The sequence below is a fragment of the Stenella coeruleoalba genome (assembly GCF_951394435.1).
Source record: "Stenella coeruleoalba genome assembly, chromosome: 19".
NCBI classification, from domain to species: Eukaryota; Metazoa; Chordata; class Mammalia; order Artiodactyla; family Delphinidae; genus Stenella; species Stenella coeruleoalba.
Window position 1 is genome coordinate 8,882,837 of NC_137165.1, and position 121,896 is coordinate 9,004,732.

The 121,896-nt window shown below is 52.7% G+C and overlaps 6 protein-coding genes and 1 pseudogene across 15 annotated transcripts in view; 5 read left to right on the forward strand and 2 right to left on the reverse strand.

The window, feature by feature from the left end:
• TMEM107 (transmembrane protein 107) overlaps window positions 1-1,543 on the forward strand; it is a 2,858-nt gene extending 1,315 nt beyond the window's left edge. The window contains exons 4-5 of the mRNA XM_079904617.1: window positions 85-181; window positions 408-1,543. Coding sequence (XP_079760743.1) covers window positions 85-181; window positions 408-477 — 167 coding nt within the window. The 3' untranslated portion in view covers window positions 478-1,543. The remainder of the gene's footprint in view (window positions 1-84; window positions 182-407) is intronic.
• A 10,199-nt stretch (window positions 1,544-11,742) lies between these two features.
• On the forward strand, window positions 11,743-16,877 carry VAMP2 (vesicle associated membrane protein 2). Its single transcript, XM_079904789.1, has 5 exons — window positions 11,743-11,828; window positions 12,336-12,456; window positions 12,919-13,077; window positions 13,174-13,225; window positions 13,836-16,877. Coding segments are annotated over exons 1-5 (351 nt in total). The 5' UTR covers window positions 11,743-11,826; the 3' UTR covers window positions 13,853-16,877.
• Window positions 16,878-16,895: 18 nt separating this feature from the next.
• PER1 (period circadian regulator 1) lies at window positions 16,896-32,318 on the forward strand. Of its 6 annotated transcripts, none has more exons than XM_079904794.1 (23): window positions 17,279-17,347; window positions 22,703-23,119; window positions 23,237-23,335; window positions 23,424-23,578; window positions 23,675-23,796; window positions 23,888-24,089; window positions 24,243-24,294; window positions 24,433-24,575; window positions 24,958-25,036; window positions 25,114-25,220; window positions 25,407-25,560; window positions 25,635-25,743; window positions 25,832-25,963; window positions 26,374-26,479; window positions 26,579-26,750; window positions 26,838-26,968; window positions 27,166-27,345; window positions 27,978-28,211; window positions 29,044-29,609; window positions 30,035-30,221; window positions 30,409-30,598; window positions 30,936-31,086; window positions 31,481-32,318. In XM_079904794.1, the coding sequence occupies exons 2-23, from the start codon at window positions 22,845-22,847 to the stop codon at window positions 31,748-31,750; spliced, it is 3,816 nt and encodes a 1,271-aa protein (XP_079760920.1). In that variant the 5' UTR covers window positions 17,279-17,347; window positions 22,703-22,844; the 3' UTR covers window positions 31,751-32,318. The 6 variants fall into 6 exon arrangements, with proteins under 6 accessions (XP_079760919.1, XP_079760920.1, XP_079760921.1 ...); XM_079904795.1 differs by having other exon boundaries at window positions 26,624-26,750; XM_079904793.1 differs by lacking the exon at window positions 17,279-17,347 and adding an exon at window positions 16,896-17,031 and having other exon boundaries at window positions 26,374-26,750.
• A 15,308-nt stretch (window positions 32,319-47,626) lies between these two features.
• Window positions 47,627-51,676, forward strand: HES7 (hes family bHLH transcription factor 7; the record flags this gene model as incomplete). 2 transcript variants are annotated; one of them, XM_079905518.1, is made up of 5 exons in its annotated part: window positions 47,627-47,707; window positions 48,065-48,130; window positions 50,134-50,229; window positions 50,799-50,886; window positions 51,216-51,676. In XM_079905518.1, the coding sequence occupies exons 3-5, from the start codon at window positions 50,134-50,136 to the stop codon at window positions 51,674-51,676; spliced, it is 645 nt and encodes a 214-aa protein (XP_079761644.1). In that variant the 5' UTR covers window positions 47,627-47,707; window positions 48,065-48,130. The 2 variants fall into 2 exon arrangements, with proteins under 2 accessions (XP_079761644.1, XP_079761643.1); XM_079905517.1 differs by lacking the exons at window positions 47,627-47,707; window positions 48,065-48,130 and adding an exon at window positions 49,069-49,201.
• Window positions 51,677-54,372: 2,696 nt separating this feature from the next.
• LOC307177385 (hydroperoxide isomerase ALOXE3-like) lies at window positions 54,373-74,730 on the forward strand (annotated as a pseudogene). Its single transcript has 16 exons — window positions 54,373-54,589; window positions 55,158-55,399; window positions 56,006-56,214; window positions 57,278-57,355; window positions 57,900-58,023; window positions 58,325-58,450; window positions 61,025-61,128; window positions 61,666-61,838; window positions 62,563-62,699; window positions 62,828-63,031; window positions 63,125-63,209; window positions 63,624-63,807; window positions 64,363-64,484; window positions 69,063-69,163; window positions 69,736-69,906; window positions 74,421-74,730. The product of its transcript is annotated as a hydroperoxide isomerase ALOXE3-like (transcript).
• Window positions 74,731-80,440: 5,710 nt separating this feature from the next.
• On the reverse strand, window positions 80,441-90,152 carry ALOX15B (arachidonate 15-lipoxygenase type B; the record flags this gene model as incomplete). 3 transcript variants are annotated; one of them, XM_079905304.1, is made up of 14 exons in its annotated part: window positions 89,957-90,152; window positions 89,654-89,876; window positions 89,313-89,394; window positions 86,003-86,125; window positions 85,603-85,706; window positions 84,139-84,311; window positions 83,755-83,901; window positions 83,451-83,654; window positions 82,330-82,416; window positions 81,787-81,956; window positions 81,477-81,598; window positions 81,279-81,379; window positions 81,031-81,201; window positions 80,441-80,620 (listed from the first exon to the last, which is right to left on the reverse strand). In XM_079905304.1, exons 1-14 carry the CDS (start codon window positions 90,101-90,103, stop codon window positions 80,441-80,443), a joined length of 2,034 nt encoding a protein of 677 aa, XP_079761430.1. In that variant the 5' UTR covers window positions 90,104-90,152. The 3 variants fall into 3 exon arrangements, with proteins under 3 accessions (XP_079761430.1, XP_079761431.1, XP_079761432.1); XM_079905305.1 differs by lacking the exon at window positions 82,330-82,416; XM_079905306.1 differs by lacking the exons at window positions 81,477-81,598; window positions 82,330-82,416 and having other exon boundaries at window positions 81,800-81,956.
• A 7,979-nt stretch (window positions 90,153-98,131) lies between these two features.
• On the reverse strand, window positions 98,132-110,596 carry GUCY2D (guanylate cyclase 2D, retinal; the record flags this gene model as incomplete). The annotated part of the gene is made up of 18 exons (XM_079904938.1): window positions 109,608-110,596; window positions 109,221-109,525; window positions 106,957-107,308; window positions 106,289-106,373; window positions 105,923-106,025; window positions 105,419-105,520; window positions 103,787-103,867; window positions 102,214-102,420; window positions 101,959-102,115; window positions 101,270-101,419; window positions 100,519-100,667; window positions 99,846-100,009; window positions 99,558-99,750; window positions 99,148-99,322; window positions 98,751-98,849; window positions 98,558-98,652; window positions 98,359-98,444; window positions 98,132-98,225 (listed from the first exon to the last, which is right to left on the reverse strand). Exons 1-18 carry the CDS (start codon window positions 110,395-110,397, stop codon window positions 98,132-98,134), a joined length of 3,387 nt encoding a protein of 1,128 aa, XP_079761064.1. The 5' UTR covers window positions 110,398-110,596.
• Between the last annotated feature and the right edge of the window lie 11,300 nt (window positions 110,597-121,896).

Consider the following 121,896-nt stretch of genomic DNA (forward strand, 5'->3'; position numbering starts at 1 on the left):
GATGCCAGTCCCACCACTGGCCTTTTCTGGCCCATCACTACCTATTGATCCAAAGGCTTTCCTTGACTCTGGTGCGTTCCCAAGCCATTGGGGCTCACTGTAGTGCATCTGTGGCCCTATCCTTCTTCATATTTGAGCGTTGGGAGTGCACCACGTACTGGTACATTTTTGTCTTCTGCAGGTATGGTAGCACCCAATGTTTGAGGACGGGGAAGGACGGTTTACTTTAAATCTGAAGGTTTCCCCTACCCAGCCCTTTACTCCATGTATAAGATATCAGATCCACTCAACATCCCGTGGTCTTTTTGAGGTCCCCCACTCCTACACTTTGGGGGTGGGATTGCTGGCTTGGGGATTTGGATGTTTTTATTGGAAGGGGCCCTGAACCTATCACCTACCTTCCATAGTGCCATCCCAGCCGTCACCGAAATAGCATTATTCATCAGCGTCTTTGGGCTGAAAAAGAAACCTTTCTGATACCTTCGTGACTGGAAGTAGGGATGAAGGCTGGAGAAGCGAGGGACCACTCACCGTTCCTGGAAGAAGGGAACCGTAGACTTCAGCCCTCCCCCTAAAACTGCATTTGGTGGAGGATGTCAGTGTTAGGGTAATTGTCTCTCGAGTCTGGAGTTATGAGTTTTGTTTACAGTTCTTTGTAAAAAAAATATATTTTAGGGTAAGATCAAGACTTACTGGAATTCGTGGCAGTACAGTGGTTAGGACTCCGCGCTTCCACTGCAGGGGGCGCGGGTTTGATCCCTGGTCGGGGAACTAAGATCCCGCATGCCGCGCAGCGTGGCCAAAAAAAAAAAAAAAAGATAGATCAAGACATAAAAATTTCAGGAGAAAATTGGGGTGGCCAATCTACTATAGAAACGGAACAGTCTTGCACTCTAAGATACTAGATGTCGCTTTTATTTTGGTTATTACGGTAGCTTTCTGGCGGAAGGGAGTGGGCGGGGATATGTAAATAAAGTGAGGCGGCCGGGTAGGACAGCAGGCTCTTAAGTGAGTGGAGCGTTCTGGGAGGAATTAGCCTATGCTTTTTTGACGCCAAATGCAAAAATATATTTTATAACATTTGCAAATAAATGTAGCAACAGAAATGGAAGAACCTAGATAGCTTTAGGTTGCTCAGGGTAACGTGTTGGGTTCTCACCCTCGCTCAAAGTGGAATCTTTTTCCCAGAGTACGGAATGCCCCACGGTTTTCTGCATCGTCAGGTAGGATAATCCTTACCTGTTTCTCCTTTTGGAGAGCAGAATGGAATATGATGATTGGAGCACGCATGATTTCGTGATTAACGGCTGTGCGTAATCAGGCTTTGCAACATCCTGATTGCTCCTCTCTGATTCTTTCTGACGATCTTTATCTTTAGTGTAATTCTTTCCATGGGTAATAGTTAAGTGTTTTTAGCGGTGTGGTATGCTTATTGAGAGAAAAAGCAGACGTGTTATTCGTGTCCGGAGCACAAGAGTTTCTTGGGATTTGTTAGTAATGAGATGTATTTTTTGGAAGGAGAAAGTTTAGGGTTTTTTTTTTGTTGTTGTTGTTTGGAGAGGTTGTCTAGCGGAAATTCTTAGATATATGTTAAATACTACGGTAGTAAGTGCTGGTTAATGTTATTTTTTAAGTTTCTAATAACGTGTTATGTGTCCTTGGGTTTTTGAGGAGTGGGTTTTCTGTATTTGTTATGGTTTTATTCTGGCAGTATTAGTTTCGAATCTTTAATTTCGCTCTGCAGGAGTTCCCTTGTAGTGGAATTTTTCTCTTAAGAACCTGTTGAAGCTTCTGTTTTCAGTCAATAGTGTAAGTAAGAGTACCCTGTTTTTGCTTGGTAGTTTATAGAAAGAATACGTTCAAAAGGAAGTTATTGAAACGCGCTGTTAGGTGTTGTGAAAACTACAGGAGTCGAAAGTTTGGTCTTGTCATGGGGTGAGTATATTTATTTGCAAGCTCACGTTTTCAAGAGAAGGGTTGTTGTGTGTTGGGAAAGTTTTGTTCGTACATTTCAGTTTTAAAAGGTGGAGTCCAGGCCTTTTTTTTTTTCTTAAGCTGTACGCGGGTCTCTCACTGTTGTACCGTTGTGGTCTGTCTCGTTGCGGAGTACAGGATCCAGACGCGCAGGCTCAGCGGCTATGGTTGAGAGGCCCAGCCGCTCCGCTGCATGCGGGATCTTCCCGGACCGGGGCACGAACCCGCCTTCGTCTGTATCGGCGGACGGACTCTCAACCACCGCGCCACCAGGGAAACCAAAAACACATGCAAGGAGATGTTTTCTGGTGATGCCCTGCAGGTGATTCCTGTACGTAGATAACTTTTTCCTAGCTCTCTGTTTTCTGGCAGCGCTTCTTTATGGATACTAGTACTGTATGCTGTAGTAGGCACTGAGGGAGTAGATGTTTGATCCTCGGCCATCACAGATATTGCAGCTCATGGAAAGAGACAGAAGTGTGTGGTACTCCCAGAGTAGTTTAGTTCTAAATTGTTATAAAAGCTGCAGAGGCGATTTACAGGTGCTACGAAGGAGTGATGAAATTGCCGAAGGTGGCAGGAGTGCTGCTTCTCAGGAGCTGTTTGAGTGAGGTCCTCGAGTGTGGCTGGAGCAGAGAAAAAAGGGAGCAGGTTGTCCGCGAGAAAAAAAAGGTGGACCTTTGCAACGTCACGGGTTCGAGCCCTGGCTCAGGAGGATTCCACATGCCGCGGAGCAACTACACCCATGCGCCATAACTACTGAGGCTGAGCGCTGGAGCCTACAAGCCACAACTCTTGAAGCCTACACGCATTAGAGCCTATGCTCCGCAACAAGGGAAGCCATGAAGCCACGACAATGAGAAGCCCACGCACTGCCACAAGGACCCAACACAGCCAAAAATAAGTTAATTAATTAATTAATTAAAAAAGAATCTTTGGGCTTCCCTGGTGGCGCAGTGGTTGAGAGTCCGCCTGCCGATGCAGGGGACACGGGTTCGTGCCCCGGTCCGGGAAGAACCACGCGGAGCGGCTGGGCCCGTGAGCCATGGCCGCTGAGCCTGCGCGTCCGGAGCCTGTTGCTCCGCAACGGGAGAGGCCACAACAGTGAGAGGCCCGCGTACCGCAAAAAAAAAAAAAAAAAAAAAAAAGAATCTTGAAATGTCATGTCTATAGGCTGTTACACTGTGAATAGCACAGAAAGTTGAGGATACATTCCAGGATTTGAAAACTGCTGTCAGTTTCAGCAAAGAAATCACTCAAGTCATTGAGGAATCTGTGAGGTTTCAGCATATCGTGTGTTTCATTTTTGTCTTACTCAAAAACGTAAATGAAAACATCAACGAACGTTCACGTTGGAACTGCACTTGTACTTAGGCTATAACTCCATTTATGAAATCATGGATACAGAATAGCATTTACAATAAAAAATATTGTACATTTTATTATTTGTGGATTCTGTTACATATCCTTTATATCAGTAAAATTTATAATAAACTTATGTACATACACAAATGCATACTTTTTTTGGAAAGTGGGTTGTTAAACATTTACCAGCACTTTCTTGCTCCTGCAATAATCCCAAGAAACCTCTCATCACCAATGATTTCCTTGTTCCTAAATCCAGAGGTTCCCTCTCAGACTAGAGTTTGATCTCTTTCCAATATGCTGACCACTCCCCTCATTTGAAATTTGTTCTCCCTTCGTTTCTGAAATTAGTTCCCCTGGCTTACCTCCCCCTGTTCTGGCTGCTCCTTTTTAGGCTCAGCTGATGAATATTGACTGAGAACCCAGAGCTGGCCAGTCACTGGGGACATATTACTGGGTTGTCGCCTCTTAAGTGCCGGTGGTCACTACTCCTTGGGTGACTTCATCCACCTCTTCAGACACCACCCAGATGCTGCTGGTTTCCATGCCTTGGCTCTCTTCTGTGATCCCCAGCCTAGGGCAGAGACCAGAAGCGAGCTGTGGAGCCAATCCTGGGGTTAACGTGCACCCTCTCTCCTTGGTTGTGTGATCACCAACAGGTCACTAAACCTCTCTGTGCCTCAATTCCTTCACGCTCCAGAAGTACTTACTACAAGCACCTCAACAATCTATCTCTTAGCCACCACCCGAGGCTTTGCCAATTAGCATCAAAAATAGGTTCTCATTTTATTGTGAAATTAGTGGCTTGTTAATCAGCGTCAGCCAGTCATGAAAAAACAAATACTGCTCGATTCTACTTATATGAGGGACCAAGAGTAGAGGCTCAAAGTCATAGAGACGGAATGTAGAACAGTGGTTGCCGAGAGCCGGGGGAGAGGAAAAGGGGGAGTTGTTTAATGGGTAGAGAGTTTAAGTTCTGCAAGATGAAAAGAGTTCTGGAGATTGGTTGTACAACAATATGAATGTACTTAGCACTACTGAATTGTACACTTAAAAATGGTTAAGATGGTAAGTTTTATGTATTTTTTATAATTTAAAAGTAAAAAAAATTAAAAATCAGTGGGGAAAGGGATTAGTCAATAAAGTTTATTAGAAAAACTGAGTAGCCATTGGGGGGAAAATATGGATCAATACCTTATAATTTTAGAGCACAGAAAAGTTTCAAAAACAGTACAAATGTCCTGTATACCCTTCACCCAGCTTCTCCAGATGTTCACATCTTGCATAGCCATGGTATAATTATGGAAATCAGGAAATTAGTGTTGATACAATACTGTTAGCTAATCTACAAGTCATATTTGAATTTTTCCGGTTTTCCCATTAATGCATTTTTTCTGACTCAGGATCTAATCCAGGATTTCACATTGCATTTAGTTGTCACGTCTCCTTAGGCTTTTCCAATCTGAGACAGTCCCTTTTTTTTTTTTCCTTTCATAATCTTGACACATCTGTAGAGCACTGGTGAGTTATTTTGCAGAATATCCCTCAATTTGGATTTGTCCAATGTTTCCTCGTGATTAGATTGAGGTTATGCATTTCTGGTAAGAATACCACAGAAGTAAATAGTTTGGAGTAAGGAAGACATAAGTATGAAAACAAGATGCAGAAGTCATGAAAGACTGATATATTTAAATCTGTATTTAAAATGTTAAAAGTATGCGTGGTAAAAAAAAAGCGAAAGTTAAAAGACAAATGAAAATCTAAACAAAAATATTCATAACTCGTATTAGAAAGAGCTAATTTTGATACATAAAAATGTCCTACAAATCTGTAAGAAAAATACTGACAACCCAATAAAAATGTACAAAAAACTGTACAGACATTTCGCAGAACAGGAAATATAAAAGGAAATATAAAGAACTCTCAAATATAGGAAGAGATGCCTGACTTCATTCAGCATAAGACAGATGCAAATCATGCCTAACTTACACTCAATGACCAAGAAGTTTCATAGCGAGTTGAAGAGGGTATTGGGTTTAAGTAAACAAGCCTCACCTGTTTGTTGGTGGAATTAAAAATTGGTAACACATCCACCTGAGAGCAATTTGGCAATATCCCATCAAAATCAAAATCAATCACAAAGAGCCATACCCTTTGACCTAGGACTTTCACATCTAGGAATTAGCCCTTCAGGTTTGCACACAGGTAGAATGGGGATGTGTAGATTATTTCTTGCAGCTTTGCTTGTAGTGGCAAAAGATTGGAAGCAAATGTCTGTCAACAGGGGGTTGGTTAAACTGCATCACCATGTAACACTGCAGCCAGGACGAAAGCAAACCTTATACATGGTTATGGAACAGTCTCCAAGATACTTAAGTGACAAAAGCAAGTTACAGAACAGTTCGTGTGGTGTTCTTCCATTTGTGTAAAGAAAGGTGGAAAGGTATGTGCACAGAGCATCTCTGGAAGGAGGGAAACTACTGGGAGGACTGGAGCTGAGAGGTGGAAGCTGGAGGGCTGGGAGAAAAGGGTGAGAGAGAGACTTTCTCCATATGCTCTTTTGAATTTTTGGAATTTTGAACCACATTCTTTTTTTTTTTTTTTAACTAACATTTTAAAAGAATGTGAGCCTGCAGCTGCTTCTGTTCCCTATCTGGAAATGAAGCTAAGGCAAAGGCCAGCAGGCCTGGAAACAGAGAACCAGATCCCTGACGACATCACATGAGCACCTGGACCCTGCTGTTTCCAGCTACACTCCAGTCATGTGAGCCCTCAGAGCCTCCTTTCTGGTTTAAATCTGTCTGAGCTGTGTTGGCAAGTGTCTTGATCATTACGTCCATCAAAGATCATCGTGGGTGCTTTTTTTCCCTCCAGCTTTATTGAGGTATAATTGACAAACATGATGTGTTGTGGGTTTTGTTTTTATTTTTTTGGCCGCACGGCTTGGCTTGCAGGATCTTAGTTCCCCGACCAGGGATTGAACCTGCGCCCTCAGCAGTGAATGAGCAGAGTCCTAACCACTGGACCACCAGGGAATTTCCTCATGCTCTGTTTAATGATCTCTTTTCTTGTATATTATTGTAGCTCCTGGTGCCAGCACAGTGCCCGGCATTGTAGAGTGAAAGAGCCCTCATTTAACAAATGAGGAAGATGAGGCCCAAGCAGAAAGCTATTCGCTTGAGGTCATCATGCAGATAGGGAGATCTGGGACCAGAACCTGAGACTCCTGGCTGTGAGGCCAGATCAGTTGACTCAATTCAGCAAGTGTTTCATAGAGGAGCTTGTTAACCCCAGTGAATTTCTAATGAATAATAAATGGAAGGTTGCAGAGTGAGGGTATGGGATCAGGAGGCCTCCCAGGCCTGCTGTGCTGGGCTCTCCTTTAAAACGTTCCTCACTGAGACCGCGGTTCACCATCATTCATTATTCATGTGCCTGCCTGGCTTCTGCGCTGTGCTTGGTACCTGAGAAGGGAGAACTACACAGATTAAAAAGATGCCAGTTTATGTACTATAATATGTTGCATACGAAAAAAAATTTAAGAGATATTTATTCTATATATGAAAGAAAACACGGACTAACCAATTTAATAAAAGATCCCATCAAGGCACTTCTCTGAGCCTAGGTTTCCCCAAATGTAAAATCAAGCCAATACCTACTTCACAGGATTGTCCTGAGGGCTGACTGATGGTGGGAGGTATTTACAACAGTGTTCCTAAGAGCACTGTTGTAACAGCGGAAAAATTGGAAACAATCTAAAAGCTGGTCCTTGGACTTCCCTGGTGGTCCAGTGGTTAAGACTCCAACACGCCCAAGGCAGGGGGCACGGGTTCCATCCCTGGTCAGGGAACTAAGATTCTGCAAGGAGCGGTCGGAAAAAAAACAGGAAAAAAAAATCCGAAGTTGGTCCTTGAGGGACTAGTTAAATAAACTGTGGTGAGACTTCTGGCTAAACATGGAAGACATGTGAACATGAGCATTTGTCTTCTCTCCCTTCCATAACTGAACTGCATAACAGGAGAGGCGTCAGAGAGGCATGTATGTACACGGACAAAGACCCGGAGAGAAGACAGCAGTGGAGAAAAAGATTCCAACAGGCTTTAGAGGCTGGACAGCGGCCTAAGGGTGGTGACAGAATGAACAAGAAATGATGCTCCACGATCCTGGAGGTCCCTAGACTCTGGGTCAGGGCCTGGCTGAACACAGAGGGTGGCCGAGAGCCTGTGTTCAGGGTGTCGAGACCCCTGGGTCTCCCTCACCTCTCACATCTGAGTCACACACACCAACCCTCCGCACACTCATTTTTGGGGAGGCTTTGGACTTGGGGACCCCAGGCGCAGCAGAGGTGAGGCTTGAAGCTAGAAATAGGAACTCCCACCCTGCCCTCCCAACCCACACCCATACAGGACAGGGATGAAGAATGGAGGACATTCTCTCAAAAAACTGAACGGCCCCAGAGAAAGCCTGCCACCTGTCAACATTTGGGAGTCTGCGTAAAATGCTTTCACTGTCCTACAGCAAAGCCGACAGTCAATGAGTGCCCTCCCCCTACACGCGCGCGTGTGCGCGCACACACACACACACACACACACACCTTCCACTCGGCTTCTTGCTGGCTCCCTATTAGATATTAACAGAGAGCCAACGACCAGCAGACATTTAAGGAAAGCCTCCAAAATGAAAAGAGAGAGACTCCTTCCATATATTCCTCCCAGATATTGAAAAGCCTATCAAAGAAATCTGGAAGAAATAGAGAAACTAGGAAGCACAAGAAAAAAAGAAAAAAAACTCTGTAATTGGAAAGTTAAAAAAAAAATGGAAGGGGAAACAATGCATATAGTCTGTTAGCATTTGTATTTTTTTTTTTTTAGCATTTGTATTTTTAAAGAGAAAAGAAGTATCTATGTCTGTGTCTCTGCACCAACCAATCTGGAGGATTTACAAGACTGAAACAGCAGCTGTGTGGAATAGGGGTCTTGGGTGGCTCAGGACAAATGTTCGCTGTACGTTCTTTCGTACCTTTTGAATTTTGATTGTTACCTATTTCTTGGGTTACAATATAATACTGCATTTAAAAAATATAGATGCAGAGAGATGCGAGAAGATATTGCACTTTGGAAATTAAAAAGGTAATCAACATCCATCTTTATTTAAGGATAAAGAGTAATGGAAAAAAATAAATATAACAAAAAACTTTTTCCCCCCAAAAGGAGGACACAGGAAAACTTCCAGAAAGTAAAACAAGAAGATGAAGTGGGGGGTGTCCAAGGGAACCTCAGTTTTATGTCTAGTGCTTTAATATTTTTTGAGGAGAATGCAGTCATATTATTTGCATAATTAGGACACTGAATGTGGGTGGCAATCCATGTAAAGCTCTTCACATGCAGTAGGTACCTGGTAGTTTCCCTTCCCTCCAGGAGCCCAGGGATTGGCAGGCAGCCCCGAGCCTTCCAGTTTGGAGGGTAGAGCCAGAGGTCACAGGGTTTGAGTAGCCGATTGTGAGGGGGGCTAGGCCCTTGGTCCCCATTCCATGCAGCCCTCCCAGGGGCATGATTCTCCTAATTAGAAGGCCTTTTCTGTACATGCTGTGTTGAGGGACACACAAGGTCTCTGAAATTAATTACTAGTTTGGTCAAGTTTGACTCATGTGGATGGAGCAAGTTCATGAGTCAGTGGGGCAATGACCCAGCTCCCTTCCACCCCAACTTTGAAGTCAGTTGTTAGAAGAGGAAAAAGCAATAAAAGAAAACCTTTATTAAGCCTTTATTAAAGGTCTCTGCCATGCCGCCTACGTCAGCATCATTGGAGGTGCTTGGCCCCCTCGCACGTCTTTCGAATGAGCTGGGAGTGGAGCCTGGAAATTTGGCTACCACCCCCCAGAAGCAGGTAAATGTAGAAGCTACGATCTCAGTTATGCAAATATATTACTTTATTTTTCTTTAGTTCAATTTACCTCTATTTTGGGTCTCCATTCTAGCTGCTTGCAGAAAACATTCTCTTCGTCATTCCCAGGTGAACTCACCTGGTCTCCCCCACCCCCACCTCTTCTCCTGCCTCCACCACTGATGTAAATGTGGGGAGTTCCCTAGCACCACAGCATAGGTGGGGTGGGTGGGGAGGGCTGCTCGGTGAGCTGCGCGTCCTCTCTTGGGGATAAACCCTCCTGGGTCCCCGCCTTCATGGGTCCATGTGCTCTCATTTCTGTTCTGCTGCTGCTGCCCCCAGGATCCAAGAGCAATGGCAATGTGCCAGCCTTCCAAGCCACACCGCGTGGCCTTGGCTCCCCCAGTGTATTCTGGGTTCCGTCCCTTCCATGTCCCCTGGACTTGGCCGTTGGGGAATGAGGATCACTCTTACACCCGTGTCTATCATCGTGTCTGGTCCTCCACTAGCTTCTCCCCTGCTAGCATAGGGTGTCGGGGCAGGGTGTGGGTGGGGAGCGCTGCCTGTTTGTACCTCCTTCCAACGTTACCTGTCTGAGACCCAGACCCTGAGGCTTTTGAACTCAAAAGCCTGGAATTTGGCGTCTTTGTTCTCTGGCTAGAAAGTAAAGTAATCTCAGGGCCAAAAAGCAAGAGCTAGTCTCCCACAGCATCATCTGAGACCAACAGGGAAGCTGCTCTTTTCTTCCTTTTCACATAGGCTGAGCCACCCAGACCTTCTGTGTCAGTGCCCAAGGACCAGGGAAGTGGCGGCTCCTGGGAGGGGAAGGGAGCTGAGCGCATCTTATCTTAGATCTGCTGGGTCCCCACACCCAACACACACTCCCAGTTCACTCACCTCCCCCGGACAGCTGGGAAATGACACCTCTGGTGACAGAGCCAGTCCCAGGCTTCCGCTGGGAGGGGGTGGGGTGCTGCATGGGGGAGGCTGTCACACCCGGAGGCCCTGGGAAGCCTGGGTGGGGGAGGGAAGAAGCTAGCTCCTGTTTGTCTCAGAGACCAAGGCCACCAGCCTCCCCTGCCCCCCTTCCAGGGACACAGTGAGCACCCCTGCCCCCGGGCCACTAGGTCTTCTTCTTCACTCTTGAGGCTGGTCCTGACCCATCCCACCGGACAGGCAGCTCACCTGTTCCCATCTTCCCCTGCCTCAGGGGGGCCAGTCCTTCTGGAAAGGAGCGGGGTGGGTGTGTCAGCTGCTGCGTCAGGGACGACAGGGGTAGTGGATTATCTCCTACCGGGTCCCAGTAGTATATTTTGGGTCCAGAGCCAGGACAGGAGCTGTTAGGCTGACACCCATGAGGTTAATCTGCACGTACAGTAGTACCAAGTACCTGGGTACCGCAGGTGCCGTCCCTGCCTACTTACTGTCCTTCCGCCTAAAGGAAAACCAAAACAACAAAACAACAAAAAAGCAAAAGTCCTGGGCTTCCCTGGTGGCGCAGTGGTTGAGAGTCCGCCTGCCGATGCAGGGGACGCGGGTTCGTGCCCCAGTCCGGGAAGATCCCACATGCCACGGAGCGGCTGGGCCTGCGCGTCCGGAGCCTGTGCTCCGCAACGGGAGAGGCCACAACACTGAGAGGCCCGCATACCGCGCGCGCGCACACACACACACACACACACACCCCCGCAAAAGTCCTGTCCTTTCGCCCAGGCCCTGTGCCTGGGATCAGAGGTTGAGCCCTCCTGCTGCTGCCAGGGTAGCTGCCGCCACTCTGGGACAGAGCTAGGTTTAGGCCAGTCTGCAGCCACCACCTGAAGCAGCCCCACGGGGCAGCCCCGTGCCCTCCTCCCGGCGCCCTAAGCTTGCCCCACCTCAGCCAGGCCTCTCCTGCCACGGACCCCTGGTCTGAACCTCAGCTGTGAGGATCGTGTTGCTATCCCCCCTACTCAGCTGTCAGGGGCCCCAGACCTCCCTTGAGATATCCATCTGCAGGGCAAGGGGTTGGGGACCAACTGCCACCACTTCACCTCACCAGCGGGGTCCCAGCTATCCGCATGGCCCGGGAACCTGCACTTGCCCCTTCTGATTTCCCTCCGCCCGCCCATTCCACATGCTGAAGGCGGGTCCGCAGGCGTTGGGACCTGGGGGCAGGCCGAGACCTGGGGCTGGGTGGGGTGCGGACCGGTTGATGGGTTTCACGGAGGAGGAGGACGACGTGTTTGGGGCTGAAGGGTGCCGTAAGGGCCAGGAGGCAGGGGCACGGGGACGACGGGGAGAGCTGTGGTCAGACCGGGTGGGCCAGCTGTTGGTGTGGGGAAGCCGCGGCCGCCAGGCTCCGGGCTCCCAGGCGATGAAGGAGTGGCTGGGGCTCCGCGGCGCCAGACCAGCTCCCAGCCAGCCGCGATCTCCGCCCTCCGCGCCCCGCCCCCGCGGCCCGGCTGCCGACTAGAGGCCCGCCGCGCCCCGCCCCCTCCTGCAGTGCCCGGATGTGAGTGACGTGCGGCCGCCATCTTCCTGTCCCGGGCAGCCAGCGCCAGTCGGAGCCAGCGCTAGCCGCCGCCGCCATCACTGCTGCTGCCAAGTTCTCCGCCCGCTGCCCCCGCCATGTGAGTTGGCGCCCGCGCCCGCGCCCGCACCGGGTGGCCTGCGCCGGCCGCCGGCCGCCGCCCTTAGGCCCAGGCCCAGGGAGGGCCCGGGGTTCGACTTGCGCCCCCCGGCGCGCGCCGCATCCCGAGACCAGGCCGGCGCCAGTGACTGCGCGCAGGCAGCCGGAGGGCCCCGCGTCCCCGGCTGGCCGCGCGGGCCCTGGCCGCGGGAGGGAGCGGACCCGGCGTGCGCCCGTCCCGCCCCTGTCATCGCTGCCGCCTGTCGTTTCGGGTCCACCCTCATTTGACAGGCGGGGAAACTGAGGCCCGGGGGGGGAGGGGGCCTCACTCAAGGTCACGCAACAACTCGCTCGCGGGGCCGGACGGAGTCCAGGGTTCCCATCGGGTGGCTTTCTTCCCGGGAAGCAGGAAGGGAGGGACGGATGGATGGACAGGCGGATGGGCGGGGCCCTGGCTGCGGAGCCAAGGGCTCCAGGCCTTGGGTCTTGATCCGTCCCTGCCCTTCAGGTCGGCCACGGCTGCCACCGCCCCCCCTGCCGCCCCGGCTGGGGAGGGAGGCCCCCCTGCGCCCCCTCCAAACCTCACCAGTAACAGGAGACTGCAGCAGACCCAGGCCCAGGTGGATGAGGTGAGTTGTGGGGGGCGGGTGTCAGGCCAGTGGGAAGGACCCTGAGGGTTGGGAAACAGGTGTGCGGGCCCATCTGGGGTTGGGGGTGACGGCACTTCATGTCAGTGAGTTTGGGGACAAAAATATGTCATGCCCGGTCCTTGTCAGCATGCAGTTGGGAGGGACGTGAGGTGTCAGTCAGCCTTGCTAGCCTGGGGTGTTTCACCCTGGGCGGGTGTGCTCTGGTGATCGGCAGGCTGCTTGAGGCTCGGTAAATAGAGGGTGCTGCTGTGATATCTGAGATGTCTGCCTACCAGCATGCCTTGGCGCATCTGCGGCTATGCTAGGCATGTTCTGTGTATGTTCTTGTCATGTTAGCCAGGCAGCATCAGGGTGCGTGTTCTATATGTGGGCTCATGGTGGAGGAGTGCCCTTTGCGATGGGCCTTGGCACACTCCCCCTGCTTTGCGGGCCTTCCCCCAGGTGGTGGACATCATGAGGGTGAACGTGGACAAGGTCCTGGAGCGGGACCAGAAGCTGTCGGAGCTGGACGACCGTGCAGACGCACTCCAAGCAGGGGCCTCCCAGTTTGAAACAAGTGCAGCCAAGCTCAAGCGCAAATACTGGTGGAAAAACCTCAAGGTAAGGGTGGAGGCAGGCGGGAGGGCAGGTAGGAGGAGTGGGGGGTGGATGGGAGTATCATGGTCTGTCTCACTGACCCTCCCCTCTCGCCCCCAGATGATGATTATCTTGGGAGTGATTTGCGCCATCATCCTCATCATCATCATCGGTGAGTAGGTGGGAGTGGCTAGGGCCCCTTCCTGAAGAGGTTTCCCCTGTCATTTCTGGGTTTTGAAGGTCATTAACCTAGTTTTTACTATTCAGCAGAAAGCACATATAGCTGCCAATAGAAGTTCTGATTCATACACAGCCCCAAACCTTGAAGCTGTTTAGCTTGCTCTTTGCCTGAATCTGGGCAATTTCTCTTAAGATTTTTGGAAACAGGAAAGCTGGTGGATCCCCACTGCTCCCTTGAGGACCCTTTGGGCCTAGGAGCCCAGTCTGGGAACCCTGGAATTGGGGAGTGGGAGAGCAGCAAAGACCCAGGGGCTTGAGAAACAGCTAGGAAGCCAACCACCCCACTGTCTGAGAGCTGTGGTCTCAGAGGCCCAGAGAATTAGGGGTCTGTGGCCCCAAGGCCATACCGTGGAGTTGAAGAGACCTTGGAACCGACCTGTCCAGCCTCTTTGTGTTACAGATGGAGAACCTGAGGCCAAGAGGGGAAGGGATGTCAACCGGCTGGGAGGTGGGGAAGATGGGAGCAGGGCCGGGCTGACACACTGCTTTCTCTCTCTCTTTCTCCCTTCTCCCTCTTCTTCCTTCTCTTTCCCTCTCCACAGTTTACTTCAGCTCTTAAACCCCTGAGGAGCCTGCCCTGCCCAGAGAAGGGCCTCTCCCCCCCACCCCCAGCTGCTCCTCCACCTCTCAGCCATATCTTCCAGCCCACCTCCCTGGATCCGTGTGTGTGTGTGTGTCGTGTGTGTGCCCCCTTGTAAATAGCCAGCTGTTATTTATACATATATAATATTATATATATTTGGTCTGTTTGTAGTTTTATTACTAGAAGATTTTTTCCGGTTGTCCTTAACACCCCTTCCTGAGGTTCTCATCACCTCCTTTTTCTCTTTCCCTCCTTCCCTTTCTTCCTGACCAGCCCCAAGTCCCTTTCATTTGCATCTGTTATGCAGTCCCCTCTTCCTCCTTCCCTTGGATTTAGCTGATCCTTCCTCCCGCCCTGGACTTCCCCATACCTCCACCCCCTGCAAAAATTATAAAAAACAACTGTCCAGGCCTCCCTAGGTGCATCTTCTTTGCATCTTTGGGAGGCTCCGAGACTGGTCCCTTATGGTCCTGAGAATCCCAAGGTCTTTTGGGAGCTTCCAGCATGTTAATTAGCATCCATTTGCCTACTGACATCCCTTTTGGTTTCCTTCTTCCCCCCATTTTCTCTTCTGTTCAGTCTTTCAACCTGTGTTTCTTTTTTACTGAGGAGTTAGTCCCTGTTGGTCCTTGTATCACACTTTCATTTGCATGACGTTACTTGCAGGTGGTGGGGAGCCTGGGCTTTTGGGGAGCCAGGCTCTTCTGGCCCCCAGGATTGCCTCCTCCTAGCCCCCCTAGTCCAGTTTGCCTCCCCTACCCCGATTTTCCAAACCTCTTGTCCCTCCTTTCCCTCCCCCCAGCTGGTGTGTAAGTGTCTTGGAGTTCAGTGTGTTATGATGGACCAATAATTCTGCCACTTGGAGTCTCTCCCCACATTCCTGCTCCCCAGTTTCCGTGTGGGGTGCTCAGTTGACATTCCCATGGGGTCTCCCTCCCATCTGCCTGATCTGCCTCCTCCTCCTCCCACCAGGAGAGTTGGGGGTTGGCCACAATCTGATCTCTCTTGGGAGAGGTGGCTGCCAGTGTGTCGGGGGGGTCATCACTGCCTTGGGGAGGATGGGGCAGGGCAAAGAATCCCTCCAGTTCCTTCCTGAAATCTCTGGCCCCACCCCTGCTGGGGGCTGAACTGAAATCCCTCCTCCCTCATTGGGGGGTGTTGCCCCGTCACTGCCCAGCTCCTCTGACTGCCCCCTTGAACTCAGGCTGGGAGTACTGGTCACTGCCAATGTGTGCATGGGACGCGCTGCAAGACGGGGATTCTTGCCCCTCTCCGGGTCTCCTCCTTAGGTGAAATGATGAAGGAAGGGTCTAATGTCTTTTTAAATGGCACAATTTTAGGGGTCTGAGGGTGCAGTCCCTTAACCTGCCACTGGAGGGCACCCCCTAAACTCTTTCTTCCCCCCACAGTCGAGGTTCCTGTGTGGAGGGGGAGCAGGGAGATCGAAGCTGTGGTGTGAAAGGGTAGGGAGAGATGCTGGGGGTGAGGGTGCTGTGTTCTAGACCCCCCATATTATCCCAGTATCCCCTGCCCCCCTTCCCTCACCCCATGCCCCCAATTCTGTGGCGCATCCAGATTGTGAAAATGTACAATAAATGTGTAATGAGTAACCAGGTGGTGTTTTAAGATCTTTTCTTAACCAGTGGGAAGCGTATTGGATCTGCAGGTGTAACAGGAAGGTTGAGAAGATACATCTGGAAGGGACAGCTTTGCCAGGGGGCCTGACCTTGGGCAGGGCAAAGGCAAAGTGTGATTCACCAAGTGGCCACGAGGGGGCACCAGGAGTTGATAATGGGAAATGTTCATGATCCCACTGTCTCTCGGTCCGGTCCCGTGAACCCTGAGGTCTGGGCTTCCCAGCTCCCCACCCACCCACTTCCCTGCGGGCATGCTCCTGCTGTTTATTGGATCCCTTTCTACTCCTTGATTTAAGTCTCAAATGCTCTGCAGTGTCTCCCGTGGTCATGTACTCCTAGGCGTGAAGTAGATGGACAACTGTGAAACGTCTCTCCCTCATTGTGCCTAGCACAGTGCTACATCCAGAAGGCGTTAGTAAATACTTATTGAACAAAACAGCTCAGGGAGATCCAGCTGAGTGCGGTGTGGAGCTGGCTGTAGATGGCCTGCTGCCCCTGCACTCTGTTGCCCGACTGGTGGCTCTAGACCCCATACTGAACTCCTTTAACCTCCAGCTCCATAACGCCCTTGACGTGGCACCCTAGCATCCCTGCCCACAGGCACTTCTAACAGTGGGTGGTGAGTGCTAGGTGAGTTCTGGAGGGCCCACTTTTCTGTGCTGCAGCATGAGGATTCAGCAGCCTAGGAAACCTAATAGTGTTTCCCAAACTTCTAGGCTCCTAAGAACTACCGGGAATGCTTTTAAAAATAGATTTTCAGGCCCCTTCCCCGGAGATTGATTCCGCAGTTGTAAGGGACCCCGGTGATTCTTATAATTATGTATACAGTCATTATAATGTTCATCACTTGTTGAGGGCTTACTATTTTCAAGACAGTGCTCAGGGCCTTTTTGTGCTTCATCTACTGAGTCCTTCACATGTTTAGGGTTCCCGCAGGCCTTAGGGCCCACCTTTATCGTATCAGGGACCTGAGTTCAAATCTTGACCCCACCAGAGACTAGCGTGTTAATCCGGATACATTATGTAACCTCTCTGGATCTCAGTCTCATTTGAGACAGTGGGAAGTAGATCAGCCGCCTCCTCCGGGTTTGTAAGCGCATGGCCTGGCCCACAGAAAATATAATCTGGGAGGTGGCTATCATCTTCATCGTTACCACGCGGCACTGAGACCTGAAGATCGCTTCACCGTAATGCCAGCAGCTTCCAGCTTCAGGGAGCTTCAGGAACCCAGGTCCACAGTCCCAGCGCGGGGGCGCTCTTGTCACGCGCCTAACGGCTCACAAAGCGCCCCCACCAAAGCCACCACTGCTCACATCTGCGCCTGCGCAGACTCGGCCGTCCTGGGTTAGCTTGTCGTCAAGGAAAATCCCCAGCTTCTAGGTAAACAAGTTGCCGCGTGAGATCGCCCGCACGTGTCCTCTACAGCTCCGGGACTTCTCAGCCTATGAGAAAATATGGAGGACTGGACTGGCGTCCGCGTCACCGATCTAGGCGGGTCGGGGGACACCGCCACAGCCAGTAAGAACTTCGGAGGTGGATGTGGGCGTGGCTTTCGGTCAGCTTCCAATCAACGTGCTAGGGTGGCCCCTCCCGCACGTGGATCTGTCACTGCTGGTTGGCAAACTGACCAATGAGAAGATGAGGGAGGCGGGCGGCGCCAATGGTGGCAGTGCGGGGGCTGCGCGGCCGCACGCGGCGCGGGGCATGGGTCGGCGCCCTTCGGCCAATAAGCTTGAGGGGCGTGGCATCCTGGTCGGCGGGCGGGCCTGGAGAAGCGAATCCAAGTCTCCTTGATCCTAGTTAGGAAGAAATTGGACGGCGTGCGCGCTGAGCGGTAAGTGCTCAGGCGTGGAGGGTGAGGAGCGGCGGTCGGTATGGGTTTTTCCACGGTGGTTCTGTAAGGAGGGGTGTTAATGCATTGCCGTGAGGGGGATCTTGCAAATGCGTGATCACCGCGGTGGGAGCTCTGATGGTTACGGGGGAATAGGGGCTGCGAACTCAGCTCTAGAGAGAGGGGAGCGGGAATCCTTGACATCAAATCCCTCAAGGCCCTAGGGTCCCTGTACCCCTGACTGCCGCGGGGAGGGGCTCAGAAGCCAGCGAACTGAGGGAGCTGAGAACCCTACTCCCAGGGAGGTACGGGACAGGACCCCTGAGAGCCGGTGGGAGACGTTCCAGTGCGTGACTGCTGTTTTGGTAGGTGCCTTAAGCACTTGAAATAGGCAGGGGTTCTGAGGCTGGAGAGAGGTCCTGCTAGGGCAGTTGAGAGGGTACCAAAGGGGATACGGTGATTTGAAAAAGGGTGGGGTGATGATTTGTGTGACCCTGAGCTAGTCACATCAGGGCTCTGGATGTCTTTCTCATGTGTAAAGGGGAGGGGTTGGGACTCGGAGCCATCTTTGGGAGTAAACGTGGGGTAGCAACTGTCGGATCCTGAGAGGGAGGATGGGCTTGTGCAGATTGGTTGTATACTTGTCTTCCTGAGCCCCTGGCGGTGAGGAGGCACCAACAGAGTGCCCTGGTATCTGTCTGTACAAGCAACGAGGCCTGTGGTAAAGTGACCTGCGGTAAGGTGGAAGAGTGAGGAAGTGGGGTTCCTAGGAAGTCACTGGGGCTGGTGGCTGCTAGGGTGATCTCAAGGACTTTGTGAGCATGTGAAAACTGGGACTGTGATGATTTGAAGTGTGTGGAGAGTGCAAACTGAATGTCCCAGGGTAGAGGAGAGGTTGGATGGAGTCTGTGTTTTAGGCACCAAACTTAGAATTGGCTGAGTGTTTGAGAGGCCCAGGTTCCCAGAGCTGGTAACACCTCAGAGGTTCCTGAAGGGTAAGAAATCAGAATGACAAGCCATTATCAGAGCTCAGATTTGAATCCTGAGTCCCATTTGTTAAGAGCCTGAGAACTGATTATGAGACATTTTAGGCAAGTTTGGTAACTTCTGAGCCTTAGTTGGTCCTTGTGGAATGGGGATAATTATACCCATCTCACAGGATTGTTCTGAAGATTAAATAAGATAATGTATGTAAAGTGCTCAGCGCAATGCCTGGGTCATGTTTTTAATTTTTTTTTTTTTAGGTAAAAGAAAATTGCTATAGGGTGACAAAAGAACAGTGACAGGGTGTAAGATTTATGTGAATGCTGTGGTTGGGAACTATTCTCATATTCTTTTTTTTTTGAAAATTTTGGTGACCCCCGCCCCATTTCCCTCTTCCTGGTTCTTGTCTTGAGGCACCAGCCCCAAACCTTCATTCCTCCCTTTTATCCCTCTCCCAAGATCCAAGGCCCCAGGCTGGGCCACTTGCTCTTTCCCAGTTCGAGTTCCTCATCCTAGACCCATTCTCCTCCCTATCCCTCCTCCCTGTCTCTGCTACCATAGTAACAAGAGATTCAGGCTCTGAAGGGGGCCTCAGGGAAGGAGCAAAGGTCTCTTGCAGAACCTGGCCTCCAACTTACCCGCCCTGGCTTTGGGATCGGGCCAGCAGATGTATACAGTCTGGAAGAGGGGGAAAGCCAATGCCAGGAGCTGTAGGAGCAAGCCAAGGGGAGGGCGGATGCGAGTCTGGAGAAGAGAGCCAGGCGTGGGGGCGGGGGAGGGGGGGACCCCTTCCTCCTAATCCTCTCTCCAGGAATCCCTGGCTTTGGGACAGGATGGCTATCGTTGGGTTGGGGGGAGGCGTCCAGGCTGGGTGCATGTCCTGGGCTACCAGCCAAAAGAACATGATGTTCCCAAGTTCTCTGGCCGCCGCCCTCTCGGGCTGGCCGCCTCCCAAACCGCTGCCTCTCCAGCCTCCCTGCCCCACATTCCCCGGCTGCCTCGCCCCGCCCCCTTCCTCCGCTTGACGTCACCGCCGCCTCCCGCCCCCTCTCCTCCATTGACGGCAGCAGGGTCTGGTTACTGTGGGGACCGTGAGGCAGGATCCTGATTAGGGCCTTGAGAGCTGCTGGAGCGCTGGACCCTTTTGTCTACGCAAAAGGAAAATATGGAGGTGGAGGTGGAGAGCAAGGATCGCCTGTGCCGGGGGAGATCACATCTAGAGCCCTAAGGAGTGCTGAGGAAGAAGAAAAAGGATGTTTCCAGAGAAGAGGTGTCTGAAAAGGAGACAAGGGACTGGGCCACAATATATGAGTTGGGGGGGCATTTTCAAGGAGAGAAGACTGAGAATCCAGGCTCCTCAATCCTTTATTTCCTGTGTTTTCTTGCTTTGGTTTTTCTGGGTTATTCTGTAAGCTTTTCCACAGAGCCCTGACCCTGCCCACCCCCCCCCACCCCCCCATGGGGAACACAATTGTTAAGGAAAGCTTAGGCCACGTAACAGGCGTGTGCACCCACGCTGATTACGTCAGCATCAGCCTCTTCACTTGCCACCCACGTTTCCAGGGAGCCCTGAGAGGAACTACACATCAGTCTTGGATGGAGGGGGTCTGTGTAACTGAAGCTCTTCGCGGCCCAAGCTGGCACTTTATTCCCCCAAATTTAGGACTCAGTGTTCTGCTTCTTGCCTCTTAAAAAAAAAAATTATAATTTCCAGCTCCTTCTCTATTACTGAGGCCCCTCCCCCTCCCCTAGCTCTAGTTACAAAGTCACCATGTTTATGATCACCTACTGCGTGTCAGGTTCTCTCCTGGGGGCTGCGGAATACAGTTAAGGAGACAGGTGATGAGGTCCTTGGCTTTCTCTTCTCCTTGCGGTGGGGACCTGAAGCCCTTGCCACCCCACCTTTGTCTAAGGTCTCTTCTCTCAGCCACCGCTTTGTTCCCCTGCAGCCCTGGCTGCCTGGCCCCTACTTTTGGTGCAGCCGTAACTGTGGGTGGCTGCATCCTCAGGAGAGAAGCACTAGTCACCACGTAGGTTGCCCGGTGACCTTTTCTCTGATTGGCCATGGAAACACCTGCCATTGTTTCCCTTCACAGCTCCTGTTGGCTCTGGCTGCCCCTTCTATTGTTTGCATCCTTCCCCCCACTCCACCCCCTCCTCAGATGTGGACCCTCGATTACCCTCCTCCTAGCTGTCCACAGGATTTGAAGTGTCAGAGGAAGGGATTGGGTAAAAGGGCTCTATTGTGATGACAAGGCTGGGGAGGGGAACCTAGGAAAGGCCAAGCTGGGTTTTCTGTCCATCTCCTCCCAGGGACCAGCTGTCTCATCCAGCTTGGCCCACCTCCTAAGGTTTGCATTCTTTCTGCCCACCCCTGGCAAGGCCAGGGTGTCCTGTTGTGCAAGGCTCGTCGGTTCAGGAAGTAGAGTTATCTTAAATACCTACTGTGGCCCTGGTATGTTCTCTGAAGAGGGACAGCTTACCTCCCCTCCCTTCCCCTCCCCTCCCTTCCATTATTTACTGTACAAGGCGTCCCGCGCCCATTGGCTGGGCTGTGGTGTCTGGGGCCCTTCAGCCCAGCGCCAGCACCCAGATCCACGTGCGCCCGTGTGTGTGACACAGCCCTGACCTCAGTGGGGGCCAGTAGCCAATCAGGCGCCGGGACGAGATCCCCAGCCAATTGGGGGCGGGGCCTGTGGCTCCGCCGGCAGGAGGCCAATGAGGGGCAGCGCCTGGCGTTATGCAACCCGCCTCCTGGCCCCGCGGAGCTTGCACTCAGCTGCGGGCTGCAACGGCGGCGGGCAGGCGACCGGAGGGCGCTCGCGCGGCCAGGTAAGCATCTCCGCGGCCACCCCAGGGGCCGGTCTTCGGCCCGGAGGCTGACTGCCGCCACTTCCAGTCTGATGGGCCGCTTTCGGCCTGGGCACTCAGACGGCACACCAATAATCCGCCTTCCTTGCCGTTGTCCACCCGCTCCCTGTCCCCGGGGACCTAGGTATTCCTCACAATCCTGCACTGGGCGTCCGCACTCCTGACCTGCCTACCTTACCTCCAGCTTTGCCCCCAGCTCCCAGCTGCCCCGGCCCCACACCTGACCCTCATCAGGCATGCCCCCTGCTGCCTTTGTCACTCGGGGGTCTCCGGTTTTGCCCCAGCACCAGGACCCCTTCGGGCTTTCCACGCTTCCCGCGCTCCCTCCTCCAGTCCCTGGCCTCGCGCCGGCTGTGATGTCAGCCCGGTTCAAACTGGAACATCTCGTTCCCGGTGCTAGTTCCTGCTGTTGGCCACAGCCTTCCCTTTTCTCCTGAAGCTCAGAAAATGCTCTGAGGTTGGGGGTGTGGTTGGAGGGAGAGAGTAAGGGAACAGCCGTCTCTGGCCTTTGTCCGTCCCTTGGTCAGAGCAGAGTGTGTCTGCTTCGGATGGCTGGGGGGGGGGGGGGGGTGGCGGTGGCGGCGAGTGTATAGAAAAGTAGGGGACCGAAGAGAGGATTCCTGGGTTCCTGACAGTGGCAGGCCTCGGTCCTGGGGGTCGGGAGAAGGTGCAGGGGCAAGAGGAGGAAAGGCTGTGTTGTCTTAACCAGAATGATTGGGATCCTGGAGAGCGCCAGTCTGGGGGCTTTTGCGCGGAGGGCGGTGGTGGTTGTGTTTTGCCCTGGGGAGCAAGGCCAGCCTCTGAAACCCCGATGGCTGCCCCTCTTCCTACGGCCACTCGGCCCTCCGGGGACTGGGGATCTATTAGAGGTGGGCGACCCCTGGTCGCGCTTGCGAGTGCGGGAGTGTGTCGTTGCCCCGTTTCCGCCGAGAAATGGGGGAGGGGTCGCCCCCTTCCCCGCCCTCTTGCGGGCCCTCCAGCAACCACTGAGCTCAGCCGCTGACGTCGGTTTCCCTGGCGACCGCAGTGGCGGCGGAAGCGCGTGGTGGGGCCGCGCAAGTCCGCGCGCATGTGCGGCGGAGGTGGCACCGCCCCCGGATAAAATTAGCCCGGAGGCCTAAATATAGAAGGCGGCAGGCTCGCACCCTGCTCCGAGGCCTTGGAGTTCCAGGCGGAGTGGGGGCCTGCTGGGAATTTGGGAATGGGAAGTATCCAGGCTGTGGCTCACAGCTGAAGTTCTTTCTAGTCGACCGCTTAGGTATTACCTCTTCAGGCCACGCTGGCAGGGGATGTGGGGGAAGGACCAAGAGAGGCCCCTTTCCACCTGCAGCCCCCCGACGCTCCCCCGCCCCGTACGCGGACAGGAAACAAATTGCTTAGGCTCCATATTGGAAGCCTGGGTCTCAGGAGCGTGGGGACCTGAAAGGGAGGAGGCTGAATGAAATTGGCAGGTGTTGTGAATTTACAGCCCAGGTTTTTCTCCTTCTTGGTCTCTCTTTTCAGGCGCTGGCTGTGATCAAACTTCTCAGCTCTCTGAGGCTTGTGTCTCCCACCTCGCTCCCCTGGCCAGGCCTCCCGGCCCCCTCGTGCCTCTCTGGTGGCCTCTCCGCCTTCCCTGTTCTCCTGCGCTCCCCATGGCCCAGACATGAGCGGCCCCCTCGAAGGGGCTGATGGGGGAGGGGACCCCAGGCCGGGGGAATCCTTTTGTCCTGGAGGGGCTCCATCCCCTGGGCCTCCACAGCATCGACCTTGTCCTGGCGCCAGCCTGGCTGACGACACGGATGCCAACAGCAATGGCTCCAGCGGCAATGAGTCCAATGGACCGGAGTCCAGGGGTGCATCTCAGCGGAGCTCACATAGCTCCTCCTCCGGCAATGGCAAGGACTCGGCCCTGCTGGACACCACTGAAAGCAGCAAGAGGTGTGTTTGGATGGGTTGCAGGTGCTAGGAGTGGTCTTTTGAGCAGACTGAGCTGGGAGACAGGCCCGTGCTGCTGCCCACTTTCTCCTCATCTTGGGTCTGTTGCTTCTCCCCTAGCACAAACTCTCAGAGCCCATCCCCACCCAGCAGTTCCATTGCCTACAGCCTCCTGAGTGCCAGCTCAGAGCAGGACAACCCGTCTACCAGTGGCTGCAGGTTCGTGGGGTGAGGGCTGGGGGAGAGGGCTGGGGGCCACGCTCTGGGGCTAATGTCTATACCCGCTCCCTCCTTGTGGGCCCTGCAGCAGTGAACAGTCAGCTCGGGCAAGGACCCAGAAAGAACTCATGACGGCGCTGCGGGAGCTCAAGCTTCGGCTGCCACCAGAGCGCAGGGGCAAGGGCCGCTCTGGGACCCTGGCCACGCTGCAGTACGCACTGGCCTGTGTCAAGCAGGTGCAAGGTGAGTGGTGCTTCCTGGGAGGGCAATGTTCAGGTCCTGGGCTAGTACCATGGGGGCAGTCTCCTCACTAAGTGTGCTGCTGCCCGCACCCTGCAGCCAACCAGGAATACTACCAGCAGTGGAGCCTGGAGGAGGGCGAGCCTTGTGCCATGGACATGTCCACCTACACTCTGGAGGAATTGGAGCACATCACATCTGAGTACACGCTTCGCAACCAGGTCAGCGCAGCCCAGCCTCTGTATCCCGACGCACCCCCAGCCCCACTCCCACAGCTCCTGAACCTGCTCTTGTCTTTGCTTTCTCGCCTAGGATACTTTCTCCGTGGCTGTCTCCTTCCTGACAGGCCGCATCGTCTACATTTCTGAGCAGGCAGGTATCCTGCTGCGCTGCAAGCAGGATGTGTTCCGCGGTGCCCGCTTCTCAGAGCTCCTGGCTCCCCAGGATGTGGGCGTCTTCTATGGTTCCACTGCCCCATCTCGCCTGCCCACCTGGGGCACGGGGGCCTCGGCAGGTGAGGTCCCGAAGTGCTTGGGGGGAGGGATGAGCAGTTCCAGGAAGCACCTGCCATGAGGGGCCAGGGGCCCCAGGCTTTTCCTTGCTGGGTTCTTCTCAGCCCAGGGAGGGGATGGGGAGCTGTGCTTACTGTCCTCCTGGTCTGTCTCAGGTTCAGGCCTCAAGGACTTCACCCAGGAGAAGTCTGTCTTCTGCCGTATCAGGTAGGCAGGGGACGTGGGAGCAGACCCCTTGCACCTCCCACACCCCGTTTTTCTTTGCTGTGTGGCCCATGACCTTGAGGTGGGTGGTGGGTGGCTCTTCACTGACAGTCCCTAATGCCTCTTTCTCTTCCTTGCTAGAGGGGGTCCTGACCGAGATCCCGGGCCTCGGTACCAGCCATTCCGCCTAACCCCATATGTGACCAAGATCCGGGTCTCTGATGGGGCCCCTGCACAGCCGTGCTGCCTGCTGATCGCAGAGCGCATTCACTCTGGTTATGAAGGTGGGCGGGCCAGGCGCCTGGCCTGGTTGGGGTAGGAGGAAGGGGGCCTTCTCTAGGCTGGGGGTGAGGCAGGACGGGAGTGTGGGAGACAGCTTTGGAACACAGAAGGTATTGTTAAAATGAGGGTTTGAACGCCTCTTTAGAGGTAGAGTTGGATGAGAGCCCTAAGCTAGGAGAAGGCAAAAGAGAGTACCTTGGTTTTCAGTTTCATTATCGGCATGGGGCACAAAGATTGTCCAGACCATCTTTGTAGGCTAGAGGGCCCAAGGCAGAGCTGTGGAGAGAACTGTCTGCCAGCCAGCCTGGGCCTGAGGCAGCATGGAGGGCTGAGGAGCTGGACCGTTCTGGAGGAAATCCAATGGCCACACTTTCTGTGCCTCAGCTCCCCGGATTCCCCCCGACAAGAGGATCTTCACTACGAGGCACACGCCCAGCTGCCTCTTCCAGGATGTGGATGAAAGGTGAGGTCAGGACCTGGAGAAAAAGGAGGTGTCCAGGGCCGAGGCTTTGGCCATTCTGATGCCTCCTGTCATTTCAGGGCCGCCCCGTTGCTGGGCTACCTCCCCCAGGACCTCCTGGGGGCCCCAGTGCTCCTTTTCCTGCATCCCGAGGACCGACCCCTCATGCTGGCCATCCACAAAAAGAGTGAGTTCCTTTCATCCTGCGCTCCCTTCCGGCTGTCTCCAGGGCTTCCTAACAGCTGTCCTTGTGATTGTGTCTTTCAGCGCCTTGGCCTCTTGGATTTCGGGTGGGGGGAGGCTCCAGGGGGCTCCACAACCTTACTTAGCTCTCCCTCCCACTGACCCGCACCTCATTTCCCACTCCCTTCAGTCCTGCAGCTGGCTGGCCAGCCCTTTGACCACTCCCCTATCCGCTTCTGCGCCCGGAATGGGGAGTACGTCACCATGGACACCAGCTGGGCTGGCTTCGTGCACCCCTGGAGCCGCAAGGTGGCCTTTGTGTTGGGCCGCCACAAAGTACGCACGTAAGTGGGTGGTGCCCTGGAGGGCGGGCCAGTGTGGAGGGGGCAGGGCTCAGCTCATCCTTCCCACCCCGCAGGGCGCCCCTGAATGAAGACGTGTTCACTCCCCCAGTCCCCAGTCCCGCTCTCTCCCTGGACCCTGATATCCAGGAGCTCTCTGAGCAGATCCACCGGCTGCTGTTACAGGTGAGAGTTGAGGGGACGGGGCTTGAGAATGAGGAAGGGGTGCGGAACAAGGCCTTGGACATCTGACCTGTCGCTCTTCCTGCCTCAGCCTGTGCACAGCCCCAGCCCTACCGGGTTCTGTGGAGTCGGCCAGGTGACTTCCCCAGGCCCTCTCCTCAGCCCTGGCTCCTCCAGTGCCAGCAATGGGGGTGACGCCGAGGGACCTGGGCCTCCTGCACCGGTGAGTGCCTCTCTGCCACTTTACCCCTTTAGTCTCCCATTCCCTTGTTCTCAGAGTCAGCACTGCCAAACCCAGAGGAGCCGCGTCCACCTCCTTTTCTTTCTCGTCCTGCTCTCATAGTGATCTCTGCTCCTCCCCACTGGGGCCTTTTTCTTTTTTTTTTTGCGGTACGTGGGTCTCTCACTGTTGTGGCCTCTCCGGACGCAGCGGCCATGGCTCACGGGCCCAGCCGCTCCGCAGCATGTGGGATCTTCCCGGACCGGGGCACGAACCCACGTCCCCTGCGTCGGCAGGCGGACTCTCAACCACGGCGCCACCAGGGAAGCCCTGGGGCCTTTTTCTTGCGCTAGGCTCTGGGCTCCCCAGGCTGGCCACGCCCCCCCAATGCTGCCCACTGCCCTGCCCCACAGGTGACCTTCCAGCAGATCTGTAAGGACGTGCACCTGGTGAAGCATCAGGGGCAGCAGCTTTTTATTGAGTCCCGGGCCCGGCCTCTGCCCCGGCCCCGTGTCCCTGGTGAGTTGGTGAGGGTGTGGGTAAGGAGTGAGGCCTGGGGCGGGGCGGGTCCCATGACCCTCAGCCCAACCCAGAGGAGCTTTTCTCTCCTCGGCCCAGCTGCAGGCACATTCAAGGCCAAGACCCTTCCCTGCCAATCTGCAGACCCAGAGCTGGAGGTGGCACCTGCTCTGACCCAGGCCCCACTAGCCTCGGCTCCTGAGGAGGCTGAGCGGAAAGAAGCCTCCAGTTGCTCCTACCAGCAGATCAACTGCCTGGACAGCATCCTCAGGTAAGGCCATCCTGGCCCATTCTCCCGCTTGGGCCCCGGCCCTGCCCCACTCAGGCGCTGCTCTCATGTCTTCTGGTGCTTCCTCAGGTACCTGGAGAGCTGCAACCTCCCCAGCACGACCAAGCGCAAGTGCACCTCCTCCTCGTCCTGCACCGCCTCTTCGGCCTCCGACGAGGACAGGCAGCGGGCAGGAGCGGTCTCTGTGGGGGCCGAGAAAGGTGAAGAGCCAGGCCATCCTGCCTCCACAACCCTGTCCTCTGTTCCTGCGTCTGCATTTCTGTCTTTGGGGCCCCACCTCACTCTGTCCCGTCCCCGCCCAGCCTCCAGATCTCCACTCTCCTCTCTCTCCCCACCCCCACTGGGGTTTCCTCTCCCAGCCTCCCAGCGGGGCGATAACCGGCATCTCTCCGTACAGATCCATCGGCAGTGCTGTCTGGGGAGGGGGCCGCCCCTCTGAAGGAGCCGGTGGTGGGAGGAGGCGCCCTGAGCCCGCTCGCCCTGGCCAGTAAGGCGGAGAGCGTGGTGTCCGTCACCAGTCAGTGTAGCTTCAGCTCCACCATCGTCCATGTGGGAGACAAGAAGCCCCCGGAATCGGGTACGGGCGTGGCTGAGGGGGGCGGTGCCCGGGCTCCCTCTGCTCCCCCAGCCAGCGTCCCCCCTCCTGCTGGCTGCCTTCTCCCGCCCTCTGGTTCCTGATGGAGAGAAGGAGGCCCCCGTCTTAGCTCAGGGCTGCCGCTTCTTGCTCTCCACCCGCCCGCCAGCCTCTGCCGCCTTGTCTGTCCCTCATCCTGCTTCCTGTGTTCTCACCGTCAGTTCACACACAAAGTCTGGGGTGTAGTTCAGCCTGAGGTGCTGCCCGCAGACGGTCGAGGCAGGGACTGTTGAAAAGCCCTGAAGGGTCTTCGGGCATTGACCTGGAAAACGAGTGAGGGAAGTGCGAGGTGTGGGCTTCCCTTCCAAGGAGTCACGGGGGGGTCATCCTAGGGTAGTGCCACTGACGAGGACTGAGTATCCCTTTCTTACCCTGGGACGGCTTTACACGGGGAAGAAGGCCCAGAGCCAGTTCTCGGTGGGGAGGTGGCCAAGAGATGCAGGGGAGGCCCAGGCTCGGCCGCAGGGCAGAGCCCAGGTCTTTGGCTAAGCTGCTGGACATGGAGGGTGCCGTGTGGTGTGGGTGTGCTAACACTTAAGGTGATTCTGACCTTTCCCCTGTCTCATCTTCCTCAGACATCATCATGATGGAGGACCTGCCTGGCTTGCCTCTTGGCCCAGCTCCCAGCCCAGCCCCCAGCCCCACGGTGGCCCCTGACCCAGCCGCAGGTGCCTACCGGCCAGTGGGCCTGACCAAGGCTGTGCTGTCCCTGCACACCCAGAAGGAGGAGCAGGCCTTCCTCAGCCGTTTCCGCGACCATGGCAGGCTGCGTGGACTTGACGGCTCCTCCACGGCCCCCTCGGGCCCCGGTGAGTTGGGTAGCCACCTGCCTGCACCCGGTCTAGGGCCAGACTGTCGGGGGAGGGGTTCTTGAGGGAGATCCTTGTGCTCCAGGGACCCAGGCTATTGCCACCTCCGCCACCAGGGCCCTGCCTAGGGATGGCCCCTTGCTAGCTCCTCCCCAGCGGGCGGGGGTCCAGGCTGCCGCCAGAGGAGGGCAGCACTGAGACAGGCAGGCAGGGGCGCTCTGCTCCAGGTAAGCCACTCCAGGCCCAGTCTGGGGGCTGGGGCAGGAAGCGAGCCCACTCAGGACTCAGTTGCTGCTGACTGGGAGATCTGTGTAGACCGGCAGGGAGGACTGGGACGACTTCGGGTGGGGGCAGGGCTTCAAGGGCAGGTGGCAGCCCTCCAGGTGCCTGAGGGAGGCCCCCTGCAGGCGAGCATAGGGCTAGGAACTGGGCTTTCCCGCCCACCTTGGCTCCATCATGAGCCATGCGGAGCACGGCCCCACTGGCAGGAGGGTCGCCCAGGCTGGTAGTTGCCTGCTGGACCGGAGCCACCTGCCCATTCGTCCACGACCTCGCCTGCCTGCTGTCCGCCAGCAGGCCTCGGTCTTCTGCACACCTGCAGCACCCCGCCTCGTGTAACCTCTCCTTCCCCGGCCGCTTTGTCAGTGATTCCCGCGTCTTCCCTGAAGGTTCCCCCACCTCCCCAGAGTCCCCTCTGTTACGTGTGGGCCAGGGAGGCAGACTCTCTGGGGCCTATCCTCTCCCTGGTCCGAGTGGCAGGGCAGCCGGCCGGGGTGGCAGGGCTGCTAACCCCCAGGTCGAGGGCCTTGCTTACCCTAGTCTCTCCCCTCAGGCTGCCGCCACGGCCCCGCAGCCCCCGGCCGCCGCCACCACTGCCGATCCAAAGCCAAGCGCTCCCGCCAGCACCCGACCCCTCAGGCCGAAGCCCCCTGCCCCGTCTCCCACCCGTCACCTGTGCCATCCTCTGCCCCCTGGCCCCCACCACCAGCCACGCCGCCCTTCCCGGCTGTGGTCCAGCCCTGCCCCCTCCCCGCGTTCTCCCCCAGAGGAGGCCCCCAGCCTCTCCCTCCTGCACCCACATCTGTGTCTCCTGCAGCTTTCCCTGCCCCACTGGTGACCCCAGTGGTGGCCTTGGTGCTCCCTAACTATCTCTTCCCTGCCCCACCCACCTACCCCTGTGGGGCACCCCAGGCCCCCGCTTCCCACTCCCCTTCTCCGTCCCTGCCCCTGCCGCCCCCCAGCCCTCCCCGCCGCCCCGACTCTCTGCTCTTCAACTCGAGATGCAGCTCCCCGCTCCAGCTAAACCTGCTGCAGCTTGAGGAGCCCCCCCGTGTCGAGGGGAGTAGTGCTGGGCACCCCCCTCCCAGCGAGGAGACTGCCGACCCAGCGGCCAGACCGGTGAGCACCGAGGCCCGCCCCCATCCTCTTAGGGCCCCCACGCGGCCCTCTCCCCTGCTCCTCCCGTCGCTCTTCCTCCTGCCCCCCGCCCACCTGGCGTCCCCAGAGGGTGGTGTCGTGGGGTGGGAGGCCCCAGCTGCGTTTCTGAATGAGGCAGAAATCAGCTGCCTCATCTGTGAAGTGGGGACAGGCCCGTCTGTCTGACAGGTGGCGAGGACATCCCAGTAACTTCTGAGCGTGCCTCTGCTGCTTGGAAAGGGCCCAGCGCCACGGCGCTGCTCTGCGCCAGCTCTCGTCACTCAGCCTGGGCCCACTGTCATGGAGTGGGAAGAGGCCGCTTGGCTTGGGTGCGCTCCCGGCCAGAGGCAGCAGTTGAAGGGAAGCCTAGGTGCTGATCCCTTAATCCCTCCCCTCCCCTCCCCCAGGTGGAGATAACTGAGTCCTCCAACCAGGACGCGCTCTCGGGCTCCAGCGACCTGCTGGAGTTGCTGCTGCAGGAGGACTCGCGCTCTGGCACGGGCTCTGCTGCCTCGGGCTCCTTGGGCTCTGGCTTGGGCTCTGGGTCTGGCTCAGGCTCCCATGAGGGGAGCAGCACCTCAGCCAGCATCACGCGTGAGTGCCCTGCCTCCCACAACACCTCCCGGGGTAGGACAGTGTCTGGGGGGTTGGGAGGCCAGGCCCCACTTTGGCCAAGCAGCCTGGGCCCCTGCCCTGCTTCCTAAGGCCAGTGGGCTTGAGCGAGGCCTGGTGGAGCGCCGGGCGGCCTGACTCTGTTGGTTGCCCGCCCCTCACTCTACAGGCAGCAGTCAGAGCAGCCACACGAGCAAGTACTTCGGCAGCGTCGATTCTTCCGAGGCTGAGGCTGGGGCTGCCCGTGCCAGGGCTGAGCCCGGGGACCAGGTCATTAAGTACGTGCTCCAGGATCCCATCTGGCTGCTCATGGCCAATGCTGACCAGCATGTCATGATGACCTATCAGGTGCCCTCCAGGTGAGGACTTTCAGGGACCTCCTCTGCCTCTTCTTCAGAGGAGTGGGGAGGCTGGCGGCCCACCCTCACTGCAGCTAACTTGGGGTTTTCTTTCTGGGCCTGGCTCTGCTCTGGGGCTTTCCTGTTCTGCCCTCCGCCCCTTGGAGCCCCACCATTAGTCAGGCTGAGGGCAGCTTTCCTGGTCCTGGAAGGCCTGAATTCCCAGAGCACCGGTTCAGGGGAGGAGCATGAGGCAGTGAGTGGGGAGCTGGGGAGTTGAGGTAAAGGAAAAATGCCAGCCTCGTGGGCCCTGGCCCCAGCTCCCATTCTCTGCCTCCTGAACCCCTTCCCGGAGCAGGGACATGGCCTCTGTGCTGAAGCAGGACCGGGAGCGGCTCCGGGCTATGCAGAAGCAGCAGCCTCGGTTCTCAGAGGACCAGCGGAGGGAACTGGGTGCTGTGCACTCCTGGGTCCGGAAGGGTCAACTGCCTCGGGCCCTTGATGTGATGGTGAGAAGTCAAGTCTGGGCCAGGAGGGAGAAGAAAGAATTGAGCTCAAGTTGAAAGGGTAGAGGCTAAGGGCTGATCCCCTCATTGTTCCTTGGATCATTAATTCTGAAGGACGTTAATTCCACTAAATTTGCTGCTGGGTTATTTAGTGTTAAACCACGTGTGTTTTGGTAGACCTTTCCTCGGCCAATCTTATGCTAGTGTATAGTGCGGTCTGGGTACAGGGTACGATGCATTTTCCAATCTTGTTGACCCCATGCGCATCTGTATGGATTCATGTTTCTTGGGCATACATTTTGGGAAGTACTCTCGAGTTGGGGAACAAGGGGAACTGGGGTGGCAGGTCAGCAGTGAGAACTCTGCCTGACTCGCTCATATCCTTTCTTTCTCCAAGGCCTGTGTGGATTGCGGTAGCAGCACCCAAGACCCTGGCCACCCTGATGACCCACTCTTCTCGGAAATGGATGGACTGGGGCTGGAGCCCATGGAGGAGGGTGGGGGCGAGGCGGGTGGCGGTGGTGGTGAGGGCGAGGGCGGTGATGAGGCCCAGGCCCAAGCTGGGGCCGCGGTCTCAAGCTCTCAGGACCTGGCCATGGAGGAGGAGGAACAAGGTGGGAGCTCATCCAGTCCAGCCTTACCTGCCGCAGGAAATGGCACCAGCTAGACTACATTTGGGGCCACCTCCGGGAATGCATGAGAAGCTTCCTTCTCCCATGTCCCAACTCGCAGAACTCAGACGTGGCTGGACCAACCAATAGAAAACTGTCCCGGCTTCTCCCGCTGTAGGGGGTGTGGGACCTCCCCCCCGTCAGCAGCCCAGGATCCAGGGGCTGCCTCTGGCCTCTTAGAGAACAGAAGGTGGCACTCTTTAGCCCAGCCCAGAGAAGCCGCACCTCCCATCCCTGCTGAGGAGTCGTTCCTTCCCCTGGACAAGGTTGCTGACAAGCTGCTGAAGTGGTTCTCCAAGCCCCAGCTGAGCCGGAGTCCCTGTCCCTGCGGCTTGGGGCTGCGTTTATTTATTTGGAGAGCCAGCCCTCTGAGGCCCAAGCAGGACCCAGTGGTCCAGACCCCTAGCTGCTCCGGGGTGGGGGAGGTTGGTGGACCGTGGAGTCCCTGGTGCTGCCCCTCAGGTGGGACCCAGGTGTTCTCAGCTGTACCCTCTACCGCTGACATTTGTGTTTTTGATATCGTGTCTGTTATTTTTTAATATAAAAAGAAAAAATACCAGGACTTTGTGGAATGAACTTTGGGGGTTGGGTTAGGGGAGCTCTTTGTGGGGAGGTGTGGCGCCCCCGTTTCCGGAAGGTTGTAGTGAGAGTGAGCCATTCCCTCCTCTGAGGACCCGCATCCCTCTTCTCCACAAACCCTTTCTCACTGAGAAAGCAGGTCAGTCTAGGTGGCTATGGGACGGGGGGCCACGCAGCCATTCATAGTCGAGTTGGTCCCCAACGGTGTGGGAGAGAGGCGGGTGGTGCAGAGTATTAACCCTCAGGCTCAGAGCTTGGGAAGGAAAGGGGGAACCTTGGAAAGGATGAGTCACTGAAGCCCCGTGGTAGCCGTTATTTCGGTCGTCTCGATTAGTGACCCTCAGGAACAGCTGATCTACATCTAGACTCAACAACCCACCCAACGGCGCCGTGGCTTAGCTGGTTAAAGCGCCTGTCTAGTAAACAGGAGATCCTGGGTTCGAATCCCAGCGGTGCCTGGGACGGTTGACTCTAGTATATTATTGCTGCGAAGGGGACACATTTCCAGACTTTGACAGGGCGCCTCTCTGTAGTACATATGGAAGGATTATTCTTCTTACCAGCCATCCCATTGCTACTTGAGTCTCCCTCCCTGTGCACTTTTAGTGCGAATTTGGAGGCTGACCCCAGCTGTCAAGAACCAGGGTGTAGCGGCATCCCTTTGTCTGCCTTCAACGGTGTGGGAACGGTTGGGCCCATTTTGTACTGTGGCTCGGGGCAGGGAGAGAGCACTGGAAAGTCGCCGCTTCTGTAGGGCCGTTGCCTCATAAGCGCACGCGCACTGACATCAAGACAGCGCTCGCAAGAGGCGGGCGTGTTGATAGGCAGCTATAGTTCTGCAGGCCCCAGTCCGCAGCCGGCTGTGATGGCCGAGTGGTTAAGGCGTTGGACTCGAAATCCAATGGGGTCTCCCCGCGCAGGTTCGAATCCTGCTCACAGCGTCAGTAGTTTTGGGAATGAATACTACTGCCGCCTCCGGTGAAGAAAGCAACTTGTTTTTCCAGTGCTGTCTTTCCCTGGAGCAGATCCCAATTTTATTCCAAGACTCTCAGGGACTCAGCCACCCAGGACCTGTCCACGAGCGCCCTCTTGCGGGCCTCAGATTCCTGCTTCTACTCCTCCTCCAAAGGTTATATCAAGCAAAAAGCCGTTTTAACTGCCAATTTGAATTCATAACTCCAAACTCAGGTGTTTTCTCAGTGCTATTAGCAATCATATCACATTTCCCCATCCATTTCCCCTCCATCTCTCCTATACGACTCTTTCATTCCTTTTCACATCAAACCACGAATCCCTTCATCCTCCTTCAGCTTTACTTCCTGTTTCACTGTGTTCAAAAGGCATTCGGTAATCAAAACACTATGGTACTGGCACAAAAACAGACATATAGATCAATGGAACAGGATAAAAGCCCAGAAATAAACCCACTCACCTATGGTCAATTAATCTACAACAAAGGAGGCAAGAATATACAATGGAAAAAAGTCTCTTCAATAAGTGCTGCTGGGAAAACTTAACAGCTACATGTAAAAGAATGAAATTAGAACATTCTCTAACACCATATACAAAAATAAACTCAAAATGGATTAAAGACCTAAATGTAAGGCCGGAGACTATAAGACTCTAGAGGAAAACAGGGAGAACACTCTTGGACATAAATTGCTGCAATATCTTTTTGGATCCGTCCCCTAGAGTAACGGAAATAAAAACAAAAATAAACAAATGGGACCTAATTAAACTTAAAAGCTTTTGCACAACAAAGGAAACCATAAACAGAATAAAAAGAACCTACAGAACGGGAGAAATATCTGCAAATGATGCGACCAACAAGGGATTAATTTCCAAAATATACAAACAGCTCATACAGTTCAGTTCAAACAACCCAAGCAAAAAATGGGCAGAAGATCTAAATGGACATTTCTCCAGAGAAGACATACATGTGCCAACAGGCACATGAAAAAATGCTCCATATCGCTAATTTAGGGAAATGCAAATGAAAACTACAATGAAGTATCACCTCACCCTGGTCAGAATGGCCATCATCAAAAAGTCGACAAATAATAAATGCTGGAGAGGGTGTGAAGAAAAAGGAACCCTCCTGCACTGTTGGTGGGAATGTAAATTGGTGCAGCCACTATGGAGATCAGTATGGAGGTTCCTCAAAATACTATAAGTAGAGCTACCATATGATCCAGCAATCCCACTCCTGGGCATTTATCCGGAGAAAACTTTAATTTGCAAAGATACACGCACCCCTATGTTCACAGCAGCACTATTTACAATAGCCAAGACATGGAAGCAACCTAAATGTCCATCGACAGATGAATGGATAAAGAAGATGTGGTATATATATATATATATATATATATATATATATATATATATATATATATACACAGTAGAAATATTAGCCATAAAAAAGAATGAAATCATGCCATTTGCAGCAACATGGATGGACCTAGAGATTACCATATTAAGTGAAGTAAGCCAGACAAAGACAAATATTATACGATATGGCTTATATGTGGAACCTAAAAACAAAACAAAACCAAAACAAAACAAATGAACTTATTTACAAAACAGAAATAGACCCATAGTCATAGAAAACAAGCTTATGGCTACCAAAGCAGAAGTAGGGGAATAAATTAGGAGTTTGGGATTAACATATACACACTACTATACATAAAATAGATACCCAACAAGGACCTACTGTATAGCACAGGGAACTATACTCAATATTTTGTAATAAGCTATAAGGGAAGAGAATCTGAAAAAAATGTATATGTATTCACTGAATCAGTGTGCTGTACACCTGAAGCTAACATAACACTATAAATCAACTATACTTCAATTTAAAAAAAGGCATTCCGAAGAAATTTTCCTACTGACATCGGCAATCGCACCTGCCTACCTACCTGAGTCTGTGACCACATGCTATTCCCCTTCCTCCTAACTGTAGATGAACCCTTCCACCTAACTAAGGCCAACCCCCACACCAACTAGATCTCCCGTTCCCTCTGGCCCACTCAAGGACATTGCTCTGTTTTCTTTCTTTACCATCAATTTCCCCCTTTTCTAACTGGATTATTCCCACCAGGCTACAAACATAATGAAGTTTATCTCAATTTAGAACATGCAAGACAACAAACGCCATCTTAACCCCACAACTCCCCTCCAGCTACCACTACGTTCCTCTGTTCCCCTCTACAGCAAAACAACTTCTCTTATGCCCACTGTTTCCAATACCATCTTTCCACTTTCCTTTGAACCCTCTCTAATCAGGTGCCCCCAACCCTGCACCTGCCCCCAACAAAACTGCTTTTGTTAACGTACAAAATGACCATCATGTTGCTAAATCCATTGATCACTACTGAGCAGCAGTTGACACAGATGCTTACTCTCCCTGCTTAGAAACGCTTTCTTCACTTGCCTTCTAGGACACCACACTCTTCTTATATTCCTTCCACTTCGTTAACAATTCATTCACAGATGCCTTTGCTAGTTCGTCATCTCCTGGATCTCTAAATGTTGAGGTGTTTCCAAGGCTCAATTTTCTAGCCTCTTCTCTTCTCTATCTGTATTCATTCCCTTGATGATCTCCAGGCTCATGGTTTAAAATATGAACCTACATTACATTAACGCATCCCCAATTTTCATTTCTAGCTCCAAAACTCTTCCCTGCATTACAGATGCATATATCCTATTGCCCACTTATTGTTTCTACTTGGATATCTAATAAGGAATCACAAACTTAAAATGTCCCAACCAAACTTCTGGTCATCTCCCCCAAAACTGCTTCACCTGTAGTCTTTCCATCTCAGTAAATGGAAATTCCATTTCTTCAGTTAGCCAGACCAGAAACCTTAGAATCATCTCTGATTCATCTCCCTTTCTCTCACACACACACAGTCCACATCAAATCAGTCAACAATTTCTTATTTAAAATAGGTAAAAAATTTGACTCTTTGTTACTACACTTCAATACTACACCTTGGTCCATGCCACCCTCATCTCTCACCCAGATTATTGCAATAGCCCCTAAATTATTTCCTTGCTTCCACTCTTGTTCCTTGTTCCCTTACAGTCTACTCTGAACACACTGGGCAAAGTGATCCTTTTAAAACATAAATCAGATTCTGTCGTTCCTCTCTTTAAAATCTCTCAGTAGGGTATAAATATGAATTCATGGTTTTAATGTGTATAGTTAAGGAAGGAAATGTAATATAAGGAAATGTATGCACATACACAATGTATACATTCACCTATATTTCCTAGCTCTGTCTGCTGAGGGAGCCTAAAAGGAATGACACACAAGTAGTGATAAACACACCAAGTGCTCAGATCTTGGTTACTAAATACCATTTTCTACTAAAATGAACCAGCACTCCTTGGAGAAAAGGGTGTCTCTAGGGCTGCAGCTGGGGAATTACAAAATGATCTTAGAACACTTTGTTTCACCAGAAAGTAAAGAAGTGCTCAGAAATATTGGGTGTATATCAAAAAGACACAGCAGCTAGGGGCTGTGGCTAAAGGGGCTTCCACTGGCTAAATCTTGGACAATCTGAGCATTAAAATAAATAATGCACTGAATCAAGTAAGAATCCAAAGTTCATATCAGTATAAATAAATAAATGGGGGCTTCCCTGGTGGCGCAGTGATTGAGAGTCCGCCTGCCGATGCAGGCTACACGGGTTCGTACCCCGGTCCGGGAGGATCCCACATGCGCGGAGCGGCGGGGCCCGTGAGCCATGGCCATGAGCCTGCGCGTCCGGAGCCTGTGCTCCGCAACGGGAGAGGCCACAACAGTGAGAGGCCCGCGTACCGCAAATAAATAAATAAATAAATAAATAAATAAATAAATAAATAAATAAATGGGACCTAGTCAAACCTACAAGCTTTTGCACAGCAAAGGAAGCCATAAACAAAAAGACAACCTGCGGACTGGGAGAAAATATTTGCAAATGATGTGACTGACAAGGGCTTAAGTTCCAAAATACACAAACAACTCATACAATTCAACAACAACAACAACAACAACAAAACCAATCGAAAAATGGGCAGAAGACCTAAATAGACATACAGATGGCCAACAGGCACATGAAAAAATGCTCATCATCGCTAATTACCAGAGAAATGCAAGTCAAAACTACAATGAGGTACCACCTCACACCGGTCAGAATGCCCATCATTAAAAAGTCTGCAGATAATAAATGCTGGAGAGGGTGTGGAGAAAAGGGAACCCTCTTACACTGTTGGTGGGAGTGTAAATTGGTGCAGCCACTATGGAAAACAGTATGGAGGTTCCTCAAGAAACTAAAAATAGAGTTGCCATATGATCTAGCAATCCCACTCCTGGCATATACCAGGAGTATATCCCACTCCATAGGCATGCACCCCTATGTTCACAGCAGCACTATTTACAATAGCCAAGACATGGAAACAATCTAAATGTCCATCGACAGATGAATGGATAAAGAAGATGTGTGTATACACAATGGAATATTACTCAGCCATCAAAAACAATGAAATAATGCCATTTGCAGCAACATAGATGGACCTAGAGACTATCATACTAAGTGAAGTAAGTCAAAAAGAGAAAGACAAATACCATATGACATTACTTATATGTGGACCCTAAAATACAACACAAATGAACATATCTATGAAACAGAAACAGACTCACAGACATAGAGAACAGATTTGTGGTTGCCAAGGGGGAGGAGAGGTGGGGAGGGAAGGATTGGGAGTTTGGGATTAGTAGATGCAAACTATTATATATAGGATGCTAAACAACAAGGTCCTACTGTATAGCACAGGGAACTATATTCAGTATCCTGTGATAAACCATAATGGAAAAGAATATGAAAAAGAATACACATAAGTGAGTCACTTTGCTGTACAGCAGAAGTTAACACAACATTGTAAATCAACTATACTTCCATAATTTTTTTTAAATTCCAGGATATATATAAAAAAACTGAAGATCAAGAATCTTCCAGATTAAATGAAACTGAACAGACAGAACAACTAAATGCAGTGTGGGATCCTGGATGGAATCCTGGATTGGGAAAAAAGGGCTATAAAGGACATAATTGAAACATTTGAGGAAATTTAAGTATGGACTGGCATTAAATAATACTAGCATATTAATTTTAATATTCTGATGTTGACAGTTGTACTACTATGTACTATTATTACTACAAATGTCCTCATTCTCAGAAAACACACTGAGTAACTTGGGCAAAAGGGCCTGACATTTTCAATTTACCCCCAAATGATTCAGAAAACAAATATTTTATATCTATATTATATTTGGAGAGAAATGATAAAGCAAACGCGAACAATTAACAGAGAAAAGAGTACACAGGAGTTCCTTGTACTTTCTTCCTTTTTTTTTTAATTGAAGAATAGTTGATGTACAATCCTTGTACTTTTTTGTAACTTTTCTGAAAATTTGAAATTATATAAAAATTAAAAGTTCCAAAAACAAACAAAACAAAAAAGCTAGGGGGAAAAAAGTCCCCCAATGGCTTCACATTACACTCAGAGGTGACAGAGTCCTTGCGATGGCCTAGAAGGTTCTACATAATCAGCCTACTGCTTTGTCGCTCTGATCTCACCTGCTACGTCCACTCCAGACAACCCCACTCCGCCCCCTGCTGCTCTGTTCCCTTGACAAGCCTGGCAGGTTGTCCTACTAGCCAGCCTGTCCCTCTGTCTGGAGTGCTTTTACCCCAGGTGGCCCTGTTTGTGCCCTCACCTCTGTAAATTTCACCTTCTCAGTGAGTCCTTCCCTAATCTTACTGTCTAAAGTCACAATTCCCACTCTCCACTCTTCCTTGCTTCACTTTTCTCCATAGCACTTATCACCAACTGACAAATGATAAATTCTGTACGATGTGCATTTGACTGTTTCCCCCACAAGGACGTATGTGCCGTAAGGCAGGGATTATTGTCTGTTTTGTTTGGGGCTCTATAGAGGTCTTCTATCCTGATTCTTCCCTTGGCCCAGGGGCCTGGGCCTCCTACTTCCCCACCCCCAACCCCCAGGTCCCAACTCTCCAGGAACTCCCCCCTACCAGGACCCAGGGGGTCCCAGGAAGCCAGCCTTCTCTTTGAAGAACAAAGAGGGAGGAGCTGAGCCTCGGAACCCAGGCCTGGGGAGACGTCACAGCGGGGGAGGCAAAGCAGCGACACTAGGCCAGCTGTGCTGTCTCAGTTCCTTCCCCGCCTCCCGCCTCCCTAGGGCCCCAGCGCGTGTGGGACACGAGCTCCCCTCCCCCAAGCCCTTACGTTGCCCCGTATTGAGAGGGCGGCCAGGAACAGGCCAGAGGCCCAGACACCCATACACACACCATGTACACAGACAACCACAAGGGACACGTACACAGGCCTGCGCTGACACGGAGGCGTGCCATCCACAGAGGCCCCCAACCCATAGCCTTAGAAACCCTGGGAATGGGTGTGGAGGATGCCCTCACAGCCACATCTACACAGGAGCGATGGCTGCAGAAAATCCCCCAACCAGGCCAACTGGTCTCAGGTTTGGGGAGCCTGAAGTGTATATAATTGTTTTGGGGGGTGAGAGCTTTTTAAGAAAATAATATAAAACTAGGTACAGGGGCTTCCCTGGTGGCGCAGTGGTTGAGAGTCCGCCTGCCAATGCAGGGGACACGGGTTCGTGTCCCAGTTTGGGAAGATCCCACATGCCGCGGAGCGGCTGGGCCCGTGAGCCATGGCCGCTGAGCCTGCGCGTCCGGAGCCTGTGCTCCGCAGCAGGAGAGGCCACAACAGTGAGAGGCCTGCGTACCGCAAAAAAAAAAACAAAAAAAAACACTAGGTACAAAAAGTAATATTTACAGTGTAAAGCAATTATGCTCCAATAAAGATAAAATATTTACAGTGAAACAAGAGATCATAACCTACAAACAGAAAAGGCTGGCAAATGACACAAAGGTTACAAAGTCCAGAAAAATACCTTATTGGTATCAGTTAATTGCCTGCATAGCCCTGTAATACTCTCCACAGACTGGCTACTGACTTTGTATATTTCAAATCTCATTTTTCCTCATTTTTCCTCTACCACCCATGTACTTATAGTGACAAGAGCACTGGATGCATTCACATCACATGGGCCCTTGGGCTTTGCACCTTCACTGCACGACGCCTAGTGAGTGGGCACAGGTGACAGGAGTTTCCCTGGAAGCCATTCCCACACCAGGATGACTGGGCTAGCTTAACTATGTGTGGGAGTGACTGGGAACCACATTAACTACATTACCATTAACATACCCTCGAATGCCCACAGCGACTCCAACACCGGGGGCGGTGGGCGGGGGGAAAGGGTGACAGAGGGGAAGCTGGAGTGAAAACAGACAGTGGGCTTTACCATTTGCAGTTAAAGTGTCTTATTTTGGCAAGTTTTACAGAAGCATATGGCCATGTGAGCACATTGCTGGGACCCTCCCAGGGGCCTGAGTGAGGGGTCCTGAATTGTACATTTCATCAGCTTCATGGTGCATTCACCTCTGAAATTGTCATTTTTGATTCCACATCTCAGATGGACTCTCAACCTGCCTAGAAATCCTATTCTATCATAGAAGGTTTGTTTTCCTACTCCCCAAAATGAACATTTCACACCTTCTTTCTCCTCAAAGGACCTGTAGCTCTCTCTCCTCCAGCAATAAGCTTGATTCATTCTTTCTTTAAAAATTCTCTTTTATTGAAGTATAGTTGACTTACAGTGTTGTGCTACTTTCTATGTCTATTTCTAAGTGATTCAGTCACACACACACACACACACACACACATACATACATACATATATATATATACACACACACATTCTTTTTCATATTCTTTTCCATTATGGTTTATCACAGGATTAATTCATTCTTTGGGAAAACAGGAACCACTGGAGGGAAACTGCCTCATCCTTCCCACACTCTAAGTGACCCACACCCCCTGTCTTCCCCATCTCCCTGGGGGTGAGGACTCTTCCCTACTACCTGAGACCCATTTCTCCACCTGGTAGCGAAGTCTACCCACCCACCCACCCACCCTTAGTTACTCCCACCAGCATCAAACACACTCTAGCAACCCTCATCACTTTCTTCTGCCCCGGCTGCCAACAATGTTCCTCCCCATTCACAGCAAAGCTTGACAGAGTTGTGTCTATAGCCACCGTCTGCATGCCTTCACATCCCATTCTCACCTCGACCCACTCAAGTGGGACCGCACAGAGTCACTCTCCCCCCAGGTCATCTGTGATCTCTAAGAGCTAAACCGGGTGGTTGCTTAGCTCCCTTCTTACTTGACCTCCCAGCAGCTTAGCTAGAACTGACGGCTCCCTCCTTCACACACTGTCTTTTCTTGGTCTCCAGGTCACTTGGCTTTTTTGCTACTTCTCTAACCCTACATCCCTTTGACAAGTCTTCCTCCTCAACCTGACCTCGAAGCGTTGGGGTGCTCCACGCTCCTTCTCTTCTCTCTCCACACTCTCTCCCTAGGCACTCCAGTCTCATGGCATTAAAAGTCATCTATCTTCCAATGGCTCCTCCATGTTTACCCTCCAGCTCTGACCCCCAAACTCATGAACAGAGATGAGAACAGTGCCCAGCGTTTTTACATAATTGGCAAATGCTAGGTCTTTTAGAGCATTTATAGATTCTCCTGCTGGGCAGACACCTGGAATGGCCTATCACACAATATTTCAAAGGGGCTTAATTTAAGCCTGCTTCTGTGAGCAGGGCAACTGGCAAGGCCTTATCCCAAGTTAAATTAGTCTCTCGACATATATTAATGATGTTCCTTTTTAGTGTATGATTTCTTTTCTTTTTTTTTTCCCTTCTGTTGATAGAAAGGGATACTGAAGTTCTTGGCCGTCCCCGAGTAGGCTTCAGGGCTAGTGCCAGGGTTTTTCCGGATTGATGTTCACACACAGATCCAGAGAGCTGACAGCATCATAGGGCTCTAGGTGGATGACGTACTCAGAGCAACTCTGTGCTTGATTTACTATCATGGTCTTCTGCAAACACCGTTGGTTATGTTCCTTAAATAAACCCACAGAGGTTTATTTATTGGTCTGCATCAATTGTGATGTTATATAAAGTGGCCACTGGATTGTTTTGCTTAGTAGGTGTAAACTTCGCACAGAAGTAGAGAATTTGAGGTTTATCTCAGCATTCTTGCTGAGCAAAGTGATTTTTTTCTGGTGTGAAGGAAGCATTAGCAATACTCTGTGACCAGAGGGGAACGACCTGTCCAAAGACACCAATGGACACATCGGTGATGGAATCCCCATTTAAATCTCCACGGCCATCCAGGGATCTCCCAAAGTACTGAAGATGGCTCCTAAAGGCTCCAACAGATCCCAAGATTTTCTGGGAATACCTCATGCAAACACTGCCCTCACGACCATGGTAGATGTACACAGCTCCTGAGTTCTGATTTTCCAAAAGTGAACCAATGATCACGTCATGAAAGCCATCCACGCTGACATCTGAAAGAGCTGCGACTGCTGAACCAAACCGAGCATTTTCAACACCCTTGGGGCCTTCCAGAAATTGGTGCCAATTCAAAACGCCCTTTGTGGTAGAGAACAGCTAGACTCTTCCCTCCTCTTTCTTTAGGTCATCTGTGTACGTTGGTGCAGTAATGTGTCTTCATCCACATCGACTGAACTCCGCACACTACCAACTTAGGAGCCAATCTGGTTACCCCCGTGAGACTGAATAACTGCGACACTGTCATTCTCATTAACACTGTACAGTACTATCCGGTCAGTACTATTTGTCCGAGGGGCACCAGCAACGAAGTGGACACTTTTTCCAATAGAAATTGAAGCCACAAAGTAACCTAACTATGAGCGCCATCTGTAGGCTTAAAGCCTGTTCTGATGGGACTGACGTCAAGCTGTCGTGGTGAAAAAACTTCAGGGTGAGGTCTATCAGAAGGTTAATCAGCTCATTTCCCACTGTCGATTTTACCCGGGACTCCTGTGGGGAAATTGGAATTGGGTACCTCAAGTCCAAGGGAGTCCCTGGGCCTCTTCATTCATCAGAGTGTTCCTCTCTTTCTGCCATGCGAGAGGCTGTCTTCTTTTATCGTTTCTTCTTCTGTTTTAACCTAGGGCAATCTGTTTTCCAACGTTCTTCCTCCTGACAGTAAGCACGTTGTTCCTTCCCCAGTGGGGGCTTACTTCTTCTCAGGTTACTCGCCTTCTGGGAATCCAACGCCACTATGCCAAAAGAAGTGGCATTTCCTTCTGCATCTTCTTTCTTCTGTTGTTGCTTTTAAAGTGTTCAACAGGGAACGACATCTACCAGCTGAGAAGGGTTCAATCAAGCACCATCTCACCTTTGCAGCTCTCTCCTGATATCTGAGGCACTTCGCCCCCCGAAACGTCAACTTTACCATTCTAATATTTTCAGGGGCCTCGGGGTCTCCACTAGTATGATGTTTGTAGGCCTGATAAATCCTTTCTAAAAATTCCGAGAGTTCTTCATTTGTTTTGCTGAATTTCTTGAATTTTGTTCAAACCCTTTTGCTTTGGTTCCCATTTTCAAAGCCCTGCCAAGGTGCACGAAGAAGCAGTGCTCTAATAAGGGCCTTCTTCCCTCGCTGGGGTCCCAACTGGGTTCAGCTGTGGGGGCTGCCAAGTGGGCTTCAGGTGTAAAGGATCCTCCTTGTGAAGTAGGGTTGAAATCTTTCCAATTAAACAAGCCTGAGAAGCCCCGCCAGCCGGCATTCAGGCCCCCTAAGAGATAACCGCATAAGGGAAATCGCCTCGCCCCGGGGGTACCCTCTGGCCCGAACTGGGCGCCCAGTTGGGTCTTATGTGACAATACCAGACCAAGTCCCTGTGCCCCAGAAACTAACAAACACAGGATTTCCTAATGGATCCCTATGAGGAGGGGAAGTCCTGAGCCCCAGTGTCAGGAAGTGGGGCTGGATAGGAGTGCAAGGCGGTGGAAGGAGTGGATATATTGGCATAACGATCAGAGCAGCTAAGACAGCTTGCTTGGCTGGAGGAGTTAAGGTTTGCAGCAACATATTCTCGCTCTCATTCCCTTCCTTTTTTCATTTTCCCTGATGTAATAGCACAAATGCTTACACACAAAGGATTTCATTATTCTTCCCTGCTTTCTCACAGAATAGCCACCATAAAATCATAAATGCAATTGATCCCTTCTAACCATCAAAAGGATGCCTTTTTGCTTTGGCATCAACCAACCAGGCTGAATTCTGGGATGGGGCTTTTGGTGATTTTAGGAACCAAGTGGAACCCTTCTCTTCTCTCTGGGAAAGTCCCACAGACTTCTTTTTTTTTTTTTTTTCCTGTTGTTCCTTTCCTCCATTTGACATCAGTAAAAGCTCTAACTATCGCAAAATTGATTTGGTTGTAAATGGAGAAACAGTACCAAACAAAATGAAATGAAAAACCCAAGGGACAACAGATAATCCTAAATAAATCCTCAAGTTTGGTCTTGGGATTTTACATATACCAACGACACAGGAGACCACAAATGACATAATTAACACAGCAAGGGTAGCAGTACATGGTGCACAGGGTCCCAAGATAACCGTGCCTAAACCCCTTTTGGAGATCCTAACAGGTACTGTGGCCACACATTGTTTCAATAAAATATATTCGTCCCACTCATGGGTTCTTGGCTGTAATCCGATCATTTATCAAAACATGCCTCAGAGAACTTTCTTTAGGGATAGTTGAAACATTTCCCCATTTTTAAATACAGAAATGCAAGACAAACAAAACACAAATGGCACACACAAAGGCTAGCATCCAAAGAAACAAACGAACCGGTTCACAAATTAGGTAAAAGTTCAACAACTCTTTCCTCTCTCCAACAAGGCACCCCCACTCAAATACAAAACAAATTGGCTTATTCCAGACAAAACCCCCCAAATATAGAGGAAATAAAGTTTCCCGCTGTACACACCGGAGTGACTTACCCTACAGTATAGAGCCCGTTAGCTCCCAAACGTGGATTCCTTGCTCTGCCTGCCAAGTGCTGGGGCAGTCGGTGCTGCTTTGGGGAATTTTGAAGGGCAGATCCTCAGGACGAGTGGTCCTGGCAGCTGCTAGGGCCTTACCCGAGAATTCCTCAACCAGGGTCAGCTGGCCGTGAGCAGCAGCGAGGCTTGCTCACCAAGTCGAAGCCCCTACTGCTCACTGCCACAAGCCGATAAATCAAGAGATGAGTTGTTGGGGGCAAGGAATAGCTACTTTACTTGGAAAGCCAGCTGACCAAGAAGATGGGGGACTTCTGTCCCAAAGAACCATCTTGCCTGAGTTAGAATTCAGCTTCTTTTATACCAAAAGGGGAGGGAGTAAAGTCAAACATTTCTTGGTTCTGGTCAGCCTCCAGAAGGGATGTGTCAATGTCTTCCTTCCTGCACAGGTGGGCCTGGTCAGGATGTTTCCTGTGAGCTAATAAAGGTATTTTATCTTAATGCTCATTACCTGGGAGGCAGGGTTCCCAGAGACAGGCCATTATGTGTAATTTAAGATTATAGGCAACATCCCTTTAGTGATTAAGTTGTAACAGAACACAAAGGTTCTTCCCTATTACGTGATCACCCAGAGTAAAGCAGCCCTTCACTCTCAAGTCATTGCCACGACCGGTTGTCCCTGGCCCCACCCTCATAACCATCTTAGATTATTTTCTGCTTTCTTACTTATTTTCTGTCTCCTCCCCGCCCCCACCATAATGTAAATGTAAGGAGAGCCCAGGTCCAAGGCACCCTCAATGCCTAACAACACTTGGTGCACAAGAGGCCCTCCATAAATAGCGGCTTCGTGACTGAGCACAGCGGCTGTGCACACCGACATACAGATGCCCAGACAGTTGTAGAGTTTCCTTCTGGGGGCCACTGTCACGCCTTAGAGTTGAGAAGAGAGCATGCCCAGTCACTGACACAATCCAGAGACGAAAAAGAAAGACCCCAAGCCTATCCCAGATGAAGCAGGAAGATGAGGCCCAGATGGAGCTGGAAGAGATAGGAGACAGGATCCAGAGGCAGAGACCCAGACCCGGGGCGAGCTCCGGAGAGAGGGACCGAGAGGGACCAGACTCGGCGAACTAGAGAGGCGGGCCCGTGGCAGCCCGGGCAGCAGCCAGAGACTGTGCCCGGAGGAGGGGCGCGAGCGCGGGGGAAGACGGCGGAAAACCAGCGCCCGAGCCCGGGAGCCTGGGAACCCGGGAGCCCGGGAGCCCGGGCCACCCCGCCCCCGCTCACAAGTGGCCGCGGCAGCTGTCTGGAGCCCGGCCGCCCGCCGGCCCGACGCGTGCGGGATCAAAGCGGCCGGGAAGGGGCGGGCGGGGAGTGGCAGGAACCTGGAGGTGTGAGCGAGCTTCCCAGGGGATGGCCGGAGCGTGGGAGCACAGAGGGCCGGCAGGGGACAGAGTCCTGGAGACACGATCCCAGAGATCGAGACGCAGACGCGGAAAGGGATGCAGAGGCCGGAGAGACCCGGAGCCAGAGATACAGAGACCACAGAAGACCCAGAGAGACCCAGCGTAGCCGTTGTGAAGATACCTGGAAAGAATGTGCAAGAGACAGAGACGCCGATAGAAGGCGGGACAAAAAGGCTGTGACCGTGGACTTAGAGAGAAAGAAGGCGGGCTCCAGAGAACAGAAACAGAGAGCGAGGAAGAGAAAAGGAAAGAAGAGCAACTGGGCCTTAGAGCTCAAGGGGCGGAGGACCTCGCCCCTCCCCCGCGGAGGGCTGAGAGGACCCCCGGGGCAGGGATCCCAGCGCCGGGTCCTTTCTCAGGGTCACGCCTGCGGAGGTGCGGGCAGGGGGCGGAGGGAGGGGTGTGGACAGCCGGAACCCCAGGCTGGGAGGATGGGAGTGTGAGGACGTTCGAAATCAGGGGCTGGATCCGGCGCCTCAAACTCTGCTACAGAGTAAAAAATCTAAGTATTAATATTAATATTTGGTAGAAATCTTAAAGATGCCTTTCAGATACATCAGAAAAGACATCTTTGGAGAAAGGACGAAAAGTCAGACGATGCATTGGCCGGGAATCGAACCCGGGCCTCCCGCGTGGCAGGCGAGAATTCTACCACTGAACCACCAATGCAAGTGAAAGTTGAGCTTCGGTAGATCCAACTCAGTTTGTAAGAAGTCGAGGCGACTACGGCCAGGGAGGCTTTATGGCCAGGAAGGCTTTATAACCAGGGTCTTCGCAGAGAAACGGTCCCAATAGTTGACATGGGTGGAGCGCCAGGCCATCCTTCCTCCCGCCTGGATCCGGTCACCCGGCCATAAAGTCGCCCCATATGGCCAGGGGCGGCCCCACACCCGGGTGCGAACTGCCGCCGGGGGCCCCGAGCCTCGCGTGCAGGTGAGAAAAACTCAGCCCAGCCCAGGTTCCCAAGGAGGGGGGCAGCGGGGGGTTCTGGGGCCACACATCTGCGCTCCCATTTGGCTCAGGTAGGGGGAGGTGGGATGTGCTGGGTTCCCTGATTCCAAATGGGAGCGCCCTCCCCAAGGTCTGTGTTCCCCTGGCTCGGACTTTGGCAAGGCAGGCTCCGTGAAAAAACCAAGCTGTGGACGGGCGCTGGGAGGGCTCGGAGGAGCCCCAACCGTCTCTGACTCCGCAGCTATCTTCTGACTCGGTCTGCAACGCCACCGTGTCATTCTGTGTCCTTGTCCCTGGCATTCTTGCTGTCCCGTTAAATCTCTGATTTTATCTTCTCAGGCACTTTGTCTTGAAGTCTGCAAGTCTCACGCATCATTCTGCAGAGTGGCATACTCTTGGTTTGAGGTGGGTGTTGATCCCTTTTTTGTTCCCTTTCTTATCTTTTTAAGAAAACTGCCTTCTCCTTGTCCCCCCCATAATCACGAGGGATCCCCAGGAGCAAGCAACACGAGCTCACTTGTATCAGGTGTCCTGGCAGCCGCACCCCTGAATCTCCTATAATTAGTTTTGAATCAAATACTTCTAAGTGGAAAGATCTCTCCACCCGTGCTTCAAAGCCTTGCTTCCTCTTCCATGAAGCTTCCCCCACCCCAGTCCAGCCGTCCCTCACGATGACCCTTTCCCAGAGCACCTAATTCACTGTGCTTCTAAAATAGCTACTTGACAACACATAAGCGTTTTCTACTGAAACTTGCAGGAATAAACTGGGCCTCCAGTCCATATCTCAGTACGATCGGTCCCAGCCTAGACCAGTGCCCAGTGGGCACAATGAATACGCAGATATTGGGGAACTGAATATGACTGACTTAGATTGAACAGAGCTTCTCTTCCACCTGCAAAGTCCCAGTTGAATAAACGGATCCAGCCAGCACACTCAGGTGGCTCATTATCTCAAGTAGGAGGTGAATTTTGGGGAAAGATGTATAGGATCCAGCCTAGGGGCTGAGGGATGCTAACTTTTCGATTTCAGGGTTAGTGGGGAGTACAGTGAGCTCCCAAGAAAGCTGAAATAGTGAACGGGGGGGAACTCTGAACTCCACTCCTGAGTTCTATCCCCAAACTACTCAAGCTCTCTCTTCTCCTAATTACCTCCTCCCTTCAGCTGGGTCCCGCCTCATTATACAGCCTTATGGTCCTTAAACAGCCGGTGCTGCACTGGCCTCTCATTTCCCACACTCCCAGGCCAGTTCCACTCGTACCCCTCCCCCTTGTGCTCCTCCCCTTTCCGGGAGCCTCGTGCCCAGGGTAGAGTCGGGCAGGAGCCAGGTGCCGAAGGGGCGGGTCCGGGTCTTTACCACCCCCTACTCGGGAGCCTGCGGGATATAAGGCTCAGGGAGAGCGGGGACTCGGTCCACACAAGGGTCCGGAGGAGCAATGGTCACCCGGGATCGAGCCGAGAATAGGGACAGCCCCAAGGTGAGAGGCGGGAGAGGGGGAAGCAGAGGTCCCTGGGCTGGTCAGGGGACAGGGTCCCTGAGACCGAAAGTCAGAGAAGAGGCTGGAGATGCAGGGCTGGAAGGGGGAGAGGTGCGCGGGGAACCCGAGGAGCCAGGAGCTGGGGAGGAAGCTGCGAAGTATGGAGAAGGGGTTAGCGTCAGAGCTGGCACTGGGTGGGCGGCAGAAGCAGAGGTCTGGGGCGTAGGTAATGGCAGTTGACACCTTGCGGCCTGGCGGGCTTGGGCGGGGGTCAGAGTCCGAGTAAAATAAGCAGGAGGAGCACAGAGCTAAGGGACGAGAGTGGAAACAAAAAGCGGAGAGGATAGGCCCTTGCTCCATGCGGGCTGTGAGCCGGAGCTGGGCCAATGCAGCCTTGTAAGAGAAGGTCTGGAGGGCATTGGTTCCAGAGGCCCGAGCCCAGGTGTAAGATCTTAGAACCAACGGAGAAGGGTGACCGCACAGGCGGGTTAGTGGGAGAAGAGGGGGCGCGGTCGCTCTGGGTATCTCCCTTTCTACACTCAGGGCCACCAACTCAGCCCGCCGCCTTGCGGCCCACGTGTCTGGGCGCAAAGAGGGCCCCCAAAGTTCTCCACTGAGACAGAGAAAGACTGCACGAGACGGAGACGTAGAGAGAAAAGAGGAGGAGGAGAGACACAGAGAGGGGAGGAGGGAGGACAAGAATGAGAGAGGAGAATGCAGAAGACCCGGGAGAGGAGGCGAGCTACAGAAATTGACCCTAGGGGCGTTGGGAGGGGGAGCGGAGAGGGATCGAATGGGTCCGGCCTTAGGTTCTCTGGCGTCTTGGGGAAGAGGTGGAGGCCGCACTATCCCAGCGGCGGGATTCCGACGCCTGCGCGGCCGCGCTGAGTCTCGGTCGGGTCGGCCCGCTCTCCCTTTCCTGCTGGTCGCAGATGCTGAAGCCGCTTGTGGAGAAGCGGCGCCGGGACCGCATCAACCGCAGCCTGGAAGAACTGAGGCTGCTGCTGCTGGAGCGGACCCGAGACCAGGTCAGTTCTTCCGCCATCATCGGCCTCCCAAGCATTCCGTCCTCCTGTCTCAGGGCTTCCCACTTGGGTGGGGACATATGCTGCTTTGGCGACCCTGGCCCCAAGGCATCCTGACCCTTCGAATCCCATCCCAGACCCCCTCTCGCTCTCAGAACGCGATCTTCATCGCCACCCCTCGGGTCTGTAAGTTTCACACCCGGCTCTGTAAATTTCATTCCCGGGGGTCAGTTTCAACCTTTGGGTCTGTAAATTCTCCCTCCTCCTCCCCCACACTCCCCGAGATAGCCAGCAGGGTGGTTAGTTTCATTCCCCGGGTTTTCTGTTCAAATCCGCTCCTCACACTGTGGGTTGGTTTCATCTCCTCGGGTTGGACAGTTTCGTCTCAGGGTGGGCCAGGACCATTCTTGGTCATCTCCACTCCACATTCGGTAGCGCGCTCTGTGGTCCGCGCACAAACGCGATCCAGGGGCACCCCCAGCTCCCGCATCCCCCCTCCCTTCTTCCCCCTGCCACTTTCCCCCTCTCTCCCCACCCCTTTCTGTCTCTGCGCCCTCCCCTCCCATCTGTAGAACCTCCGGAACCCGAAGCTGGAGAAAGCAGAGATACTGGAGTTCGCCGTGGGCTACTTGAGGGAGCGAAGCCGGGTGGAGCCCCCGGGTACAGCGCGGGGGTGGGGCAGCGGAGGGAGGGAGGGGAGAATTCACTGGGGCCCGGGCCGGGGTAGATGGGGCGGACCCTGTGGTGGACGGTGGGCTTGGGGTGTGGCATGCTCCGCTCCGAGGCGAGGTTAATAATAACACCCGCGCGTGTCTGTCTCTGTGTCTCCCTCATTTTCTCCCTCTGTCGGTCCATCTGGCTTCCTGACTCTGTCTGTGCACCTATCCGGCCTCGGTATCTCTGCGCCCCGCCCCTTCCCCACCCCCTTCTGGGACCCCTGCCCTGCCCTCCCGTCCTCCCGCCGGCCGTACCCGCTGCCGCGGCTTCAGGTGTTCCCCGGTCCCCAGCCCAGGACGCCGAGGCGCTCGCCAGCTGCTACTTGTCCGGCTTCCGCGAGTGCCTGCTTCGCCTGGCGGCCTTCGCGCACGACGCCAGCCCGGCCGCCCGAGCCCAGCTCTTCTCCGCGCTGCAAGGTTACCTGCGCCCCAAGCCGCCCCGGCCGGAACCGGTAGATCCGAGGCCCCAAGCGCCGCGCCCACCGCTGGACCCCGCCGCCCCAGCGCCCGGCCCCGCGCTGCACCAGCGCCCCCCAGTGCACAAGGGCCTCCCTAGCCCGCGCTGCGCATGGTCCCCGTCCCCCTGCTCCCCCCGAGCCAGGGATTCCGGCGCGCCGGCCCCCCTCACCGGACTGCTGCCGCCGCCGCCGCCGCCGCCGCCTCCTCACAGACAAGACGGGGCGCCCAAGGCCCCGCCGCCCCCGCCGCCCGCTTTCTGGAGACCTTGGCCCTGAGCTTTGGGGGGGTGGGGGTGGGGACGGGGGCTGGGGGGTTGGGGTAGAGACTCCAGCCCGAGCGCAGCAGAGGGACCCGGGCGTTGGGGTGAGGAGGTGTTGGGGAGGGCGGCGGGGCGCGCGTTCGCAGCGCGCGGGTGAGATGTGGTCTATATTAGAGTATCTATATAAATATATATTTCCCTGGTTCCTGTCCCTTCTCCCTGCCCCCTTTGCGTCTAGGATTGTACCCTCTCTGCCCCCGGCCCAGCCCCAGTCCTTTCCCCAGTCCCTAGTGCATGGAATAAAGTGGTTATTAAATCCCCGTGTGTCCCCGAGCCAGGGGCCTGCCTTTATCTCGGCGTCCACGCCCACTTTCCCTCCCCTTCTGTCTCCCGCCCCCCCCCCCAAGTCCTGCTCTCCTTGGCCCAAGACCCGGGGCAGACAGGTAAGTAAAGAAGAGCAGAGCGGAGGCTGAGGTTGGAACTGAAACCAGATGGAAAACAGTGAGATAGGATGGGGGAGAAGGGATGGGAACCTTTAAGAAAAAGCCGGATAAAGAGGAAAGGGAAAAAAATAAAATAAAATAAAATCGACTCTGGTGGGATTCGAACCCACAACCTTTGAATCGCTCTTTCGTCACTAGAAGTCCAATGCGCTATCCATTGCGCCACAGAGCCACCTGGCGGGCGGCGGCGTCTGACGGCTTACGGGTACTAGAATGGGAAAGGGGCGGGGGGAGAGGGAGGGTTGTGAGGGAATTGGGCGGGGCGTGTGACAGAAGCGCGTGGTTTGGACCTCAGAGGCTTGCCTGGAAGAGGTAGCGTGCGCAAAGCACGTGAGCCAGGTGGGAGTGCGGGAGCATAGGGGTGGAAGAAACTGGGAGACAGCGCAACTGAAAATGAGCGAGCGAGTACAGAGCTCCAGCTGCCCGCTTGGGGGATGCTTCCAGTCCAGGCGCATCCCACTCCCAGATGTGGCCCCACCCGTAAGAATAAACTTGTTTTGTTGGAAATTTTCTGTGTCTCTTTCTTCTGGTCTCTCTGCCTTCCCATCTGCTGCTCCGCTCTCCGAAGGAATCTCGATAGTTGCCAAAGAAGACCAGCCAATTTAGCAGAACTATTTGTAGCTCCACTCCTCCTTTCTAGTCTCTTAGGAAGACTGCGAGGAAAGGTTTCCCCCACGCAGGTAGCGTGGCCGAGCGGTCTAAGGCGCTGGATTTAGGCTCCAGTCTCTTCGGAGGCGTGGGTTCGAATCCCACCGCTGCCAGACCAGAGTTTTTCTCGAGGCTTAAGCACTCTTTAATTCATAAAGTAAATTACTTACTTTTATGAGAACTCCTGGTAGCGGTCTCACCAACGTGTATTCCAGACAGAACTTAGGTCTGCCTCCCAGCCCCAAACCAATACATAATGGAAACTGCCAAAGAAACCTCGGACCTTCATAATCGATCTCCACTTTAACATGTCGTCAAATAACATTCCTATCAAAATTAGTGCAACTTGCTATATATTTAAGTGACTTACTGTATGTTCTCCTGACGGTGTGCTACAGGCTCGAATTACCTAGCCTGAAAAGCTCAGAAGGTAAGACCCTAGTTTAATTTTCTTTCCAGATCCTTTCAGAACATAAGAGAATATCATACATGAAGCTAATGAATAATATAATAGAACATTGGTATTGAGTGAAAACGAAAAAGGAAAGGTTCCACCGAGATTTGAACTCGGATCGCTGGATTCAGAGTCCAGAGTGCTAACCATTACACCATGGAACCCATTCCCTAAGAAAAGCTTCTGACAGTATATATATTATTGTACTTCCTATTCTGTGCCTTTACATACTTTGCCATTCATAGAAGACAAAAAAGAGTTGTCGGATTAGGGTGGATACTGCTACCGAGCACCTGAAATATGAATTTAAATGTGCTGTAAGTATAAAATACTGTAATTAGTACAAAAAATGGTTAAAATTTCATTAATAATTTAAAAATATTGATTACATGATAAAATAAGATTTAGGATATAATGGGTTAAGTAAAATGTTATTAAAATTAATTTCAAAAAAATTTCACCTATTTCTTTGTACTCTTTTTAATGTGTGGCTCCTAGAAAATTTACATTCGCATGTATGGCTCGCATATGCACTGCTCTAAAACATCTCCGCTCTCCCTCCACTGTCATTCGTTCTGCCTTCTGAAAAATACCCTGACGCACTTAATACCGTTTCCTCTTAACACCAGGCAGCAATATTTGCGTTACTCTTTTCCTCTGTTATGTTTGAATGAATACAATTATTTACTCAAAAATATTCTAAAGATTTTCATGTACCGGTGGAGAAAAAGGGCAGACGCCCGAACAGGGACTTGAACCCTGGACCCTCAGATTAAAAGTCTGATGCTCTACCGACTGAGCTATCCGGGCTCTGCTACACAAGCACTTCTACTTCCTAGAAGAGTTTCGCATTTACGAAAATGCTGAGGATAAGCGGTATCCTATGCACGCGCGCAGGAGACTACAGAACGCACCTCGAGGAAGCCGGTGAAGCTAATGGCGGATGATTGCGCTTTATCGGACCCCCCTCCGTACAGCGGCCGCACCTGTTAGGACGCTGGGGGCTGGAGCGCCGCGGAGGCTAGGTGGGTGCGGTGTCGGTACCGGCAGCACGGGGGCGCTGCCGGCCGCGGGCTTCCCTCGAGGAGAGGTTTCCTCCCAATCCGGATGACCGAGACCCCAGGCACCCCACGCACCTGGGCTCTCCCGCCTACCGCCCCAAGGCCAAGGGCGGCCCGGAGCGGAAAGAAGGCCACATGGGGCCTTCAGATGCTGTGCGCCCGGAGACCACTTCGGTCCCCAGACCGGCCCTATTCCAAGCGAGAGACTGAGATCGGGCGTGCCAAGGACCGGGGACACAAGAGGGCCGGGCTTGGGGGTGGTGGTGCCGAGTTTAGGAGGTGACAGGAGGGCTGTTTCTGACCCCTGTGCAGTGTGCAGAGATGCGTGTCCGACTCGCGTGTGGTTGTAGTCACGTGTGATTTACGGCTCACGTGTGTATAGTGATTCACATGGATGATTCACAAGTAGGAATGCGGGTGCCCTGTGGCCAGTTCTGGCTGAGAGAGAGGATGAAAGAGTCTTGGGGGAAGTTGGGGAGTGGGTGGACAAGGGCCCCAGGGCATCAGTCGGCCCCTGACCAGGAGCAGATCAGTGTCCCAGTCATACAGGCGTCACCTAATCCCTGTCTCCCTCTCGGCATCTGGTCCTTCCCTTCCCAGTGGGACCCGGGCTCCTGACAATCATCTGGGTGAACCCGGTCCTGCCAGTCAGAGGGACCGGCTGTGCCAGATGCAAACAAACAACTATTAGGGCGAAAGGCTGTGGGCGGGAAGAGGGAGCCCTCAGCTAGCAACAACAGAGAGCTTCTGGAGCCAGCAAGCCAGCGAGTGAGCCCTAGAGCATCCCAGAGACAGCTGGACTTTTCCTCAAAGGCCTATCCTGACCCCCAGGCTCTGACACAGCGGCTCAGCAGCCCAGCCATGCCTGGCCTGCGGCTCACCTCCTCCAGGCCGGCTGCCAGGGGCATCCTTCCTTCCCTCCCATCAGGGCCGTGTACCGCGTGTGTGTGGGCACTGCTCCCTACCTGATGGCCGGCACACTGGACAACATTTTTGTCACACTGGTGGGCACATGTGGTGAGAGCCCCAAGCGGCGGCTGGATCGCATGGGCAGTGGCTTCGCCCCTGGAGAGAGGGAGGAGCCACCCCGAGGAGCAGAGCGGACAGGGGACCCTGAAGGAGGAGAGGGTCTTTCCTCCAGAGCTCATCAAATCCTGCAGAACTCAGGATGCCGGTCCTGACCTCATCACTACCCCTATTCTGGTCTTGTCTTTTCTGGGGATGATAAACCCTATCCAGGCAGGGCTGTGGAGAAGGAGCCCTGGGCAGTGGCTCCGGAGAATTCCACTGGCTTCCTAGCTCCTCCTCCAGTAACTGAAGGTGGGCTTTGGGGAAGGCGCTTGCCCTCTTTGAGCCTGGGTTTCCTCTTCTCTGGAAGGGGTCCACCTGCCTCTGCCAGGCCCCAGGATTGTTTGCTGCTGGCCTACATAAGGTGAGGGCTCCAGGGAGGCTAGGGAGATCCAGAATCCACTCTGCTCACACAGGACTCCTGCAGCGCCGTGGCTGCTACTGCCTGGATGAAGGATGCCTTTTTCTAATTCATGCAAAGGCACCACATGGGTTACGGTCAGCTCGGGTTTATATGTCAGACTAGGTGTCGGTGTAGTCGCACTTTTCAAGGTGCAAGGATGACGTTGGCAGTTCCTTGCCTCTCAACTGCTTGCTCTCTTGCCCCCCAGGTGCAGAAGTACAAGGTACGCTGCTCAGAGGAGCTGGGTGAGCTCTTGCTGCTGCGGCTCCACAAGGAGCGCTACGCTTTCTTCCCCAAGGACTCCTGGTACTGCAGCCGTATCTGCATCACTACCCCTGGTGGTACTCTTTGCCACTTTCCCTGCTATCAGTGGATTGAGGGCTACTGCACCATAGAGCTTCGACAAGGAACAGGCGGGCCAGAGGCAGGGGCTGGCCTGGGCTGCAGAAGACATCTGCTGGGATCAGGGGGAGCTCTCACAAGAGCCCAGGGTGTAGGGAATAGGGCTGGAATTAGGGTAACTGGAACTCAGGGCTCCCAAGTAGGTGCTTTCTGAAAATATAAGCCTCTAACGCCCTGAAATGCAGGGGCTTTCTGGGCAGTATTTACCCACCACCCCCCAGACACACAGAGACTAGGCACACACACACTTACATACACTCACACCACTCAGAAACACACACACACAGATATGTGTGCTCACCACTGACACCCTCTGCCCTTCCCCAGAGCCAATTCCTCTGAGAGGAATTAACCTGCAAGCTGAGTTACTGAATTTCAACAGGGGGAGAAGCCCTGAATGTTTAGAGAATTTAGCTGGAGAGGCCCTGGCCACTACCACTGGCTTTTCTGGTATGGATGAAGTCCCTGTGAGGGGCTGTTCAGATTCTTTCTTGAATTTGGGGGACGTTTCAAGGTTGCTGGGCTGAAGGTCCTTCAGCCCCTGGACCCCCATATCTCCTGAGCAGCTCTCTCATCTGCAGAGGCAAGACTAAGGCGAGTCCGAGCGTGGAGATGAGTTTTAGGCATGAGAGATGATGTTCTAGGTCAAGGTGAAGCGAGTGAACATCACCCTTGCTAGTACTGTGAGTTACTCACAGACTTCACTCTGAATCCCCATCTGTCATCACAGCACATCCACCCATCACTTCACAAAATATACTCGTTCATCAGTCCTTTGTCAAGTGCATATTATATGCACGGTGCCAGGCACCATGCTGGATGCTGGGAATACACAAAATGAATACGACGTGTCTTCTGCCCCCAAGGAGCCAAACATGCAAACAACTAGGAAGATTGTTCTAATCTGGGGGTGAGGTTGTCCTGAATCCCTTCTACTGATGAATGCACAAAGAATGTGGGACATCCGTGTCACTGAGGGATGGGGTTCAAGGGTTGGCGGGTTCAGGACAGGCATGCTGGAGGAGGTGTCATTTGACAAGAGACTTACCAATGAGTAATTTTCATTTCTCACGGCAAGAACTATTTGTCAGGACTCCCTTCCCCTCCTTCTGGATCACAGGAAATGGGAACTCCAGGCCCGACAGGAATGCTACCGGTGAGGGTGGCCTAATTTGACCTCTTTGCTATCTTAATCTGACCTCATCCTTAATCAGACTGGTACTAACTCTAAACTCAATTCCAACTTTGGCGGCCCAGCTCTGATCACGACCCTCATTTAAACCTAACCTTAATCTAATATTGACCCTGAGCCCAGACCCAAAATGCCAGTACTGACAACTGTCCCAACAACATCAATGAACCCACACTCAACCCCAGCTGTCCTGATGTGACCCAGATACCAGACATGACCCTAGGATTGACCAACTTCAGCCCATCCTCAGCCTCACCCCCAAACCAGCCATGATCTTGATCTCAACACAAACCCAACTCTAAACCAGTGTGGACATTCATGTCATCCTCAAATGCTACCCTGATCTGAAGCTTAGTGCCTTCAGGAAAAAAAAAAAACAACTTTAATTCTTTGTCATCTACCCAGAAAATGGGTGGTTTCTGGGAGTTTTAAAGTCATATCTTTGAAAGCTAAGGTTCCTGTTTACCCTAAGCTTCACTTGCCACCTCTGACCTCTTTCCCCTGGAAGCTGGAAAGTCTACGCCTGCCCCTGGCTTCCCGGGCATTGTAGACGTCAGCAGCTTTGAGGAGGTGGAGTCAGATAAGAAATTTGCTTTGATCAAGAGGGTGCCTTGTGCAGACCAGGGCGACAGGTGAGGGTGAACTGAGATTTGGGGAAGAAGCTGGAGGGGAGTGAAGGGTCTGTTGTGAGGACTGGGTGGGCGGCCTGGAAAGCAGCATCGGTGACAAACGCAGTTTAATTCAAGTGTCTGGAGAAGAATGGGTGGGGATGGTCCCTGGGGTCTGGCAGAGAGGAGGGGAGAGGGCAGGGGAGGAGCCTGGAGTGAGGGGAGGCCTGGGGATTCTGGGGGAGGAGAGAGGAGAGGAATTAAGGGGAGTGGGCTGCAGGTCCCTCTGACTGGTTTCTGTCTTTCTGCTCCCTCCACTCCCCAGCAGTGGGAATAGGTACCTGCCTGGCTTTCCCATGAAAACTGACATCCCGTCCTTGCTGTCCATGGAACCCAATATTCGCTACTCGGCCACCAAGACAAGCTCGCTGCTCTTCAACGCCATCCCTGCGTGAGGCCACTGCCCTCTCCGCACTCCTGCTCACTCTTCCTTCAGCCTCTGTCCCTTTGATGCACATCCATGTCTCTGCCCCCAGTGTCCCATCTCCCTGTCTCCAGTCTCCCCTCTCCTTGTCCCCAGTCTCCCCTCTCCCTGTCCCACCACCCCGTCTCCACTCTCTCTTTAAGCAACTCCATTCTCTAGCTCCCCATCACCACCTCTTTGCTCTTAATTATCCCTTCTCTTTCCATTCCTCAAATCAATAGAATTAATTGAGCACCTACTCAGAGCAGAGCATGGTCCCAGGCACTGTTGGTGGGACCATGTTGAGTAGGACCAGAGAGGCCCAGCCCTTAAGATTTAAGGAGGTGGTCAGGCCACCTCAGGTTCAATTTCCAGACCAAAACTTTCTAGCTTTATGACCTTGATTTTCACTTAGCCTCTAAACCGTTTTCTCATTTGTAAAATGAAAATAATATTCATATCTACCTCATAGGTGTGGGGGAGACTTTAATGTGCTAACATCCAGCACAAAATAATCTCTCAATAGAGGTTGCTGAGTAGTATTAGGATAGAGTTTTGGCCAGGAGGAACTCACAGTCTCCCTCGGGAGACGTGCAGCACAGTTAATCAGCAATCGGAGGGGTCACAAGCAGCTCAAGTCTGAGGCTGTGAGTGTGATGTGGCTGGAGGGGGTACAGCTGACATCTAGTGCACAGAGGAGGCGGGTCAGCGGGGCTCAGGAGGTGGTTGTTGGGGAGACACGTGGGATTGAAGCTTTGGGCGGGGGGGCGGGGGGGGAGGATCAGTGAGGGGAGAGCGGGTGAGCTCTGGGCAGACCCAGGTCAGTATGGCAGGAGGAGTGCAGGGCTCGGCCATCTGCGCAGGGGCTGCATTAGGAGGCCCAGAGGAGGCCAGGGCGAGGAGCCGGATCCTCGTGTTCTGGGCTTTGGTGCCAGAACGGTTCTTCTGGAGAAGCACTAGTGGGAGGGAATGCAGAGGTGAGGCGGAGTGTGGAGCTTGAGTGTGTCCACAGTGGATTGGGTGCACAGGCAGACACGGGGGCTCAGGCTTCAGGACAAGGACCCGCTGAGAGGCCCTGGCAGGGCTAAGGGACCAGGGGAGCATCCCGGAAGGTAGAGTCACCTGAGTTGGTCCCCGGATGGATATGCGGGTCTAGGCAAGGGAGGGCCCAGAAGACCACGTGGACAGCCTGTGTGAGGCTCAGAGAAGGGCCCATGGGAAGAGGAGCTGGCGTTTGGCAGCCATGTGGTCATTTACAGAGGGGAGGGAGTCACTGGGTTTTAGTGTGAGGTGACTGCAGGGTGTCCTGAAGGACATGTGTGGCAGGCCTTGGAAAAGGAAGGCCTGTTCTTTCTTCTCTCTTGCCTCCTCAGCCTCTGCTTTAATGACCAAGCTCCCATCCAGTTTTTCCCATCCCCAGGTCCTGAGTGGGCAGGCGCTCAGCAAAGACCCATGGAAGGAGGAGTGAGCGGCTTAATGAGCACGTAGGAAGCTGCCCTTGGGCTTGTCAGGTTACTAAGGCCCCTGCACCCTCTCCAGGTGCCCACACTCTTCATGGCACATCAGCATCCTTCCACAGCCTACCTTACTGACCAACTGCCATAACCTCCTAACCTATGTTCCATTCCCTTCCACTTGACTTGGCCTAGCTAGTGAGCAATTATTACGAACTGGGTATGTCAGGCATACACAGCCCAGTCCTGGCCCTAAGGAGCCCACAGTATACTAGGAGCTGATTTGAGTACACTGTAGGATAATAAAGGGAGTGATGTACTTAAGGGTTTACGATGGAACGAAGGAAGTCATAGGTACTTTGTGAAAGACACACACAAGGCGTGTGTTTGGGGGGCCATCAGGCCATGCTTCATGAAGGACTTTGCATCTAAGATGCACACAGAAGAACAGATAGGTTTGATACTAGGTGGAGATGTAGCAGAAGGTTTTCTAGAAGAGGCACAGCTTGAACAAAGCCCTGGACAGGGGAGAAAGCTGACTTCATTTCAAGCATTTTTTTCTGATTATAAAATAGTACATGCTCATTGTAAAATAATTAAAACAGTACCGACATCCACAAAGTGAAAAGTGCCGGCCCGTAGGTTGGCAAGCCCACTTTTACTGGTTCAGTGTACAAAGTACATCTCTGGCTATGTTTAGCAAGAAGGCTGTGACTGGACTGGTTAGTGCAAAGGGTGGGAGAAAAAGCTAGAAAGGTTGTAGAAATCAGCTGGTGGGGAGCTTCCTAGGCAGCCTGAGCAGTTGGGGCTTTGTCATGTGGGTGGAGGGGGACCAGGGAAGGTCTGTGACAAGCTGAGAGCTTGGAGAAAGCAGGACGAAACACCAACGAGGAGACTTGTCTGCACCCTGCACGCCACCTTTGCACACACATGTGGAGTCACCCCTACAAAGCCTCAAGTAGCCTCTAGACTTTTCTCCCATGTGGACTGTTAGGTACCTCTTCTCTGGGCGCTGACCTCGTCTGATCCCTCCAGGCCTCTAGGCTGGGGGCACAGTGCAGTTGGCAGCCCCTAGCCCCCCTGCCCACCCCCACTTCCCCTCCCACAGGTCCCTGGGCATGAAGGTTCTGGGTCTGCTGGACCGTAAGGGCTCCTGGAGGAAGCTGGATGACATCCGGAATATCATGTGTTGCCACAAGACCTTCACCTCAGGTGTGCAGAGCCAGGCAGAGATGTCCATCCTCCACCCTACCCCATACTCAGACCCCTCCGCCCCATCCTGGGAAAGGGCCTTCTTCTGGCCCTCTCAGGGGGACTGCTGGATCCCAGAGGGAGGGGCTCCTGGCTTCACTGGTGGCAATCTCCCAGATTCCCCTCAGGAACCAATCTCTCCTCCCTCTGGGAGGGGACAAGAATAAGTGAGTGGGGACAGAGAGAGGGTCACGGGTCACTTAGGAGTCCTGATCCTGATCAGATGCACTTGCCTCTCTTCCCCTACCCCTGCCACCAAGAGTTCTGGGCTTTGGGGCCAGACTTTGGTTCAAATTCCTGCTCTGCCACCCAACTGAGCAAGTCACTCTACCTCTTGGAATTTCGGTGTCCAGTGTTAAACTGAAGATATAATTATACCTACTCTCATAGGATTGTTGGAAGGAAAGGCTAAACCACGGTGATGAGCAAAGGGCTGGGTTGAGCATGATCTAGTGAAGCAGTTTCCAGCTCAACTGGCCCCCCTCTGTTGTCCCCTAGAGTACGTCACTGAGCACTGATGTGAAGACCACTTCTTCAGATACTAGTACCTGAACGGTGTCAATCCTGTCATGCTCCACTGCCTCTCCAGCTTGCCCAGCAAGCTGCCTGTCACCAGTGACATGGTGGCCCCCTCGCTGGGACCAGGCACCTGCCCGCAGACAGAGCTAGAGGTGGATGAGTTGTCAGTAGGGAGAAGGGATGGGTATGGAGGGTAAGGGTGGGATGGCTGCATCCAGCCTGCAGGCCTCGACCCCCAGCCCTGCGCCTTTAAGTAGAGCAGATATGGGTGAGAGCCAGATGGGGCTCAGGCTTGAGGCGTGAGATGGGGCCTGCTGAAGTGGTATGAGTGAGCATGACAGCCTGGAGGAGGAGGCCCTGTCCCTGTTCTGGGGCCTCCAAGATCCCAGGTGCTGAGGCCTGAAGAAGGCTGTTTTAGGACAGGCCAAAGGCAGCACCACTAGAGGAGCAAGAATGATCCTTGAGAACTAGAAACTCCGAGGGTGTGGGAGGAGATGACGGCCCAGTCAAGCCCTCAGGCATCCTCCAGGAGGCTGGAGATGGGGTTGGTGGATTCCCCTCCTGTGTTGATTTTGCTGATACTGGATACAATGAAGTCATCTCACTTGAGAGAATAGGAAGGACCAGGTATGGGGAAAGGGGGAGAGGATGCCGGCTTGTCCAAGCTGCTGGGAAGCCAGGTGAGAGGCTGCACAACGAAGGACTCAGCTGGACCTCATTCCGGACATTTTGGGAAGGGTGGGGTACCCAACACTAGCCTTTAGTGCAGGCACCAATAATTACTGAGACCCAGGCTGGAGTGGGAGCGGCCAGAGAACGCAGGGAAGCAGAACGCGGGTGGGGAGAGCACTCTAAGGCTCCGTGCAACTTCCCCAGAGGGGGCACATCTTCCTAGCGGACTACTGGATCCCGGCAGAGGTCCCCATCCCCTGCATAAACGGCCGCCCGCAGCCTCCCCACTCTGCCTGTTGTGGCTCAACCCCCAGGGGGCGCTGGTGCCCTTGGCCATCCAGGTGAGCCTGGGGCCGGGCTCTGGGGGGTTGCGGGGAGGGGGGGGGCGCGCGGCGAGGCTGCGGGGGCGGGGCCTCAAGGGGCACACTAGCAGTCTAGAGCCTCAGCCCCTTATTATTCCTGGACGCAGCTCAGCCAGACCTCCGGGCCAGGCAGCCCCATTTTTCTGCCCACTGACTCCGACTGGGACTGGCTGCTGGCCAAGACGTGGGTGCGCAACTCGGAGTTCCTGGTGCACGAGAACAACACGCACTTTTTGTGCACGCATTTGCTGTGCGAGGCCTTCGCCGTGGCCACGCTGCGTCAGCTACCGCGCTGCCACCCCATCTACAAGGTCTGGGTGACCCCCGGGCGGGGCCAGAGGGAGCGGGGCCGGGGCGGCCTTCTCCCCTCACCTTCGGCTCCTGTGATCTCAACCCGCTCGCAGCTCCTGCTTCCGCACACTCGCTACACGCTGCAGGTGAACACCGTCGCACGCCACGCTGCTCAAACCAGAGGGCCTTGTGGACAAGGTGCGGCCTCCCGGCTCCCCACCCGCCCCTTCCAAGGGGCTCCTTCCCGAGGGCACCTTGCCCCGCCCACAAACCCTGTCTCCCTTCCTTCGATCCCACCCACCGGCCCCACCTCCTCGGGCTCGGGTTCCAAAGGCTCCTAGAGTTGGACGAGGCACCCCGGCCTGAGCCCCGGCCTGCCCGGCCTTCAGTTATTCTTCTAGTTCCCACGTACCTAAGGATTACCGCCTACGCACGTAGTAAGGCCGCAACCTGCGCAGCCCATGTCGTGCTCTCATGGGTGTTTGATCCTTGGTCTTGGACTGCTCGATTAACTAAAAAATGCCCTCTGCTGAGTCACTAGACCAATCTCATCCCCAGGCACTGGGGTGGGGCATGGGCCGGTCCGGGAGCCCAGCTGTGTTCTGTCCTCAGGTCACGTCCATCGGGAGGCAAGTCCTCCTCTACCTCATGAGCACCGATCTGGCCCACTTTACCTACACCAATTTCTGCCTTCCAGACAGCCTGCGAGCCCGCGGCATCCTGGATACCCCCAACTACCATCACCGAGACGACGGCCTGAAGGTCTGGGCCTGAAGGTCTGGGCGGCCATTGAGAGGTGTGGGCCCGGGACCTGCAGCCAATCTGGCCCAGGGGCAGGGTGGACCCGTGTGCTCGTGCAGGCTGGGGCGCTTGATGCTGGGGGTTTCAGGTGTCCTCAGGCCCAGCGTGGGGCACCTCAAGGGTGAGAGTTGCGGTTGGGGTTCCTTATGAAATGGCAGGTAGCCATGGGCTGAGGAGGGGCTGGGCTGTGTGTGAATGAGCAAAGGACCGGAAGGACGGGCCGTCCAGAGGAGTCAGGGCAGCAGCAACAGCTAGGTGTGGGCTGGGGCCTTTAGGTGGGCAGGTCTTCCCTTCTCCTGGGTGCTGAGTGGCGAGGGGACACAGCATGTCAGGCTCTCCTCGGTGGCCTCTCTGGAGTGGGGGTGAGACTTGAGGCAAGCCTGGGCACTGGGGTTCCAACTGAATCTGGGGGTCCCCACTGAACCCCCATGGACTCTCAGTGGAATCTGGGCAGCTGGCTCTCCCTGGCCTGAGCAGCACTGGGCCTTGGTTTTCAGGCGAGGCCGGAGCCCAAGGTCACTGCCGTAGCAGGGACATCTCTTTCCTACAGTTTTGTCTCAGAAATCATGGCCTACTATTACCCCAGTGATGCATCTGTGCAGCAGGATTCGGAGCTGCAGGCCTGGGTTGGAGAGATCTCTGCTCAGGAGTTCCTGGGCCAGGAAAGCTCAGGTATCCCCTCCCCATCCTCCAAACCCACCGTCCCCCTTGGCCCTACCATGACCCAGTTCTTATTCATTGACAAGCCTTGGAAGTACATGCTGTTGTTAGCCCCACCAGGCAGATAAGGAACAGGCACAGAAGGCTGCACAGGTAGTAAGTGCCAGAGGCAGGATCCAGAGCCAGCGCCCAACATCTCCAAAGCCCTTGCTTTCAGCCACTACATGGTGCCTGTCTAGTCCCTGCTCGACCTTTACCACCCATTCACCTCCGCTTGCTGAGGTCTGAGGATGAGTCACATCATGTGGTAGGAGCCATCTCCAGCTGCAAGTACTAAGGACTCTGGACTCCTCTCTCATACCCTCTTACGCCCGTCCTGCCGGGTGGCCCCTCCAGCCCAATCTCTCTCGCTTTTGGCTTCATGGAGTAGCTTGGTACTGCTGTTGCCTGATTCCTCCTTATTTACACCTGTCACTGGCCCCTAACTCTCCCCTCTCTTCTGACACTGCCAGAGTGGCCTCTGAGACCCACCAACACCAGTGGCCCCCTCTCAGGCCTCCTTTGCTTAGTCCTCCCTTCCTTAAAGTCTTCCCTTTGCTCCATGGAGGACGTGTCCTTCAGAACCTCCCACTTCTTTCAGGCCTTCTGCCGCCTCCCCATCCCAGCCCTGGCCGGAGGGTGGAAGACTGTCACTGCCTGGGATGTCTTCTCTTGGCAGGGATGTGACTTTTAGCTGACTTAGCACTTTTGATGGCCACCCAGAGGAATTCCCGTTGGGGGAGACCCAGGAAGGAGGCGTGGTCTCAGGTCACCAGGAAACAGAATGAACGGCTGGTGTAGCCCTACCTGTAATGGGCTCCAAAGGTTTTTTGTGTTTTTTGTTTTGGCCACTCTGCAGCCTGTGGGGATCTTAGCTCCCCGACCAGGGATTAAACCTGCACTCCCTGCATTGGAAGAACGGAGTCTTAACCACTGGACCATCAGGGAAGTCCCGGCTGTTTTTTTTTTTTTTAAACAAAATTTTGAACATACAGAAAAGTATAGGATATGATGTAATGAACACCCATTTACCCACCACCTAGACACAGTTCCTAACATCTTGCCATATTTGATTAAGCTGTTGCTTTTGCTTATTGCTGAAGTCTTTTAAGGTAAATTACATACATTTCATATTTTACCCCTAATTGCTATGCATCTCAAAAAAACCCCCAAACAAACCCACGATGCCGCTTTTCTACACAACCGCAATGCTGCCATCATATTTAACAAAATTGACAATAATCTCCAACATCACCCTCTTACCAGTCCATATTCAAATTTCCTCACTTGTCCCATTCTCCCTCAGCTGATCCTGCTGATTCTGGAGCCAGTCAAGGACCACATGACACCTTTGTTTGTTTTGACTCTAAAGCCTCTCTCACTTTAGCACAGGCCCCTCCACCCTTTCTGAAATCACATGACATCTCACAAGGGCTACTGAAAAGCTAGGACTAGTTGTTCTGCAGAATGTCTCACCTTCCAAATTTATCTAATTGCTTCCTCATGATGTCATTCCTCTACCCTCTGTGTATTTTGTCAACCGGAAGCAATACCTAAAGGTTAAATGTTTTGGGCAAGAGTATTTCTCCAGTGATGCTGTGTTCTCTGCATCGCATCATATTGGGAGGCATGTGATGTCAGGCTGTCTCACTATGAGTGATGCCAAGTGTGACTTCTGGGTTAAGGTGGTGACAGCCAGGTCTCTTTTGGATCTTTTAAAGGGCAGCCCCTCCCTGTGCTTTGCACCCCTACTATTAATCAGGGGCGTCCTGATCCTGACTGCTTCTCCTCCAGGGACAGCTATTTTTCTCTTTGGGGTTATCTGTTTCCTATTCAAGACCCAGAGCGGGATCAACTCTCTGATCTTTCTTTATTCAACTTGTCTCTGATTTAATACATCAGGACATCCTTCAGATAGACAAACATCTCTTCCAAACAGCCCAAAGTAATTCTAGACTCATGTTTTAAGGTAAAACACATTCATTCATTAACCTCAGTCAGCATGCCTCTTGCTTCCATATTTCAAAGGGAAAAAACAAACAATATGCACTACAGAAAAATGCCCGTAGACGGTCTGTCTTTGCTTTTTTATTCTAGCCACCATGAACAGAACATTCAGAAAATTCCCACACACTCCCAGGACAGACACCTGGTCCTTCCTCCAAGCCTCTCTGCTCTGTTGCATCAGCCTCTTTCCTGTCATCCTGACTCCAAACCCTGGAGCCATCTTGACTCATGTTCCCCGATGTCTTCCTCTCTCCCTACATCCAGTAGGGTGGCTAATCCTATTGTCCCCATCATTTTCTACTGTCACCGTCCGAGTCCCAGTCCTCTCACTACTCGTGCGTTGTGGCAGCCGCCTCTCAACCCGTCCCACCCCTCCCAGCCTCTCGCTGCTCGCCTGCCAATTCAATTACTGGGGCCACTGCCCCAGTAATCCTCTGAAACACTGCCCAGAAACTACCCTGCCTGGCACACTGCTGCAGCCTCACCTCCAATTAAGTCTGCTCCTTTTCCCTCACGTTGTTTATGCCTCCGTGCCTTCCCACTCTGGCTTCCTACCCTCTCACGCTTTCACTTCATTCAACCAGTAAAATTTATTAAGTACTGTTAATATTTATTAAGTATTGTTCGAGGTGCTGGGGTTCAGCAGTGAACATGACAGACAAAAATCCTGGCCTTCATGAAGCTTAACATTCTTGTGGGGAGATACAGATAATAAACTAGCAAATATGTCAGGTGGTTATGAATACTAAGGAGAACAAAAGAGCATCAGGGGATATAGTGGGTCGAGGTAGGGGGGATTATTTCAGGTAGGTGGTCAGGGAAGGCCTCTCTGAGGAGGTGATTTTTTTAAAAAATAAATTTATATATTTATTTATTTTTGGCTGTGTTGGTTCTTTGTTGCTGCTCACAGGCTTTCTCTAGTTGCAGAGAGCACGGGGCTCTAGGTGTGTGGGCTTCAGTAGTTGTGGCACGTGGGCTCAGTAGCTGTGGCTCGCAGGCTCTAGAGCACAGGCTCAGTAGTTGTGGCATATGGGTTTACTTGCTCTGCAGCGTATGGGATCTTCCCCAACCAAGGCTCGAACCCATGTTCCCTGCATTGGCAGGGAACTGCGCCACCAGGGAAGTCTCTGAGGAGGTGATGTTTGACAGAGATGTGAAGGAAGGGAGAGAGCTAGTTCTGTGGATAACCGGGGCAAGAGTGTACAGGCAGAGATGGAGTCAGTGCAAAGGCCCTGAGGTGGGAGTGTGCTGGTGGGTTTGAGGAATCAGAAGACCCATGTGGCTGAGTAGAGTCAGAGGGAGAAAAGTGGGAAAGGAAATTAAGTTGGAGAAGGAATGAGAGCCAGATCAAGCAGGGCCATGGCGAGGCAAGTGAGGTGGGAAGCCCTTAGTGGGCTTTAGCTAGGGGTGACCTAATTGGATTTATGATTCTAAAGGATCACTCACTCCAGCTGTCACGTGAAGAACAGGCTATCAGGGGCAAAGGCGGAAGCAGTCAGATTCATCCAGGAGCGAGATGCTGGAGACTGGCGGTGATGGGACGAGATTGGTTTCTGCAAGAATTTGCTGACTTGTGCGGTATGAGATAAAGAGAGGAGCCAGCGCACGGATTTTGGCGGGAGCACCTGGACAGAGAGCACCGAAGTGGGACCACTGGTGGGGGAGGGGGAGATGGGTTTGGGGAGCGTGCGGGGTAGGGAGTTAAGCATTAGGCTTGGCAGGTGTCAAGTCTGGGATGCCTCATAGACACTCAGGCAGAGGTATCAGGTAGTAGCTGACACCCACTGCTGAGTCCAGAGTTCAGCGGCCAGGAGGAGGAGAGATGTGAATTTGGGAATCCTCAGCCAGTGGGAGGTGCTTCAAGCCACAGTCTTGAATGAGACCACTAAGGTACAGAGAAAAAAGGACCAGGGGCTGAGCTTGAAAATGCCTTCCTCTGTCTTCTTTTCTCCATTCAAAGCTCACCCATTCTTCTACCCAGGGAGGCCCTTCTCTTCCTCCAGGAAAGTCACCCCTAACCACGCCAGCCCCAGTGCCGAGCCTGCCCTGCCTGCCCTCTCCTCAAAGAGCCAAGCCCTGGCCTTAAAGCTTCCCTCTGCTTCTACCACTGCAAGCTTATAAGTAGCACCCTCTCTGGCCATCTGTCTCTGCCACTAAACCCAGCAGTGGAAGATCTGCTCCTGAGCGCTCAGACAAATCGTGGTGAGCTGGGCAGAATTAAGTCATTAAGCACTACTATGGGCGGCAGAAAGAAGTGCCTTGGTGTTCAAGGAGGGGCAGCTTGGCTGTCACGCTGAATCCACTGGGTTCTTCGGTTGTGAGCTCTGCCAACTGGGCATTTTCTGGTCCCGTCCCAGTACCCCCTTCAGAGACCACACCTTGGTGAAGACCATCCCTAACCTCAGCCCAACCCTAATCCTTGTCTAAAGACAGTGGTGGCCACATGTTCAGTACGCACGGCTCACTCTCTGCCTGCGGTGAACCCCAGCCCTGGGGAATCTGGTCCCCTCCATCTGCACCCTCTTCCCTTCCTCCCACACGCAGGCTTCCCATGCAGGCTGTGCACCCCGGGAGAGCTGGTGAAGCTCCTCACTGCAGTCATCTTCAACTGCTCCGCCCAGCACGCCGCCGTCAACAGTGGGCAGGTGAGGCTGCGGAGGGCGGGCCTGGGGGGCACTGGGTCACGCGACATTAGGCCCAGCAATGGACATGAGGCCAGAGTTCGGGTTGAGAGCATGGGAGGGTCGGAGCTGTGATGAGTTTATGAATAGGGCTGGGCACTGGGGCTGGATGATGACTGGAGTGGAGCTGGGTCCAAGCTTGTAATGGTGACTCGAGTTGGGTTGTGGAGGGAGTGGAACTTAGGGGCTGCTGTCTCGGATGGGCCGCGGCCAAGTGGAGTAGCAGCCTGCTCTGTGTGTGGGGCCAATGCAAGACCCGTTTCTCGGGTGACCTCTACTCTGGGTCTTCCTCCCTCCTAGGTGACTCACTCCACCCAGTCCTGGAACATTGGGTGGGGAATGACAAGGGGTGACCCAGGCTCCTGCCACCCTTCTGGAACTTTCAACCTTATACCCCTCCCTCTCTTCCCTCTCCATGACCCCCTTATTTCCCAACTGCAAAATCTGGGGTGGCACGTGCAGGAACAGGGATGTTAAGGAGGGAGAGGGTCCTCTTCCTCTGGCCAACCAACTCCACTGGGGTGGGGTCTCCACAGCATGACTTTGGGGCCTGGATGCCCAGTGCCCCATAATTCATGAGGCAGCCCCCACCGCAGACCAAGGGGACCACCACCCTGAAAAGTTACCTAGACACCCTCCCGGAAGTGAACACCACCTGTAGCAACATTCTCCTCTTCTGGTTGGCCAGCCAAGAGCCCAAGGATCAGGTGTGTTGGGGGGTGTCTAGGGGTGGGGGGAGTCTGCAGGGCCTGGGCAGTGGAGGTGGTGGCAGCTCTCCCAGGGAGTTTGGGAGCCGATAGCTGGCATTTATGCTCACTGCTGAGCTGCCTTGGGTTCTTCAGTTTCTTCAGGAAATGACAGTTGGTCCCCAAAGACATACACCGAAGCAAATACCAGTTTAGTGGCCGGGGCACAACTTCCATCTAATTCACCAGTTTACCAATCTATCCACCTATCCATCCATCTATCCAACCACTTACTCGTCAGTCAACCACTAATCCATTCACCCAGATATCCAGCGCACATCTGCTGGATCCCTCCCATGTGTCAACGCAGTGCTGGGCGCCAGGCTCATAAAGCTGGGTGAGAACGTCCTGCCTTCAAGAATCCTGTGGCCAGGTTGAGGAGACACACAGGAAAATGGAAAAGGGCACCACCGTCTTGTAGGAATTATTCATGAACTCCTCCATTCAATCAGGACTTCCTGAGAACCTGCAATGTGCCAGACACTGGTGGGCAGTTATGAACCTTGATGTCATAAGCTTACAGTCTAGTGACAGAGGTGAGAATGGGGCCCCAGACTTGGGAACCTGACCAAGTCTGGGCGAACCTGGGACAGCTTCTTGGAGGAAGTGACATCTCAGATGAAACCTCTGGGATAGGGAGGGGTTTGGCAGACAAAGGAGGGGCAGGATTAGTTTCTAGGCAGAGGGAAGGACTCTACCAAGTGAAGCCAAGTGAAGGTGAGAGTCTGTCGGTGGGTTTGCAGGACCATAAACGGCTCAGTGTGGGTGCGGTATTTGTTCACAGGACAGAGGGGAACCATTGAAGAGTTTAAGCCTGGGGGTGACGTGGCTAAATTTGTGTTTTAGCGAGGGTGCTTCTGTGGCTGTGCGGATGGATGGGAGCGGCAATTCTGGAGGCAGGAAGGACGGCAAGGAGGCTGTGAGTTAGGCTGGGCCAGGGGAGCAGCCCTTTAATCACCAATTACTATCACCTCCATTTACACACCACGTTACCAGTCATGTCTCTGCCCTCCAGGTCGTGTCCCCAAGCTTTCTGACATTACGTGATATCCTCATCTCTCCCGCTTGCCTCCATTTGGCACAGAGGGTTTCTCTCTCTAACAAGTTTTAACTTATCTCATGCCCGGGAATGCAGGAACTTGTCCCTGGAGGCTGCTTCTCTCTGGTCCCACCTCCCAAGGATCTGGAGACACCCATTTCTGTCCTTATAAAGGAAAAGCTCTCTCTGCTTTTTGTCTACTCACAGAACACTCTGTGGGTACTCTCGATACTCTCAACTCGATTCTTCCAGCCAGAAAATGTGTGTGAGTGCTTCCCACCACCCCAAGCAGTTCTCCGAAACCAGCTGGGTGTCCCATGACTTAACTCGGTTCTGACACTGTCCACCTGGAGATAGTGTCAGATCCCACAGGTCAAGGGCTCAGTCCCACAAGACTGCTCCTCCATTCCACCACCCTCACCCCCTTCAGGTGCCAATCGCAAGTCCAGCTTGTCATCTGAGCTTCTGACCAACCAGCTATAAGAGGTTTCTATGACCCCCTCCTCAGTTTTGATCATTTGCCAGAACAGCTCACAGAACTCAAGCCAAGTTTACTGACTAGATGACGGGCTTATGCTAAAAGGATACAACTCAGGAACAGCCCGATGGAGGAGCTTCACAGAGCGCGGTGCTGGGGAAGAGGCGCGGAGCTCCCCTGCCCTCTCTGGGTCCACCACCCTCCCAGCACATCCACGTGTGCAGCAACCTGAAAGCTCTCCAAACTTGTACGTGAGGGATTTTTATGGAGGCAGCCTTACCTAGGCATGATTGATTAAATTATTGGCCATTGGGGATTCATTCAACCTTCAGTCCCTCTCCTCTCCCCTGAGGCTGCAAGGGTGAAACAAAGTTCTCACCCTCTAATCACAAGGTTGATTCTCCCGGCAACCGGCCACCCCAGGGGCTTTCCAGAAGTCACCTCATTAACATAAGCTCCGGTGGGGTTGAAAAGGGCTTATTATGAATAACAAAAGACACCTTTAACATTCCATCACTTAATGAAATTATAAGGGTTTTAAGAGCTCTGTGCTAGGCACGGGAAGACCAAATATACATTTCTTATTATAAATCACAATGTCACAGTACAGAGAGAAGGGTATACAAGATGATGAGAGTGGAGAGTTCCCTTTCTCATAAGCCAGTGGGAAGTTCAACCCAGAAAGTTCTAACAACAACAACAACAATAATAATAGCACCTATCACTTTCTGAGGATCTACCATGCCTCCGTCATTAAATCAGGTATCTTGTGTACACTATTTCAAAACACAAAATAAATAAGTAGCTATATTTAAAATGCTTAAGACAGTGACCGGCATATAAGCGTTCCATAAATGGCAGCTCCATTTTACAGGGGAGAAAACTGAGATTCAAAGGCACCAAGCAGTCTGTCCAAGGTCACAGCTAGTAAGTAGGCTTTGAACCCAGTCTATCATATTTCTGTGTTCTGCTTTATCAGTAGTGACACTATAGTTTTGGAAATTAGATGTCAATCTGGTAAGTAAGACGTAAAGCTGATTCTTTGAAAAGACCGATAAAATAAAGAAACCAGAAACAATTCAAATCAAGAAAAAAAAAACCCCATAAATGTACAACATCAGGAATGTAAAAGGCATATAGCCACATATTCGAGAAGACTGAAAAAATTTAAAAAAAATTAAAAAGGAGAAGAAAATACTTAGTTTTATGCAAATAAATTTGGAAACCTAAATGAAATAAGTGATTTTTTTAAGAAAACCTAAAAAACAAAAAAACCAGAAGAGGTGAAAACCATACATAAATGAAAAAGGTTGTGAAAGATCTGATCCCTCTCCTTGTAAATGGACATTCTATTAAACCTTCAAAGAACAAATAATTCCTAAATCATTCAAACTGCTTGAAAGTGCAGAAAAAAGTAGAAGCTTCCCAAATCATTTTACTGGGAACCCTGATACCAGCACCTGGCAAAGGCAGTGCTCCTGAGAAGTGAGTCTCAGGTAGAGGGTTCTAGTCCCAGATCCACATTTCCCACCTATGTGACCTTGGATATGTAATCGGGCTCTCTAAGCCTCAGTTTCTTTATCTGTAAAGTGGGAATGATAAGAGTACCTGTCTTATAGAATTGTTGTGCCGTTGTGATGGTCCATGTAAAGCCCTTGCAACATCACCTGTAATTAAGAAAATAAAATTACAAACTCATTCCACTTAGCTACAACAATCTTAAAAATATATCAGTAGTCCGTGAAGGCCAACAGTAAATAGTAAAACAATAATACATCATGATGAAATCTAGTTTAATTTAGGAATGAAAGGTTGATTCAACCTTATGCAACCTAACAATACACTTCCTTACATCAATAAAGAAACACCATATAATCATCTCAGTATACGCTGAAAAAACGTTTGATAAATGAGAACAGCCATTACTAATAAAAACTCAGTATAAGATGAAACTTCCGGGACTTCTCTGGTGGTCCAGTGGTTAGGACTTTGCCTTCCACTGCAGGGGGTGCGGGTTCGATCCCTGGTAGGGGAGCTGGGATCCCACATGCCTCGCCGCCAAAAAAAAACCCAAAAGCGTAAAGTAGAAGCAATATTGTACCAAATTCAATGGAGACTTTGAAAATGGTCCATATCAAAAAAAAAAAAAATCTTAAAAAAGATGAAACTCCCTTATGGAGTTTTGATAAAATATATTTCGGAAAACATTGTCCTCATGGTGAAACCATAGAGGTCGTTAAAGTCGGGGACAAGAAAACAAAGCTGTGATTTAACAGTGTTTTGCGAGGCTTCACTGGCGCAATAAAACAAGACAAAGAATATTTTAAACAACAGGATTGTTGGCAACAGTTGTATTGTATGAGCAGTGTGTGCAGGTTCGGAGACTGGCCCCAGGAACCGTGATGGCGAACTGGTTGTGCACTGCGGTCAAGCCCAGATGGGCAGTTCTGCTCGCCACAGGATGGCACTGACTTAAGTTCACTGCGCTGTTTCTTGACTGTGATTGGCTACGCTGTAAAGCACGAGTGTATGGTGATGCTGCTCATGCTGGCAACATTGGTTGACTGGGAGATGCCTCAGACCTGGTTGTCTTCAGGGGTTTCCATCTGTGAAACTGTGAGGTAACAGGTGTATCCTTGGGCATAATTGCTCGGGCGTGTTTACGTTTGATTTCAGGTGTGTTCTGAATGTGGTTGTATTTAGTTCATAGAGCGGTGGCCCAGGGACAGGAAGGGACCTTTTTAGGGCCCCGTGGGCTGCGGGTGTCCAGGCTGCTCTGCGCAGGTCGCTGGAGTGGTGGTTTGGAGGTTTGAAGGGTTTGCGTTTACAGTAGCCGTGGCTGCGTCACGCCCGCCTTTACAAGCCACTTTGACTGTATTTGCTGGCAAATGTGGTCCTTCATTATTCTCCATCCCGTCCTGAACATCATCCTGACCCCGCACCTGATTTTTCTCCCAGCGGCCCCTGGACACCTACCCGGACGAGCACTTCACCGAGGAAAGGCCTCTCCGGAGCACCGCCATCTTCCGGAGCACCGCCATCTTCCAGAGCCGCCTGGCTCAGATCTCGCGAGACATCCGGGAGCGGAGCGGGGGGGCCTGGAGCTGCCCTATACTACCTGGACCCTCCCCTCATCGAGAACAGCGTCTCCATTTAACCCCTTCCTCCTACCACGCGGAAAGCCCAAGCGTGAGGAGGCCCAGCTTCTCAGGGTCCTCAGGGCTCTCCCGTCTTCCCTGTTCTCGGTCAGCGTGAACTTTCTCTGCACGTGGGGACCTTTTCCACCCACGGTGGCTCTAGCATCCCATGAACTGGGCCCTGAGCTGCCAGTACAGCGGTGTCCAGGGTGAGAAACCGCTGGCTAAAGTCAAATGCACAACAGGCCCTTCAAAACGAAGGAACCCCAACACCCCTTGCCCTACTTTGGGCAGGCTCCTGTGAAAGCCTAGCCTACTCCCGCCTTCTGTGAAAACTCTTCCTCCTCCCATTGGGCCCAGGTTGGGACTCTGAGGGCGCCTTCCCAGTCCTCCCCATTCCAAAACTCCTTCTCCTACTTTGCCTCTTTGTTTCCACTTTCCTCCCATCCTAGGACCAACCCAATGCAACTTCCTTCTTTGGAAGAGCCTGGAAACTGGACAAGGAAGGATGTGTGCCCTGGATCTGTCATGTGGTCCACTTTGACCCCAGCATCTTTAGGGAGAGGGTTACAATTAGAGCCCAGCTTACCTGTACCTCTAGCTGTAGTTCTCAGGGCCAGGCTCCCTGGCTTGTGTGTGTGTGTGCGTGTGTGTGTGTGTGTGTGTGTGTGTGGAGTCTCTCCCCAGCTCTTTCCTATCCCCACTATCATTCCCCACCATTTTTGTCCTTGAGCCCAGTAAGTTCAATAAAAATCAATATACTTGGCTCCCATTTCATTTTTGTTTTTGTTCCTGTGTGCACGTAGGTGGGTGGGGAACCAAGGGGTTAGAGAAAGAAAGAGCAGCAATGAATCCCTGGATCACCTGCTCTGGAGACAGGAAGCCTCCCAGCTCAACCCACCACCTAGCCAGATCCTACATTCCTTCACCTCCCAGAGTGTGTTATCCATCAGAAGGTGAAGGGATATCCAGACTCAAGGGGCCGATACAAAAAAGTGGGTATTTTGCAAAGCCTGAGAATCCAGCTTCTGGGTGTGGGAGTTGTTAGCATTGCCACTGAGATCTGGTTCCTCTTCTGGACACATGGAGGATTCAACCTCTGGCTCTCTTGTGCATGGGTGGAGTCATGGATGAGTTTTGGCCAACAAGCTATGAGCAGAAGTGATGTGGTCATCTCCAGGCTGGAGCATTTAACTGCTGGCATGAGCCCACCAGAGTTCTCTGCTCTCTACCTCTCTGTTCTAGAAGCATGTGATGAGATGTTGCTTCCATCAGCTTCTGTCTCTGAGGGACTAGAGCAGAGCCCCGTGATGACCTGAGCTGGGCATGGAGCTGAGTGAGAAATGAACTTTTGCTGGGTTAAGCCATTGAGATTTTGAGATTATTTGTTGTTGCAGCATAATCTAACCCACCCTGACTGAAACAGATGGTAATCTGGGGGGTCTAATGTTCTCCCTTCCAGCCCTGTAGCCCTTAAAAATTGAGATTTGTGCAGCCCTCAAGCCAGTCATCCACATCTTTCTCCACAGCCACCCAACCTTCCCATTTTCCTGCTTCCCTAGACTTCAGATCTAGCCCCCCTTACCTATTCTGCCTCCGGAGTCAAATTTTGTACCCGACCAAACCCTGGTCACAGTGTCTTTGGGGAGTGGACGTGGGGCAGACTTTGGCTCTGCCAAAGATCGGATTTTCACTTCCTGAACATGTGATACTGGGAGAATAGGATCCCCATGGCATTGTGCATGAAGAGGCGTGTTTGGGGATGTCTCACCTGCAGATTCCAACCTAAGAATTTAGCCAAAATCACCAGTTTCTGCTCGCCTTTGAACAAAATCAAGGAATAAGACATACCCAACGGCGCCCCCTTGTGGCTAGAATAACTATAGCAGAGGCTGGATGTGCCATCCCCGTAAACCTGGGCCTTGACTTAGAACAGCAGGACCGGGATACGCTGGAAGGATGTCAGGGCACAGTCAGGCAGCTTGTCTTTCCAAGAGGACGGACACTCCTTGGCCTGCACCAAAGTTAGCATTAGAAGACATGCCTCGTCTGCAAATGTCCCAGAGCCAGAGAGGGTGGAACCAGGGGGGATCACCGGAATCTGTTTCCCCAGAAAGCCAGCTTGGAGGGAGATTTACTGGGGAGACACACCTGGCCACACGTAGGATCCTCCGTGGGCTCTGGAAGCCTCTGGGGACAGGATGTGGGGAGGGGGCCCATGTAAAGCTCCAGCCTTGTCAGACAGGTGGCGTCCCTCAGCTTGCACCCTGGACCCCCTCTGTGCTTTTCCGTAAGTCTGGAGGGCAGCTGGTATGGTGTAAAGAGAAGATACCAGCCCTCTTTCCGAGTCCCTCAGCCTCAGTGGCCCAGATTTTTCAGATAAATGGGAGGAACGTGAAGACCGGGAAAGTCCCTTCCAGCACTGACGTTCTGGGGTCTGCTTGCCTCATGGCTCCTGTCTCCCTAGACAGTATGTGGAGGACGCGGCTGTCAATTCCCCTGGCATGACCCCTACTTCAACTGGCTTATGGGGGCAGACAAAAAAACACATAAACAAACACATAAACAAATACATCCTTTCAGATGGTTGCAAGTGCAGTCAGGAGATGAAACCAGGTGGTGTGTTAGCATGACCTGGGTGGGGGGGAGCATTAGATGTGGTGATCAGGGAAGGTCACTCTGAGGAGGTGACAGCTGAGTTGAGACTGGGGGGAAATGTGTTACAAACAAGGACAGGGCAAGTGCAAGGGCCCTGAAGGGTGTGCGTTCAAGGCCCGAGTGGCTGCAATAGGTGACCCAGGGGTGGATGGAAGCTGAGTCATGCACGATCCTATAGTCCACAGTTGAGTCCTTGGATTTGACTCTAAGGGAAACACGGTTTTAAGCTCTGGCTTACAGTAGGGGAGTGACCCAATCTGATTGTTTTCCCTCTGTCTTGGGGGGCGGGGGGCTCCAGGGGTTGCTCCCCTGCCTTGCAGAGCTCTGGGTGGGGCAAGGTGGGGGTGGGGTGGGTGCCCCAGCAGTGAGGGCTCAGCTTCCTGTGTGGGTGGCTCATTGTGAGCCAACCCAGCGAGCTCACATCCTTCCCTGGGGCCTCTCCTGCTCTCCGGGTCCACCCCTGGTCAAGGAGAACCAGTTCTTCAGCCCAATGAGCACCTACCCAGAGTCACACATCCACATTTTGGTTGTAACTGGGGAGCGCTCCATCTACATCCTCGTGCCTAATCCCATCCATGTCCCCGGCCACATCCACGTCCCCACCATCCCCATCTCCATCTGTTTCCCTTGGGAACCTAATTTCCACTCCAGACTTGAGCCCTGATCAAACCTGGAGCCACCACTCCTACTTTTTTTGGGACAGAGGGGTTGGCTGGGGGACACCTATTGAGAATGGATTGTGATTTGGAAAATGGCGCCCAAACTCTTCTACACCATCAGCTCCCTCCCCTGTTTCTTCCAAATCCCCTCCCACAATCCCCTCCAGGCTGACTGTGTGCCCCTGCCTCCTTCCCACCCCCACAGAGTGATGCTACTGCTGGATTAGAAGGTTAAGGCTGGGCCTCTCACCCCTGCTCCTCCAGGACCCAGCATCCCAGAGGGGCCTGGAGGTGCAGTTTCCCAAACCTCTGAGCCTCAATTCCCCCCTCCACTGGCCCTGCTCCTTACAGAGCCTTAGCAGCCCCCTGGGGGCACAGTCTCAAGAGAAGGGCAGTGGCTAGAAGGCAGGAGGCTGGGTAAATTTTCATCTTAAGATGCAAATTTGAATCATCAAGTTCCTCGCATCACACAAGGGTCATCAGGGTGGCTGAGCAGAGCCCAGGAGGGCAGGCCTGACCGGCCTGACAGCCCGTGAGAGTACTGTGACCAGGCAAATGAGACAGCTCTGCCAGTCACAGAGCAGGTGCATGACCTTCATCCCCAGCCTCTTCTCTGTCCTGCCTCCATCCCCTTAAGGCATTCCCCGCCCTCACGTCACTTCCTACCCCTCATCTCATCCTTACTGAATATTCATCCTCATTCCAATCCCATCATTGATTCAGTTCCCAACCCTGATCTTGTCCTCATCACTAACCCGTGTTTCTAGAATCTCCCAGTTACCAGGTACTGTGCCTGGAGGTGGGGAGAAAACCAAACCAAATTACAGACAGTCTAATCTAGTGGAAAAGAAAGATATCCATCCATCTACAGTGCTCTGGGAGCCATTAAGAGTTAAACCTGGTCTTTCTTGATGAAGCAATTATCAAGCTAAGATCTGAAGGAAGAGGAAACATTAACCAGGTCTAAGAGGTGGAGAGGGAACAGTATGTGCAAAGGCCCTGTGGTTGGAAGGAGTCGACCACACTTTATACCTTTACTCAAAAGTCCCCTTCTAAAGAGCTCTTGCCTGGCTACTCTATATCTAAATTTGCTCCCCTATACTTTATACAGTAAGTCCCTTACATACGAATGAGTTGTGTTCTGAGAGCACGTTCATAAGTCCAATTTGTTCCTAATTCCAGCAAATTTAGCCTAGGTACCCAACTAACACAACTGGCTGTACAGTACTGTACTGTAATAGGTTTATAATATTTTTCACACAAATAATACATAAACAAACACAAAACATAAAGAAAACATTTTTAATCTTACAGGACGGTACCTTGAGAAGTACAGCAGTGCAGTACAACAGCTGGCGCTTCTCAGCAGTACCAGCTACATCACCACTGCTTCTATTCTTGCTTCCAGACATCCTGGGCTTGAAATAAAGATGCTGTACTGCTGTACTCTATACAGCGCTGTACAGTAAAGTACACAAAAGCACCACCACTTGCAGAGGATGCAGGGACATGACAATATATACCAGACACGGGAGCTAACTTAGGTGATTGGATATGCGAAAGCATGTTCGCATCTTTAAAAGTTGGCTACTTGAAGGCTCGTGTGTAGGGGACTTACTGTATTATCCTTCCCTGCTTTATAGCTTCTCTTCAGCACTTATCACTTTTTAATGTAGTATTTATTTATTTTTTAAATTAAAAATTTATTTATTTATTTACTTTTGGCTGTGCTCAGTCTTCTTTGCTGCGCGCAGGCTTTCTCTAGTTGCGGCAAGCGGGGGCTACTCTTCGTTGCAGTGCACGGGCTTCTCATTGCGGTGACTTCTTTTGTTGCGAAGCACGGGCTCTAGGCATGTGGGCTCCCGTAGTTGTGACACACAGGCTTAGTTGCTCCACCACATATGGGATCTTCCCGGACCAGGGCTCGAACCCATGTCCCCTGCATTGGCAGGTGGTTTCTTAACCACAGAGCCACCGGGGAAGTCCCAGGGTATGTTTTTTTTAGAAAGCATATGTGGGCACTGCCTGCAAGTCCCCGGCAGTAGGTCTTCCTTCTGCCCTGCTTCCCATGGCCCTTTCTCAGTGGGTTGTTCATTTTAAAGTTGGGACCATAGGTCACCATCAACCTCTCGAGCAGTTTTCAGGCGGGCCACGCCTTATGCTGCTGGATGGTCTGGAAGAGGGCTGCCCTTGAGCCGCATGACCATTAGGTCCAGTCAGCTGTGGTCAGTGGGATTGGGGGCAGGACTGTGTTCCCCCTATGGTACCCTTCCAGGGGGCTGTGGTTGTGCAGGACTTTGAGGCTTGGAGTCTTCAAAAGGCATAGTGGTGCCGTCCAATGAGCTTTTATTCTCTGGGGTTTTTTTTTGTTTCTGTTTTGCGGTGTATTGGGGATGAGTTACACCAGACCCAGCAGGGGCATATGGGGGCCTGGTTTTCTGGGGAGTCCTTTTCTCTGGGTGGCAGGTAGCCTAGAGCTATGGGGTCAAAGGGATGTCATGTGGGGCCCTTTTCCCCAGGGGATTTAGATGGAGACGCTGTTCTCGATGATGGGAGGGTCCAGGTAGGTGTAGGGGAGCTCCAGGTCCTGGTTTCTCTCCTGGATGTCTCGCGAGATCTGAGCCAGGCGGCTCTGGAAAGCCGCGATGCTCCAGCACGGGGCCGCCTCCGTGAAGTGTTCGTCCGGGTAGGTGCCCAGGGACCGCTGGGAACCAAACACAAGGCTGGGTGGAGGGGCTGCTTTGCAGCCGGGACCCGCCTTAGCCATCCACCCTGGGGGACCTGAAGCAGCCTACGACTGAACCTCACCCGTGCCCCCTCCCCCTGAACAGTGATGATTACTGCAGGCAGCTCTCGGGGATGAAAGCTCACGTGAGAGTTTTAAAGGGGGCGGCCTCACTGGAACATATCACACGTTGCCCTTGCAGCTAAGGGTGACTCTGCATCATCTCATTTGGCCATTTGACCCCTTGTGAGATGTCCAATGCCCTCGTGTCCTCCTGGGAAGACTCACCGGGGTCTCATGGCACAGTGGGGTGTGTGTCAGGGAGAGTAAACAGTGTCGCCTCCCTTACCCCAGGGCTGGCCTGGTCTGGCTCCCAGCCCCACACTCACTCTGTCTCCAGGCTCCTTGCTCAGTGCCCAGAGGGCAACGATGACATCACATGTGGCATTGACTGGTGGGAGGGTGGCTATGAACCTCTCCGGGCTTGCCTGGCCTTTAGAGGTGGGCGGTGGCAGCTGCATGGTAGGTGGCAGGTTGGGCATCCAGGCACTGAAGTCAAACTGAAGGCCGAGAGGGCAGAGTGAGGCTAGGAGCCCGGCCCCCTCCGTCCCGCCACCCTGGCATTGACCCTTCTCACCTGCCCTGTACCGACAGCGGAATGCTTGGCCGAGCAGGTGAATATCACCATAGTGACATACTGTATCAGGGCTTCCCGTGTCCCCAGGGAGGAGGGTACGCCTGCAGGGAGAGCTGGGCTGGGAACGGGGCTACCAGGGTCCTGAGGACAATGCCGCAGTGGCCTGAGGGTAGAACCTAAGAACCGAGGTCCCCCTACCTGAGCTCTCCCGGCCTAGGAAGCCCTCGGAGAAGATCTCCCACACCCAGGCCTGGAGTTCACTGTCATCGCGGACAGACTCATCGCTCAGGTAGTAGATGCCGATCATTTCGGAGACAAAGCTGCAAGGTGCACGGGGTTCCATCCCAGCTGTGAACCCCGACCCTCTCTGAGGAGTGCCCCCGCCTGGTCCCAGTGCTATGAACATCCGGCCCTCCTCCTGGTGGACGCCTCCCTGGGCCTTCCTTCTCCTTCCCAGTCTTCCTTCCTGTCCCCCAAGGCCCCAGCTCTCTGGGGCTGGCCCCCTCACCATTCCACTGCACCCCAGATCTGCATCCCATCATCCCGGTAGTAGTAGCCTGGGATGTCTTCAACTCCTCGGGCCCGGATATCCTCAGGCAGACACAGGACGGAATAGTTCAGCTGTTCCATGTACCTCTGTATCAGCTCAGAGAAACCTTCAATGCCAAGGCCTGTGGACTGGGAAACGGGACTCCTGGGTACCACAGCCCTTGCTCCAGAAGCAGGAGGTAATAGTGGTTGGGGAGACAGGGCCACTCCCACCCCAAGACACCAGATTCTTTTTTTTTTTTTTTTTTGCGGTACGCGGGCCTCTCACTGTTGTGGCCTCTCCCGTTGCGGAGCACAGGCTCCGGACGCAGGCTCAGCGGCCATGGCTCATGGGCCCAGCCGCTCTGCGGCATGTGGGATCTTCCCAGACCGGGACACGAACCCGCGTTCCCTGCATCGGCAGGCGGACTCTCAACCACTGCGCCACCAGGGAAGCCCAAGACCCCAGATTCTTTACACTGCAGGAATATCCCATCCCCACCCTCCCTAAAGCAGTCCTTACCCTGTCCACCACCTTCCCGGGGGCAATGAGTAGCTCACGGGCCAGCGTGTTGATGTGCAGGGTGTACCGTGTGTGTGGGATCAGCAGCTGTAAGGGCCAGAGAAGGCAGAGCTAGGCGAAGCCTGGGTCTCTGTGGCCCCAGACCCGCCCCCCCATAGAGGAACCCAGGCTTGTCAATCACACATGGAGAGACATGACAGGGACAAGGGGGCAGCCTGGGATAGGGATCAGGGCTCCAGGCCCAGTGATGGGGGCTAAGGTCCACCAGCATCCTGTTCTGTGACCTTGAGCATGTGTTTTCCTCTCTCTGGGCATCAGATCACTGGGCAAATGAGAGGGCTGATCTGGACAGCACTATGAATCCCTCCAGCTCTGGCCTCCTGTGATTTCCTAACCCCAGGCAGGCAAAGCACCGTGATAACCAGGGCCTGCGGGCCTGGCAATGTGAAATGGTCCCCTAGAGACCACGTCTGAGTGCCAGGCCCTGGGAGCTGTAGATTGTCAGAAAGAATCAGCCTGGATTGAAGAGGACAGAGTAGGGCCTGCATCCAGGACCCAGGAGACTGTCTAAGGAAGAATCAGAAAATGTGAGTAGCTGTGGACCCCTCATCTTCACAGAGGAGATGCTCCAGGTCCCTGGAGGAAATGAATCTGGGCCATCTGAAGGCTTAGCAGAGCCCACCTTAGAGACACGGGTCTCCCTCCCAGGGCTCCCCACCCTGCAGCTATCTGCAGAAAACCTGTTGGTCAAAGCCATGTTCACACTTTGGCATCTCTCAGCCCCAGGTCTCTCCTTTCCTAGGAGCTGGGCTTCTGTGATCGCTGTTGGCTTGAGCTCCCCTAAGAAGAGAATCTCTCTGGGGCATAGCCTGCTCTCACATGCGGTCCTCTCCCTCGCGCCTGTCCTCATCACCTCACCCTAGCTCAGGGCCTGCTGGAAAGCAGCCTCTCAGGGGAATTGTGCAGGGAGATGCTGCTGAGGCAGAATGGGGGCTCAGCATCTCAGCCTGAAAGGACAGGGCCACGTGGGGACAGGCGGCATAGGACCCCGAAGGGCAGGCCCAGGTGCAGCGACCTGCAGGCTTGGGGCACAGTCTGGGTCGTCTTGCTGGGCCACTGACCTTGAAGAGTGGGTGGCAGTGAGGCAGCTGGCGCAGCGTAGCCAGGGTGAAGACCTCGGTCACCAGGTGTACCTGTAACAGGTGTGTGAGGGCCTCGTGGATGGAGAACTCGGCATTGCGCACCCACGTCTTGGCCAGCAGCCAGTCCCACTTGTCGTCGCTGGGCAGAAAGATGGGGCTGTCGGGCCCAGGGGTCTGGCTGAGCTATAGGAGAGGCCAGTGGGGAGAGGCAGCCTTGAGTGTCTGCCAACCATTTAGTCAGACCTCTCCCTGCCCCTGCCCTGTCGCCTGCCCGGCTGCTGACCTGGATGGCGAGGGGCAGCAGGGGCCCACACCCTGGGCGCTGGTATAGCAGGGTCATTGGGGCCGCGGAGAACTGAGGCCTCCTATTAATGACATTGGTGCGGATGCCAGAGAGGATGCCGTAATCCACCAGGAACAAGGACCCTTTCTGCGGGAGAGAGAAGGGGAGCCAGGGCTGCCATCTGGCTTTCTAAAGGCAGAAGGTGGGGAGTAGGGGGGTGGGGAGAGGATTCAGGGCCAGGATACTGTGCACGGGAGAGGGTGTTCCTGGCACGTAGCACACAGTAGGTCCTTAACAAATGTGAGTGTTATTCCTCTCCAGTAGGGGATGGGCCCAAAGCACTGAGATGGGGGTGTGCAGAGCCAGGACTCCTGTGCCCCTCACCTCCAGCTCAGCCTGCAGACTCGTCCCGGGGCCCAACACTGGGGCCACCATGGCATCAGTGACAGGGAAGTTCTTTGGGAGGTGGCGACAGCGGCGGATCAGGACCGGGTTGAGGCCATTCAGGAACTGGTAGGCGAAGAAGGCATCCTCCTGCCAGTGCTCAAACACATACTCTGCAGGGGGGCAGGGGAGATGGGACCAGTCACCCCAGCGCCCAGGGGTCTCCCCCTGAGCGCCATTGTGGCGTTTCTCCTGCGTCCATCCTGTGCTCCCCTCTCTTCTCATGCAGTACTTCCCAGGGTGACCTCCTCTGACCCCTTGGCTTCAGTTCACCAAACAGCAAACCTTAGTCCCCAGCCCACCAGTCCCACCATCTACCTGCCATCTCCAACCCCATGACTCAAACACAGTATATCGGAGGCTGAACATGGGCTCCTGCTCTAGCCCAGTCCCCAGCCCATTGCCTGGCATCCCGGGAATGGCACCTTCATCCACTGGATTGCAGGTGGCAGAGCCCGGAGTCCTCTCGGCAGCTCCCCCCATCCTCCGCCCATCGAGTCCCACCGATTCTCCATCCTCAGTAGCTCTTGCTCCACACGTCCACTCCATCTCTGCTGTCACTGCCTCGCTGAGGATTCCATCCTCTGCTGACCACAGCCAGAGCCTCATAACTGGTCCTCCTGCTTGCACTCCTGTCCCCTAACAGCCCCCTCCCCACGGCACATCTGGCCACAGTACTCCCCAGCTGGCAGCTGGTTGAAGGTCCCACTGCCCTTAGGAAAGGCCCGAGCTCCTGCCACGGCCTCCACAGTCCTGCACGGCCCAGGGCCCATGCACGTCTCCTGCTTCGCCTCCTGTCTTCCTTCCCTGGCTCAATCCCCTTTGGCCACAGCAGCATCTTTCCCCTCAAAGGTCTCCACTCCTTCCATCTTCAGGGCCTTCACATGCACCGGACCGCCCCCCCCCCGAACCTGAAGCACCCTCTGCGCTCACACACCATGCCTGGCGCTGTTGACACCTCCCCACTTTGAGGTCTCAGCATAAAAGTCACCTCCGTAGAGAGTTCCCTAGCTGGACTAGGCCAGGTCCCCCTTTTACACACTCTCACTGGAGCTGATGCACAGGTTTCATAAGCGAAACTCATTATTTGCCTTTGAGCCTAATGTCTACTTGTCTGCTCAACTGGGAGCCCTGTGGGGGCAAGGACTGTGTCCACAGTCCCTAAGCGAGTGTCTCATGTGTAGTAGCCCAACAAGTGTCTGATGGATACAAGGCATTAGAAGGTCAGAGGTGCCCCCACGACACGTCCTTTTCTGTGTCTGAGGAGAAAGTAAGGTCTCGTGGGAGTCAGGGGCCTGCCCAAGGTCACACAGTGAACTGGCGCTTGGTTTTCTGAGATTCCTGACAGCCAGGAGAGCTGATACCCCAGGGAAGAGGTCTGGAGCCCCGGCTGGAGCCCCTCACCCACGGCTGGGGTCTTCCAGAAGTTGAACACACTTCTCATCTCCTCCAGGCTCTTCCAGAGCCCCTTGCGGTCCAGCAGCCCTTTGAGTTTCAGATGTGCCAACCTGCCAGAAGATGTGAAAAGTGGGGAGAGGGAGGCAAGAGGCCCTGGGAGACCCGCCCGCGTTGGCTACGCTTATCCATCTTGGGGTCCTGAACCAGCCTCCGGGGGGGACCGTGGTAGTCACTGCCCCTGAGGTCATCCTCACCTTGTTGGAACAGGTGGTGAGCAGAGGCCGTGCCCTGGGCTGGGCTGTGTGACCCACATCCCTGATGGTGGGGGAGCTGAGTGGGGGAGGGCAGAAGGCAGGGGTACCCGTACCCCTGAGGCCCAGGGGCAGGAGAGGGTGGGCATCCTCACATCGAGCTGCCTCGCAGGTAGAAGGTGATGTTCTTTGCCAGAGAGTATTTGATGTTGAGGTCCAGGTTTTTTATGGTCTCCTCGTTGAGGCAGCGAGGCCAGCCTGGGATGTAGGTCTTCCAGCTGGAGGGAGGACCAGGGAGGCAGTTAGCAAGAAGCTTCAGGGAAACCACTGACTAGGGAGAGGGAGTGGCAGACCCCTTGGAGGCCCTGGTCAGGGCCAGCCCCCTTCCACAAGCAGGGGTCTTCCTGGGCTCTGCCCTTCCCCTCCACCCTCAAGGCCGCAGGGAGAGCTGCCATGTTCCCACAGCCATGTTCTCCCCTGGTCAGTTGATTGGTCCAGGGTTGGGCACCTGGCCAGAGCAAGGCCAATCAGAATCCTTCCCAGGGAATTGGAGATTGGGGCTGGACCAGAGGTCATCTCTCTCTGGATATCTGGGTTATAGCACATAAACACCAGGACTGGGAGACTTCCCTGGTGGTGAAGTGGTGAAGAGTCCGTGCTTCCAATGCACGGGGCCCAGGTACGGTCCCTGGTCAGGGAACTAGACCCCATGTGCGTGCCGCAGCTAAGAGTTTGCCTGCCGCAACTAAGACCGGGCACAACCAAATAAATAAATAAATTTTTAAAAATAATTAAAAATAAAGGAGTTGCTATTAAAAAAAAAAAAGGCCATTTTCCACTGTGTGGACTGGGAACCAAAGAAAGCTGTTCTGCAGGGAGAGAGGAAAGTGAAGCCAGAGAGAGAAGCATCTAGGGGGCTCCAGAGACAGGAGGAGAGTCACCCTGGCTTCTGGCCCGTAAGATCTGGCTACGCTTCCAGCCCTCACTTCTGTGACCTGTTGACGCATTCCCATTTTTTCTGTCTGCTAGCTGGAGTCTGTTATCGTTCTTGCAACCACAAAACTCCTGACTAACACAGATGCATCACAGAGCGGAGGCTGTCCTGAAGGTGGGAACACAGGAAGGCGTCAGTTGCCTTTGGCAGGCATCCCGTGGAGAGACACTTCAGCCTCCAAAGCTTGGGGGAGCCCAGAAATGTACTCTGGCCCGGCCTAAAGAGATCTAGCCTCTTTAAATCCCTTTATCCAGCAAGCAACACAGCCTGAAGACCTTTAGGTGAAATGGTAAAATCATGTCCCTGCAAAGCTGAGGACCCCCAGCCAGTCATCCTCTCATTCCCTCCCTCATTCATTCTTTGGTTCAATCCGTCATTGCCTTTGGGTTTGAACAGGCAACTTCAGAGCACAATTTGCAGTTAAAGTACACTGCCACCAGGTGGTGGCCAAACCCTGCTTCTCCAACTTTAATGCACAAAAACTTAGTTCCCCCAGGGATCTTGGTAAAATGCAGATTCTCATCAAGTAGGTTTGGGGTGGCCCAAGACCCTGTATTTCTAACAAGCTCCCAGGTGATGCCGACCCTGTGGACGTGAGACCTCACTCTGAGTACTGAGGGCGTAGCCACTTGGATCAGAGGTAACTGAGGGGCATTACGAACCTCGGTACACACGTGTGCAGGGCTTTGCGGCTGACAAGCTACATTCTCAACCATCTTCTCATTTGTTTTTCCTAATAACACAAATCAGCCTGGTATTCTTAGCTCCTTTTGCAGAAGAAATTAAGGATCAAAAAGGTTAACTAATTTGCTTAAGATTTCACAGCTCCTTTTGGCAGGGCCTAGGCTGGCCTTGCGTCTCCTGACTCCTGTGTCCTTGTTTTGCCAAGAAAGGAAGAAAGGCCACTCCACAGACACAGCTCCCTCCATCTGTTCCCTCACCTGGGGCTGATGCTGGCGGATTAGGCGCCATGGTTTTCTCTGGGATGTAATTCACAACGCACGTGGAATCACCAGGAGCCAAGTAAGCCTGCAGCTGCTGTGCCCCCAGAGACCTAAAGCGCAAGCCTGCAGCCCGCTCTTCAGACAGCAGCCCAGTTGGCCAGACCATGACCTTTTGAACATTTGCTCGCGCGTGTGGTCCCTGGCTTTCTGCCTTAGAAGTCCTCGCCAGCGACCCGGAAAGACTCCAGCAAGAGTGAGGCATTTAAAAGCAGTGGGTTTCAGGGCTTCCCTGGTGGCGCGGTGGTTGAGAGTCCGTCCCCTGCCGATGCAGGGGACGCAGGTTCGTGCCCCGGTCCGGGAAGATCCCACATGCCGTGGAGCGGCTGGGCCCGTGAGCCATGGCTGCTGAGCCTGCGCGTCCGGAACCTGTGCTCCGCAACGGGAGAGGCCACAACAGTGAGAGGCCCGCGTACCGCAAAAAAAAAAAAAAGAAAAAGCAGTGGGTTTCAAACTTCAGTGGGCATGAGTCATCTGGAAGGCTTGTTAAAACAATATTGCTAGCGGAACTTCCCTGGTGGGGCAGTGGTTAAGACTCCCTGCTCCTAATGCAGGCGGCTTGGGTTTGATCTCCGGTCAGGCGCAGCCCCCCCAAAAAAAACAACCAAAAAACAAAAAAAAACCCAATATTGTTAGCAACAAGGATTTACTGTTATCGCTACAGGGAATTATATATCCAGCGTCAACTACAATTTGGCCCTTGCCATCCTCCTCTACAAGGACAAGGACTAAATCATGTGTTGCTGCAGTTGCTGACTTTCAACTCCCAAAGGAGTTCAGGGTGGGGAGCAGAAATGAGGCATTCTGTGCTCTGAGCAAAACGGGCAGAACAGGTTTTCAGATAGATATGATTTTATGAACCCAATTCTCGTATCACCTCATATCCAGAAAAGCACTAAAATCCTTCGTGGTGACGACTGCTCTTCGTGACTATTAGAAACCTTCTGCAAAACAAAATATGTGCTCGACTGCAAGAGCTCCCCCTTCACCAAGATCACACAGGTACTGACTTTCCCCACTACCTCTGTGGAGCAGTTCCTCAGAGCTCTCTGAAATGCCGTCTCCTGGGCTGTAGTCCTCATTTTGCCCCAAATAAAACTTAACCCACAACTGTCATGCTGCACATTTTTATTAAGCTGACGCCAGTATCTTGTAATAACGTATAGTGGAATATAATCTGCAAATAAACAACCCAGGGCACGCTGCTGTACACCTGAAATGGACACAACGTTGTAAATCAACTAGACTTCAGTCAAAAACACCAACACTGCTGCCCCTCACCCTCAATATCTGATTCAGTAGCTATGAGGTGGGTCTGAGAAACTGTATTTCTAACGAGTTCCTGGAGATGCTGTGATTGGAAAGGACAGAGGACCAGGCAGGGACTTCAGGCCGCGTCAACACCAGCGGAACGAGGCTGACCCTCATCCCCTCGGCAACTCGCCTCCCCCCCAGTAACCCCCTCCTCACCTGTACGTCTCCCGCCTGGCCTGCAGCTCCTCCTGGCGCTGCTGCTGGAGGGTGGGGTGGCGGTCCTCCCAGGAAATCTTCGCTGTGGGAGCAGAGGAGCCGGTGGGGAGGACGGAGAAAGCCCCCTGACCTCCGGCCCCAGCTGCTCTCCCCTCCACTCCAGCCACCCCTTACCAGATCCCCTGCCCCCATAAGTAGTTTCTCCCACACCAGACTGCCACCCCACCCTCTTCCCCCAAACTCCCTGTCCCTCCCCCTCGGCCACACCGGCTCACCTCTCCACTCCCCTTGCCTTTCCCCCCAATACACCAGCCCCTTCCTCCCTCCTGTGTCCCCCTCACCTGTCCCCTCCCGCAGTACCAGGCTCCCCTGGTCCTCCAGCCACTGGTAGCAGGGGAAGCGGAGGGGGGCGCCCCGGGGCGGCGTGAGCTGGACCCAGCGGCAGAACCAGGCGTCCGAGGCCAGGGGCCAGAAAGGACGGAGCAGCGTGGGGGGAGCCTTGTGCACGCGCAGCAGCAGCACCCGGCCCACGTCCTGGGGGCACGTCACCTTGAAGTCCTCCTCCTGGGGGGCAAGTTTAGTATCCTAGAGCACCGCCTCTCCTGCTCCCTCCTCCGCCGCCCCCACCCCCACCCCACACTCACAGCGCCGGCGCTGAACTCTTTGCCGAAATGGTCCAGGGGCAGTGGCAGGGTCTCTCCTTCGGTCCCCACGATGATGACAGACATTTTGTCCCACGTGCCAGCCCCGAAGGCCTCCCCAGTGGATACCCTCACCCTGAACTCAGCCATGGTGACAGCTGGAGTCTGGCTCTCTGCTGCTCATCCGACGTAACTGCACAGCCCAGAGGCTCACCCCCAGGGACAGGCACGGCCCCACCCTGGCCAGGCCTTGTGGAGGTAACTCAGTTCCCACGGGGCCCATTACCACCCCCAAAAGCAAGAGCTGGCTCCGGGCAGAGAGGGCGTGGCTGAGAGGCAGGAAGGGAGGGATGCAGATGGGGGTTGGGGTGCTCTGAGACGTGAGGGACTGGGCGTCCTGAGGTTTGGGAAACAGAACATTTCAGTGATGGGTGGGGCCGGAAGGAGTTGGGATCCAGTGGAGTTCATGGGTTCGTTTGTCCCCCTCTTAGTTTCTTTGCCTCCTTAGCCTTTAAAAGCCTAGGCAGGACCAACTCCCCACTTTCTACAAGTCTTCTTGGCCTGCCTTCATTATTTTATTTGATTCATGAATAATTTTGAGAACCTGCTCTGTGCCAGGTATTATGTTGGGTGCTGTGAGTATGGCCCCAGGCAAGGCCCAGTCTTTGCCCTTTTGCAGGTTAAGACTCAAGTGTGGAGGGCTTCCCTGGTGGCGCAGTTGTTGAGAGTCCGCCTGCCGATGCAGGGGACACGGGTTCGTGCCCCGGACTGGGGAGATCCCACATGCCGCAGAGCAGCTGGGCCCGTGAGCCATGGCCGCTGAGCCTGCGCGTCTGGAGCCTGTGCTCCGCAACGGGAGAGGCCACAGCAGTGAGAGGCCCGCGTACCGCAAAAAAAAAAAAAAAAAAAAGATATCAGGGTGGCTGTGTCCATCGTAGCCACGTTGGTGATGATGATGAGCTGTGAGGGCTGTGGGGATTTTTCGGAAGTATGTGGGGAGGTCTTTTCTGGGCAATAGAAAAGCCCAAACAATAAACATCCCCTAAATAATTCAAGGAAAGCTTCTCATAGGAGGTGAGTTTTAAACTAGTGATGAAAAACTGATACAATTTTAATAGGCAGAGATGAACAAACAGGATAATCTAAACTCAAACCAGCCCGATAAAATATGGGAACATATTGGTTTATGTAACTGGAAAATTCAGGAGTAATGGCTTCAGGCCTGGATGGATCCAGGTGCCCAGAACATGTGTCAGGAATTGTGCTTCCTCAATGTTTCATTTCTGCTTTCTTCTGTGTTGAACTGTGTTAGCTCATTCTCAGGCAGACTTTTCCCAAGTGGTGGCAGAAATGATAACCAGCAGCTCTGGGCTTCTATCCTTCCAGCTTAGCAACCCTAGCACAAAGACGATGTCACCCGCTTACTGCAGATGTTCTGGGGCTGACCCTCACTGAACTGGCCTTGGTCACAGACTCTGAAGCTGGGGCTGGAATTAGTCCCATACAAACTATATGGATGGAGGGTGGAGATGGGTGGATCCCCAAAGGAATTTTAGATGTGGGAAGAAATAGGCAAAAAAAAAAAAAAATGTGTTTATTCTACCTTTTCTGGGAGAAGTCCCTCTCAGAAACCATCTGTCAGCGGATTGCTGACCTGAGTTTTTCAAAACTCTCAACCAAGGTTTAGAGGTCTTCTGAAATGGAGAGCTTGTTCTGGTTATCCATTGCTGCATGATAAACTACACTAAAACTCTCTCTCTCTTTTTAAAAAATGTATTTGTTTATTTAGTTTTGGCTGCGTTGTGTCTTCGTCGCTGCGCGCGGGCTTCCTCTAGTTGCGGTGAGTGGGGGTTACTCTTCGTTGAGGTGCGCCGGCTTCCCATTGCGGTGGCTTCTCTTGTTGCAGAGCATGGGCTCTAGGCGCATGGGCTTCAGTGGTTGTGGCTTGCAGGCTCAGTAGTTGTGGCGCACGGGCTTAGTTGCTCCACGGCCTGTGGGATCTTCCCGGACCAGGGCTCAAACCCGTGTCCCCTGCACTGGCAGGCAGATTCTTAACCACTGCGCCACCAGGGTAGCCTCGTCTTTATTGAATTTGTTACAGCATTGCTTCTGTTTTATGTTTCGGTTTTTTGGCCAAGGCATGTGGGATCTTAGCTCCCCGACCAGGGATCGAACCCGCATCCCCTGCATTAGAAGGCGAAGTCTTAACCACTGGACCGCCAGGGAAGTCCCAGCTGCTGCTTTCTGCCTTCGGTGATGAAGAAGGCTGGGGAAGCTACTCCCCAACCCCCAGGGGACTACACCCAGGATGGATCCAAATGTTGTGGGGACCCTCAGCTCATCCAACCTTTTTTTGTTTGTTTGTTTGTTTTTGGCCGGGCTGCGTGGCTCGCGGGATCTTAGTTCCCCGACCAGGGATCGAACCTGGGCCCCCGGCAGTGAAAGCACAGAGTCCTAACCACTGGACCACCAGGGAATTCCCAAGCTTATCCAACTTTGAAGGCCCTCTTTAAGAAAAAGAATAGACAATTGGGTAGCGAGGCTTGGAAGGGACTTGTGCGGGTGAGAGATTGTGAAGTTTCACCTTCATCAGCTTTGCAGTGAAATCGCCTCTGCACAGGTAGAGAGGACGGCATCTCCAGCCAGCACCAGCAGCTGCTGAGCCAAAGTGAGACCAGGGGAATTTTCCTGATCCGGCAACCAGTTAAGCTGCTGCTGTATTCCTCCTTTGAAGAATGAGGGGGTGGGGGTCCCAGGATCAAATGATGCCCCTATGTCCCTCCTCTCCTGATGGAGAAGCCAGAGTTGGCGGAGGAGGGAAGGAGCAGGCCTGCTCCTTCCCTCCTCCCCCACTACACCACCCCCCCTCCCCATCAGGGCCCTGACCGGCGTGGTGAGGAACAGACTTTCAGAGCAGATTAGGAAATGGGAGTTTTCAACTGGACTGGACTTTGGAAGGTACTGGTTGGAGAAATGTAAAATGGGTTCATGTTCATATCCCACCAAGTCAAAAGTCTTTAAGAATCTGATTACACAGACATTGGCTTGGAGTTTAAGTCGTGCTCTTGCAGAAAAGAATCAAGGGGTCACAAAGCAGGGCTGCCTGTGAGAGAAACATCTCCAGAGCATCGCTGAGAGGCACCCCAAGGCCCAGAGCCTGAACTCCTGGGTGTGCTTCCTGATCCCAAGATTTGCTGCAACTGCGGTGATCGACAAGGCTTTTCACCACTGGGAGCCTCAGTTTCCATGTGTGTCAAATGGGTTGTGTGAGGATTAGGGGTCGTATATGGGGACGTGCTTTTTAGGTGATGGGATCGATGTTCCCTGTGACAGAATGGGTAAGTACCAGTGTGGCATGCCCTTCTCTGGGTCCAGGACCAGAGACCCAGACGCAGGGGTGGGTGGTAAAGTGCAATGTCCCTGGTGGAGGTGACAAAATGGCTTTAGTTTGGAGGCACGAGTCTCTAGACTGTGACAAACAAGCTCCTCTCTGTGGGAACCTGGGTTTTCCAGACATCGCAGTTGTCCTTCTCCCCAATTTCTCTGCTCCCTTCCCCCTCTGGGAGCAGGGCAAGCCGCCTGTCCCACCCTAATCTCCTTGTCAAAGTCTAGTCACTAATTCACGAGGATGTTGACAAGCGAGATGCGCTGATCTTAGAGACCTCACTTCACTCTCCTTTGCATCGTCTCCTCTGGGGCAGGACCTGAAAGATTCCTCCACCTTCTAAATGCTGAGTCAGCACGAGAGTCCCGACAAGGCTACCAGGCTGTGCGCCTTTTCTCTCACAAGGTCCTAACCTCTGCGTGGGTTAGGTTCCCCCGTAAATGGAATTTCAGGAACAGTCATACTGCAGGGAAGGGCCCGGCCTGACTCTCGGTGGAGTTGAGGCTTAGAGAGAGACATCATCTCTTGTCATTCATCCTTCACTCCCTCCTCCCTCCAAATTCAGTGTTTATCTCCTTTTCTTTCCTCTTAAACCGGTCCAACCCCCACTGCTTCCCACAATCCTTTTGAGACACTTTTGACTGCAAAGAACAGAATACCTGATTCAATCTGGCTTAAGCAAAGAAAACAACTTGCTATCCCATCGTACTGGACTAGCAGGAACTGGTTAAGCCTAGTGAAGGGTAGAGGCTCAAACAAGTGGCAGCAGGACTTAGTCACTGCCCATCTGTCGGTTCTGCTCCTTCTTTGTGGTGGCAAAACCACTCAAGAGTCACATCCTCTCAGCAACCCCAGAGAAGAGATGCAACTTCTGCCCTTGGCTTCTAGCAATGTCTCAGCACGTAGCCTTGTTTGCTTCGACTGGGTCACCTGCCTGTCCTTGAAGCAATCCCTGTGGCCAGAGGGATGGAGCGATTGGGCAGGACTGGAGGGAGGTCTGGGGTCAGTTCCACAGGGACTGAGAGTGGGGCAGGGATGGTTGCCCATCATGGAGCAGACGGTTGCTAGGAAGGCAGAACACCCGACGTCCATCACGAGTCATCATGTCAGAAACATTGAGCCTGGGGCCGGGATAGCTGGGCTCAAAGAAAATAGATGACCAATGGGCTGGTCACCCATGGGTGGCTTTGGGATGTTCTCTCCTGTTCTAATGTGCCAGTGGTAGGCTCTGGAAGGGTCGGAGGTAGAGTGTGGGTTTTGGTGAGGTCTTGTCCAGAGATCAGTGGACCTCAACTTCCCCATTTGGGGGCCCCCTTCCCTCAGAATCGGACTCTGGCCTCCACGGTTCCTGGGTCCTGGCCGTAGACAAGCTCTGCTCTTCTTTTCCTTCCTCTCTCCTGCCTATGACCAAGGGATGAGGCCACACCACCCATTTCCAGAGCCTCAGAGACCCTGGTCTTTTCTAGAAGCCTGAAAGGCCTGTAGCTTCCCTGCTTGGTTCCCTCAGAGCAGATCCCCTGAGCAGAGGGGTTTCTGGGCGGGGGGTTGCTGACCCCAGTTCATCTCCCCCTGCCTGGGTCATCTCTAAGGTTCACCCCTTATCTGAAGCCCTCCGTGGCGATGCCAGGTTCGAGCCCTCCGGGGATGGGGGTGTTCGGGCCACCCAGGCCAAAAGGACCACATACCGTGGACTGGAAGAAAGCACACCTTTATTCCAGCCCCCACCCTGCCAGGACCCAGCACCACGGCACATGGCCTGGTGTCCACAGCGCACAGTCCAGATCTCGGTGAACGCGGTCCCACAACGCAGTGTCACAGGTCCCCCAAAGGGGGGTGTCGGGGGTCCACTGCAGGTGGGGATGGGGAGCAGGGCCCCGACCCTGAGGAGCAGCACAGACAAAGGGGCCAGGTGAGCCCTGGGTCAGGGTGCGGCGTCCCGGCTATGGGATGGAAGCAGCAGCAGAGCTGCGGGAGGTCCCTGCTTCGGCCAGCGCTGCTCCTGGCGACAGAGCCATCCCGAAGGCAAGGCCACCCCGAGCGTGGGCTCCTGGCACAGGCCAGCTGGCCGAGGTAGTGTAAACACGTCTGAGGGTGAGGGGTGCCTAGTGGCCAAGCCGGGTGCTCTCTGGGCTGGGAATTGCCCGGGTCCCCAGAACAAGAGGGTTGACCAGGTGGAGAGGACTTGGGTCTGAGGGCAGCTGGGCTCTAGGAGACTGACTGGGCCCAGGAGAAAAGGTTCCACGGAAATGGAGGAGAAAGGCAAGGAGAAGCGGCCCGGCAAAGAGAGGAGACTAAGGGCAGAAAGGAGACTGGGGCTTAGCTGTTTCCCTCCTCTTCTCCCACCAGCTCTCTGGGGCGGGTGGTCCTGCGTTCTCCTGGCTGGGGAGGAGGACAGGCCTCTCCTTTACCAGCTCCTCCCCCCGTCACTTGCCTTTGAGACTGAGTCCCAGGAACAAGGCTGAGTTGAGGGTGGGAAGGGATCCGCTCAGCCCTGCCCGCCCCGCCTCTGCCCCAAACTGGGTTTGGGCCCCAGGTCATACTCCTCCCCCTCTGGGGGTGCCTTGCCCCAGCCTGTCCACACTAATCCTCCTGCACCTAATCCCAGGCCAATTCTTTCCCGAAGCTCCGAGCCTGCCCTTGATTCCTGGGGCCTAAGTACAGAGAAAATCTGAAGAGAGATGTTTAAGAATGTACATAATTTTAAAAATATCTTGTGTGTGTGTGCATCAGGGTTTTTAAAAAAATCTTTAATTCATCATCTCTGAACTCGGTTAAAAATGTTCTTTAAATTATACTATATTACTCACTATAGCAGCACCACCTTAGTAACCAGAACCTACAAGTGCTGGATTCTAGGTATCTTGTCTGTTCTTCCTCTACCTTTAGGAAGGAGGGGCAACCATTGAACTTGTGGACTTTACGAGCCAGGCAAAGCGATCTCCAGCAGTGCCTGTAATCCTAACATCAGCTGCTCCAGAGTCCTGAGGTCTAACGTCTACAGGCTCTGGACAGGTACATAAGAGATGTTCAGAAAATCTTGGTGTCTCGGAGTCCACGGGGAGGGGTGGGCACTCCACTCCCCGTGGTGAGAACAGAAAAGCGAAACCCTGGAGAGACGGGACGCGGGGACGGTTGCTCTTTCGCTCCAGCAGGAAGTCAGCAATCGCCCCTGCGGGGCTTTGATTTCAGAGAAGAGGGAAATTTGGCAGCCATGTTTACAATGTGGTAGCTCTTGATTTCTAAATGTTAGCTCAAAACAAAAACAAAACCACTTCATTGATCAAACGAAACAAGTCTCAGGGCTAGTTTCTAGGCTGGTTTTTATGAAATCTTAGCAGTTCTGAGATTTTAGGGATCCTAGGATCCTTTCGTTCTCTGACTCAGAAACTTTAATGTGCATAGAAATACTCTGAAGGAACTCTGTTAGGGTGTAGATTCTGTTGCAATACGCCTGGGCCTGAGATTCTGCGTTGCTAACAAGCTCCCAGGCGATGTCGCTGCTGCTGGCCTACCTACCACACTGTGTGGTGAGGATTTAGTTCATCCTTCCGCCTAGGAAGTCCCTCTGACCGTTCTCTCCCTGCTCAAAGGGGTCTCCAGTTCTGCTTGCACATCTCCAGGGACTGGAGGCTCACCACCTAGTGACAGCCTGCGTTGGCTACAGCTGCTGGTAACTTCTGCCAGGTTCTGCAGCAATGGCGAAGGCCACCCAGAGTCCAATATGCCAAGGCTCAGGCTCTGGGACATCAGAGTTCCACAAAAGAAGCTTTACCTGGGGACTTACTGGGATGGGAGGGGTTGATACCTGTCGCAAAGATCTAAGCTGGGAGGATTTTCTGTTCAACTGCCTGCTCAGCGGCGCCCGGTTAAACAGAGAATACTACTATTCCTGGGTGTTCTGGTTAGGAGAGATTTTGTGGAGTTTGTTTACCTTCGTTTCCCCAAAGCTTTGCAACAAGCTTTTCTCTGCACTTGGGCAAAGTATGTGGTTATGCCACAGAAGAAGGAGGGGGATGGAGAAGCCCTCAAATCCTCAGGCCACACGACACCCCTGCTCTGGTGGAATAGGTGGTCTCCACCTCCTCTGGGGTTGGGACATCCAATCCCAGATCCTCCTTCCTGGGGCCTTTCTGATGGGCTCAGGGTCACTGGGGCTGGAGGCCACGTGCCCAGTGCCCTGTACCCCAAGGCCAACCATTCTGAAGGCCAGCTGTCAGGGCCGGAGGGTATGGAAACCACCTAGGTAGGCCACTCTTCATTTTACCACGGAGGGGAAACCAAGCCCAGAGAGTGCATGAGACTTTCCCAGGGTCACACAGCTGGTTTGCAACCAGCTCTTGCAAAGGCTCAGAATCCTTTGAGGCAGAGCTGGACGGAAGCCACTGGTATTAGCCAGACTTTTGGTCACCTACAGCAGCAACTTTCAGGAAAAGGACCTTCTGGAATAATCCTGAGGGAGAGAGGAGTGTTTCAGAGGGAAACCATGGAAAGGGGTCACGGGGGTTCACCTCAGTAGGGGAGAGTCATTCTCGAGTCTGGACTCCTGGCCCACTCCAGACCTACCGAACCAGGGTCCCTGTGGCTGGGAAATCCCTGGGTTTAGGAACCAGCCTGGGCTCACCAAGTCAGAGAAGGACGGGGACACCTGGCTTGAGTGGGACGTTCTGCAGGCAGGCAGGGCTAGGTCCTCAGGCTGGGGAAGAGGTGCCCGTCCTCCAGGAAGCATGTGTGTAGCCCCCGGGGTCTGTGGGGCGTGGGAGCCAAGGGGGCAGTACCTTGTCCCAGGCCCAGCCTCACTTTCCGGAAAACTGGCCCGGCCTCGCCTTCTCCAGCTTCTGGCGCCGCTCAGGCGGGATACTCTGCAAGCTGATGCCGTGGTTGCTGGCCCTGTGGCGAAGGGAGGGGCGGCCTCATGGAGGGAGGATAGGCAGTAGGAGCGTGGGGTCCAGTGCAGGGCAGGAGGGGAGGGAGGGCATGGAGGGACCAACTCGGTCATGGCGCGTGAAGGCCGGATCCTCACCCCGGTTGCAGGTCAGGCGGTTTGGGGATGGGCTTGTCGAAGCCGCGTCTGCCCACCAGCCAGTACGTTTCCTCGCAGCCCTTGCCCTGGGGAGACATGGGGGAGGGGAGGACTCAGGCGGACTGAGGTGAGGGCCGGTGGATCTCGAGGTCTCAGTGGAACCGGGCGTGGCGAGTTGCGTCTTCCAGCCCGGCCTCACCTTCAGCTCCGTGTGACCCCGCACCTCGGTCTGGAAGCCCTCATTTAGGGCGCAGAGAATCTCCACGGTGCTCCGGTTCACGTGGATGCGGTAAGCTGGGATGGCAGGGGACACCGTGAGCTCAGAGGACACCGTGAGCTCAGGACACCCCTCCCGCGCCCCCTCCCCGCCTCTCCCGCCCCGTCACACTCACGCAGCCCGGTGGACTCCATGCGCGAGGCGGTGTTGACCGTGTCCCCAAACAGGCAGTACCGCGGCATGGTGAGGCCCACCACGCCCGCCACGCACGGGCCTGTGGAGACACGCGCTGTCGGTGGGCTGGCTGGCCCGCGCTGAAGCTGGCCTGCTGGCGGCTGGGTGGCACCTAGGGCTCGGGGGGCCTTTAGCACCGCATAATCTCCACTGGCTTCCCAAAGAAACCCTCTCAAGCGTACCCTCCCAATTACAGTGCGGTGCCTGCTGTTAAAAGGTGGCTTCAAGACAAGTCCCCGCCCCCACCCACTCCATGAGTTTGCCTCCCATCTAGGAAACCTGGAGCCCGGCCCTAACGAGGGAGATGGGCTGGAGAGCCCGGGAAGGCGCAGAGTTACCCGAGTGCAGGCCGATGCGGATGCGCACGGGCACCTCGGGCATGTGCCGCATGCGGAAGGTGCCCACGGCACTGAGGATGTCCAGAGCCATGTTGGCGATCTCTGCTGCGTGCCGCTGCCCGTTCCGTTGGGGCAGCCCTGAGGCCACCATATAGGCGTCCCCGATTGTCTCCACCTGAGGAGAGGATTCAGTACTGAGCACCCCGCCAATGCCAATGTCCCTTGTCGGGAGGCCTAAACTGGGGTGAGTGCAGAGATCCTGGGGAGCCTTCCAGCTGGGGGACTGAGCTGGGGACCGGCAGAGGAGAAAAGGGACAGGAGGGCTGGGAAAGAGGATCGTGCTGGTGACCTCGGGCAGGGGGGCGGGGGCCGGAGAAGCTGAAGGAGGGCTTGCCCCCTACACACCCCACCTTGTAGACATCATGGGAGCCGATGATGGCGTCAAAGAGCGTGTAGAGGTCATTGAGCAGGTCCACCACTTCGATGGGCTCACTCATGGCTGAGATGGTGGTGAAACCCACAATGTCACTGAAGTACAGTGTCACCTCCTCGAAATACTCGGGCTCCACAGGTGTCCCCATCTTCAGCGCCTCAGCCACAGACCTGGGGATGGCAGGTGGTGAGCTCACCTGGAGGCCACCCCAGTCTGGCTGGATTCCAGCTGTCCTCCCCACCCACCTCTCCCCATAGGCACCCACGGAGGCAGCATCTGTGTGAGCAGCCGGTCTGTCTTCTGCTTTTCCAGCTCCAGCTCCTCGGTGCGCTCCCGGATCAGGTCCTCCAGGTTGCTGGAGTACTGCTCCAGCATCCGCAGCATCGAGTCAATGATGTTCATCTTCCGGCCCTTGTTGATGCTCTTGAACTAGTAGGAAGAGGAAGCTGGTGGGGCTGCTGAGGACCTGGCCTGCCATGCCCCCTCATGGGGCTGTATTATTCCTGATCCTCTGCCCCCACCCCCTTTCATCTATACCCATCGAGCCCGTGCTGCCCTGTGCTGGGCACTGTGTTTTCACACGTTATTAGGAGGTCACCTGTTCTGTTAGCAACTGACAAGGCGCTGGAACCAGCCCAGTCTTTGGACTCCCAGGCCAAGGGTCCTTCTCCCTCACTAGGCCAAACACATACTCAATAAATGTCATTTGAATTGAATTAAATATTTCTCCCACCCAGAGATCCATCTTCCACTCCAAAGGCCTCCACAGCCCCCGTTCTAATTCTGTCCCCACCAAACCCTTAATCCTCAGAAGACCCCTTAGGAAGTAGCCTGGAAGGTCAGAGATCCTGCCGGCTTGCCTTCCTGCAGCCTCCCCTCCCCCACCCCAAGTTGTTGGCAAACGGCCAGCCCAGTCCTTGCCCAGCCCAGCCCCTGACCAGCTCGAAGGTGCGGTCCATGGAGGGCCGAAGTTCCGGCTGCTCCGCCCAGCACTGTTTCATCAGCTGGATGCACTCCATGGGCGCCTGGTCCATGGACACCGAGGGCCGACACAGCGGAGGGGGGCTCTGTACCCTCTTCACCACTTCTGGAGGCATGAAGGGAACAAGAGGGGGGGTGTGCCGGAACAGAAGCCACCTCTGACTCTGGCCTGATTGTTGAAGCTCAAGAGGAGGGGGCTGGAAGGGGAAGCTTCAGTAGGTGGGGAAGTGTAGTGTGGGAGGTGTTGCTGGGAGCAACAGGACCCTGAACCCTGGGGGCCAGGGGGCAGTAGGAGGGGCCAGGCAAAGAGACTGACATTTATTGCACATGAGACAAGTGAGCGTTAGAGTGATCAAGCAGCATGCTGTATCCTATGCGTGATAATATAGATTTGAACCAGATCCGTCTGCTCTGTTTCCCCCTTCCCCCTATGGTGCTGCCTCCCTGGGGCCCCTAAGAACCAGAGAGGAGCTTGCTACCACCGTTGGGGCAGCAGGCTGGGTCCAGGGTCGGGACAGAGGAAACCACTGACGTCTGGGTGCTGGCCGCCCCTCCCATCCTGATGCTTGGCTCTCCACAGCCCTGACCCTTCAGAACTCAGTTCTAGGGAGTCCCACATAAGTTAAGTCTCAGCACCGAGCGAGGCTGGGTCTCTGCCTAACAGCAGGGTGTCTTTCTAGTCCAAAGGCCAGGCGAGGGCGGCCGTACCCTCGGGAGTCAGCTCCAGCATGGCGTAAGGGGCGCTGCGGCACACGACCTCTTGCATGATGATGCCCAGACTGAAGACGTCGCCGGCCAGCGTTCCCCGGCGCTCCAGGGCCGGGTCCCGAAGCAGCTCCGGGGCTGTCCATAGCTGGTCTGGGGTCGGGGAAGGGGGCGTGGGCACGCGGAGGGCCATAGAGGCGCTAGGGACAGACCCCCCCACACCCTCACCAGAAAGCCCAGGCTCGCACCCGCTCAACTCCCCAGCCTCAGTCTGGCCCTGCTGCCCGCAGTCATCCCCAGGAGAAACTAACAGAATCCCAGAGCAGGTCTCAGAAAGCCGGGCCCTCACAAATAGGACCCGCCCTTTAGACAAAGCGGTGCCGAGAGCAGACTAGGTCCCTTGGGCACAAGCCCCGCCCTTAGGCAAAGCCCCACTAGAAGCAGACCCCCCCCAAAGGGCAGGAGCTCCGCCCCTCAGGCACAAGTCCCGCCCCCTAACGACTCCCCGCCTCCCCAGTCATGGAGCCAGACCCCCTTCATCTCAGAGGTCACAAGATCTCCTCCGCGGCAGGAGTCCCGTCCGGTGGGTGTGGGATGGAGAGAGTGCGAGGGAAGGAGGAAAGGAGAGGGCCTTGAAACAACGGGGATGCGGGGGCTGCTCGGCCGCCCGGGAGGCAGCCGGGGAATCCTACCCTCCGCGCTGGGAGGCTCCGGTAACACCCTCTGCGCTTCCAGCAGTCGCCCATGACCGTGGTCGGTGACTTTAAGCACGAACCTCCCGTCCACCACGCAGTTCCGTGACTTCAGCCGCCCGTGGGCCACGCCTCGATGGTGCAGATACCTTATTCCCTGGAAGGAGTGGCGTCAGGGGCAGCCTCAGCCCACGCGGTTCCCCCCGCCGGCTCCTCCCCGCCGCAGCCCACCCGGTCCCACCCCGACACGCACACCTTGATGAGGTCCAGTAGGAGGGAGGACTTGAACATCCAGTCCAGCTTTATGTCTCTCTGAGCGAGGAGGTCTTGGAGGGAGCCACGGGCACAGTGCTCTGAGACCACAGCCAGCATCCCTTCCCCGGGGGCCGCGGCACCGCCAGCTCCCCCGGCCAGGAAGAGCCCCAGGTAGAGGGCCACGTTCTCATGCCGGAGCTCCCGGATCTGGGGGAGGGGGTGGGAATTAACAGGCATTTGCTGTTTTGGGAGAGAGGTGGGGAGGAGGCTGTTCTTCAGGTCTGTTTTTGATTGGAGGATGGGGTAAAAATGGTGAGTGGAGAGGTCTATAGGGCATGTCGGGGCTTCCTTCTACAGATACCTTCTCTCTCTAGGAAAGACAACACAGTCAAAGGCCACCGTGCAGACACTGAACGTGGTGTTAACTTAAAGTTATGAATGAAAAGACAATTTTGCGCTGGCAAATCAGGACCCAGGCAGTTTCTGATTTATTAACCATAAGACTTTGAACTTCCTGGGCCTTAAGGGAAAACACCTCATGAAGGAAAAGCTCCTGGTACTCACCACCCCCCACCCCCAACTTCTGATATAACCGTCCCTTGGGGGGAGAATCAGGCAGACACTGCAGTGCTTTCAAAAATCACCAGAAGTGGCTTATGCTGGTGACTCAGCCCAGGGCTGCTTTGCTTGTTACATCATTGTGCCAGATAGATGCACCCCCCCCCCGCCCCGCCCCCCGCCACGTTAAGGAAGAAGGACTAACTAGTTGAGCTGTGTCCCAGAGGAGCCAGCAACAAGGCCACACCCACTCGGTGGGACAGAGGCCCTCACAGTCTGGCTGGGAAAATGAGGGCTAGTGGGTGACTGGTGCCCTTTCTAGTTTTTCTTTGGTCCAACAAGGGGCTTCTTTTCATCTTAATGCCTGTTGTTAAACGGTGATTTAGTCCGTTGACGACTGGTAGCCCACTTAATGACTTAAGTCATTCTGCAGCTGTGACCAAGAGCTTCTATGGCGGCATCCAGGAAGGAGGCCAGGCCAAGGCTGTATGGTGTTAGGGGTAAGGGGGGGCACTAAGGTTGGAATGACCAGAATAAGCCAGTTTATAGCCTCCTTGCCAACTTTCCACGTCACTCAGTATGCACCAACTAGGCCATTCTGTGCAAGCAGCCTGACAGAACTGGAAACCCATTCATTTTCTAGCATTCACTCAACAAACATTCACTGGATGTCTCTAATGTTCCAGACACTGTGCTGGGTGCTGGAAATATTAATACAATGGAGGGGGAAGGGGAAAAGCCCTCACTCAGCTTACAGTGCAGGGAGGGAGGCAGATAAGAAATAAGCAAGCACACACAGGTGAACAATTACAAATTATGATCAACACCTCCAAGGAAAGAACTAGTGTTATAGGAGAGCATGATAAGAAACCTGCTTTAGAGAGGAGGGGACACTTCACTGAGAGCTCTTCGTCATCCCTGCCACAGTGGGGTCTACTTGGACTCAGCTGCAAAGAGAAGGCAAGGAGGGAGGAAACGATGGCCACCTCACACCCCATCACAGGCCCACTCTCACCTTGGAGAAGGCCATCTTGGTCGCTGGGCGGATAGCTATGTGCTGTTCCCCCGGGAATTTCTTCAGCCAAACCCAGTCTCCCTGGAGCAGAGATAGGAGTAGGGAACTCGGTTTCTCAAAACCCCATGATGTGAGGAGCCGTAGAGAGCCCCCGTGTTTCCCTTGGCTCCCTGCCCCAGAACCCATCTTCCATGTGACAAAGAGCTTCAGGAACAAGGGGTATAACGTCTGCCAGCCCACTTCACAGCCAGCTGCGTGAGAGCCCGCCCGTGGGAAAGAGAGACGCAGAGGCTGTCCTCACCACGCCAGATGCGCTCACCAACAGCCCTATTAAGTGAGCCATCACCACCACAAGTGTCATCGAAATCACAGCCCTCATCACCACCCGCTGCCATAAGAGAGCACTGTGGTGGGCGTCAAGGAGTCTGGGTAGATCACGCGTTATTACAGACTAACGGTGAAGGATAGACAGCTCCCCTGCAGGCTCTGGGCCTCGCTGTCCTCAGCTGTCCGCAGGGCCAGTTCATGGGCGTGCGACCCATGCAGTCCCCCAGGGCCCTGTGCTCAGAAGGGCCTGAGCTTGGTTCAGTGATCTGCTGCTGTCATCCTGAATGAACAAAGGGCACCTCATTTTTATTTTGCCCTAGACCTTGCAGATTATGTAGTTGGCCTTGCCTGTTGATAAAGGATTTGGACTAGGAGGGAATTCTGGGGGTTTGGTACTGACCCCTAAAGAAGATTTGGAAATAAATGTGGAGACATTTTTAATTGTCACAAAAACTGGGGGCTGTGATCAGTGGACAGAGTCGGAGACAAGTGGCGCTAAACATTCTTCAAGGCATAGGGTCCTGCCCAAAACGACAATAGTGTTCTACTGGGAAATGGCTGCAATGGCCTCTAGGTGACAAACTAGGAGTCTCTGCATTCTCTCCACGACATGACACCCAAGAGCTCTACATCTCCACTCCCTCTTCATTAGTGGAGCTCTCTCCCAGCGCTCTCTGAATCTGTTCTCATTATCTCCCACCCATCCCACCACATTCAGATCTGCTGACCCCGTGGTTAATGTCCTAATGCCCTTTTGTGACTTTCTTTTTCCCCTCTAAGTCTTGCTGCTCCAGAGTGTGATCTGATTGGGGTAGAAGTGCTGGGTGGGGCCAAGACATGGGTCTGGCTTGAGTCAGAGATTAGCTCAGTCTGGAAGCCCCTTCCTGAACAATCCAATCCTGGAAAAGTCCTCTTTGTGACCATGAGATCACTTCCCAGATGAACCTCTGTCTCAATCTCTCCAGGGAGGCCTGTGCCCTTCAGTAACCCAAAGGCTTGGAGCACTGAGGGGGAGGACGATGACCTCAGTGGCCTCTTCAGGCTACATGCTGGTCCCATCAAACTCCCCACCGTCAAGGCCTCTAGTCTTTAGGCCACTGTGATTAGCCTTTGAAGAGCCCTCACCCGGATAATGGCTAAGGGAAAATCCCCCAGCAGGAAGGATTCCCAGATGCTCCCCTTTGAGGAGGAATCCATGAACTCTCCCTAGTTCCCACTCTGGGCTCCTATCCCCATTTCCTGGACTCTGCAAGATACGACGCAACTCCAGGAATGGAGCCTGGCCTGCCCGGGTCTCAGGCTCACCTCATAGAGGCCAATGTTGGTGTAATCTGGGCTCTGGCTGTGGATGCTGCGAACGTCTGACAAGCTGCGGGCGGCCAGACTCCATCGACTCCCCTGGGCCACCTGGAGGGTAGAGGTCAGTGCACGGGGTCAAAATATACTATGGGGTCAGAGTCCTGGGTTGAGGTCAGGCTTAAATCTGGGGATTAAAGAGGGGAAGGGAAGAAATCTTAGTTCGGGAAGGTGATAATGACATTACTTCCCAAGTACACGACACTTCAGAGCTTACAAAACAAACACATTCATTTTCTGTTGGCGCTTCACCCTGTCCAAGGAAAGCGGTCAGGACAGGGGCTGTTACCCTCATTGCACACATGAGGGCGTTGATCCCAGCACTCAGACCTGGGATGGAGCCAAGGCAGAAACCAGGCCTTCCCAGGTGGGGGCTGGGGTGAGGGCTGGCCCAGGCAGGGGACCGAACATATAGGGGAGGACAGCTGGGTCCTGGCTCCCCTCCTCCCCTACCTTCCGAGAGCTGCTCCTCTGCGGGGGGAGGAAGGTAACGTCATCCAGAGTCAGGATGATCTTGTTGGGGCCGGAGACCATTTGGATGTGAAGTAGCCGGTGCCTGGTAGAGAAAGGAGGTCATCTTTGCAAAGGGGACCAAGGTCCATGAGAGGAAGCCAGTGGGGGAAAATGCTGGCTCAGGGGAGGGCAGTCATCCGCAAACCAGACCCCCCCGGGACTCCGCCAGCCCTCCAAGACTCCTTCCTTCTCCCCCTCTCCAAAAGACATCCTCCCTCCTTCTACTCTTGGGTGGGCCCAGCCTGCTGCACAGTTGCATTTCTGGCAGGTGGAGAGCCAAGCTCCTCTCCTACTTACCCTACTCACCTAAAATAATGGGCCAGGAAGGCCCCTGTCAGCCCCATCAAAACCACCAGGAGGAAGCCGAGAAAGACGACGCCGGGCTCCACCCCTGGAGGGGCAGTGAGAGGAGAGATGCTGAGGACTGTAGCAGACGGGAGGCATCCTCTCTAGCAGAGGTCCCCAGCCCCTGGGCCGCAGACCGCTACTTGTCCGCACAGCCTGTTAGGAACCCGGCCGCACAGCAGGAGGTGAGCGGCGTGAGTGAGCGAAGCTTCATCTGCCGCTGCCCATAGCTGGCATCACCACCTGAATACCCCGCCGCCCCGCCCCTGTCCGTGGAAAAACTGTCGTCCACGAAACAGGTCCCTGCTGCCAAAAAGGTTAGGGACCGCTGCTCTCTAGGGAAGAATGCGGTCACGTCAAATCTTGGAGGCTCCAGAAAAGGGGGATGGGAGCCCATAACAGGATCTAGGGAAAGGTCATGGGGTCCTGCAAAGGGCGGGGCGGGGGGTGGTCTGGGAATGCTAGAAAGGTTCCAAGAGGGCTCCAGGGGCTCGGCAAGACAGTGGTCTCTGAGGAGGACCTGGAAGGGCCTCCAACAGGAGTTACAGGATGAGAGTTCACTCTCTTTCACCACTTTGTGGAGGGTTCATGGTCACTGTCCCAGTGTGGGCTGGGATGTTTGCCCTCACCTCCATTGCAGATGACGTCTGGGTCGAACCAACACGAGGGGTCGGGCCCAGGCCCCCGTCCCCCTCTAGGAAAATGCACCGGGGTTCCGGCGGAGCGGAAGAAGCCCCGGGTGGGGTTCAGCACGTATGTGGTGAACAGCCGGTCCCCAGCTGCATCCGTGTCCAGCAGCACAAAGGAGGGCTCCTCGGCTCCTCCCAGGGCCCCACAGAAGCCGTGGACCTGGGCATCCCGGACGTGGCGGGCCACGGCTGCTCCGGACACCCAGCCGCCACCTGCGGCCGCCCGCGCTCGCGCCACGCCCCCGGCCAACAAGAAGACCGAGTCATAGATGGTGCCGAAGAGAGGGGATACCTGGGGAGGAAGGGTAGGGGGTTCAGGTTTCAGGGTCATGGCCCATAAATAGATGGGGACTTACTGTCTCCACTTATCCTTTCATTGGGCCTGTCGAGTCCTTCAAGCCCTGTGTGTTTTGACTGTTCACACCTCCTAGTTAGTGGTTCCATATCTCTCCTCATTGGCTCTCTCTTCCTCTCTTCCCAATTGTCTATCCCACCCCTTTTTACCACTGCCCTTTCCTCTTTTCAGTATTCTTACGCTCTTCTTATCACTTGTGACTTCTAACTCCAATACCTACATCTCCTCTCTTCCCTCTCCTTTTGGTTGCCCTGCATATATTTTTAAAATCATTACCTACCATTCATTGAAAGCCTTCTTTCTCGTCTTTTGGTTGGCTTCTATTTTCTATCTTTAGGTCTTTTCTTTTCCCCAAGGCAACCACCTGATCTCACGGAGCTTCTCTATTATTCCCAGTTCCCATCTCTCACAGCGCCAGGCACTGTGTAGAGCACTAGGGATATAGCAGGGTACAAGACAGAGTCCCTATCTCGAGGAATCTTTCCTCTAGTGGGGAGAGACAGACAGGGATGTTAATGCAGTGTAAGGAGTGAGGGGAGGGGTAACTGAGGGAGCTGAGGAGACAGAAAAGATGCCCAGCCCAGGCTGGGGGAGGAGGAAGAGGCTTCCAGAAGTGACCATCCCTCAGGGGACGAATCCGAAATATCTGGGGGAGTGTAGGGACAGGAGAGAGGGAACAGTACATCCAGTAGCAGAGAAGCAAAAGAGAAGGTCACATCTGGGGAACCCAAAGTAGCTCGGTCTGGCTGAAGTTCAAGAAAGAAGGAAGAGAGAGGAAGACGTGAGACCTGATAAACCAAGTGAAGAGACCTGTATCTATTCAGGGCAAGAGAAGCCACTGGGAGACTTTGGATGGGGCCGTGACACAGTCAGATGTGTCAGATTTCTGAAGTTCACTCTGATTGCTGGGTGGAGAAAGGCCTGGGGTAGGTAAGTGGTGAAGCAGAGACCACTTGGGAGATTTTATTTGGGGATTTGGACCAGAGGTGCTGTGGCCTGAACCAGGGGTGTGACAGTGAGGATGGAGAAAGTAGATGGATTCAAATGACCTTTGGGAAGCAAAAGTGACAGAACTTGGTGTCTGGATGTTGGAGGAAGGGTTAGAGGAATCAAGGGTGACTCCCAGGGGTCTCACTTGGGCAGCTAGGTGAAAGGCTATGCTACTGACTGAGAACTGAAGAGGGTTTTCCCCACCATTTCCCCCACCTCTATTTCCCCACCTGTCCTCCATCCCATCTCACCACTGTTCTCAGGGAATCCTGGATATTAGCTGCTTGATGGGAATAAGCTGTGATTCTAGATGGTTATAGAAGCCCTTGCTCCACCTAGGGACCTTTCTGCTTCTCACAAGTTGTAAGGCTCTCAAAAAGTTAAGACCACTAGGTGAAGCCCCAGAGGAAACACCTCCGAACTGGGCATGGAGGCTGGATCTGTATTCTCCCTCCTTCCTGCTCTCTTAAGAACACCGGTTGTTTGATACAGACTGTATGTCATGGCCGTGTTGGAAGTGGGTTTACTTTGAAGTAGACTGCAAAAGATGCTGCAGTGCAGAGTTTGTTAGCGTTTGCTCCTCGGAGCTGACCTTGAGAGGTCTCATTGCCAACTCTCTGGAAGCAATTCCAATACACAAAGCTGCTCCAAGCAAGGCCAGAGCCTTTACATCACCCAGGACATGCAGAGCTGCTGGTTATTCTCTCCCTGCTGGCCTCCTACTCCCTCCTATTGACTGCATCCTCCTCTCATTCCATCGACTCTATCCACTTCTCTTCCCATTGCCTCCGGCCTCCACCTCCCCTTTTTGGCTATTCTCTGCTCTCTTCCCCTCTTCCCTCCTCCCTGGTCCCTCTACCTGCTGCAGATTGAGGTCAGGGGGCAGCTCCTGATGCTCTTGGGCCCTGCGCAGACTGTCCAGCACGCTGCCTCCCGGGGGACAGTGACGCGTGAGGGTGAGCACAGCATCGTGGGCCTTGCGAAGCTGTGAGCTGTTGGCGAGCACGGCCAAGGCGTCCGGGTCTGGAGACAAGGCGTAGTGCAGCGTGTCGAAGGGCAGGAAGACCAGGGACCCATCAGCCAAGCCCAGCTCCTCTGCAGCCTCCAGCAGGCAGCGCTGCTCCTCACCGCCCAGCAGGACCGAGTGCATCACCATGATCACTGCTGCGGACAAGAGGCTCCGCTCGGTGCTCTGTCCTTTTCTCGCTGGACGGCCGACCCTCCCGCATCCTGCAGGGGAGCCTACCTCTGACTCTGGGTCCACCTTGGACCCTCCTCAGGGCCTCCCGGGCTCCAGACAGGTCCGAGGGCTCCATAGAGGTCACCAGGGCAACGGGCAGACCCCGGGCCCTGAGCGCCGTGGAAAGTGCGCGTCCCGCCTCCACCCACAGGTCCTGGGGGGCGGTGACCACGGCCACGTGCGCCCAGCGGAACGCGCGCAGGAGGGCGTAGAGCGCATCCGCCGCGGGCGTCACCGCGGGAGCCGTGGTGCCCGCCGCCCGCATTCCGGGGCAGCCCCAGGGAACCAGGGCGATCCCCGCCTCTTGAGCTAGTAGCTGCGCCGGCCGGCAGGCTGCGGGGTTCACCGGCCCCACGAGGCCCGAGACGCGGGTGAGCGCGGAGGATACCGCCCCCAGCGAGCCCGGCGTCCGGCACGGCTCGGGCAGCAGCGCGACCTCGAAGCGGGGGCCGTCCTCCAGGGCAGCTTCGTGGTTCAGGCGGGCGGCGGCCAGGCGGGCGGCCAGGTCCGGGCGGGCACGGGCGAAGATGGGGTCGCAGGCCCAGGGGCCCAGCACCCCAACTGTGAACACAGCGGAGAGGGCGGGGCGCGGCAGGAGCAGCAGCGGCAGCAGCAGCAGGGGGCGCAGCAGAGGCCGGGGCCGGAGCAGAGGCCGGGGCCGGGACGGCGTCCGGGGAAGGCCGGGCGGAGACGGAGTCTCCCGCGTGGGGGCGCAGAGCCCGGGGTCCCGAAGCCCACCCGCGAGGAGGGCGCGGGCGGTCATTGCCGGCTTCTGAGAGCATAAACAGAGCAGCATGAGAGGACGCGACCCCCAGGGCTCTCTTAGGGCTCTCCGCAACCCCCAAGGTTCTCAAAGCCCAATTAACCCACGGCTTGTCTATGCTTCCACACCCACCTCCGCGGGCTTGGACGACTATATGGGGTCAGGGGCATAGCCTGGAAGCACCCCCTTTCCCCCCCGTTTTGCTCTGCTTCCCGCTCCCCCTTGTCTGCCCCTCTCCCCCTCTTAGAGCTGTCAGGGGTCAGTGGGGACACTCCCATTCCCTTCCATGGTCTCTTTCCGGCAGGAAGGACCTGGAGTCCGTGTGGAGGGGGCTCTGCCACTCACCGGAAAGTCCGGGGCTCGGGCCAGAGCCGGGGCTCGGGGTCACAGGGCCGATCCTTCTGACGCCCTCCCACGGGTCTCCTTTGCCAGGGCCCAGGGCGGGGGTGTGGGAAGAGCCGCCCAGAGCCCTTAATCTCCCCAAGCTGATTAGGGTCTCTTAAGCAGGCAGGGAGGGGCTGGTGGAGGATGGGGCTCCCTGGGGTGGGTTCTGTCCTAGCTTCCAGGCAGCCAGCCAGATTCTTTCCCCTCCCTGTGTCCCAAGCCCCCCACCATAACCCCCAGCATAAAAGCAGCCGCAGGTCCCCCTGTCAGGCTGCTGCCACATTACCCTGCTCAGCCTGGGAAACAGCAAGATGTGCCCATGGAGACCTGTGGGTGATCAGTCCTGGGGTCCCATTTCCTCCAATCTTGTTTCCAGTTCTGCCAGCCAAGTCAGAACCAAGTCCCTTGGCTGGCAAAGTCTACACCCAGAGACCAAACCCAAACCCAGTCTGATATCTGCCTTCTCTCACCTGCCCACACTTGATTCTCTGACCTCCACTTCTCCATGCCTAGGTAAGCATCCCTTTGGCTTTGGGTAGGCAGAACCCCAGGAAGAAATGGAAAGAACTCTGACCTTGGGCAGGCCTGGGTTCAAATTCCTCCTTATTGGCCTTGTGACCTTGGGAAAGTTTCTTAATCTCTCCCAAGATTGTTGTGGAAATTATCTGTGACAATGAATATAATTGCCAGGAAGACAAAAATGGAGAAGACAATTTTAAAGAAGAATATAATGGGATACTTGCCGTACTATATATCAAAATTTATTACAAAACTATAATAATTAAAACACTGTAGTATCGGTGCAGGGATAAACAAATAAACCAATTGGACAGAATAGAGACTACTGAAACAAACCCAGCTAAAATGGAAATTTGGTGTATGAAGGAGTGGACATTTCTTATCAGCTTTTCCACAAATGGAGCTGATTAGTTAGCCATACAGGAGGGGGAGGGAGGAGGTAGAATTTGATCACTATCTCACACTACAAAATCAATTCCAGGTTAAAAACATACATAAAAACACAATTTTAAACTTTAAATGAATCATTTTCCAACTATCATGGCAAAGATTGGATCAGGAAAGAATCATCAGTGGATGCTAAAGCTAGGAAGAAATTTTGATGAGGAGCAGGATATTTGCATATCTTTTTTTTTTGAAATATGTATTTATTTGTTTGGCTGTGTGGGGTCTTTGTTGCGGCACAGGGATCTTCATTGCCTGCATTGCTGCCAGCGGCATCTAGTTCCCTGACCAGGGATCGAACCTGGACCCCCTGCACTGGGAGCCTCGAATCTTAACCACTGGACCACCAGGGAAGTCCCCAGAGTATTTGCATGTCTTAAGGTGTCTCCCTACCGATTGCTTATGAGTTTGGGGGAGCAAAAAAATAAAAAGCAGTTATTAGGGCTTCCCTGGTGGTGCAGTGGTTGAGAATCTGCCTGCTAATGCAGGGGACACTGGTTCGAGCCCTGGTCTGGGAGTATCCCACATGCCGCAGAGCAGCTAGGCCCGTGCGCCACAACTACTGAGCCTGCACTCTAGAGCCCGCGAGCCACAACTACCGAGCCTGCGCGTCTGGAACCTGTGCTCCGCAACAAGAGAGGCCGCGATAGTGAGAGGCCCGCGCACCGCAATGAAGAGTAGCCCCCGCTTGCCACAACTAGAGAAAGCCCTCGCACAGAAACGAAGACCCAGCACAGCAAAAATAAATTAATAACAATAAAAAAAGCAGTGATTATACAGTGGAGAAATTGGACAACGCTTTGACTAGCATTGGTCAACCAATGAGGGGCAGATAGACATTGTGTCCCTCCAGACATCATAACCTGAGAAAGATACAATACTACATCTTTGTAATACTGCACAGATGCAATACTGCACAATATTCATCTATGTATGTTCCAGCCGAGAGTGCATTTCGTCAATCTAATCTCAAGGAAACAGGAGATAAACACAAAATAAGGAACATTCTACTGAAAAGAGGGGAGGGGCCTGTATTCTTCAAAAATGTCAATATCATAAAAGACAAATAAAGGTTGAGGAAATGTTCCAGATTAAAGGAAGCTAAAAAGATATGACAATTAAATGCAATACCTGCCTCTAGTTTGGAGCTTGTACAAAGGGTTTTTAAAACTGCTGTATGGTTATAGAGTTCATAGGATTATAAAAATGCTATAAAGTGTATCAACATCAAATTTGTCAACTGACGAAACTGGGATATGAACAGGAGATTTGATAAAAGTATTTTATCAGTGTAAATTTTGAACTGTGCTATCCCTATTTGTAGGAAGTACACACTGAAGTATTTAGCTGTAAAGCACCATAATGTATGTAACTTACCCTCAAATAGATCAGAAAAAATATATGTACATGTTTTATGTAATATGTATTACATACTATATGTTGTATATTATACTTATCAAATGATAAACAAATGTGATTAAATGTTAACACTATCTGGGTAAAGGGTATATGAATGTTCTTTGTACTATTTTTATCTTTGCAGCATTTTGTAAATTTGAAATTATTTCCCAATAAGAACTAATAAAAAATTTTTAGATAAAAAGAGAATGTCTTTATCAATTCAGAGTAGGAAAGAATTTCTTAAACAAAACACATAAAGTACAAACCATAAAGGAAAATATTCATAAATTTGAAAATATTAAAATTAAAATTTCTGGTCAAAAAATCATATCACAAAGAGAAAACATGAGCCACCAACAAGAAGAAGATATTTGCAAAACATTAACAAAGAGTTAGTACCAAAATATATATTGGATACTATAAAAGATAACCCAGTAGAAAAATGGGCATAGGAAAGGAACAGGCAAGTCATAAGAAAAGCCTAAGGAAAAATGCCCAACCTCACTAATAATCAAGGAAATGCAAAATAAAACAGTGAGATACCATTAACATCCATCAGATTGGCAAAAATAAGAAAGCATGATAATTTCAAACGTTGGTATGAATCTGAGCAAACACAAAACCTACATATTTGTGACGAGGGTGTAAATTGGTGGGCTGTTTGGCAATTAACTTATTAGAGTTGAAGCAATTCCACTTGTAGGAATTACCCTAGAGGAACTAACATTTATTTGTATATGAAGAGACATAAGGATTCATTTACTCATTCAAAAAAAACTCACTGAGTTTCTACTATGTCCCAGGCACTGTTCCAGGCTCTGGGGATACAGCAGTGAATAAAGAGTTAAGATCTCATGGAGGTGGACACAATCACTATATTTAGGGATTTTTCTGTATGTTTGAAATATTTGATAATTTAAATTTTTAAAAAATGTTAATAAAAAACGTTTATGTCTGACCTGTAGTAGAGTCTCAAAACCTAGTAGGTATCAATGTTTATTTATATAGTCCTGGGCTTCTTACTTTCCGTAGGGGTTATTTCCCCCAAGTCTCTCCTCTTCTAACACAACAACTCTAGGAATCATGGATTCTCCACCCAACCCTTCCATTTCACAGATGGTAAGACTGAGGCCCGGAGAGTGATTTGGCTTACTCCATAATCTCCTTTTTTTTTTTATTGGGGTATAGTTATTGGGGTAACTAACAATGTTATGTTAGTTTCTACTATACAGCAAAGTGAAGTAGAGTTCCCTGTGCTATATAACAGGTTCTCATTAGTTATCTATTTTATACATATTAGGGTATATATGTCAACCCCAATCTCCCAATTCATCTCACCCCCACCCCCCCCACCCCGGCTTTTCCCCCTTGGTATCCATACATTTGTTCTCTATGTCTGTGTCTCTATTTCTGCCTTGCAAACCAGTTCATCTGTACCATTTTTCTAGATTCCACATATATGTGTTAATATATATTTGTTTTGCTCTTTCTGACTTACTTCACTCTGTATGACAGTCTCTAGGTCCATCCACGACTCTACAAATGACCCAATTTCATTCCTTTTTATGTCTGAGTAATATTCCATTGTATATATGTACCACATCTTCTTTATCCATTCACCTGTTGATGGACATTTAGGTTGCTTCCGTGACCTGGCTATTGTAAATAGTGCTGCAATGAACATGGGGATGCATGTGTCTTTTTGAATTATGGTTTTCTCTGGGTATATGCCCAGTAGTGGGATTGCTGGGTCATATGGTAGTTCTATTTTTAGTTTTTTAAGGAACCTCCATACTGTTCTCCATAGTGGCTGACTCAATTTACATTCCCACCAACTGTGCAAGAGGGTTCCCTTTTCTCCACACCCTCTCCAGCATTTATTGTTTGTAGATTTTCTGATGATGGCCATTCTAACTGGTGTGAGGTGATACCTCACTGTAGTTTTGATCTGCATTTCTCTAATAATTAGTGATGCTGAGCATCTTTTCATGTGCCTCTTGGCCACCTGTATGTCTTCTTTGGAGAAATTTCTATTTAGGTCTTCTGCCCATTTTTTGGTTGGGTTGTTTGATTTTTTGATATTGAGCTGCATGAGCTGTTTGTATATCTTGGATTTTCCTAGGATCCGTGAAGTGACAACTAATGTAGATAGTGATGAGGAGCGAATTTTTTTTCTTTACTTTTAAAAATTGTGGGAAATATGCATCACATAAAATTTACCATTTGAGCCATTTTTAAGTGTATCATTCAATGGCATTAAATATATTCACATTGTTGGACCACCATCACCACTATCCATCTCTAAAACTTTTTCATCATCCCAAACTGAAACTCCATATCCAGCAAACAATAATTCCCATTTCCCCTCCCTCTAGCCCCTGGTAACCACACTTCTACTTTTTGTCTCTATGAATTTGACTACTCTGGGTGCCTCATGTAAGTGGAATCATACAGTATTTGTCCTTTTGTGACCGGCTTATTTCCCTTAGCATAATGTACTCAAATTTTAAGCATGTTATAGCTTGTATCAAAATTTCCTTCCTTTTTAAGGCTGAATAATATTTCATCATATGCATAGACCACATTTTGTTTATCCATTCATCCCTCCCCGGACATTTGGTTTACTTCCACCTTTTGGCTATTGTAAATAATCCTGCTATGAACATGGGTGTACAAATACCCGTTCCAGTCCCTGCTTTCAATTCTTTGGGGTATATATCTAGAAGTGGAATTGCTGGATTAGGTGATTTTTTTTTTTTTTTTTCGGTACGCGGGCCTCTCACTGTTGTGGCCTCTCCCGTTGTGGAGCACAGGCTCCAGACGCGCAGGCTCAGCGGCCATGGCTCACGGGCCAAGCCGCTCCGCGGCATGTGGGATCTTCCCGGACCGGGGCACGAACCCGTGTTCCCTGCATCGGCAGGCGGACTCTCAACCACTGTGCCACCAGGGAAGCCCCAGGTGATAATTTTATGTTTAATTTTTTAATTTTTTATTTGGAATTGCAACACTGTTTTCCCCAGAGTCTGCACCAATTTATATTTGGGAAGGGGGACAGAATATTTTAAATCTGTGCTGGTCCTCATGCCAGGATCACACAGCCAGACTTCACCCTCCCTTCCAGACCCATACCAGAGCTTGTCTATGTTTCTTGTCTGTTGCCAGCTAAATTTGTATTCAATCTGTAAAGTACCGAAGCAAAATATCCTCTTACACAAAGGGGCGGGGCCAGCTCTTAAAGTAGCTGTTCTGCTGGAGTTACCAGAGGGCAGAATTACATTTAAATCCAACTCTATAAATAACCGCAGCTACAGGTGGAGTGCCCCTCTGGCAGGTCTTGGTTCTCCTTCGTTAGAGGGCAAGGTAAAATGTCTTTCTTCTGGGATTTTTAGTCCTTCCCCCGCCTCCCATAAAGTCATTAAATTTGGGGCTGACAGAAGGAATTAGAAGCCTCTGTTTGTGGAGTCACTGCAGCAGCAGACAAAAAAAAAAAAAAAAAAAAAAAAAAAATTCCTTAAATTTAAATGAGGCAAAAGGACTTTTGAAACCAATCTGGCCTGAATCTCAGAGTAGCCTGGGGGAGTCTAAGTCTTAAAACATAATTCCAATTGAGTTTGAAAAGAACACTGAATCTAAAAAAAGAGAAGGTGAAAGCCAGGATTCCATTCAACTGCAGTTGTAACCGTTAAAGAATAGAGAGGAGGGAACATACAAATATATCATTTTTCCCTATTCAATTAGAAGATAAATTTTAAATCCCCACTTTTGTTATTTCTGATAATACATGTTTCTTGTACAAGTGAAAGCATACAAAAATGTGTAAGTAAGGGCTTCCCTGGTGGCGCAGTGGTTGAGAATCTGCCTGCCAAGGCAGGGAACACGGGTTCGAGCCCTGGTCTGGGAGGATCCCACATGCCACGGAGCAACTAAGCTCGTGCGCCACAACTACTGAGCCTGCGCGTCTGGAGCCCGTGCTCCGCAACGAGAGAGGCCGCGATAGTGAGAGGCCCACGCACCGCGATGAAGAGTGGCCCCGGCTCGCTGCAACTAGAGAAAGCCCTCGCACAGAAAAGAAGATCCAACACAGCCAAAAGTAAATAAATAAATAAAATTTAAAAAAAAAAGTGTAAGTAAAAAATGAAAGTCTTGCAATAATAACCAATGTTAATAGCTTTTAAAAATGCATATATGAGAAAACAAATCATTCTACTGCTTTACAATCTGCTTCACTCCTTAAAAATATTTTATTTTATATTTTTGATAAAAGATAATACACTTCCCTGTTTAAAAAATAAAATAAGGAATTTTCTGGCAGTCCAGTGGTTGGGACTCCTGCTTTCACTGGGGAGGGCCCGGGTTCGGTTCCTCGTCCGGGAAATAGGATCCCACGGGCCACAAGGCATGGCCAAAAAATAAATAAATAAATAAAATTAAAAATTTAAAACATAAAATAAATAAAAAAGAGTACAATGAAAGTCTCCCTCTCACCCTTGTCTCCTGGAATCTCACTGCCCCAAAGAGGCAACCATTGTTAGATTCTTGTCTATCCTCTGGAGGCCCTTCTGCATACACAAGCAAATAAAAACATATTTTCATATAGTTCCCTTATTTTCATAAAAGATATTACTGTTCTGTACCTTGATATTTTATTTTAATGATAGATCTTGGAGGACTTTCCATTTTTTGTTTCATAGAGAGCTGATTATAGCTGCATAATATTCCATTGAATGAAGATATTGTAACTTGGCTGACCAGTTAATCTTGCTATTACTAGCACTGCTCCAAAAAATAACCCTGTCCAGACCTCATTCTGCTGTGTGTGCAAGCACACTGGTAGGGTAAATTGCAAAATCAAAGGGTCTATGCACTGTGAATTGGATAGGTGTTGCCAGGTTGTCCCCTACAGGGATTATAGCAATTTACTAGCAATAACTAGAGTGTCTTTTTGCCCACAGCCTGGATACAGAGTACATTAAAAAAATTTTCAATCTGCTATTTGAAAAAAAAGCATAAAAATATCTCAGTGTGGTTTAAATTGGCATTTCTCGTATGAGTGAGGCTGAATATATTTTCATGTTTGTAAGCCATTTGAATATCACTTTCTGTGAATTGATAGTTTATATCCTTTGCTCACTTTTCTATTGTGTTATTGGTCTTTTTCTCATAATTTTTTAGAGTTCTTTAAATGTTGGGTTAATTACACATTTGTGATACAATTTGCAAAAAAAATATTTTTCCCAGTTTATATGTTTAGTGGTTGCTTATAACCTGGGTGTGCTTTTGCCAAGCACCTTTTTTTTTTTTTTTTTTAGCGCTGCGCGGGCCTCTCACTGTTGTGGTCTCTCCGGTTGCGGAGCACAGGCTCCGGATGCGCAGACTCAGCGGCCATGGCTCACGGGCCCAGCCGCGCCGCGGCATGTGGGATCTTCCCCGACCGGGGCACGAACCCGTGTCCCCTGCATCGGCAGGTGGACTCTCAACCACTGCGCCACCAGGGAAGCCCTGCCAAGCATCTTTTTAAATGTGTTTTTTTGTTAATGCTGTTTGGATACTAAGTCATCGTCTTAAAAGTCTTTGCCTTGCCAAGGTTATAAATGAATTCTCCAATGTTTTCTTTAAGGACTTATAGTTTCACCTTTGATGACCCATTTGGAATTTATCCTGATGTTAGGCATCAGTAATGGATCCAACTTTCCTTCTGGCTGGCTCTCATTGCCTTATTATTATTCATTGAATAATTCAGTTTTCCCCCATATTAATCATAAAGAACATTCCTGAATGTATTTGCATCTATTTCTGGGCTTTGTCTTCTCTTCTATTGGTCAGTCTGCCTAATATGAACCAGCACCATACTGTTTTCATTACTGAAATATTATAATATTTTTAAATAACGAAGAGAGCTACTTCCACCCCCGTCTCATTGCTCTTCTTTTCCAGAATTTTCCTGGCTATTCTTATGCATTTTTTTATATAGTCTTTATAATCACTTCGTCTAAGTTTTTTCCCCAAAGAATTAGTACTTTCATTGTTACCGTGTTAAATTTATGGAACATTCATATTTTATGAGGTTGAAACTCTCTATACAAGAATATGACATATATGTTGATTTGTTCAAGTGTACTTTTGCGTCCTGGAGTGTTTTAAACTTCTCTTTAATGTAGGTATGATATGGTTTTTGCTAAGTTTATTAGAAGGTATTTTGTCTTTTAATTGCTTTTGTAGGGTCTTTTATATCTTCTAACTTGTTGCTGCTTGTTAATGTCTATTTTTCTCTTTATAATATACCTTGGGCATTTTCTCATGTTCTCAGATACAGATTTACCTCATTTTCCCATGTTTTTCCATATAGACTTACCTCATTTCCTTAAATAGTGTTCTTCTGTTCGAATGTATATAAAGGTAAGGATCTTGTGATGGGGAGATTATTCTGGATTATCTGAGTGGGCCCTAAATCCCATCACAAATGTCCTTATAAGAGGGAGGCAGAGGGAAATTTGAGACAGAAGAAGGCAATGGTGGACTGAAGCAAGACACTAGCTGCTGACTTCGAAGATGGATGAAGACGCTGTGAGTTAAGGAACCCGAGGAGTGCAGCTCTAGAAGCTGGAAAAGGCTGGGAAATAGGTATAATTCACAAACGATAAATGCACCCATATTAAACGTGCAGTTTGATAGGATTATGACAAACATGTATACCCCTGTAACCACCACCCCAATCAAGATACAGAACCTTTCATCACCTCAAAAAGTTCTCTTGTGGGAGTGGGGGAGGGATGGATTGGGAGTTTGGGGTTAGCAGATGCAAACCATTGTACATAGAACGGATAAACAACAAGGTCCGACTGTGCAGCACAGGACAGGGAACTATATTCAATATCCTGTGGTAGGGACTTCCCTGGTGGTCCAGTGGTTAAGACTTCGCCTTCCAGTGCGGGGGGGTGCGGGTTTGACCCCTGGTTGGGGAGCTAAGATCCCACATGCCTCGGGGCCAAAAAACCAAAACATAAAACAAAAGCAATATGGCAACAAATTCAATAAAGACTTTAAAAATGGCCCACCTCGGGCTTCCCTGGTGGCGCAGTGGTTAAGAGTCCGCCTGCCGATGCAGGGGGCACGGGTTCGTGCCCCGGTCCGGGAAGATCCCACATGCTGTGGAGCTGCTGTGCCCGTGAGCCACGGCCGCTGAGCCTGCGCGTCCGGAGCCTGTGCTCCGCAACGGGAGAAAATAAACATAACATTGTAAATCAACTATTCTTCAATAAAATAAATTTTTTAAAAAAAGGTTCTCTTGTGGCTGTTTCCAGTCAGTTCTCTCCCACCCCTGGCCCCGGGGAAGCACTTGTTCCTCTCACCATAGACCGGTATGGCTTTTTAAAAAAAAATTGAGATATAATCAACATATAACGTTTTATTAGCTTTAGGTGTACAACATAGTGATTTGATATAGGTACATACTGAAAAATGATAACCACAATAAGTTTAGTTAACATCCATCAACACACATAATAACAACTTTTTTTCTTGTGGTGAGAATTTTTAAGATCTACTCTCTTAGAAACTTTCAAATATACAATACAGTATTGTTAACTTTAGTCACCATGTTGTGCATTACACCCCCAGGACTTATTTATCTTATAACTGGAAGTTTATACATTTTGATCACCTTCACCCAGTTTTCCCACTCCCCATCCCCCGACCTCTGGCAACCACCAATCTGTTCTTTGTATTTATAAGTTCATGTTTGTTTGTTTTTTTTAAATACCCCCCCACCGCCCCAGTTCAGGGTTTTAAAAAATTCCACATATGAGATCATGAAAGTATTTGTCTTTGATTTATTTCACTTAGCATAATGCCCATAAGGTTCATCTATGTTTCTGCAAATGGCAGAATTTCCTTCAAATTTTACAGCTGAGTAATATTCCATTGTATGTATGTGCCACATCTTCTTTATCCATTCATCTGTCGATGGACACTTAGGTTGCTTCCGTGTCTTGGTTATTGTAAACAATGCTGCTATGAACATGGGGGCGTAGGCATCACTTTGGATAGTGATTTCATTTCTTTCAGCTAGATACCTGTAAGTGGATTACTGGATTTTTTGTAGTTCTATTTTTCATTTTTTGAGGAACCTCCTTACTGTTTTCCACAGTGACTGCACCAATTTACATTCCCGCCACTAGCGCACAAGCGTTCCCTTTTCTCCACAGCCTTACCAACACTTGTTGTTTCTTGTCTTTTCAAAGTAAGCTCCATTCTAACAGGCGTGAGGTGATATTTTATTTTATTTTATTTATTTTATTTATTTTTTTAATTTATTTATTTATTTTTGGTGCGTTGGGTCTTTGCTGCGTGAGGGCTTTCTCTAGTTGTGGTGAGTAGGGGCTACTCTTCGTTGCGGTGTGTGGGCTTCTCATTGCGGTGGCTTCTCTTGTTGTGGAGCACGGGCTGTAGGTGCGCAGGCTTCAGTACTTGTGGCACACGGGCTCAGTAGTTGTGGCTCGTGGGCTCTAGAGCGCAGGCTCAGTAGTTGTGGCACATGGGCTTAGTTGCTCATGGCATGTGGGATCTTCCTGGACCAGGGCTCGAACCCATGTCCCCTGCATTGGCAGGCGGATTCTTAACCACTGTGCCACCAGGGAAGTCCCGGTGATATTTTATTTTGCTTTTCCATTTGGCTTGCTTTGGAAGCTTTTCTTCTTCCTCTCTACTCACCACCATCCGCCCCACTCAGTCAGAAAGTTGAAAAGAATCTAGATTCTAGAATTTTAGTTTCAGATTTTTTAAAAT

Bases quoted from the DNA above. Each gene is read 5' to 3' on its own strand.
- VAMP2 (XM_079904789.1), top strand. The intron at 12,457-12,918 runs GTGAGTTGTGGG...GCCTTCCCCCAG, and splicing joins CCCAGGCCCAGGTGGATGAG to GTGGTGGACATCATGAGGGT. The intron at 13,078-13,173 runs GTAAGGGTGGAG...TCTCGCCCCCAG, and splicing joins ACTGGTGGAAAAACCTCAAG to ATGATGATTATCTTGGGAGT.
- PER1 (XM_079904793.1), top strand. From the start codon at position 22,845: ATGAGCGGCCCCCTCGAAGGGGCTGATGGGGGAGGGGACCCCAGGCCG. The intron at 26,969-27,165 runs GTGAAGAGCCAG...CTCTCCGTACAG, and splicing joins CTCTGTGGGGGCCGAGAAAG to ATCCATCGGCAGTGCTGTCT. The intron at 30,222-30,408 runs GTGAGTGCCCTG...CTCACTCTACAG, and splicing joins CACCTCAGCCAGCATCACGC to GCAGCAGTCAGAGCAGCCAC.